This window comes from Bos grunniens, chromosome 5, assembly GCF_055505025.1.
Source record: "Bos grunniens cultivar Pamir isolate PY7600 chromosome 5, Bosgru_T2T1.0, whole genome shotgun sequence".
Lineage (NCBI taxonomy): Eukaryota > Metazoa > Chordata > Mammalia > Artiodactyla > Bovidae > Bos > Bos grunniens.
The window spans coordinates 103,004,642-103,126,206 of NC_141169.1; the positions used below are offsets into that span (position 1 = coordinate 103,004,642).

General features: G+C 41.0%; 2 long non-coding RNA genes and 1 pseudogene across 3 annotated transcripts; all 3 read left to right on the top strand.

Moving 5' to 3' along the window:
- The first annotated feature begins 9,911 nt into the window (after positions 1-9,911).
- On the top strand, positions 9,912-24,657 carry LOC147372820 (uncharacterized). Its single transcript, XR_015164323.1, has 2 exons — positions 9,912-10,035; positions 23,216-24,657. It is a non-coding gene; the product is annotated as an uncharacterized LOC147372820 (long non-coding RNA).
- Positions 24,658-29,353: 4,696 nt separating this feature from the next.
- On the top strand, positions 29,354-77,299 carry LOC147372821 (antigen WC1.1-like; annotated as a pseudogene). Its single transcript, XR_015164316.1, has 17 exons — positions 29,354-33,490; positions 39,507-39,599; positions 39,676-39,991; positions 41,104-41,418; positions 55,914-56,228; positions 59,765-60,074; positions 60,166-60,483; positions 66,512-66,604; positions 66,703-67,017; positions 69,578-69,892; positions 70,231-70,272; positions 70,356-70,671; positions 70,928-70,960; positions 72,045-72,137; positions 72,409-72,456; positions 72,956-73,095; positions 77,123-77,299. The product of XR_015164316.1 is annotated as an antigen WC1.1-like (transcript).
- Positions 77,300-90,185: 12,886 nt separating this feature from the next.
- Positions 90,186-101,117, top strand: LOC147372822 (uncharacterized). The gene is made up of 2 exons (XR_015164329.1): positions 90,186-90,700; positions 100,470-101,117. It is a non-coding gene; the product is annotated as an uncharacterized LOC147372822 (long non-coding RNA).
- Positions 101,118-121,565: the final 20,448 nt, after the last annotated feature.

A 121,565-nucleotide genomic window follows, 5' to 3' on the forward strand; every position in this document is an offset into this window, starting at 1 on the left:
TCTTTCCTAATGAGTCAGTTCTTCGCATCAGGTTGTCAAAATATTGGAGTTTCAGCTTAAGCATCAGTCCTTCCAATGAATATTCAGGACTGTTTTCCTTTAGGATGGACTGGTTGGATCAGTTGCTTAAGACTACAATGAATGAAATGCAACAAAATGAAAAATGCTACCTAGAGCATCAACAACAGCAGAAGACTCTGTAACTTAGAACGCATGACCATTGAGATTACCCAGCCAGGGGACAAAGAAAAAGAGGAATGAAAAAGAGTGAAAGAACCTGTGTGAACTATGGGGTAACTTTCACAGAAACAACCTGCACATTATTGGAGTCCCAGAAGGAGAAGAGAGGGAGAAAGGGACACAGATTATACTTAAAGAAATAATACCAGATAAGTCCCAAATCTGATGAGATTTAGACATCCAAGTTCATGTAGCTAATAGCTCACTCCTCAGAGTTCATTCAAAATGATTACCCCCAAGACACATTGCTTGTAATCAAGAAAAAGAGAGAATTTTATAAGCAGCAAGAGAAAAGTAAATGCTCACAAAAAAGAAATTCCCTTAAAAATATCAGTGGACTTTTTAGTAGAAACCTGACTGTCCAGGAGAGAAAGGATGATATATTCAAACTTTAGAAAGAAAAAAAAAAAAGCCTACCAACCACGAATACTTTTCTCAGCAAGGTTGTTTTTCATAAATGAAAACGATATAAAGACTTTCCCAAACAAACAACAGTTGAGGGAATTCACCAACATTAGGCTTGTCTTACAAGATTGCTGAGGGGAGTTCCTCAAACTAAATGAAGGATGCTAATTTTTATATGAAAGAAGTGAAAATATGCAACAGACTTGTAAGTGTAAATACTGAATCCAATTCAGCATACTCTGACACTGTCATATGGTAGTGTGCTAATCAGGTAGCTTTAGTCTAAAGAAAGTATTAAAATAGCTATAGAGAGAAATATTTTGTTAGTGGATATACAATATAGAGAGAGGTAAATTGTGACATCCAAAACAAAATGCGTAGAAGGGGATAAAAAGGCAGAGCTTTTGCATGTCATTGGAATTCATTTGTCATCAGTGTAGTATTTACTGTTGTCCCTCTAAGATGTTTTATGTAAGCCACGTGGCAACAAAAATGCAAAAACCTACAGTAGATTCACAAAAAGTAACAAGAAGGGACTCAAAGAGCAACATTATCCAAAATTATCAGTTCACAGTTCTAACTGTTGTGCAGAACAGTTGAGTTGTCCTGGTCTCCACATCATCTTTCAAGATCAGCCGAAGAGGACTCTCCTTCTAAAGTGAAAGACTAATTGAGCTGTCTGTTATTTTAAGCCAAAGATATCTTTTGGCACCTCATCTCCTTCCTTATGTCATATCGATGGTGCAGCTGTACTTTTTTAATCGCAAATTTTCTTCTTGTGATATTGCTGTGTGGTTTTAATGAAAAAAAACTGCCAATGATAAATCATATGAATATCCTGTCTCCTCAGTTGGGTTTGATTAAGACTTATTAAGAAGCCACATGTAGGTATTTTGTGGTTTGTCTTGAGTATCCTTAGAGATAGAGATTTGCAGTATTCGTTGTGACATATTTGTTGGTGATAGCTGCTTGTTTTTGAAAATCAAATTTTGCCTTGCTAATTGCCAGAAACATTCGCCTTTAAAACAAAAATATTAGCTAAATGATGTTCTCAGAAACATTTCTTTATATTTAAGATAATTTATCTTCAATATTTAGTACAGTGCCATTCAGCCATTCAATAAATGTTAGCTGAGCATCTGTGAGTTACAGAGAGGGGAAATATAGAGCTTTACACAGGCACAGGCCTCACTCCAATCCTGGGCCCTGGCAAGGCCTCAGACAATGCCTGCAGACTGCAGGAGCCTTGGTTAGCATGCCCAGATTGGGAAGCACTAGATGACAAGGAAAAGAGATCTGTTCACAGAGTCTTTGATGTTAAAGGAGGAACACATTTTGCTGTATTTCCAGTGTTCTGAGGCTGGTCTGCGGGCAGGACTCAGCTGCACCAAAGCTCCGTGTGCAATAGAGCCTCAGTTCATAGACTTTGAGTCTGAGCAATCACTCAGGCTTTGAACTCTGAGTGCCACCCCAGAGGCACTAACCTTCAGTTGCAGTGGTTTAAGAATCACCACCCACAAGAACTCAATAGCTCTGCAGTTGGTAATTACATCATCTCTGAGCAGAGGTGGGTTAATCATGAAGTTAATGAAACATGTTTTTCAGAGCCTCTCCTTGCACCAGCCCCTTCCAAGTCCCGAGGGGGTCCCTAGGGTTGTGGTTGAAGCAGAGAGGACTCTATGATTCTTGTCCCCTCACCGTGTCTTCTGCCTGCCTTTTGCCTGTGGAAAACTTTAGTCAAAGAATATGTTTAATTGGAGAAGCGAGAAATGTGGAAACAAAGGAAAACACTCAGAGGAGACTAAATAATAATAATGTAGTCATTAAGCACAGTAAGGACCTTTAGTTCTTTCTCAAGGGTTATAGATGATATTCTGAGCCATGTCCTGTGAGCTGTCTTATAGATACAAAACACCAGGCGAAGCAGTGAACTACATGATGACCACACTGTACCCAGGACTTGAGCATCCACAGTTCTGAGTACTGACCACAAAGACATGGGGACAAGTATACCCGAGCACTAAAGATTAACTGTACTTAAAACAACCAGTGGATGTTTTGGATGGCATCACCGACTCAATGGACATGAGTTTGAGCAAGCTCCAGGAGTTGGTGATGGACAAGTAAGCCTGGCGTGCTGTAGTCCATGGGGTAGCAAAGAGTTTGACATGACTGAGCGACTGAACTGAATTGAAAGTAACCAAGATGACACTAGTTAGACCACTCATGACCAATTTGAAGATGACTGTACTATTTCTGCATGTAACCCCTCTCCCACTTTGTCTATAAAACTCTCACCACCTGCTTGTCATGGGGGGTGAACGTTGGCCTTTGAACAGATGTCTGCCACTGCCCATGCCAGTTGCCAGCATATGAAATAAAGCAAACTTTCTTTTCCACCAATCTGCCCTGTATACTGGCTTTTAAGCAGTGAGCAGCCAGGCCCCACACACCTACCTTTCAGTAACATGGTCACAAGGAGATAGGCTTTGAATGTGCCATTTTCTTCAGTTGAGGGGGAAAAAATTCAGCAAAATTATTTCTTACCCAAAGATGAATAAATTAATTAACTACATAGAGCACTCCATCCAGGAATCAGATTTGTTCAGGAAATCAAGAAGAAACTGAAGAGGTTTAGAAAGTACATGCTGTGTTTTCATTAGTACAGGATTGGTGGAAAGTAAAAATATGATGAACTGACTAACTCAGAGCAAAGGAGAGCTGTTTAAGGATGAAGGTCGAGATGCTAAGAGACAAATTTGGGAAACTGAGCCTATCAGCACAGAGTGATGTAAAGGGAGCAGGAGATGCACCAGGGGTGGGTGCTCTTAAACAGGACTTAGATCTAGTTGTTGGTCAATCAGAAATGGTGACTGAGAACCAACCAGGCCCAACAGAGGACGCAAGCTGACCACCTGAGGGAGTAGCTTGGAATGAAGACCCAGAAGGAAGAGGAGATCCAGGAAAGTACCTGATTCATGTGACAGATTCTGTCTTTTTTTCGTCTTCCTTCCCCTTTGGATCTGTCAGAATAGACTCTGTTCTGCTACTGGAACAACTGACCCCCAAATCTCAGAGGCAACACATACATGCATACACAATTCATTACCAACCTACAAATGTACTGTGGTCAGTGAAGCATCTTCAGCTCACATGTGCACCATTTGGAACACACAACTTCTGGGGCAGAAAAGAGAGAGACTAGAGAGTCACATGGGATTTTCATGTCTCCACTTGGAAGAGACACATGTGACACCACCCACATTTCATTGGCCAGAATGAGTCACTGGGAGCTAGAAAAACAGCTATTTGATGAGTATTATTGTCGATGCCACATCCTTGATAGCAATGCTGACAGTTTTTTTCTTGCCTTGGTAAAGTTTCTGAGCTATAGCTTTGTGCAGAAATTAAATGTGATTGGACCCTCCCCAGAGTGAGATTTGAAGAAGGCATTTTCTATCTGGTTCCTTTGTCTGGTGTGTCTCTGACTCCTTACTCCACTTCAGTCTATGCCAAGTGGGATTAGTCAGATTTGTGTCTCCCCTATCCTTTTCTCGCTCAGTATCATTAACTCTGGGTGATTTTCAGCATTTGTTCATGCATTCATTTCTTTATCCACTATTTGTTAAGCTCTCTCTATGTGTCTTTACTTGACTTTAAAGAGATATTGAAGAGTAAGACACAATACTTCCTCTCAAGAAGCCCCCACTTTAAAGACAGTGGGCAAGATTTTATAGATTAAATAGACACAGTGGTAATTTTGAGCTGGAGAAATTAGAAAGAGTTCACAGAGGTGACAACTCTGTGCATTTAAAAACAAGAAGATTTATGAGTTTTCTTTCTGTAGTGGGCTTAAAAATGTGTCCTCTAGAATTCAAATATACATAAATGTAATATACTCTATTTTTATCACTGATTTCATCTTGTGCACTAGCAAGGGATGTTTGTGTGCATTGAAAGTTCCATAATATTAACACAGACTCTCCTATTTAAAATTTGTCCCTCAACTTAGCTTGGGTTCATGGTATAATTGTCTTGTCATTTCTAGTTCAAGCTCCCTGCTGAGACTGGTTTTCCCCTATTTCAGGAGGCATCTTCTTGTGTCTCCTCCCACTGATGGTGTCTGGGGTGGGAGGGCTTCTTTCCAACAGCAGCAGGGAAGACCTTTTTTCTGCATGATCTCCACTTAGAATCTGCTTGTCTTTGATTTCTTAGCTTTGATCTGCTCTTGTCTCTGGGTATCTGATGTTGCACTATGGAGGAGTGAATGAGGCCAATTCAGGGCCACACTCTTTGTTTGATGTTTCTGGTTATAGACTATAAAGGGCTGAACAGAGGTGATGGGCTGGACATCACCAGCTCATAACCTCGCTTTCCTTCATGCCCTGGTGATGAAGTGGTCTTTGGTAAAGGAGTCTTTATGAACCTTGGTCCCATCCATGCAAAGAACACAGATGGTGAGGCAGGTCTCCAATGCTTTGGTATAACAACTCAGTTAATAATTTTCTGTTAGAGTTGTATGCCTCTTTATATTTTGTATTTTAGTCTCTCTGATTGATCCTGAGGAAATTTTCCTCAAGCAAAAAGGTTTAATTATTAACTTTCCTAGCAAAGAGATTACTGAACCTCTGAAACCACCATATTCTCATGGTGATTTGGGAATAATAATGCTACACATTGTATTTCTTTACAATCCATAAGGACAAATAGTTAGCCTAAGTAAAAGAACAAGATTTTTTCTGCTCTTTGCTTCTGCACTTCTAATTCAACACAGAAGCTGTTCACATTTTTTATAACAAAATTGCTTCCTGTTACAGTTGTGTGTGGTTTGAATTGAAAAAGTGCCAAATGATAAATACGTAAACATCCTGACCACTTGGCCATATCTGATTAAGACCAGAACAGGAGGCCTCATGGTCTTCACCTGTCAGTGCACTGTGGTTTGTCTTCTTTAATCTTCAGATATTCAAAGAAATTTGTAGCATTTACACGTATTTAGAACTGGCTGTCTCAGCACTGCTCTTGTACTGGAGCTAGGTTGTTTCTGCTGCTGTTTCTGCTAAGTCGCTTCAGTCGAATCCGACTCTGTGCGACCCCATAGACAGAAGCCCACCAGATTCCCCCATCCCTAGAATTCTCCAGGCAATAACACTGGAGTGGATTGCCATTTCCTTCTCCAATTCGTGAAAGTGAAAAGTGAAAGGGAAGTTGCTCAGTCGTGTCTGACTCTTCATGACCCCATGGACTGCAGCCTACCAGGTTCCTCTGTCCATGGAATTTTCCAGGCAAGAGTACTGGAGTGGGGTGCCATTGCCTTCTCCAAGGTTGTTTCTAGTTATTGCAATTTACTGCATTCATTGCAGAAAGGTGTTGAAGTGAACCATATATAGCTCATACCATTTAACAGTATTGAAATATCATTAAAACAAATGATGCAGCTTGCATTGTGCTGTTACATCCTCATAACAAGTTAAATTATTTCTCAAAAGATTTCTTTTTGATTGAAATGATTTGTGTAAAATATCAGGCTGACATTCATTCACACAGGTACACAAAAGACATCATTTAGAATTTTTAATTAGCCAGGCATTGGGGATATGAAGGGGAATTAGATGCAAAATGTTTTGCCAAGTACATTTGAGTTTATAAAGTAAAATGATTAAGTAAACAACTTAATTCACAAAAGCTCTCTGATGTAAGATTGAGGTTCTTGAGCAGTTGCATGGGGCACAGAGAGAAGGGGTGATGTGTAGAAGACTCACAACTCTGATTGTCACCAATCACCATCACAGCCTATAGTTCCTGAGAGAGTTCCAAGAGCCACAGTCAAGGTAACAGACTGAACTCCTGTTCTAGAGTCCTGGGATTCCTGCAACGAGATGGTGGGAGATGCCCTAACTCTGCTTCTTTACTACTACTGTGTGTGTGTGTGTGTGTGTGTGTGTGTTAACCACTCAGTAATGACTAACTCTTTGCGACACCATGGAAGGGCTCCTCTGTCCATGGGATTTCCCAGGCAAGAATATTGAAGTGGGTTGCCATTTCCTTCTCCAGAGGATCTTCCTGACCCAGGGATTGAACTCAGATCTTCTGCATTGCAGGCAGATTCTTTACCATCTGAGTCATCAAAAAGGCAAGTTAACAGTAGTACATACATACTACTACTATGTACTACTGTTATTGTCTGGAAAATTCCATGGACAGAGGAACCTGGTGGGCTACAGTCCATGGGGTCACAGAGTCGGCCATGACTGATCACATCAGCATCAGCACATGTCCTACTGTGAACTAGTGTTGTAATATAACATGCTAATGCCAACTCACTTAATCCTCACCAAAACTCAGTAATCTAGGCACGATCACAACCCTCCTTTTACTAATCAGAGAGTGTAAGAACCCTGTTCAAGGCCCACACATGGCATGCAGCTAAACTGTGAGTCAAGACCAGGCAGTCTGGCTCCTGAGTCTGTTCTCCTGACCCCTGCCTTCCACTCTCTCAAGTTCACTGTGGACACAGCTGGGTTAGGGTCCTCTCTAAAACTTTCCTTCTCAAATCTTGAATGAGATTGGACACTGAGATTTTCTTACGTGTCAGAGAAGTAACTTCTTCCGAGGGTGAGTTGGTTCATGTTGACCCTGCACCCCCAGCTCTGGGGTAGAGGGTGCTGCCTGGGGACAGCCTGCCAGCCCTGAGTTAGCCCCTCCTTTCCAGCCCCTCCTTCCCTACAACAAAATCTGGAACCCTCAACAGTGTCTTACCTGTGAGATCTCAATCCCAAGGTGAGTGAGACCGTGTGTACCTTGTTCACTAAATGCATCTGTGTGTCATCCCGTGGGAGGGATACTCGACCCCAGAAAGCACGTCTTGTGTTCTAGGTATCTTTCTGGCGGCTTCTGGTGATGATGTGGAGTCCATAACTGGGTAAGGAATGGTGACTTTGGGCCCAGAGGGAGTAGAGAATCAATTCTAAGCGACTAAGCAGATCTTGGTCCTTCTCCAGCCCCTAACTTTAAATTTTGGTTTTGATATTTATAATCAGTTTTTATCATTAATGAGTTAAAGGTCCAGATATAGAAGGAGATGGGGCTCAGGTACAGTCATGGAGTTTGAGAGTGAGAGGACCAGATGACAAGGAAGTGAATCTTGTATAAATAATGGGTAAATATTAGCATATTTAGAGGGAGGAAAGCTTGTGTTCAATTGTCTTTTCTCCTGAGTCTCAAGAAGGAAGGATGGGTATGGCAGGACAGAGAAGCTGTGTCTGTGGACCAGGATGAGGGTCCTTCTGGTGTGGGATGTGGCAGGGCTGTTAAATGGCCAGCAGCTGCCCTGGATGTTGGCCAGGCTGAGACATTAAGGTGGGCATGTGTGTGTGGCTCATGAAGCTGTCTCCGAGCTCTGGTGGGGATCCTGGGGCCTGTTTGCACAGATGCTTCCTTCCACATCTGTGCTGAAAAGACAGAGTCAGGATGAGGGGGCCTCAGTCTGGGGTTGTTTGGACCACAGGGCTGCATCATGGGAATCTTGAGCCTGAGGGGGCATGAGGAAAGGGGGCAGCACATTAGTGACCTTGAATTTTGATGGGGGAGCTCTCTCTTGCATCCCTTATGGTCCTTCTCTGTTCTATACTCATCCCAGGATTACTTTCTGAGAAGCATCTGAGAGCTTCTCTGATCAGTGGAAACCGAACAAGGCATCAGTGGCTATACTGGACATCAGTCCCTTCTGCTTGTATCTGTCCCATCAACCCACCTGGGATTCCATTCTTGCCGCCACCTTTTTTCTTAAATGCAAAACTGAGGAGGTGGGGTCAACTGATGGTTCCAGGAAGCATGAACCCCTTCTATTCTCTGCTTCACTCACCCCTTCTTTCCCCATCACATGCAGCTATCATGTATAAGAAGACTTTCTATTTCCCCTTCTGTCTGGAGCTGTTGCCTTAAATTACATTTTGCATTGTCTTTAGTTATGGTTTATAATACAAAAGTATTCTGAATCTTATCAAACCATACTCTCAGCTTATGAGGAGGATAAATGTGAAGTTTAGAAAACTTTAGTCTTTCTAAACTGTAATTTTCTTGTTGTTGTTTAGTTCCTTAGTTGTGTCTGACTTTCTTCAATGCGATGGACTGCATTGGACATGAAAGGACCACCAGGCCCTTCTGTCCACAGAATTCTCCAGGCAAGAACACTGGAGTGGGTTGCCATTTCCTTATCCAGGGGATCTTCCTGACCCAGGGATCAAACCCACATCTCCTGCTTTGTGGGCGGATTCTTTACTGCTGAGCCATCAGGGAAGCTCCACGCCTTCTTCTAGAGATCCCTGCTACAATTTTGGAAGACTAGAGTTGAATGATGATTCCTCCTCTCTTTGTTTCCTTTAATAGCAATCTCTTTCTCTCTGTCAGCATCATTTAGTGACTAGCTGAAAGAGATACTTCACATAAAATGAAATGCAATAAAGGGAAAGGGATTTAACACGTCTGAACGTCCCTATAGGGAACCCGCCTGCCAATGCAGGAGACATAGGTAACACAATTTTGATACTTGAATCAGAAAGATCCCTTTAGAAGGAAATAACCACCGACTCCAGTATTCTTGCCTGGGAAATCCATTGGACAGAGGAGGCTGGCGAGCTACAGTGCAGGGGTTGCAAAGAGTCAGACACGACTGAACATGCAGGCACGTGCTCCAGGACCCAATCTCCAGATCATTCTGAGAAGGGTGAAAAGACCTGCAATCTCATCCCCCCAACTTGATGGGTCTCACTTCATGCCTCCACAGTCACCTGTGAATTCATGTACTCCTGGCCCTCATTTTCTGCTGACCTGATAAATATTATCGTATTTCAAGACTTCTTGTAGGTCTCTGCTTCCACCCTGAGCTCAGTGCTGGGGAAAATCGTTACTTGATTGTACAAAGGTATTCTCCACAGGTCAACAGATCCCACACCCAGACCATGTGAGATCTCATAGTCTGCAGATGTCAACCAGGGTGATTAGGAGAGAGAGGCACTCATGGTTTTTGATGCATGAGTCCCAGTCCTGGTCATGGGACCCGGCTCTCAGGACCACAGAAGCAGGAGGTCAAAGGACCGTATTGCTCATATAAGGAGATGTGGAAAATTCAGAAGCTCCTTGGTGTTCAGCAAGGGGCAGATGCAGCCTCTGATAGTGCCTGAAATGGTGAAAGGTGTTGCTATTGGCTCTCAGGAGGGCGGGTTTAAGGGGTGGTCTATATAGGCCCAGTCAGCAGCCTGATGCTCCTCACAGGCTGATCCTGCAGCTGGGACTGTGACTTTGAGGACGTGGGGTCAGGATGGCTCTGGGTACACACCTTTCCCTGAGGGGACTCTGTCCTCCTCCTCGGCACCGTGGTGGGTGGTTAAGGTAAGGGCTGCCCCTTTGTTCTGGGTCCACAGCAGGGAGTGGACACTGTGGTGAAAGGAAAGGTGTCTGGATCTGTGTAGCCACGGTCTCAGTATTTTTGACCAAAAAGGAGCTACGCTGACTGTGAATACTGGTCCGTCTCCTGTGGGGGGTCCACTGGTCATAGCGGCAGATTTTACAGAGCAGTGAGGTTTGGTCTAGACTGAGCTGGGTCAGCCTGAGTCCCTCCACTGTCTCCCTTGTTCTCAGGGAGCTTCTAGGAGTCCCAGTGGCTCCCAGTGTGTGGAATGTCCAGCAACTGACCTCAGCTGGGACTCTGGGCTGTTCCCACACACTCCATGTGCCTGGTGTGTGAGCACTCCTGCTGGGTCCCCATGTTTCCTATGTCTGTGCTCCTGTAGGCTCTGTATGTATGTGTGTGTGAAGGTAAGGAGTATGTGGGGGTGTGTGTTTGTAAGGGCATGAGGAATATGTCTGTGAGTATGTGAGGAATGTGTGAGGGTGTGTGTATGTGAAGGTGTGTGTGTATGTGAAGGTGTGTGTGTATGTGAATAGAATGTGTGAGTGAGGGTGTGAAGACTGTGTGTGTTTGTGGACTGTGTGAGGAGTGTGTGAGGGTGTGTGATGTTGTGTGTGTGTGTGAGGGTGTGTGTGTGTGTGTTTGTGTGTGTGCACTTGTGTGTAAGGGGCGGTATAGCCTGTCTGTATGACAGGAATGGGGCTGCTGAGAGAGGCTGAGTCCGTTGGACTGTGAAGCACACAGGGTGTCCACAGGGCTGGGTGTCATGCCACTGCATGTGACCAGAACAGAGATAATGGCACACCTGCCTGCCTCTCTCTGGCTCCTCTCCCCCATCCCCTGGGCTCCCCTCTGCTTGTTGCCCTGTCTGCCCAGCACTGGGCTCTAAAGTGAGAGGCTCTGCTTGCTAGCCTCACCTGTTCCCACCAGGTGTTCATTGTGGAGCAGAGGAGCCTGCAGTCAGGAGAGGGAACCTTTCGTCTGTAGAGATCAGTTGAAGCACAGCCTCAGGCGTATAAGTTCCCAAGTCCCTGCCCTGGTCCCTTTGATGTTTCCTGATGTGCTGGGGGCCTGGGACGGTCCTTTCCCCTCCCAGGATCTGCTGTGACTCTGTAGGGAGCACTTTCTCTCGTGCCCTCTCCTGTCCCTCTCTGGAGCTGCTTTCCACTGAGTGAGGGTGGAGTATGTTATCAATCTTTCTTCATGGTCTGCAAGGTTTCCTTGGACAAATCCGCTGATCTCCTTATGGGAGTCCTCTTGGGTCACAGAATTTTTTCTTCTCTTTAGACCTTTAGAATTCTTTGTCTTTGCATTTGAACAGTTAACTCTGAGTCTTAGAAAAGGTTTCTTTGGATTGAAATTTTGGGGTGACTTATTAGCTTCTTGAACTTAGATGTCCAGATCTTTCCCTAGGTTTGGGAAATTCTCAGCCTGTGTTTTCTCCTTTCTTTTTTATTTTTTAACTTTACAATATTGTATTGGTTTTGCCATACATCAAAATGAATCAGCCACAGGTATACATGTGTTCTCCATCCTGAACCCTCCTCCCTCCTCCCTCCCCATACCATCCCCCCGGGTCGTCCCAGTGCACCAGCCCCAAGCATCCAGGATCGTGCATCAAACCTGGACTGGTGACTCGTTTCATATATGATATGATACATGTTTCAATGACATTCTCCCAAATCATCCCACCCTCTCCCTCTCCCACAGAGTCCAAAAGACTGTTCTATACATCAATGTCTCTTTTGATGTCTGGTATACAGGGTTTATTTGTTTTTAGCTGCACTAGGTCTCCTTCCTTGCATACAGGATTTCTCTAGTTGTGGTAAGCAGGGGCTACTCTTCGCTGCAGTGCACAGACTTCTCACTGCAGTGGCTTCTCTTGCTGTAGACCACAGGCTCTAGGTGTACAGGTTTCAGTAGTTGTGGCACACTGGCTTAGTTGCCCTGTGGCATGTGGAATCTTCCTGGACCAGGGATTGAACTGATGTCCCCTGCACTGGCAGGTGGACTCTTATCCACTGCACCACCAGGAGGTCCTCAGCCCTTAATTCTTTTCTCCCTCACTTCTCCTGCCCTGACTCCATTGCATACATTGTTCCTCTTTATGGTGTCCATAGTTCCCACTGGCTTTCTATATTCCTTCCATTCTCTTTTTGCTTCTCTACGTGGATACTTTCAACTGATCTTTCTTCTAACTCATTGTTCTTTTTTCTTTTTCTTTCCCTTAGTCAAGTCTGTTGTTGAATCTCTGTATTGAATTTTTCAGATTATTCATTATATTGTGTGGATGCTAAGTCGCCTCAGTCATGTCTGACTCTTTGTGACCCTATGGACTGTAGACTCTTCTGTCCATGGGATTCTTCAGGCAAGAACACTGGAGTGGGTTGCCATGCCCTCCTCCAGGGGATCTTCTGGACCCAGGAATTGAACCCGAGTCTCTTATATCTCCTGCATTTGCAGGTGTTTTCTTTACCACTAGTTCCAACTGGGAAGTCCATTCATTTATTATTCAGTTTCAAAATATCTGGTTAGTTCTTTTTTTAAAAAAATATTTTATATACCTTTATTATTCTTATTTTATTTGCATTGTTTTGTTGGTATCATTAAATATTTGAGTTATCTTGTAACACTCTGATCATCTTTTGAAGTATTATTTTGAATTCTTTGTTGGGCAATTCCTGGATCTGCATTACTTTGAGCCAGTTACAGGAGGGTTTTTTTTTTTTTAATAGTTCTATTATTTTTTTCTTTTTATTTTATTTCATTTTTTAACTTTACAATATTGTATTGGTTTTGCCATATCAACATGAATCCACCACAGGTATACACGTGTTCCCCATCCTGAACCCTCCTCCCTCCTCCCTCCCCATACCATCCCTCTGAGTCGTCCCAGTGCACCAGCCTCAAGCATCCAGTATCATTCATCGAACCTGGACTGGTGACTCATTTCATATATAATATTATTCATGTTTCAATGCCATTCTCCCAAATCATCCCACCCTCTCCCTCTCCCACAGAGTCCACAAGACTGTTCTATACATCAATGTCTCTTTTGCTGTCTCGTATACAGGGTTATTGTTACCATCTTGCTAAATGCCATATATATGTGTTAGTATACTGTATTGGTGTTTTTCTTTCTGGCTTACTTCACTCTGTAATAGGCTCCAGTTTCATCTACCTCATTAGAACTGATTCAAATGTGTTCTTTTTAATGGCTGAGTAATACTCCATTGTGTATATGTACCACAGCTTTCTTATCCATTCATCTGCTGATGGACATCTAGGTTGCTTCCATGTCCTGGCTATTATAAACAGTGCTGCGATGAACATTGGGGTACACATGTCTCTTTAAATTCTGGTTTCCTCAGTGTGTATGCCCAGCAATGGGATTGCTGGATCATAAGGCAGTTCTATTTCCAGTTTTTTAAGGAATCTCCACACTGTTCTCCATAGTGGCTGTACTAGTTTGCATTCCCACCAACAGTGTAAGAGGGTTCCCTTTTCTCCACAACCTCTCCAGCATTTATTGCTTGTAGACTTTTGGATTGCAGCCATTCTGACTGGCATGAAATGGTACCTCACAGTGGTTTTGATTTGCATCTCTCTGATAATGAATGATGTTGAGCATCTTTTCATGTGTTTGTTAGCCATCTGTATGTCTTCTTTGGAGAAATGTCTATTTAGTTCTTTGGCCCATTTTTTGATTGGGTCATTTATTTATCTGGAATTGAGCTGCAGGAGTTGCTTGTATATTTTTCAGATTAGTTGTTTGTCAGTTGCTTCATTTGCTATTATTTTCTCCCATTCTGAAGGCTGTCTTTTCACCTTGCTTATAGTTTCCTTTGTTGTGCAGAAGCTTTTAAGTTTAATTAGGTCCCATTTGTTTATTTTTGCTTTTATTTCCAATATTCTGGGAGGTGGGTCATAGAGAATCCTGCTGTGATGTATGTCAGAGAGTGTTTTGCCTATGTTCTCCTCTAGGAGTTTTATAGTTTCTGGTCTTACGTTGAGATCTTTAATCCATTTTGAGTTTATTTTTGTGTATGGTGTTAGAAAGTGTTCTAGTTTCATTCTTTTACAAGTGGTTGACCAGTTTTCCCAGCACCACTTGTTAAAGAGATTGTCTTTAATCCATTGTATATTCTTGCCTCCTTTGTCAGAGATAAGGTGTCCATATGTGCGTGGATTTATCTCTGGGCTTTCTATTTTCTTCCATTGATCTATATTTCTGTCTTTGTATCAGTACCATACTGTCTTGATGACTGTGGCTTTGTTGTAGAGCCTAAAGTCAGGTAGGTTGATTCCTCCAGTTCCATTCTTCTTTCTCAAGATTGCTTTGGCTATTCGAGGTTTTTTGTATTTCCATACAAATTGTGAAATTATTTGTTCTAGTTCTGTGGAGAATACTGTTGGTAGCTTGATAGGGATTGCATTGAATCTATAAATTGCTTTGGGTAGTATACTCATTTTCACTATATTGATTCTTCCAATCCATGAACATGGTATATTTCTCCATCTATTAGTGTCCTCTTTGATTTCTTTCACCAGTGTTTTATAGTTTTCTATATATAAGTATTTAGTTTCTTTAGGTAGATATATTCCTAAGTATTTTATTCTTTTTGTTGCAATGGTGAATGGAATTGTTTCCTTAATTTCTCTTTCTACTTTCTTATTATTAGTGTATAGGAATGCAAGGGATTTCTGTGTGTTGATTTTATATCCTGCAACTTTACTATATTCATTGATGAGCTCTAGTAATTTTCTGGTGGAGTCTTTAGGGTTTTCTATGTAGAGGATCATGTCATCTGCAAATAGTGAGAGTTTTACTTCTTCTTTTCCAATTTGGATTCCTTTTATTTCTTTTTCTGCTCTGACTGCTGTGGCCAAAACTTCCAAAACTATGTTGAATAGTAGTGGTGAGGGTGGGCACCCTTGTCTTGTTCCTGATTTTAGGGGAAATGCTTTCAATTTTCACCATTGAGGATAATGTTTGCTGTGGGTTTATCATATATAGCTTTTATTATGTTGAGGTATGTTCCTTCTATTCCTGCTTTCTGGAGAGTTTTTATCAGAAACGGATGTTGAATTTTGTCAAAGGCTTTCTCTGCATCTATTGAGATAATCATATGGTTTTTATTTTTCAATTTGTTAATGTGGTGTATTACATTGATTGATTTGCAGATATTGAAGAATCCTTGCATCCCTGGGATAAAGCCCACTTGGTCATGGTGTATGATCTTTTTAATGTGTTGTTGGATTCTGATTGCTAGAATTTTGTTAAGGATTTTTGCATCTATGTTCATCAGTGATATTGGTCTGTAGTTTTCTTTTTTTGTGGGATCTTTGTCAGGTTTTGGGATTAGGGTGATGGTGGCCTCATAGAATGAGTTTGGAAGTTTATCTTCCTCTGCAATTTTCTGGAAGAGTTTGAGTAGGATGGGTGTTCGCTCTTTTCTAAATTTTTGGTAGAATTCAGCTGTGAAGCCGTCTAGACCTGGGCTTTTGTTTGCTGGACGATTTCTGATTACAGTTTCAATTTCCGTGCTTGTGATGGGTCTGTTAAGATTTTCTATTTCTTCCTGGTCCAGTTTTGGAAAGTTGTACTTTTCTAAGAATTTGTCTATTTCTTCCACGTTGTCCATTTTATTGGCATATAATTGCTGATAGTAGTCTCTTATTGGAGAAGGAAATGGCAACCCACTCCAGTATTCTTGCCTGGAGAATCCCAGGGATGGGGGAGCCTGATGGGCTGCCATCTCAGGGGTCACACAGAGTCGGACACGGCTGAAGCAACTTAGCAGTAGCAGCAGCAGTCTCTTATGATCCTTTGTATTTCTGTGTTGTCTGTTGTGATCTCTCCATTTTCATTTCTAATTTTATTGATTTGGTTTTTCTCCCTTTTTTTCTTGATGAGTCTGGCTAATGGTTTGTCAATTTTATTTATCCTTTCAAAGAACCAGCTTTTGGCTTTGTTGATTTTTGCTATGGTCTCTTTTGTTTCTTTTGCATTTATTTCTGCCCTAGTTTTTAAGATTTCTTTCCTCTACTAATCCTGAGGTTCTTCATTTCTTCCTTTTCTAGTTGCTTTAGGTGTAGAGTTAGGTTATTTATTTGACTTTTTTCTTGTTTCTTGAGGTATGCCTGTATTGCTATGAACTTTCCCCTTAGGACTGCTTTTACAGTGTCCCACAGGTTTTGGATTGTTGTGTTTTCATTTTCATTCATTTCTATGCAAATTTTGATTTCTTTTTTGATTTCTTCTGTAATATGTTGGTTATTCAGCAGCGTGTTGTTCAGCCTCCATATGTTGGAATTTTTAATAGTTTTTCTCCTGTAATTGAGATCTAATCTTACTGTATTGTGGTCAGAAAAGATGCTTGGAATGATTTCAATTTTTTTGAATTTACCAAGGCTAGCTTTATGGCCCAGGATGTGATCTATCCTGGAGAAGGTTCCATGTGCGCTTGAGAAAAAGGTGAAATTCATTGTTTTGGGATGAAATGTCCTATAGATATCAATTAGGTCTAACTGGTCTATTGTATCATTTAAAATTTGTGTTTCCTTGTTAATTTTCTGTTTAGTTGATCTATCCATAGGTGTGAGTGGGGTATTAAAGTCTCCCACTATTATTGTGTTATTGTTAATTTCCTGTTTCATACTTGTTAGTATTTGTCTTACATATTGTGATGCTCCTATGTTGGGTGCATGTATATTTATAATTGTTATATCTTCTTCTTGGATTGATCCTTTGATCATTATGTAATGACCTTCTTTGTCTCTTTTCACAGCCTTTGTTTTATTTTTTTTTTCTAATTTTATTTTTAAACTTTACATAATTGTATTAGTTTTGCCAAATATCAAAATGAATCCGCCACAGGTATACATGTGTTCCCCATCCTGAACCCTCCTCCCTCCTCCCTCCCCATACCATCCCTCTGGGTCGTCCCAGTGCACTAGCCCCAAGCATCCAGTATCGTACAGCCTTTGTTTTAAAGTCTATTTTATCTGATATGAGTATTGCTACTCCTGCTTTCTTTTGGTCTCTATTTGCATGGAAAATCTTTTTCCAGTCCTTCACTTTCAGTCTGTATGTGTCCCTTGTTTTGAGGTGGGTCTCTTGTAGACAACAAATATAGGGGTCTTGCTTTTGTATCCATTAGCCAGTCTTTGTCTTTGGGTTGGGGCATTCAACCCATTTACGTTTAAGGTAATTATCGATAAGTATGATCCTGTTGCCATTTACTTTATTGTTTTGGGTTCGAGTTTATCCACCCTTTTTGTGTTTCCTGTCTAGAGAATATCCTTTAGTATTTGTTGGAGAGCTGGCTTGGTGGTGCTGAATTCTCTCAGCTTTTACTTGTCTGTGAAGCTTTTGATTTCTCCTTCATATTTGAATGAGATCCTTGCTGGGTACAGTAATCTGGGCTGTAGGTTATTTTCTTTCATCACTTTAAGTATGTCTTGCCATTTCCTCCTGGCTTGAAGAGTTTCTATTGAAAGATCAGCTGTTATCCTTATGGGAATTCCCTTGTGTGTTATTTGTTGTTTTTCCCTTGCTGCTTTTAATATTTGTTCTTTGTGTTTGATCTTTGTTAATTTGATTAATATGTGTCTTGGGGTGTTTTGCCTTGGGTTTATCCTGTTTTGGGACTCTCTGGGTTTCTTGGACATGGGTGATTATTTCCTTCCCCATTTCAGGGAAGTTTTCAACTATTAGCTCTTCAAGTATTTTCTCATGGTCTTTCTTTTTGTCTTCTTCTTCTGGGACTCCTATGATTCGAATGTTGTAGCATTTAATATTGTCCTGGAGGTCTCTGAGATTGTCCTCATTTCTTTTAATTCATTTTTCTTTTTTCCTCTCTGATTAATTTATTTCTACCATTCTATCTTCTAATTCACTAATCCTATCTTCTGCCTCTGTTATTCTACTGTTTGTTGCCTCCAGAGTGTTTTTGATCTCATTTATTGCATTATTCATTATATATTGACTCTTTTTTATTTCTTCTAGGTCCTTGTTAAACCTTTCTTGCATCTTCTCAATCATTGTCTCCAGGCTATTTATCTGTGATTCCATTTTGCTTTCAAGATTTTGGATCATTTTCACTATCATTATTCGGAATTCTTAATCAGGTAGATTCCCTATCTCTTCCTCTTTTGTTTGGTTTGGTGGGCATTTATCCTGTTCCTTTACCTGTGGGGTATTCCTCTGTCTCTTCATCTTGTTTATATTGCTGAGTTTGGTGTGTCCTTTCTGTATTCTGGCAGTTTGTGGAGTTCTCTTTATTGTGGCGTTTCCTCGCTGTGTGTGGGTTTGTACAGGTGGCTTGTCAAGGTTTCTTGGTTAGGGAAGCTTGTGTCGGTGTTCTGGTGGGTGGAGCTGGATTTCTTCTCTCTGTAGTGCAATGAAGTGTCCAGTAATGAGTTATGAGATGTCTATGGTTTTGTAGTAACTTTGTGCAGCCTGTATATTGGAGCTCAGGGCTGTGCTCCTGTGTTGCTGGAGCATTTGCGTGGTATGTCTTGCTCTGGAACTTGTTGGCCCTTGTGTGGTGCTTGGTTTCAGTGTTGGTATGGAGGAGTTTGATGAGCTCCTGTCAATTAATGTTCCCTGGAGTCAGGAGTTCCTTGGAGTCAGGGTTTGGACTTAAGCTTCCTGCTTCCGATTTTCAGTCTTATTTTTCCAGTAGTCTCAAAACTTCTCGTTCTATACAACATCATTGATAAAACATCTACCTTAAAGATGCAAAGTTTTTCCACAGTGAGGGACACCCAGAGAGGTTCACAGAGTTACATGGAGAAGAGAAGAGAAGAGGAAGGAGGGAGTTAGAGGTGACCCAAATGAGATGAGGTGGAATCAATAGAGGAGAGAGCAGGCTAACCAATAAACACTTCTTTATGTGCACTCCAGAACTGGACTGCTCAGAGATGTTCATGGAGTTATACAGAGAAGAGAAGAGAAGAGGGAGGAAGGAGACAGAGGTGGCCAGGCAGATAAAAGGGGGGAATGAAAAGGAGAGAGACAGATCCAGCCAGTAATCAGTTCCCTAAGTGTTCTCCACCATCTGGAACACACAGAAATTCACAGAGTTGGATACAGCAGAGAAGGGTTAGGGAAGAGACACAGGCGACCTGGTGGAGAAAAAGGAGAGTCCAAAGGGGGAGAGAGCAGTCAAGCCAGTAATCTCACTCCCAAGTAAAAATGGGTACTGAAGATTGGGTTCTTAAAGGTACAAAATTGATAACAAATACCAAAAAGCAAAAATTAAAAATCTAGAGTGGAGTTTGAATTTCAAGAATACAATGTTAAAGAAAAGAAGAAGAGAAAGAAAGAGAAAAAAAAAGTCACAAAAATTATAAAGAAAATATAGGTACAAAATTGATAACAAATACCAAAAAGCAAAACCTAAAAATCTAGAGTAGAGTTTGGAATTTCAAAAATACAATGTTAAAGAAAAGAAGAAGAAAAAGAAAGAGAGAAAAAAAAAAAAAACCCCAAATCCCAAAAATTATTAAAAAATATATAGGTACAAAATTGATAACAAATACCAAAAAGCAAAAATTCAAAATCTCCTTTCGAAGACAATGGGCTACTTTTCTGGGTGCCTGATGTCCTCTGCCAGCATTCAGAAGTTGTTTTGTGGAATTACTCGGTGTTTAAATGTTCTTTTGATGAATTTGTGGGGGAGAAAGTGGTCTCCCCGTCATATTCCTCTGCATCCCAGAACAAGTTTCCCAGGAGGTTTACTGTTTTCCTTTGGTGGGATTTTGCTTCCCTGATTCTTCTTGATGTCTTATTCTCTTGTAGATGCCTGCACATTTAAAATAGCAGTCATCTGTACCAGAATCTATATTATGATTTCAGTAGGGAAAGCCTTTCACCTCTGGGTAGGGGAACACTGGAATGTTCACCAGGGTGCCAAAAGCAGAGGCATAAGGTGGCATTGGGTCTGGTAGGACATGAGATCCGTTTGGCTCAGGCTGCTGATGTCCACAGCATTGAAAACTGCGTGGTGTTTTGCAAGTGTTGCAGGGGGCTTGCTGTCACTGGAATGCTTGTTGGTATCCTCAACAGTGCCTCTGGTTCCAAAGCCCAGAAATCATGACCAGCAGTGGTGGTGGCCAGAGCGAATGGTGTGCACATATTAGGCTTTAGGGGCCTGTTGTGGGTGCCTCTGTGGGGGGAGATTATGGTTGCAGGTGCTCAGGTTGTGGGAAGGCCTAGGAATGCAGCAAAGACTGAGACCAACAATGGTTCATTGCTCAAACTCATGTCCATTTAGTTGGTGATGCTATCTAACCATCTGATCCTGTGCTGCTCTTCTCCTTGTCCTTCAGTCTTTCCCAGCATCAGGGTCTTTTCCAACGAGTCAGCTCTTTGTACCAGGTGGCCAAAGTATTGGACCTTCAGCCTCAGCATCCATCCTTTCAATCAATATTCAGGGTTGATTCCCTTTATGATTGACTGGGTTGATCTCCTTGCTGTCCAAAGAACTCTCAAGAGTCTTCTCTAGCACCACAGTTCGAAAGCATCCATTCTTCGGCGCTCAGCCTTATTTATGGTCCAACTCTCACATCCATACATGACTGACTACTGGAAACAATCATCTGTGCTGTTATTAATTCTTTCAGGGGTAAAATCTGCTGCATCTGTCTGCAGAGAAGGTCACTGTGAAGTGTGATTTCTCCTGCCATGTGATTGCTATTGGTCCTTTGCTCTTCTTTCTTATGCCTAGCCATCTCTATAAGACTGGCTCAGCTTTGCAGGTCTGCGTGAACTGAACCTGAAGCAGGACTTTCATATGGTGCCCCCAAAGGCTAGGGACACTGCTTACTCAGCCTGCTCTTACTCTCCTGGTGAGAGAAACTCTGAGTAATGCTGGTTTGAAGGATGGAATGATGCCACCAAAATGACAGTGTCTTGGCATGGTCAAACATCCTAGAGTATTCCAGATCTTTCTGGAGCTGTTTTTATTACTGATCACTGTCTACCCTTTGGTCTTATTTTTAAGAGGATGGAGGCTGTTGTCTCCTACCTCAGCATTTTGGTAATGGCACGTTTGAGGTCTTTATTCCTTGAGAGACTGGTTTTGAGTGTAGAATTTTAGACTGGCAACTATTTTTTTCCTTTCGATAAATTAAAAGTTTCAATCTACTCTACCCTGGCATCTCTTTTTGTTCTTGGGGATTTAGATGTTAGTATAGGTGTTTCTCAATTTTATATACCTAATCTTTATCTCAGTGTTTTTCTTTTTGTCAATGTTCTTCAGTTATTGTCCATTTTAGTAAAAGTAAGCTAGGTTCAGGTCAGTTCAATTCAGTCACTCAGTCATGTCCAACTCTTTGTGACCCCATGAATTGCAGCACGCCAGGCCTCCCTGTCCATCACCATCTCCCGGAGTTCACTCAAACTCACGTCCATCGAGTGGGTGATTCCGTCCAACCATCTCATCCTCTGTCATCCCCTTTTCCTCCTGCCCCCAATCCCTTCCAGGATCAAAGTCTTTTCCAATGAGTCAACTCTTCGCATGAGGTGGCCAAAGTACTGGAGTTTCAGTTTTAGAATCGTTCCTTCCAAAGAACACCCAGGGCTGATCTTCTTTAGAATGGACTGCTTGGAGCTCCTTGCAGTCCAAGGGACTCTCAAGAGTCTACTCCAACACCACAGTTCAAAAGCATCAGTTCTTTGGCACTCAGCTTTCTTTACGGTCCAACTCTCGCATCCATACATGACCACTGGAAAAACCATAGCCTTGACTAGACAGACCTTTGTTGGCAAAGGAATGTCTCTGCTTTTCAATATGCTATCTAGGTCGGTCATAACTTTTCTTCCAAGGAATAAGTGTCTTTTAATTTCATGGCTGCAGTCACCATCTGCAGTGATTTTGGAGCCCCCCAAAATAAAGTCTGACACTGTTTCCACTGTTTCCCCATCTATTTCCCATGAGGTGATGGGACCAGATGCCATGATTTTCATTTTCTGAATGTTGAGCTTTAAGCCAACTTTTTCACTCTCCTCTTTCACTTTCATCAAGAGGCTTTTTAGTTCCTCTTCGCTTTCTGCCATAAGGGTGGTGTCATCTGCATATCTGAGGTAATTGATATTTCTCCCGGCAATCTTGATTCCAGCTTGTGCCTTTTCCAGCCCAGCGTTTCTCATGATGTACTCTGCATATAAGTTAAGCTAGGTATATTGTAGTAAAAAAAAAAAAAGCCCAAAATTTATCCTTGTATGACAAGTTCTGTTCACTTTGGCAGGACTTCTGCTATCATAATTCTTCAAGCACTCAGGCTGTTGAATGCTCCACAATTTCATTATGCTACCACTGCAACACAAGGCTTCAGTATTTGCTGTGGTAGAAAAATATACTGGCTGTTTCTGTGTGGAACTGACATCATTTGTTCTTGACTTCATTGAATGATCCAGATCACAGGGTTATGCTTAACTTCAAACAGGCAAGGAAGTATTACTATTTCCATATGTTCATAAAGTGTTGCTGAACACTAGTAATGTCTCCATCTATGATGTTCTTACAAATGAACTCCTTTTTATATGCAGAAACCAGAGTTGTCTAACTTAATTGCTAAAGTGACATCTGATCACTTTTGTCAAATTCCATTTGTTAGATGCATGTTACTAGGTACATTCGAGTGTGGATTACACAAGGACATGAACACCAGATGGCAGGAATAGCCAGGACATCTTAGAGCCTGTTTCCACAGCCCTCTGTTTCTAAGCTGGATGAGATGCTCCCTATGGACAGGGAAGTAGAGGGAGGATTCCTCCCTGGATCCCAGGCCATGAGCTGTAACTAAGATAGAGAAGGTGGGGCCTAGTAGCCTTGGGCACATCTACAGGGAGGGCAGCATCCAGTGTCTCTGAAGGCCTATCCTTGGAGGTATCTGTAGAGCTGATTCTACAGGCTCATGAGAAACACCTGGTGCCTCCCTTCTTGCTCCATGTTCAGTGATGGCACAGTGGGAGTTGTGCCACAGTGCGAATATTTATACCACAGAAGTCAACAAATACTATATACCATGCACTTTTTTGCTCTGCAGAGAGCTAATATTTTAAATACTTATATCACTGCAAATCTCCTAAAATCTTTCCTGTGTCCTGTGTCCTGTGTCCTGTGTCCTGTGTCTGTGTCTCTTTTGCAGCTCTGGAGCTGAGGTTGAAGGATGGAGCCCACCGCTGTAAGGGGAGAGTGGAAGTGAAGCACCAAGGAGAATGGGGCACAGTGGATGATCACAACTGGAGCTTGAAGGATGCATCTGTAGTGTGCAGACAGCTGGGGTGTGGAGCTGCCATTGGTTTTCCTGGAGGGGCTTATTTTGGAACAGGACTTGGCCCCATTTGGCTTTTGTATACATGTAAAGGGGTGGAGTCAACTGTCAGTGACTGTAAGCATTCTAATATTAAAGACCATTGTAATGATAGCTATACCCATGATTGGGATACTGGAGTAGTCTGCTCAGCTAAGTCCTGTCTGGTCTGTGTGGGGATCTCTAACAGGAAAAGCCTCTGTCTTATTACCAGAATGATTCGAGATTATGGATACAGCCTTTAGAACATACTTGGGTGAAGGATCTTTGTGATGTGTCACAGGAGGCAGAGAGGTGAGGTCAAAAGTTTCATACAGATCCAGCTTCTGGGTTCGACTTCTGTGACATAGTCTCATCATGGTAATTGTTCCATTTTCTTTGATGTAGTGGTCACTAGGGTGTGGCTACATGGTGGGGGGGGGGGTCATAGAAGAGTTGTGGGCAACAAAGTTTATCATACTCATAGGGTCTAAATGTCAGAGTCACACACTCCATCATGATGGTATATGGAGGATGTGACAATAGAATAGGCTCAACCAAGCAATGGTGATCCCAAATGGCATGTGAAGACCCATGGACAAATGACCATACTGGGGGTCAAGATGCAGTTACACAAGGAAAAGGTGTGAAAGGATTTCACTGGTGCATTTAAATGTCCCTAGGTCACAGTCGGAGGAAGCCAGAAGTGGGACTTGTGGCAGGGAACAGTCTCAGCACACTGGTGCACCTAATCAACTGAGTGGGGAGCTCATATCACATTTGTAGGGATATTGAGGGAGCAGGAAAATGAAGTCTTGAAGTTTACGACACAGTAGCTGAAGCACATCACGTATATGAGGTAGTGAAACTAAGAGGACCTGAAGTGACTCCTAAGAAGTGTTCAGTGCTATCTAAGTGTGTTAGATATGACCTAAATCAAATCCCTTATGATTATACAGTGGAAGTGAGAAATAGATTTAAGGGACTAGATCTGATAGATAGAGTGCCTGATGAACTATGGATGGAGGTTTGTGACATTGTACAGGAGATAACGATCAAGATCATCCCCATGGAAAAGAAATGCAAAAAAGCAAAATGGCTGTCTTGGGAGGCCATACAAATAGCTGTGAAAAGAAGAGAAGTGAAAAGCAAAAGAGAAAAGGTGAGATATAAACATTTGAATGTAGAGTTCCAAAGAATAGCAAGAAGAGATATGAAAGCCTTCCTCAGTGATCAATGCAAAGAAATAGAGGAAAACAACAGAATGGGAAAGACTAGAGATGTCTTCAAGAAAATTAGAGATACCAAGGGAACATTTCATGCAAAGGTGGGCTTAATAAAGGACACAAATTGTATGGACCTAACAGAAGCAGAAGATATTAAGAAGAGGTGGCAAGAATACACAGAAGAACTGTACAAAAAAGATCTTCATGACCCAGATAATCACGAAGGTGTGATCACTCACCTAGAGCCAGACATCCTGGAATGTGAAGTCAAGTGGGCCTTAGAAAGCATCACTATGAACAAAGCTAGTGGAGGTGATGGAATTCCAGTTGAGCTATTTCAAATCCTGAAAGATGATGCTGTGAAAGTGCTGCACTCAATATGCCAGCAAATTTGGAAAACTCAGCAGTGGCCACAGGACTGGAAATGGTCAGTTTTCTTTCCAGTCCTAAAGAAAGGCAATGCCAAAGGGTGCTCAAACTACCACACAATTACACTCATCTCACATGCTAGTAAAGTAATGCTTAAAATTCTCCAAGCCAGGCTTCAGCAGTATGTGAACCATGAAATTCGAGATGTTCAGGCTGGTTTTAGAAAAGGCAGAGGAACCAGAGATCAAATTGCCAACATCCGCTGGATCATCGAAAAAGCAAGAGAGTTCCAGAAAAACATCTATTTCTGCTTTATTAACTATGCCAAAGCCTTTGACTATGTGGATCACAATAAACTGTGGAAAATTCTGAAAGAGATGGGAATACCCGAACACCTGACCTGCCTCTTGAGAAACCTATATGCAGGTCAGGAAGCAACAGTTGGAACTGGACATGGAACAACAGACTGGTTCCAAATAGGAAAAGGAGTATGCCAAGGCTGTATATTGTTACCCTGCTTATTTAACTTACATGCAGAGTACATCATGAGAAACCCTGGGCTGGAAGAAGCACATGCTGGAATCAAGATTGCTGGAAGAAATATCAATAACCTCAGATATGCAGATGACACCACCCTTATGGCAAAAAGAAGAACTAAAAAAAAGAGGAACTAAAAAGCCTCTTGATGAAAGTGACACAGGAGAGTGAAAAAGTTGACTTAAAGCTCAACATTCAGAAAACGAAGATCATGGTATCTTGTCCCATCACTTCATGGCAAATAGATAAGGAAACAGTGGAAACAGTGTCATACTTCATTTTTTGGGGACTCCAAAATCACTGCATATGGTGATTGCAGCCATGAAATTAAAAGGCACTTACTCCTTGGAAGAAAATTTATGACCAGTCTGGATAGCATATTGAAAAGCAGAGACGTTACTTTGCCAACAAAGGTCTGTCTAGTCAAGGCTGTGTTTTTTCCAGTGGTCATGTATGGATGTGAGAGTTGGACCATGAAGAAAGCTGAATGCCAAAGAATTGATGCTTTTGAACTGTGGTGTTGGAGTAGACTCTTGAGAGTCCCTTGGACTGCAAAGAGATCCAACCAGTCCATTCTGAAGGAGATCAGCCCTGGGTGTTCTTTGGAAGGAATGATGCTGAAGGTGAAACTCCAGTACTTTGGCCACCTTATGCAAAGAGTTGACTCATTGGAAAAGACTCTGATGCTGGGAGAGATTGGGAGCAGGAGGAAAAGGGGAAGACAGAGGATGAGATGGCTGGATGGCATCACAGACTCGGTGGACGTGAGTTTGAGTGAACTCTGGGAGATGGTGATGGACAGGGAGGCCTGGCGTGCTGCAATTCATGGGGTCACAAAGAGTCAGACGTGACTGAGTGACTGAAATGAACTGAACTGAAGTGTGTTTGACCTGTGCCAAGGTGGATGCAGTAAAGACAACAGTGAAACTATGGTGTGAGTGGATAATCACAGTATTTGGCGTGGGCTTCTAGTTGTTATCCCAATTGCAGATTGGATCTCCAGGATATTAATCCCATCAGAGCAGCTGGGCTGGAGGAAGATATCGTCAGTTATCACAGTGAATTCCCTAAGGTAAGAGGCTCGGGTTAGGGGAGTATCATCCCATCTGATGAGACAGGGGAGCCCTGAGGTCATCTGCAGTAGGCCCATAACACCACAGCCAATCAGCTATTGGGTGTTATGTCCAGGAAGATCTTTGGAAAAGTGATCTTTTCTAATCTCACCTTCAGCATATTTGATGATTCTAGTTGAGGCCCTTAAGGAAACAATTCTTTTCCTTTTTAAAAATTACTTTATTGAGGTATGACTGACATACAAGACTGCTTCATAAGTATACATTTGTGAAACTGTTACAACACTTATGTCATAAATCTATTCATCTCTTCAACATTTCCTTCCATTCTCTTTATCATTCTTATTAAAAATAATTATTTTCAAGGTGCATTTGAATTTTAGTTAGAAGTTTTTTTTTTAAACAAACCCATTTTCTGGCATCTCAAGTAAACTTCCTCATTGTCACAAAGTCCTAATGATGGTTCCAACTGCAGATAAATTTGTGGAAACACTACAGGTGTCTCTACCATATTTTGATAAATCAGCATCTGAATGAAAATGGAGTGTGTGCTGTTGGAACTTTCTGTGAAATTAGAAGTCCCAATGTTACCATCCTAAGAATACTGATGTGTTGATATTAATTTCAGTTAAGATACACTTAAAAGTAGAGAATTGGAGAGTGCTCTGATATTTAAGCACTGACTGTGGTTTGTATTCCCTGACTACCATTGCTGTAACTTAGGCTGTCACATTTTTATGAATGGCTCCAGGTTTCTTCTATTTCTCTTTCTGTCACTAGTTTCCTCCCCTGTTCTGTCTTTTCTGTATTTTCAGACATGTTTTAATGATGTGAAAATAAGTCAAAGTGGTGGTGATGTAGCAAGATAATATTAGAATAGCATGTCTTTTCATTATCTTAATCAAAATTGAACACTTAGGAGTCAGGTATGGAAGAGAAATTTCAGCCTCAGTAGTGGATTGTTGGAAGTGAAGTACCATGTTTAGGAGAAATCTAGAGTAGAAACAATGACCCAAGAAGAATCTAGAGAAGCTTGTTTGAAATAAGGAGGAGATTTCGTGGGGTTCAGGAAAAGGATTTGGGAAGGGCTATACAAATTGAGAAGGACTGTGGTGCAAGTGTGCTAAGCTGCTTCAGTCCTGTCCTACTTTTTGCAACCCCATGGACTGTAACCCACCAGGGTCCTCTGTCCATTGAATTTTCCAGGCAAGACTAGCGGAGTGGGTTGCCATTTCTTTCTGCAGGGATCTTCCTCACCCAGGGATCAAACCTGGGACTCATACATTGCAGACAGAGTCTTGATTATTGTCCTAACCACCAGGGACTACAGTACTGAAGTGCAAAATGGTGAGGGGATGAAAATACAAGGATTGTAGGAGGGGAGTTCAAGGAGATCAAGATCCAGGTCAACTCATACATTCACAATGTAGCCTCTGTGTTACCCTTCCTTCCTGCCCTCTTTCCTTCCCTCCCTCTCTTCCTTTATCTTGTGGGAGTCATTTCTGAGCTCTGTGGAAGTGGTAGCATTTGGAGGTTGAAGTTTTCTTAGTGGATTCTGTTTATTTAACAAATATAAGATTACTCATATTTCTCTCTTTTTTTTGTATCAGATTTTGGTGAGTCATATTTCACAAGTAATTTGTCTTCAAGGATTTGGCCCATTTTATAAAAAGTTTTTCAAATTAGAATAACACTGTTTCATATCTTATATCTTTAGATGTTGGCAAGATCTAAGGAGCACTGGTTCATATCTCGTATCTTTAGATGTCGGGAAGATCCATAATGATATTCCTCCTTTTCTTACTGGTTTTGTTAATGTGTGTTCCCTCTTTTTTTCTTAATTGGTTTTGCTAAAAGATTATCAGTGTTAATGTTCTTTTTAAGAGAATCACTAATGGACTCTGTTGATTTTCTTGATTGTGTATTTGCTTTCTACTTAATTGATTTCTATACTCAGTTTTCATTCCTCTTTTTCAGTTATGGTTTTCCCTGATACCTCAGCTGGTAAACAGTCTGCCTGCAATGCAGGAGACCCTGGTTTGATTCCTGGCTTGGGAATATCCCCTGGGTGGGAAGAAGGGATAGTTTACCCACTCCAGTATTCTTGGGCTTTCTTTGGGGTTCAGCTGGTTAAGAATCCACCTGCAATGCGGGAGACCTGTGTTCGATCCCTGGGTTGGGAAGATCTCCTGGAGAAGGGAAAGCTACCCATTCCAGTATTCTTGCCTGGAGAATCCAAGGACTGTATAGACCATGGGGTCACAAAGAGTCAGACGTGACTGAGCGACTTTCACTTTCACTTTTCAGTTATGACTGTTGTTGCTTTTGTAGATTCTTGAGGCTTGGATCATTTCCTTCTGTTTCTATTTTTATTCTAATTTAGGCATCATGGAAACCTCAAGGTTCTAAATTTTCTTCTAAGCAACTTTCTTTTTAACCCACCAGTTTTGATAGTATATAATTTCTTTTGTATTTTATTACCATAAAATATTTCTGTTTCTCTGAATGTATTCTTTGTCTTTCACTCTGATTTTGTATGATATTAATATAGATACTACATACAGCCTACTCTGATTTGTGTTTGCATGGTATATATTTTTTTACCTCTTTAATATGTTTCTGTGTTTATATTTAAGCATATATATATTTACAGACAGTATATTGTTTTGTCTTATTTTATCTGGTCTGATCATCTTGTTTTTTATTTGGAATACTTAAATTATTTACATTTAATGTAGTTGTTGATAGAATTGAAATTAAGTGTACTTGCCTGCTATTTGTTATATCTTTTTTTGTTCCTATTTTAATCTTCAAGTTTATTATTTTATTTTAAATACTCTATTGGTTTATTAATCATATAAGATTTTTAGGAGATTATAATGCTGAATTATTTTTTCATTTTTAAAATAATTTTTATTTATTTTTGGCTGTGCTGGGTCTTCACTGCTGCATGGGCTTTTCTCTAGTTGTGGAGATCAGAGGCTACTCTCTGTTGCAGTGCACAAGGTTCTCATTGTGGTGGCCTCTCTTGCTGTGGTGCACAGGCTCTATGCTGCACAAGCTTCAGTAGTCATGATCCCTGGGCTCTAGAGTACAGGCTCACTAGTTGTGGTGCACATGGGCTTAGTTGTCCATGGTATGTGGGATTTTCCTAGACCAGGGGTCGATTTTCCTAGACCAATGTGTCTTCTGCATTGTCAGGTGGGGTCTTCAGCACTGAACCACCTGGGAAGCCCAATGTTGAATTATTAATCTTTAATTACATGGTACTTTGAGATGATATAATGTTATTGTCTTTGGTGCTATCATTGTCATACACTCTCCTCATAAATTTATTATGAATCTTATAGTTTGCTGCTAATATTTTTGCCTTAACTCTTCTAATAGAGAATCAACATTTAGCACAGTCTCTATAGCTTTGAGAGGATCCATGTTTTCATCTGCTGTCATCTCCCTTTAGCTTGAAGAACTCCCTGAGGCAGTTTTGTGTAGTGTGTGTCTGGTGGCCTCCAATTCTATCATCTCTCATTTACCTGAAATAATTTTAATTTTCATTCAGCTTTGGAAAGTATTTTCTTGGATGATTCAATTCTAGGTTAACAAATGCCCAACCCCCATACTTTACATATGTTTTTACATTGTCATCTGACTTTCATTGCCTCCAACAAAAAGTCAGTAAGCAATATTTATCCTTTTGTTCCCTGTATATAATGTGTCAAACTTCCCCGGCTGCTCTTAACATATTTTTGTTTTGTTTATTGAATTTCAGTAATTACATTGTCAAGTTTTCTGAGAATGGTTTCACTAGTTTTCAGTAAATCTGGGAAAATTTCATTTATCTTTTCTTAATATTTTTCTACACATCCCTTATTCTGAATCTCTAAATACACATATTTTATATATTTTTATATTATCCCACATGCCATTGAGTTTCCATTCATATTTTTCTGCCTTTTTACTCTCTTTGGTTCAGTTTAGATAGTCTCTACTGCTGTGTTTTACTTCCCAGTTCCTTTATTCTGCAATGTCTAGTCTCTTGTGTAATTAATCCAAATGTTCATTCCAATACTATATTTTTCAGTTTCAGAAGTCTCATTTGTTTATTTTCCTAGTTTTTCTCCCTGTTTATTTTTATGCTTCATTAAGCATATTGATATTAGGGGTTTAAGGACCTCTTCAGTCAATTCAATCATTTCTGTAACTTCTGAAGCTGCTTTAAATGATTGTTTTAAAAAAATGTATTATGTGTTACATTTCTCTCTTTTGGAAATTCTGATAATATTTTGGTTGGATGTTGGGCATAACTAAGCAGTCCTTTCCCATGAAGAACTTCAGAAGTAAATAATCAAAACACACGCAGAAATCAGGGAATTGTACTTGGTGAATTAAATAAAGTTTTTTTTCATTGGATTATCTTCATTCAGTTCAAAATGTGTTCCTTTGATGACCAAATGATGAACTTTTATTTTGGTTTTCCTCCTTTACTTTCAAAACTTCCTTGATCTCACCTTGCCTGCCATATGCCCCAGCTACATCCTACTTCTTCAGCAGTAGCTATCCTTTCTGATTTTCTTTTCCATCCATCTGTATCTTTTAAAATGGTGTTTGCTTGTCTGAAGTGGGAGAAATGAGAAAGAATAGCAGCTTAGGTAGTAGATGGGAGAAGAGGGTGATGTAGTATGCTAATAACCTATTCAACGGATGTTTCCCACAAATATTTGTATATTGTATCCATATTGAGGCTTTTTCAACTTGGAACTCTCCAAATTATGGCTTGTTTGCTCACTTCCTCTTCCTCCTCCTTCTTCTTCCTCCTTCTTTTAGAATTGTAAAACATTCAACATGCCATCTTCTTTTAGAATTATAAAACATTCATGAAATAAATTAAAGACAATATGATCAATAGAAAGTCATTCTGTGCTTCTGGCCTGGAAGAATTAATATTGCTAATATGCTTATACTTGTAAAGTGATCTACAGATTTAATGCAAGTCCTATCTAAATCCTAAAGACATTCTTTACAGAAATAGAGAAAACAATCTTAAAATATGAGCATGTGGTTTAATTTTTATATATTCATGAATTTCCTATTTTCTTATCATTATTGAATTTACTTACATTCCATTATGTTCATGTAAGATACTTGGAATTATTTTAATCTTTTTGAGTTTGTTAAGACTTATTTGTAACCTAGCTTGGAGAATATTCCATGTGTGCTTGAGAAGAATGCATATTTTTCTGTGGTTAGAATTAGTACAATGATAACATTAAAATCAATTATTCTCAGCCCTTAGCATTTTCTATGAGTCTTGTTTCAGAAGAAAAACCTTTAATAGGAGACGATTTGGAAACTGAGATGTCTGGTAAACTCCAACTGAGAACACACTCTCTCCCAGGTTTTTGACAAATCCTAGGATTTCAAGGGAGATGGCTGGGACTCTCTATGACTCTCTGAGTTTTCTTAACTCATTTTATTTCCCACTGAGGTCACTGAAGAAATTCATGGAATTTTTTGGCATCAAAAAGTATCAGAAAGACAAGATGTGATGACATAAATGTGAATTAGTGATAGTGTCTATATTTCTTCTCTGGAGCCGTCACCTGCCTACAGGTTGGCATGCCCTCATGGATCCAGCCTCAGGACTTTCCCTAACCTAAGTCACTTGAGGACTAGCTCCTGAGAGATAAAACTGGTCAGAATATTAGCCCCACAAGTCCCATGAAAGCTTTCTAAACTTGTCTGGATGCTAGGTCTCTTATCTCATAACCCACATCCCTCTGGGTGGCTTCTGTTCTACGTATCTCTATGTTCAAGTGCCTTCATATTATATATTATCCTTGGATCTGTAGGTCCTAGGCTGCTAAATGAGAAATTCACTTCTCCAACCAATGCTAAAAGATGTGTTTCCAGTATTCAGCCATTCCGATGAACTGTATTGGGCTCTGTAGTTTCTAGGCTCCTAGACCTAGGAATTCATATTTCTAACCAGTTTCAAAGTGTCTGTTCTTGGGATTCAGCCATTCGAAACTGACCTTGTAATCCTCCCGTATTTCTCTTCAGAAACCTGCTGATGAAAATTCAATTAGGACACTAACTGTCAAAGACTCTCTACATGCTCCACTGCTAAAAAGAAAAACTTTCACACCACGGCCTGTAATGTGTGGTTTCAAGTCAGTACCATCAACACTCACAGGTTTTGTTGTTTCCTCTTATTTGTGCATCTGGCTGGAGGGGATGAACCCTGCTCAGGGCGAGTAGAAGTGTATTTTGGAGAAGCCTGGACCCCAGTATCTGATGGGAACTTCACACTTCCCACTGCCGAGGTCATCTGTGCAGAGCTGGGGTGTGGCAAGGCTGTGTCTGTCCTGGGACATGAGCTCTTCAGAGAGTCCAGTGCCTGGGTCTGGGCTGAAGAGTTCAGGTGTGAGGGGGAGGAGCCTGAGCTCTCAGTCTGCCCCAGAGTGCCCTGTTCAAGGGGCACTTGTCACCACAGTGGAGCTGCTCAGGTTGTCTGTTCAGGTGAGATGCAGGTCAGGCCTTTCACATCTGTGAACACCCTGTTCAAGTGAGAAAGTCATGTGATTTTGCTGAAACTCTGTCTTCTTCTACCAGCATACTCAGAAGGCTCATGACAAACGGCTCCTCTCAGTGGGAGGCGCAGGTGGAGATGAACAATTCTGGACAATGGAGAGCGCTCTGTGCCTCCCACTGGAGTCTGGCCAATGCCAATGTTGTCTGTCATCAGCTCGGCTGTGGAGTCGCCATCTCCAGCCCCAGAGGACCACACTTGGTGAAAGGAGGTGATCAGATCCTAACAGCCCAATTTCACTGCTCAGGGGCTGAGTCCTTCCTGTGGAGTTGTCCTGTGACTGCCCTGGGTGGTCCTGACTGTTCCCATGGCAACACTGCCTCTGTGATCTGCTCAGGTAAGAGAGAGGGAAGGGCTACTGGTACTCAGGATGCTCCTGGAGTGATATGTCCCCAGTAGCAGAGAGGGAGGGAAAATGGACTTCGAAAGTTAGGTATTTCGTGGTGAAATGTCGATCTTCTCATTGTTCATTCATTTTTCAGATCAGGGCAAGAAATGTGAAGGGGAATAATATATTTTTAAGCAACATTGTTGCTTATATATAATCATAGAAAACAATGTAGGGGCAGTAAATATAGACTTCAGTATGAACCCCAACCCAGAGCAACAAAGAGAATGTCCCCAGCACCATAGTCACTGTCGTCCCCAGTAACTGTGTCTTCCCTCCTCTAAAGGGAAAATCACTTAGCTAACTTCTGCTAGCATAGTGTTTTATCAATGTTTGAACTTTCTATAAAAGGATGCTGTATGTTGCATCTTTTGTATCTAAATTCTAAGCCTCAAAATTATGTTTGGGATTCACACATGATGTTGTTTATTGTAGCACCTATTTTTTATTACTTTAGCATATCAGTACAGGACCATGTACTGAATCCATTAGACTGACAGTAGATATCTGAGCTGTTTCCAGTTCTTGACTATTGCAAATATGATGTGACGACTTACCATGACACTGTCTTTGGACGCAAATATGTGTTACTTATTTTCCATGTTTAACCCTTGATCTTATATTTTCATATTCTTAATCAGATGGTGTCCTTTGATGAACTTATTTCTTAATCTTCTGTAAACATAACTTACCAACTTTTTTCTGTACATTTAATGTTTCTTATATACTTTAAAAAAGAATTTTGCCTACTCGAAAATCTTAAAAACATTCTCTAAGAGTATCTTATGGAAATTTTATCATTTTTTCTCTTGCATATTATTGTGCATTCCTTCTGGGATTGATATCTGTGTAAGATAAGGGTCAGGTTTCATATGGACATCCAACTGACTCAGAATCTTTTTCTGAAAAGACTCTTCCCCACTGCAGTGCTGCCTTCGTCATATGCAGAAGGGCAAGTATGTCTGTCTTATTTGAGACTCTCTATTCTGTTCCATGTTTTCATTTGCCTATCCTTGCTCTAATACTGTATTTTCTTAATTATGATAACGTCATAGTTGTTGTTCAATTGCTAAGTCATGTCTGACTCTTTGTGACCCCATGTGACTACAGCACACCAGGCTTCCGTGTCCTTCAGTATTTCCCCGAGTTTCAAGCTTTGTAGTAAGTCTGAATAATTTTAATTTACAAGAGTTACTTTATATTAACTCCTCTAACACCGTTGCTTTTCTTACCAATTGTGCTGGTCTCTCTTGGTTGCTTGTATTTTGTATGAATTTAGAAATCAGTTTGTCATTTTTCACCAAAAGAAAAGCTTAAGGGTATTTACCTTGAGAATAGGTTTAGAAATTTGAGAGAAGACATAGAAATTTGAGGATGATTGACACTGACAATGTTGAGCTCCCCAAATCATTGACATAATACATCCCTCCATTCAGTTAGATCTTGAATTTCTCTCAGAGATTTTGCCCATCTTCTACTAGGTTTTCCCTCAGTCAGTCAGTTTAGTCGCTCAGTCATGTCTGACTCTTTGTGACCCCATGAATCGCAGCAAGCCAGGCCTCCCTGTCCATCACCAACTCCTGGAGTTCACTCAGACTCACGTCCATCGAGTCGGTGATGCCATCCAGCCATCTCATCCTCTGTCGGCCCCTTCTCCTCCCGCCCCCAATCCCTCCCAGAATCAGAGTCTTTTCCAATGAGTCACCACTTCTCATGAGGTGGCCAAAGGACTGGAGTTTCAGCTTTAGCATTCTTCCTTCCAAAGAAATCCCAGGGCTGATCTCCTTCAGAATGGACTGGTTGGATCTCCTTGCCATCTAAGGGACTCTCAAGAGTCTTCTCAACACCACAGTTCAAAAGCATCAATTCTTCAGCGCTCAGCTTTCTTCACAGTCCAACTTTCACATCCATACATGACCACTGGAAAAACCATAGCTTTGACTAGATGGACCTTTGTTGGCAAAGTAATGTCTCTGCTTTTGAATATGCTATCTAGGTTGGTCATAACTTTTATTCCAAGGAGTAAGTGTCTTTTAATTTCATGGCTGCAGTCACCATCTGCAGTGATTTTGGAGCCCCCCAAAATAAAATTGGACACTGTTTCCACTGTTTCCCCATCTATTTCCCATGAAGTGGTGGGACCAGATGCCATGATCTTTGTCTTCTGAATGTTGAGCTTTAAGCCAACTTTTTCACTCTCCACTTTCACTTTCATCAAAAGGCTTTTTAGTTCCTCTTCACTTTCTGCCATAAGGGAGGTGTCATCTGCATATCTGAGGTGATTGATATTTCTCCCGGCAATCTTGATTCCAGCTTGTGCTTCTTCCAGCCCAGGGTTTCTCATGATGTACTCTGCATAGAAGTTAAATAAACAGGGTGACAATATATAGCCTCGACATCCTCCTTTTCCTATTTGGAACCAGTCTGTTGTTCCATGTCCAGTTCTAACTGTTGCTTCCTGACCTGCATATAGGTTTAACAAGAGGCAGGTCAGGTGGTCTGGTATTCCCATCTCTTTCAGAATTTTCCACAGTTTATTGTGATCCACACAGTCAAAGGCTTTGGCACAGTCAATAAAGCAGAAATAGATGTTTTTCTGGAACTCTCTTGCTTTTTTGATGATCCAGCAGATGTTGGCAATTTGATCTCTGGTTCCCCTGCCTTTTCTAAAACCAGCTTGAACATCAGGAAGTTCATGGTTCACATATTGCTGAAGCTTAACTTGGAGAACTTTGAGCATTACTTTACTAGCATGTGAGATGAGTGCAATTGTGCGGTAGTTTGAGCATTCTTTGGCATTGCCTTTCTTTGGGATTGGAACGAAAACTGACCTTTTCCAGTCCTGTGGCCACTGCTGAGTTTTCCAAATTTGCTGGCATATTAAGTGCAGCACTTTCACAGCCTCATCTTTCAGGATTTGAAATACCTCAACTGGAATTCCATCACCTCCACTAGCTTTGTTTGTAGTGGTGCTTTCTAAGGCCCACTTGACTTCACATTCCAGGATGTCTGGTTCTAGGTGAGTGATCACACCATCATTATTATCTTGGTCGTGAAGATCTTTTTTGTACAGTTTTTCTGTGTATTCCTGCCACCTCTTCTTAATATCTTCTGCTTCTGTTAGGTCCATACCATTTCTGTCCTTTATCGAGCTCATCTTTGCATGAAATGTTCCCTTGGTATCTCTAATTTTCTTGAAGATAGTCTTTACCATTCTGTTGTTTTCCTCTATTTCTTTGCATTGATCACTGAGGAATGGTTTCTTATCTCATCTTGCTATTCTTTGGAACTCTGCCTTCAGATGCTTGTATCTTTTTGAGCTCCCCAAATCATTGACATAATACATCCCCCCATTCAGTTAGATCTTGAATTTCTCTCAGAGATTTTGCCTGTCTTGTATTAAGTTTTCCCTAGGTATTTAATTTTTTATGTTATGAGTATTTTTGTGAAAGTGTCCTGGCAATGAATTATCTTTGACTTGTTTTCATCTTTTGATTTTTTTTTTTAAATTTTAATGTAATTGAGACTTATAAAAGTGATGGGAAAATAATATAAAAATTCCCTGATGACCTTTACCTGGATTTCTCAATGTTAGTATAAACATTTTCTTTAATCTCTCTCTCTCTGTGTCCTTCCTTCTCTGTTCCCCTTCTGCCCCGTTTCTTCCTGAGTATGCAAAATCTTTCTAAATTAAGCTGAAGACATGATGTTCCTTTACCTTTAGGACACTTCTGGGAATTTCCTTACAGAACCAGGGTTCAGTCAAATCTTTAAATGACTTCAGCTCCAGGTAACATCTAATTGCAGCACTGAAAGGCCCGACTGAAAGACTGCCAAACTGAGTCTTTTTCTGATTAATGACCCAGAGTCATAAGCAAAATGAAGTATATATATATTTTCCTTCAGCTACTAAATTTTGCCTTTTCATAATGATCACATTGCTAACATCCGTTGGATCACAGAAAAAGCAAGAGAGTTCCAGAAAAACATCTACTTCTGCATTATTAACTACACCAAACCTTTGACTATGTGGATCACAACAAACTGTGGAAAATTCTTCAAGAGTTGGGAATACCAGACCATCTTACCTACCTCCTGGGAAATCTGGATGCAGGTCAAGAAGCTACAGTTAGAACTGGACATGGAACAACAGACTGTTTCCAAATTGGGAAAGGTGAATGTCAAGGCTATATATTGTCACCCTGCTTATTTAACTTATATGCAGAGTACATCATGCGAAATGATGGGCTGGATGAATCACAAGTTGGAATCAAGATTGCAAAGAGAAATATCACAAACCTCAGATATGCTAATGACACTACCCTTAAGGCAGAAAGTGAACAGGAACTGAAGAGCCTCTTGATGAAAGTGAAAGAGGAGAGTGAAATAGTTGGCTTAAAACTCAACATTCAAAAAACAAAGATCATGACATCCGGTCCCATCATGTCATGGCAAATAGATGGGGAAACAGTGGAAACAGTGACAGACTTTATTTTGGGGGGCTCCAAAATCACTGCAGATGGTGATTGTAGCCATGAAATTAAAAGATGCTTACTTCTTGGAAGAAAAGCTATGACCAACCTAGACAGCATATTAAAAAGCACAGACATTGGTTTGCCAACAAAGACCTGTCTAGTCAAAGCTATAGTTTTTCCAGTAGTCATGTATGAATGTGAGAGATGGACCATAAAGAAGGCTGAGTGCTGAAGAATTGATGCGTTTGAACTGTGGTGTTGAAGAAGACTTTTGAGAGTCCCTTGGACTGCAAGGAAATCAAACCAGTCAGTCCTAAAGGAAATCAGTCCTGAATATTCAGTGGAAGGACTGTTGCTGAAGCTGAAGTTCCAATACTTTGGCCACCTGATGTGAAGAACTGACTCATCTGAAAAGACTCTGAGGCTGGGAAAGATTGAAGGCAGGAGGATAAGGGGACAGCAGAGGATGAGATGGTTGGATGGCATCAGTAACTCGATGGATATGAGTTTGAGCAAGCTCCGGGAGTTGGTGATGGACAGCGAAGCCTGGTATGCTGCAGTCCATGGGGTCGCAAAGAGTCGGACATGACTGAGTGACTGGACTAAGTTTTGGGGAAAAATCTGCTATACAACAATATAACCAGAACCTGAATTTCTAATCTGAAGAATATCCTCTGATCTTCATTTTGATGTTTGTACCTTATGCTGAGCTAATGTGTGGCTACACTTATTCTTTAGTTCTTAGTTTCTGGTAACAAGTTTTTGTGTTCTAGAAGTATTTGGTTTTTGTTATCATTTCTCTACAAAGATACACATTTTGTCAGTGCTTAATTCCACAAGCACTTTAATTACGGCTATTTAAATTCTCTGTCAGATAACTCTAGCAGCTGAAAACCCTGGGAAATTCTTTCTAGTGTCTCCTTTTTCCTTTCTGTTTTTCATGAAATCTATTTTATATGTGTTTGTTTTAAAGATAGATATTGAAGAAATTGTAGAACTCCTTCAGAAAGAATTTTGTTTTGCTTCTACTTAGGTGTAGATTTGGGCTTCCTGGTGGCTTAGACGGTAAAGCATCAAAGCTGGAGATGTGGGTTACATCCCTGGGTTGGGAAGATCCCCTAGAGGAGGGTGTGCAACCCACTCAAGTATTCTTGCATGGAGAATCAGCATGGACAGAGGGGCCTGGAGGGCTACAGTCCACAGGATTGCAAAGAGTCAGACAAGACTGAGTGACTAAGCAAAGCTCAGGGATAGATTTAGCGATAAAACATCTTACTTAACTCATTCTTACAGCAACACTTGGGTTAAAACAGAAATTGTGGTATTGTCAGAAGCAGAACTCTCCTTGGAGAAGGTGAACACTAAGATTATGATAACTTTATTACTGGGTCACAACTTTCATCTTAGGCTCCATCACTAGGTCATTATTTCCTTTAACAGTTTCTTGTTATTCAACCCTTCCAGACTTCTGATCATTGCTGTTTCTGCAGGAAATCAGACCCAGGTGCTGCCATAGTGCAACGACTCCATATCTGAACCAGCAGGCTCTACGGCCTCAGAGGAGAGAGTCCCCTACTGCTCAGGTAAGGGTCCCACAGGACAGAAGACCCTTCTTATTCCCCAGGTCACCGCCCCACTGTCCCATTTCTCTTTGCTCAGACAGCAGACAGCTCCGCCTGGTGGACGGAGGAGGTCTCTGAGCCGGGAGAGTGGAGATCCTTAACCAGGGCTCCTGGGGCACCATCTGTGATGACGGCTGGGACCTGGACGATGCCCGCGTGGTGTGCAGGCAGCTGGGCCTTGGAGAAGCCCTCATTGCCACGGGGTCTGCTCACTTTGGGGCAGGATCAGGGCCCATCTGGCTGGACGACCTGAACTGTGCTGGAAACGCGTCCCACGTGTGAAGGTGCCCTTCCCTGGGGTTGGGGGCGGGACGACTGCAGACACAAGCAGGACGCGGGGGTCATCTGCTCAGGTCCGCGCTGCACACTGTCCACAGGCTGGGTAGGGGTGGGGCCCTGGGGGACGGAGGTCTGAGCCCTGAGGGAGAGATGCTGAAAGGACCAGAGAAGGAGGCTTCCTTCCATGGAGCCTGTCTTTCCAGAAGATACGAAGATGAGGTGCTTTCACTTCCTCCTGCAGCAGCTGAGGTTCTGGTCCTTTCTTTTCAGCAGTGTTTCCTGGCAGAGCCTTTTCTCACAGGTTTTCTTGAAAGCAAGGCTCTCTCCAGTTACATACAAAAAATTTAAACCCACAGTACTAGTTTCATTTGCTTAGGTAACAACATACCAACTAGTGGTTTAAAACAATATGTGTTTATTGCCTTACTTCTGTAGCTTAGATGTCCAGCAGGGATCTTACTGGGCTGGGATCAAGGCTTTAGCAGTGCTGCATCACTTTTGCGGCTTTAGGGTTGAATCTATTTCTTGTCTTTTCAAGCTTCTAGAAAATGCCTACACTCTTTGGTTCATAGCCCCCTTCATCCATTTTCAGATCAGCAATGCTGCCTGTCTTCAACCATTATCCAGAGTCACATCCCTCTCTCTAACCAGAGCTAAAAAAAGTATTTTACTTTTAAAGACAATGGGTCTAAGGATGTGGTTAGACTAGGCTCACATTGTTAATACAATATTCTAGCTTAAACTCACCATCCCACGGTCCTTACCTTAATCACATTTGTAAATCCCTCTTGTCAGATATGGTAACAGATTCACAAGTTGCAGAGATTGGGATGTGGATATTCTGGGGTTAATTATTCTGCCTATCTCCCCAGTATCCACATCACATCCCTTTGACATACTCTAAAGATTTTGTCAGGAAGCAGGATTCAGCTTCCCTCCTTCACTAGCACCCGCAAAGTTTGGTCTTCCTCTCAGTTCATTTCCACTACACCATTGTGGTAGAAATAGAAAGACAGACACAAATGGACAAAGTCAGTTAAAAGGGAGGTGATGTCAGTCTTGTCGTCTAGTGGGTATCTCTTGAAAAAGGTCAGAGATGAATGTTCACTATTTCTAGAAGAAATAAAAACCTAGAACATCCAGCAAAGTTTTTATTGTGTCCTGTCTCCTCCCCTTTCAACCTTAGAGTTCCTGGCCCTCAGGATGGTGAGCGAGGACCAGCACTGTGCTGGGTGGCTGGAAGTTTTCTACAATGGGACCTGGGGCAGTGTCTGCTGCAGCCCCATGGAAGACATCACTGTGTCCATGATCTGCAGACAGCTTGGCTGTGGGGACAGTGGAACACTCAGCTCTTCTGTTGGTCTCAGAGAAGGTTCTAGACCCCAGTGGGTGGATAGAATCCACTGTTGGAAAACTGACACCTCTCTCTGGCCGTGTCCCTCTGACCCTTGGAATTACACTTCATGCTCTCTGAAGGAGGAAGCCTATATTTCGTGTGCAGGTGACTCGCTGTATGTTTCTGTGTGTCTGTCTCAATCCCTGTAGGATGCAGTGAGATTTGATATTTTAAAATCTAAGTGATATTTTAGTAATCTAAGTTTAATTTGGGTCCACAAAAATGACATTAAGTAAAAATGTTAGTCACTCAGTCGTGTCTGACCCTTTGCAACTCCGTGGACTGTATAGCCTGCCAAGTTCCTCTGTCCATGGAATTCTCCAGGCAAGAATACTGGAATGGGTTGCCATTCCCTTCTCCAGGGGATCATCCTGACCCCAGGTATCAAAATCAGTCTTCCACATTGCAGTCAGATTCTTTACCATTTGAGCCACCAGAGAAACCTAAATGAGGTAAGGATGGAACTAACTTAATTCACATATTCCAACCTTGATTGTTAAAATTTCTGAGATGTAATTCTTGTAACATTGTACTAGTCCTGAGTGTACAACACAGCATTTACGTATTTGTACATATTGGTAAATAATCACCACATGTATAGTAATATCCATCGCAACATGTAGTTACAATTTTTTTTTCTTGTGATGAGAACTTTAAGATGTATTTTCTTACCTACTCTCAAGTATAAAATACAGGGTTAACTGTAGCCACCATGCTGTACATTACATCCTCATGACATTAATTTTAGACCTGGAAGTTTGTATCTTTTGGCTACCTTCACCCATCCCATTTTGACCACATTGACCCTCTGGAAACCACCAAACTGTTCTTTGCATCTCTGAACTCATTTTTCTGTTTTTTTTTTTTTTTTAATAATGCACATGTAAATAAGATTAAATGGTATTTTTCTTTCTCTATCTGATTTAGTTCATTTGGCATAAGGCCCTCAAGCTCCATCCATGTTGCAAATGGCAAGATTTTCTTCTTTTTTATGGCTGGATATATGTACATAGCAAATTTTATTTATCCATTCATCCATCAAAAAAGGCTTAATGTTGTTTGGCTATTTTAAAGAATTCTGCAATGAACATTGGGTTGCACATATCTTTTTAAGTTAGTGTTTTTATTTTCTTCAGATAAATACCCCAAAGTGAAATTACTAACTCACATGGCAGTTTTATTTTTAGGTCTGAGTTTCTATTGTGGAACCTTAATACTGTTTTCCATGGTGGCTGCACCACCTTATCTTTCCCCCAACTGTGCACAAGGTTTCTCTTCTCGCCACAGTCTCAAAAATTCTCGTTATTTCTTGTCTTTTTGATAAAAACAACTCTATGAGGTGATATCTCATTGTGGTTTTGACTTGCATTTTCCTAATGATTAGTAATGTTGTATATCTTTTCATGTACCTTTTCATGAATAACTGTATGTTTTCTTTGAAGAAAATGTCTACTCAGGTCCTCTGCCCATTTTTAAATGAGACTGTATTCTTTTGCTATTGAGTTGTATGAGTTCTTTATGTATTCCACATATTAACCCATATCAGAAATATATTTTGCAAATATTTTCTCTGATACTATAGATTGTCTTTCCATTTTTAAAAAAATACTTTCACCACAATATTTTTGCCCTCTATTTATATATTTTCCAACCTGCATGCCCTACTGGATCTTAGTTCTCCAAACAGAGATTTCATCTGGGCCGTGGCAGTGAAAGCACTGGGTCCTGACCACTGGACTGCCTGCTAAGTTCCTCATTTTGCTGATGGTGTCCTTTGTTGTGCAGAAGTTTTTAGTTTTATGTCGTCCCACTTAGTTAGTTTTGCTCTTGTTGCCTAATCCAAAAAGCCACCACCAAAACTGATGTCTATAACTTTTTCTTCCAGGATTTTTATGGCTGCAGGACTTATGATTAAGTCTTTGATCCATTTTGAATTAATTTCTGTGAATGCTATGAGAGAGTGGTCCAGTTTTATTTTTTGCATGTAGCTGTCCAGTTTTCCCAACACCATTTATTGAAGAGAATGTCCTTTCGGCATTGCATATTCCTAGTTCCTCTGTCAAAAATTAATTAACTGTATGTATTTGGGTTTATTTCTGGGCTCTATATTCTATTCTGTTGATCTCTGCACCCATTTTTATACCAGCACTATACTGTTTTGCTTAATAGAGCCTTGAAATATAGTTTTAAATCAGGAAACATGGCACCTCCAATATTGTTCTTCTTTCTCAAGATTGCTTTGGCTATTCAGGGTCCTTTGTTGCTATTGCTATTGCTAAGTCACTTCAGTCATGTCTGACTCTGTGTGACTCCATAGACAGCAGCCCACCAGGCTTCCCCATCCCTGGGATTCTCCAGGCAAGAACACTGGAGTGGGTTGCCATTTCCTTCTCCAATGCAGGAAAGTGAAAAGTGAAAGGGAAGTCGCTCAGTCGTGTCCGACTCCTAGCGACCCCATGGACTGCAGCCTACCAGGCTCCTTCGTCCATGGGATTTTCCAGGCAAGAGTACTGGAGTGGGGTGCCATTGCCTTCTCCGAGGGTCCTTTGTGGTTCCATACAAATTTTAGGATTGTTTGTTCCATGTCTGTGAAAATTTCCTTTGGAATTTTGATAACAAAATCCACTATCTTTCATCAGTGTCTTAGAGTTTCAGTGTACAGGACTATCACCTCTTTGGTTAAATTTGTTCCTAATAATTTATCAGTTTTTTGTTCGACTGTAAATAGAATTGTTTTCTTAATTTTTCCTTGTGGCAATTTGTTATTAGTGTATAGAAATGCAACTGATTTTTGTATATGAAGTTTGTATCTTGCGAGTTCACTGAGTGTATTAGTTCTGACAGATTTTGGTGGGGGCAGTAGGGTTTTCTATATATAATATTATGAAATCTCCAAATAGCATCAGTTTTGCCTTTTCCTTTCAGATTTGTGTGTCCTTATTTTTTTTCATTGCCAGATTGTTTTGGCTAGGAATACCAAACCTATGTTAAATAAAAGTGGTGGTTTGGCATCTTTGTCTTGCATCTGATCTCAGAGAAAAAATATTCAGCTTTTTACTGTTGAGTATGAGGTTAGCTGTGAGTTTGTCATATGGTCTTTATTATATTGAGATATAATCCCTCTATATCTACTTTATAGAGGTTTTTAAAATCAGAAATGGATGTTAATGTTTTCAAATGTTTTTTCTACATCTACTGAGAGGATATGATTTTCATTTTCATTTTGTTTACTTGGTGTATCATATTGATTGATCTGTGAATATTGAACCATCCTTGCATCCTTTGGAACAAATCTCACTTGATCATCGTGCATGATCCTTTGGATGCATTATTGAATTATGTTTTTTAATATTTTGTTGAAGATTTTTGTCCTTTTGTTTATCAGAGATATTTCTTGTCTGGTTTTGATATCAGAACCTTGTTGGCCTCATAAAATGAGTTTGGCAGTGTTCTTTTCTTCTGCTTTTGGAAAAGTCTGAGAAGATTCTACCACTTAATACCATTATACTGGGAGTTGGGATTTCAACAGCAAGTGCTGAATTAAGTAAATAAATATTGGGGGGTGACAGATATTCAAACCAAAGTGCTTATTCCCTGCAACATTTCTCTCTCTCTCTTTCTTACATACACAAACACACACACCCCATTCAGATATATCTTGAATGATATTCTGGGTGTTGCCTGAGAGAATGTGGTGACAGATATTTCAAAAACATATATTCACCACTCCTTGCCTCTCTTGCCTCATCTCTTTGTCTTTTCCACTTGAAGGCTAAAGAAGTATTAAACTGTTAAATCTTTTATTGATGATATTTTTCCTACAGTAAAGCACCAGAAAGTGGGAGGTGGTTAAGTCTCTGACCCTGAAAGTGAGTAACCACCTCGCAGAGATCCTGTCGTCACTTTCTCCAGGATCTCTGTATAGATTGGATAGGAGGTTTGATAGGATGATGTGGAAAGAATACATTAATTCTGATATTTTTTAACAGGTACATTTTACACTTGTATATACTTCTTTCAGTTTCAGGCTTTTGTGCCTTTTTCTTGGTGTTTTATTTGTAATTTCTGTTTCCTCTGATTACTTAGCTTTCTCAGTATATCTATTTGAGTCTATTGCAGACAGTTTTACTTTCAGTTCAGTTTAGTCGCTCAGTTGTGTCCAACTCCTTGTAACCCCATGGACTGCAGCACACCAGGCCTCCCTGTCCATTACCAACTCCCAGGGTTTGCTCAAACTCATGTCCATTGAGTCAGTGATGCCATTCAATCATCTCATCCTCTGTCGTCCCCTTCTCCTTCCCCTTTCAATCTTTCCCAACATCAGGGTCTTTACCAATGAGTCAGCTCGTCACATCAGGTGACCAAAGTATTGGAGTTTCAGCTTCAGCATCAGTCCTTCCGATGAATATTCAGGACTGATTTCCTTTAGGATGGACTGGTTTGAACTCCTTGCAGTCCAAGGGACTCTCAAGAGCCTTCTCTAACACTACAGTTTAAAAGCATCAATGTTTTGGTGCTCAGCTTTCTTTATAGTCCAACTCTCACATCCATACATGACTCCTGGAAAAACCATAGCCTTGACTAGATGGACCTTTGTTGGCAAAGTAATGTCTCTGCTTTGTAATATGCTGTCTCGGTTGGTCATAACTTTTCTTCCAAGGAGTAAGCATCTTATAATTTCATGGCTGCAGTCACCATCTGCAGTGATTTTGGAGCCCCCCCAAAATAAAAGCCTGTCACTGTTTCCATTGTTTCCCCATTTATTTGCCATGAAGTGATGGGACAAGATGCCATGATCTTAGTTTTCTGAATGTTGAGCTTTAAGCCAACTTTTTCACTCTCCTCTTTCACTTTCATCAAGAGGCTCTTTAGTTCTTCTTCACTTTCTGCCATAAGTGTGGTGTCATCTGCATATCTGAGGTTATTGATATTTCTCACAGCAATCTTAATTCCAGCTTGTGCTTCATCCAGCCCAGCATTTCTCATGATGTACTCTGCATATAAGTTAAATAAGCAGGGTGACAATATACAGCCTTGATATATTTCTTTCCCTATTAGGAACTAGTCTGTTGTTCCATGTCCAGTTCTAACTGTTGCTTCCTGACCTGCATACAAATTTCTCAAGAAGCAGGTCAAGTGGTCTGGTATTCCCATCTCTTGAAGAATTGTCCACAGTTTCTTGTGATCCACACAGTCAAAGGCTTTGGCATAGTCAATAAAACAGAGACAGATGTTTTTCTGGAACTCTCTTGCTTTTTCGATGATCCAACAGATGTTGGCAATTTGATCTCTGGTTCCTCTGCCTTTTTAAAAACCAGCTTGAACATCTGGAAGTTCATGGTTCATGTACTGTTGAAGCTTAGCTTGGAGAATTTTCAGCATTACTTTGCTAGTGTGTGATATGAGTGCAATTGTGTGGTAGTTTAAACATTTGTAGACATTGCCTTTCTTTGGGATTGGAATGAAAACTGACCTTTTCCAGTCCTGTGGCCACCGCTGAGTTTTCAAATTTGCTGGCATATTGAGTGTAGCACTTTCACAGCATCATCTTTTAGGATTTGAAATAGCTCAACTGGAATTCCATCACCTCCACTAGCTTTGTTCGTAGTGATGCTTCCTAAGGCCCACTTGACTTTGCATTCCAGGATGTCTGGCTCTAGGTGAGTGATCATGCTATCGTGATTATCTGGGTTATGAAGATCTTTTTTGCATATTTCTTCTGTGTATTCTTGCCACCTCTTCTTAATATCTTCTGCTTCTGTTAGGCCCATACCATTTCTGTCCTTTATTGAGCCCATCTTTGCATTAAATATTCCCTTGGTATCTCTAATTTTCTTGAAGAGATCTCTAGTCTTTTGCATTCTATTGGTTTCCTCTATTTCTTTGTACTGGTCACTGAGGAAGGCTTCTTATCTTTCCTTGTTATTCTCTCCCTTCAGGGAACTTCCATAAGCCTCTTATCCTCCTCCATCAGAGGGCAGACAAACTGAAAACCACAATTACAGAAAACTGACCAATCTGATCATATGGACCACGCCTTGCCTAACTCAGTGAAACTATGAGCCATGCCAATATGGCCACCCAAGATGGACGGGTCATGCTGGAGAGTCCTGACAAAATGTGGTCCACTGGAGAAGGGAATGGCAAACCACTTCAGTATTCCTGCCTTGAGAACCCCATGAACAGTATGAAAGGGCAAAAAGATAGGACACTGAAAGATGAACTCCCCAGTTTGGTAGGTGCCCAAATTGCTACCGGAGATCAGTGGAACAATAACTCCAGAAAGAATGAAGAGACGGAGTCAAAGCAAAGACAACACTCAGCTGTGGATGTGACTGGGGATAGAAGCAAAGTCCAATGCTGTGAAGAACAATATTGCATAGGAACCTGGAATGCTAGGTCCATGAAGCAAGGCAAATTGCAAGTGGTCAAACAGGAGATGACAAAAGTGAACGTAGACATTTTAGGAATCAGTGAACTAAAATGGACTGGAATTGGTGAATTTAACTCAAATGACCATTATATCTACTACTGTGGGCAAGAATCCCTTAGAAAAAAATGAAGTAACCATCATAGCAAACAAAAGAGTTCGAAATGCAGTACTTTGATGCAATCTCAAAAATAACAGAATGATCTCTGTTCATTTCCAAGGCAAACCATTCAGTATCACAGTATTCCAAGTCTGTGCAATGGCAACCCACTCCAGTACACTTGTCTGGAAAATCCCATGGACGGAGGAGCCTGGTAGGCTGCAGTCCATGGGGTCTCTGGGAGTTGGAGACGACTGAGTGACTTCACTTTCAGTTTTCACTTTCATGCATTGGAGAAGGAAATGGCAACCCACTACAGTATTCTTGCCTGGAGAATCCCAGGGACAGGGGAGCCTGGTGGGCTGCCATCTATGGGGTCACACAGAGTTGGACACGACTGAAGCAACTTAGCAGAAGTAGCAGCATGCCCGAACCAGTAATGCTGAAGAAGCTGAAGTTGAAGCTATGAAGCTTCTATGAAAGCGTCTATGAAGACCTACAAGATCTTCTAGAACTAACACCCCCAAAAGAAGTCCCTTTCATTATATAGGACTGGAGTACAAAAGTAGGAAGTCAAGAAACACCTGGAGTAACAGACAAATTTGGCCTTGGAGTAAGGAATGAAGGCAGGGTAAAGGCTAACAGAGTTTTGCCAAGAGAATGCACTAGTCATAGGAAACACTCTCTTCCAGCAACACAAGAGAGGACTCAACACATGGACATCACCAGATGGTCAACACCAAAATCAGATTGATTATATATTCTTTGCAGCCAAAGATGGAGAAGCTCTATATGGTCAGCAAAAACAAGACCAGGAGCTGACTGTGGCTCAGATCATGAACTATTTATTGCCAAATTCAGACTTAAATTGAAGAAAGTAGGGGAAACCACTAGACCATTCAGGTATGACCTAAAAAAATCCCTTACGATTATACAGTGGAAGTGACAATCGATTTAAGGGATTAGATCTGATAGACAGAGTGCCTAATGAACTATGGATGGAGGTTCATGACATTGTACAGGAGACAGGGAGCAAGACCATCCCCAAGAAAAACAAATGCAAAAAAGCAAAATGACTGTCAAGGAGGCCTTACAAATAGTTGTGAAAAGAAGAGAAGCAAAAATCAAAGGAGAAAAGGAAAGGTATACCCATATGAATGCAGAGGTCCAAAGAATAGCAAGGGGGGTTTTGCTTTACTCAGTAGCTATTTGTCTATCTTTTTCTTAAGTCTACTTGGTAAATCTGTATATTCCCTTAAAGAGTTTCTTCTTACTACAGAAATATTCTCTTGTGCGTATGTCATATTGAATAATAGATGAGAGTAGTTTAGAATCTATTTAACAATTTTCCACTGAAACCCGTGGCGGATTCATGTTGATGTATGGCAAAACCAAAACAATATTGTAAAGTAATTAGCCTCCAATTAAAATAAATACATTTATATTAAAAAGTATGTAAGGGAAATTTTAAATATAAATTTATTCTGTGTTTATGGACTAATTTTCTTTAATACACTTTATTTTCATAAACCATTTATCATTAATTTATATTTGCTTCACTATTTTGTTGATTAGCATTGATTTAAAGAAAATATATTTCACTGAATTTTATTCATCTGATCATTTATTTGATAAATATTTAACAAGCACTTATCATGGTATTTAGAAAATGTTCTCCATCTATACTTGTTGAATGAGTGCATGCAATGTACAAGCACTGTCCTAATAGAATAAACACAGGTTAATTAAAGTATGCAAGGTCTTTCCTTCATTCAAGGGTGTGTTAGTGTGTGTGTGTGCCTTTATAGACGCCTGTGTTTATATTTGTTACTGAATGTGGAGAGTGATTAATAAGTAAATATTTATAGGTGTTTCAGATATCTTTCTCCATCTTTAATTTTTTTCTCTAGAATATTTTACAAATTTTCTTATTTATTTTTAGGAACTCTATAAACTAACATCATTTACCATTTTTTAACATTATTTGGAAATATTTCCCCATCTTTTGTGTATGATTTTAGGTTTGTATATGTGTATGGGAGGTTATGTGACCAAATTTATAACGTTTTAGTTTTTTGACTATGCCTTTAATGCAATGTTTCAAATGCCATTCTTCATCTCAAAATAACTTTTAATCAAGTTTATTTTCTACAAATGATTTTATAATTCCACTAATATTTAAAACCTTACTGCATATAAATTTATTTTATTGTGTATGATGGTGTAATATTGTCACCAGTTAGGAATTATATCTTAGATATGTGGTATTTTTACTTATAATTTCAAAATAAAAATACATTATTTCATGATCTCACGGGTATGACACCAAAAGAATAGGTAAAAATAGTCAAGTGAGATTATCCCAGATGGCTCAGTGGTAAAGAGTTCACCTGCCAGTGGAGGAGACACACAAGACATGGATTCAACCCCTGGGTCAGGAAGATCCCCTGGAGAAGGAAATGGCAACTTATTCCAGTATTCTTGCCTGGGAAATCTCATGGACAGAGGAGCCTGGCAGGCTATACTCCGTGAGGTCGCAATGAGTTGGACATGACTGAATGACTGAACACCAGCACGACAGTAAAAGAAACAACAGTAGAGTGAAAAGGCACCTTACAACAAATCTTATAAGGGATTAATTTGCAAAATATATAAGAACCCTACAGCTCAAGAGCAAAACAAAAGCAACAACAAAACCTCTAATAAACTGATTAAAAAAATTAGTCAGGAACTAGCCATTTCACCAAAGAAGACATATGGATAGCTAACAGGGATATGAAAATATACTGACATCTCTAATCATCAGAGAAATGTAAATGAAAACCACAATGAGATGTCATCTTACACCTGTCAAAATGGCTATAATTTAAAAAAAGACAAATGTTGACAAGGTTGTGGAGAAACTGGAACTCTTCTGGATATTTATCCACATTAAATGTGTATATTGCATTTCAAAACTATGACCAAAAAATCTGTATAATTTATAGTGATTTGCCTTTTCATTCTGGTATTAAGTTTTTTCTCTCTGCTCTTGATTAGTATTGCTCAGTGTTGATCAATTTTCATGAGGCATGTTTGAACAGCTTTCCTCTATTGTCTTTGTCTTATGCTTACTTTCTTTTTTAGATTAACTTTATTTTTTTCTTTATTAATTCCAATCTTGTACATTCTTTAGGCTTTATTTCTCATATCCTAGCTTCTTAAATGAAAGCTTACATTTTTACATTTTCTGTCTCTCCTCTTTTCTAAATCTAGGGTATAAATTTCCCTTAGACACTACTTTAGTTGCATTGGAAGAATTTAGTTACAGCATATCTTTGTTACCATTATTTCACAATATTTTCAAGTTTGAAAGTTATTTCCAGACCCATGAATTCTTTGGAAGAATATTTCTTAATTTTCTCAGTAGGGATGGCTAACTATATTTTCTTATTAATACTTAATTTCACTCTGGTCAAAGTAAATATTCTGTATAAATTCAATTCTCTGAAGGTTTTTGCTCTATCACATGATCATCAAAACATCCATTTCTGCTTTGTTGACTATGCCAAAGTCTTTGACTATGTGGATCACAACAAACTGTGGAAAATTCTTCAAGAGATGGGAGTACCAGACCACCTGACCTACCTCTTGAGAAATCTATATGCAGGTCAGGAAGCAGTAGTTAGAACTGGACATGGAACAACAGACTAGTTCCAAATAGGGAAAGGAGTAAGTCAAGGCGGTATATTGTCACCCTGCTTATTTAACTAATATGAAGAGTACATCATGAGTAATTCTGGGCTGGATGAAACACAAGCTGGAATCAAGATTGCTGGGAGAAATATCAATAACCTCAGATATGCAGATGACACCACCCTTATGGCAGAAAGTGAAGAACTAAAGAGCCTCTTAATAAAAGTGAAGGAGGAGAGTGAAAAAGCTCAACATTCAGAAAACTAAGATCATGACATCCGGTCCCATCACTTCATGGCAAATAGATGGGGAAACAGTGGAAAAAGTGACAGATTTTATTTTGGGGGGCTCCAAAATCACTGCAGATGGTGACTGTAGCCATGAAATTAAAAGACACTTACTCCTTGGAAGAAAAGCTATGAACAACCTAGACAGCATATTAAAAAGCAGAGACATTACTTTGTGAACAAAGGTCCATCTAGTCAAGGCTACGGTTTTGCCAGTAGTCATGTATGGATGTGAGAGTTGGACTGTGAAGAAGGCTGAGCACCGAAGAGTTGATGCTTTTGAACTGTGGTGTTGGAGAAGACTCTTGAGAGTCCCTTAGACTGCAAGGAGATCCAACCAGTCCATTCTGAAGGAAATCAGTCCTGAATGTTCATTGGAAGGACTGATGCTGAAGCTGAAATTCCAATACTTTGGCCACCTGATGGGAAGAAGTGACTCATTTGAAAAGACTCTGATGCTGGGAAAGGTTGAAGGTGGGAGGAGAAGGGGACAGCAGAGGATGAAATGGATGGCATCACTGACTTGATGGACATGAGTTTGAGTAAACTCTGGGAGTTGGTGATGGACAGGGAGGCCTGGCATGCTGCAGTCCATGGAGTTGCAGTCAGACACGACTGAGCAACTGAACTGAGCTGAACTGATGATCATTTAAAAATGAAAGTTTGCAGTGAATTTACAATAATGTAAATAACAAGTTCTTTCATTGTTGGGTGTATTGCTCTATATATGTTATTTAGCTAACTGTTGTTTACATCTGCTATATTCTTCATTCTTTTTTGTATACTTGGTCTGCATGCTATTGCAAAATACATGTTAAAGTCCCCACATTTTGATTATGATTTTGTCTATTACTGTTTTCATTCTGTCAAGTATTATTCTATATTTCAAAGCAATGTTTTGACATTTTCTTGGATTTTAATATCTATAATATCTTCATTAAGGGTGTATCCTGTTATAATCATGAAAATACCCCTTTTAACTCAATTAGCACATCTTGCTTTGAAGTCTACTTTCTGTAACATTTGTATAGCTACTCCAGTTTTCTTACGGTTAGGATTCACACAGTATGTACATTTTCCCCATCATTTTACTTTCAACCTTTCTTTACCCTCATATATAAGCTGAATATCTTCATGGTAGCATTTACATGAATTTTGTGGTTTTATCAAGATGGGCATTAATTTGAAATATCTAATCAATTTACTGTAAGTGCAGTTATTGGTATTGTTGGGCTAGTATCTATAATTTCCTTTTAATTGACCCACGTGCTTTATGTTCCTTTTCCCTCTCTTTTCCCCCTTCTTTTTTATTAAACAGATCTGTTATTATTCCAAATTTTCCTTTTTCCTTTGATTTTCAGCAGCTTTATTAGGTGTGGGAGTTTTCATGCTTATTCATCCATTTTTAAAAAATTCTCAGTTATTATATCTTCAAGTATTAACTTCTGCTGCTCTGTCTCTCTGTCTTAGCTTCTCTTCTCCTCCTATCCCACTCCTCCTTCTTCTCATCTCTAGGACTCCTCTAAGTCAGTAATTCTGTGTTGAGTTCTATCTAAAATTCTTCTAAACTTATTAATTCAACTCTCTAGACATTTTATTTTCAGTTGGTAACTGTTCCTTGATTTTTATAGTTATAATAAGTTGTTAATGTTTTTCATCTTTTCACCATTTATTCTCTCATTTCCTCTTTTTTCCTCGATATATTGATCTTAGTTAAAATCTATATCTGCTAACTCCAGCACCTCTATCCTGTGATCTCTGCCTTCTCTTATTTTCTTTTTTTTCACTTTGTTAATATGTCATGTCATCCCATGTCTTCGTCATTGAAAAAATGATCCTCCAGATGCATTTTCTAACCTTGAGAGGATTCATATTCTGTTTAGTTAAGCAAGTAGGAGAAGGGTTGAAGATCGCTCAAATATATAAATACAACTGAGAACTGAGCTGTAACAAGTCTAGGTTGCGGTTTTGGTAGCACTCAATCCACCTCTTATCTCTCTGTCCATGTGGCATGGGCCTTCAAAGATTTTGGTTGAGAACCTGGATATTTTGGTAGCTCAGCACCTAAGAGAGTAAGGGAACATCCACTCTGCTCTCCAAGACTTTTGACATAGATCTTTGGCTTCCTGCCAGCTTCATGGCTTGTATAATGAGCACATATTCTATCTGTTGTGTGAGAAAGGATTTCAGGTCTCCAATTCTGTCTCACCACCAGGTAACCCCAAATTATGCTGGCTTCTCTGTCCAAATAGGAGTCCTCTGTTTCTCTGAGCCCAGATTCTGAGCCACTAACCCAGGCATCAAATTGGGAAATTCCTCCAGAGAAAAAGAAGCTGTAGATCCTTGGCTAACATTGAAACATATTACATGATCTCCACTCTTTAGAATTTTAACATATTTAGTCCATGTTGTGTCCACAAATTTCTGATACTTTTCAGTTCAGTTCAGTCGTTCAGTCATGTCCGACTCTTTGCGACCACATGAATTGCAGCATGCCAGGCCTCCCTGTCCATCACCAACTCCCGGAGTTCATTCAAACTCACGTCCATCGAGTTGGTGATGCCATCCAGCCATCTCATCCTCTGTCGTCCTCTTCTCCTCCTGCCCTCAATCCCTCCCAGCGTCAGAGTCTTTTCCAATGATACCTTTACTTAAAGAAAATTTCCAGCATTTAAAGTTGTGCCTAACCAGACCATTGGCCTGCTTTCTCTTCCATTCTTCATGGAAGTACAGAATTTGAGGTTTTATTCTCTACTTTTCACTTACTTAAACTACGACAGTGATAGACATCATTTACCCTTTCTTTCCATGACTGGTTATGTATCAAAGGACAGAATAATGTAGTGTGTCTGTCAATATTGTTTGTTCAAAGGCTTTCAAAGCAGGACTATAACATATTTTTGCTCTGAGAGTTAGAAATACATATTTTCCCCTAGAGAACAAATAACTCCAAATTTTATGTAATAGCAATTCCTGACACCATGTCCAAGGAGAGATTATATTCATTTGGGAGAAGAAGCTGCATTCTGTGATTCCCAGTGGAATCTGGCCAATGTCAGTCAATATCTTCTGACATCATCTCTCACGCAGGGTTGTTTAATCTACTCAAAGAGATTATATTTTTTGAAACTAAGTATCCAGATCTGGAGTTTGAAGCTTAGAATCATAAGTGAACTATTCTGGGGTAAACCATGGTGTCTCACAGACCATTTGTTTTTCAGTTCTCATGACTATACCAAGGAGAATGATTTTTTTTTAAATTAATTTTATTTTATTTTTAAACTTTACATAATTGTATTAGTTTTGCCAAATATCAAAATGAATCCACCACAGGTATACATGTGTTCCCCATCCTGAACCCTCCTTCCTCCTCCCTCCCCATACCATCCCTCTGGGTCATCCCAGTGCACTAGCCCCAAGCATCCAGTATCGTGCATTGAACCTGGACTGGCATCTCGTTTCATACATGATATTTTACATGTTTCAATGCCGTTCTCCCAAATCTTCCCACCCTCTCCCTCTCCCACAAAGTCCATAAGACTGTTCTATACGTCAGTGTCTCTTTTGCTGTCTCGTATACAGGGTTGTCGTTACCATCTTTCTAAATTCGAAAGATGGTAAGGAGAATGATTTTAATGATAGAGCATTCATGGCTGCTCCCCGAGGCTTCTGATGAGGCCACTGCCTGACTCTAAAGTCAATGACCAAGAGTGTGTAGCTTATAAAGAATACATCCAGCTACCAGCCTAATCCTGTGACTCTGAACTCATTTAACCCCTCAGGGTAGAGAGACCAACATTTCCTGTAAATCTTTTTCAGATTCTGTGCAGAGCTCTACAAATCAGAATGTTAACTCTGATAGGACCTTGTAACACCATCTGTCTCAGGCTACCTAGTAGTAATATTTCCTGTTTTTGTCCATTTTCATCCTTGTTATGCTCTTATCACTTCCATAAGAAACCAGATCTAGATGTTCCACAGGGCAATGGCTCCACAGCATCAGCTTCTGAAGACAGCGCCCCCAACTGCTCGGGTGAGGGTCCCACAAGACAGAAGATCTTTCTCATCTCCTGGTCAGCACCCCATTGCCCCATTTCTGTCTCCTCAGACAGCAGACAGCTCTGCCTGGTGGACGGGGGTGGGCCCTGCACCAAGAGAGTGGAGATCCTTCACCAGGGTTCCTGGGGCACCATCTGTGATGACAGCTGGGACCTGGACGGTGCCCGTTTGGTGTGCAGGCAGCTGGGCTGTGGAGAAGTCCTCAGTGCTGTGGAGTCTGCTCCCTTTTGGGCGGGATCAGGACCCATCTTGCTGGATCATGTGTATTGTGGAAGAATGGAGTCCCATGTGTGGCAGTGCCCTTCCCGTGGCTGGGGGAAGCACAAATGTGGTCATGACAAGGATGCAGGAGTTACCTGCTCAGGTATGATCAGTGAATTGCCCACCTACTGAAAGAACAGAAAGCTCCAAGGAAGATGGTGTCTGATCACCAGGGCAATAGATGTGTGAGCTAGAGACGTCTGAGATATCCTCCTTGAATGCATAAAGTATCTGTGAGTGATCAGTTCAGTTCAGTCGCTCAGTGGTGTCCGACTCTTTGCTACCCATGGACTGCAGCATGCCAGGCTTCCCTGTCCATCACCAACTGCCAAAGCTTACTCAAACTCATGTCTATTGAGTCGGTGATGCCATCCAACCATCTCATCCTCTGTCCTCCCCTTCTTCTCCTGTCTTCAGTCTTGCCTAGAATCAGGGTCTTTGCAAAGGAGTCAATTCTTCCCATCAGGTGGCCAAAGTATTGGAGTTTCAGCTTCAGCATCAGTCCTTCCAATGAATATTCAGGACTGATTTCCTGATGGGCTTCATTTATTGCTACTTTCCTCTTACAAGTCTCTGCTATTTCTTCTCCAGTGATCTTACCTGATATAGCTTAATCTATATCCCAATAAAAATTGATACTCATTTTAATATAATTTACTTTTGGAAGAGTGAAACATTTGCAGATCACCACACGCACCTGCTTTGCACAGTGAGCCCATGGGAGGAAAGGGCTAGAATGAGGCTGTACCTTCCAGGATGGAGTCCTTTCTGTATATATAGTGCGAAATACTTTTTTGTGCTAGGTTAGTAGGAGTGGAGGCACAGGGGACATCATCAAACAAATCGGAGAGGAACTTATGGATTTGTGCCAAGTTGAAAGTCCCCTTTGAAAATTTAGATTTGAATATTCATAGCTCTTTGACTGGTAGGACAATAGAGTTGTTGATGATATGTTCTGAGTCTGGGTTCTCCTTTCATTGTTACTAGGAAGGATTGTCTGTTCTTTTTTTTTCTTTAAAACCTCTGTATAAACCAAAATTTTGGAGGAACACTTAGCCACACACTGACAAGTCAAAGACATAGGCAATAAAATATGAATTTCTATGTTTTGTGGTAATAAATTATATTTTATACCTGATGTCTTCAATGATATAAGAGAATTGTGTTTGGGGGCTTGTTTGATAGGAATAGGAATAAGAAGACACCTGTAATTTTTGAAGAAGGTGGAGGAGACTTACAGTAGCTAAGAGGAAGAAGAAGGGCAATGGGAGATGTCAAAGGCCATATGGGGTTCTCTGAGCATCACTGCGGGTCCAGGTGTGGTGTGGAGGATGCTATGTGTGCCTAAGGATACAGGAGGTCTGTACAGCAAGAGACCAGACAAGGATGTATTTTTATTATATTTAATACCTTTATCCACTCACACCAGCCTCCTATTGCACAAATTTTCTTACAATTTTCACACACATATCCTTTTGTATAAAATTTAAAATCAAGTAGAAAATAAAAAAGAAATAATAATATGTCTCAGAAGTATCTATCCTGATGTGTACAAGACTTTATTGATTATTCAGCATATATTTGAGTGTTTAGCATGTATCTTGGTATATGAAACAGCATACAAGAAATATTTCTTTCTTGTTCTTTTTAAATTTGTAATCTCATGGGATTGATATAGAACCTAACAACCTATTAAGTAAAAATGTTTTAATTAGAATGTATATCCTATGACCAAACTCCCAGCCAGACCACACCAGATGTCCTAACCTGGACTGGGGAGTTGAAAGTGGGTAAGTAACAAAAGGCTAACAGATCATCCTGGCTCTCACCACTCCTTCTTGGATAAGTGCTCAAGCTGGTCCTTTGATTCATTAATTTCTATAGTGTCTTTTCTGTTCTCTCCTGTTCTCTATAGTAGATTTTTATTCTGTTGACATATTCTTTCTGAACCTTCAATGTTCTCATACTTATGAAATCAGAGTCCTTTACCAGAAAGAATTCCACCATGTACATAATTATAAGCACAGTCAGAAATCAGGCAAATGTATTTAAAAATTGTTCTTTATGATGAGAAGTTTTATTTTTTTCATTAGGTTATCTTTCCTCTATCCAAAATGTGGTCCCTGAAGGTCAAATGTCTCCCTCTTTCAGTTTCATACTCCATCCACTCTCAGTTTAACCTACCCTTCATCCCACCCACACTCCACTCCTACAGAAGTTCTTCCCTTTCAGACTCTCTTTTCCATCTGTTTGTAGCTCTTAGGATTGTTTTCTCTTGTCTGCGGTGGGAGAAATAGGAAAGGGAAACAGGGTTAGGTTGCAGATGGAAGGAGGACAGGGGTAAAATGTGTTAAAAACTTGCTGGACAAATATTTTCCCCAAATCTTCCTTTCATCCATATTGAGGCTTTTGTAATGTAGAAATCTGTAAATTATATATGGCTGTTTGCTCTGTCTTCTCTTCTTCTCCTTCTCCTTTTTTTTTTTTTTTTAACAGCATGATGACTATTTCTCAAGAAATAGGAAAGTAGTTTGCAGTTAGCATATGAATGCATGCTAGGTCTCTTCAGTCATGTCTGACTCTTTGTGACTCTGTGAACTGTAGCCCATCAGGCTCCCTCATCCATGGGATTCTCCAGGACAGAATACTGGAGTGGGTTGCTATGCCCTCCTCCCACAAATTGAACTTGTGCATTGGCAGGGGGTTCTTTACCACTAGTGCCACCTGGGAAGCACCATTTAGCATATAGATAGAATTTAAAAACATTAAATTACCTCCACTCCATAGCATTTGCTAAGACTCTCATGTGTTGGAAGAAAACCAGTAATATGAACTAATGAACACAGTTAGTCATCTTGTATAGTCCCACTGAGAACTCATTCTCTCCTGGGTTCATTGGTAAATCCTAGGCTTTCTTGAAAGATGGCTAGGACCAATCCTTTCTCCTACGATCTGACCTTTCTTCATATTCAAACTCATCTGTGGACAATTTCTTTTCACAATTCAAGTTGGATAAGAAATTCTTGGAATTCTTCCAAGAATTCCATAAACATCAGAGATTATGAGAAACATATGGGAATCATAAGAAGTAGACTTGTTATAATATCTAGCTTTCCTTCCATGAGCCATAAGTCTGTTTATAGACTGACCTGCACTCAGATCTCTCGATTGATTTCCCTTGTATCAGTGACTTGAGTATTGACTCCTGAGAAAAATCTGCCTGGACTTCTAGCCCCAGAAATGTCAGGATGGCCTTCTAACCTTGTCTGGATCTTAGTTCTCTAAACTCTTGAATCCCAAGGACCTATTTCACTCTGGGTTAGTTCAGTTCTGCACCCAAGTCTGATGCCCATTGCAGTGCGGTTTCCTTGGGCCCTATAGTTTCCAGACCCTTAAATGAGGAATTCTCATCCTAACCAACATCAAATATAGGTTTTTGGAATTCAACCATTCTAAACTAACTCTGCAAATCCTTCTGAATTTCTCTTCTGAACCTTGCCCATGAAAATGCAATTCTGACACTGTCAAATTTTCTCTTCATGCCTCAGTGCTGGAAAATAAAAGCTTTCACACCATTGCCTGTGACATGTTTCCAGTTGCCAAGCCAGGATTATGAACATATTTATTTGTTTCTCTCAGGATTTGTGCGTCTGGTTGGAGAGGATGGACCCTGCTCTGGGTGAGTAGAAGTTTATTCTGGAGAAGACTGGGATCCCAGTGTATGATGGAAACTTCACACTCCCCACTGCCCAAGTCATCTATGCAGACCTGGGGTGTGGCAAATCTGTGTCAGTCCTGGGACATGAGCTCTTCAGAGAGTCAGATGGCCAGGTCTGGGCTGAAGCGTTCAGGTGTGAGGGGGAGGAGACTAAGCTCTGGTCCTGCCCCAGAGTGCCCTGTCCAGGGGGCACTTGTCACCACAGTGGAGCTGTTCAGCTTGTCCTTTCAGGTGAAATGTAGGTCAGGACTAACCTCCCTGCACATTCTGTTCAGGTGAGAAATCATGAGATGTTTCTGAAATTCTGTTATCTCATATCCAGCATACTCAGAAGTCCGGCTCATGACAAACGGCCCTTCTCAGTGTGAGGGGCAGGTGGAGATGAAGATTTCTGGACAATGGCGAGTGCTCTGTGCCTCCCACTGGAGTCTGGCCAATGCCAATGTTGTCTGTCGTCAGCCTGGCTGTGGAGTGGCTATCTCCACCCCCGGAGGACCACACTTGGTGGAAGGAGATGATAGGATATCAACAGCCCGATTTCACTGCTCAGGGGCTGAGTCCTTCCTGTGGAGTTGCCCTGTGACTGCTCTGAGTGGTCCTGACTTTTCCCGTGGCAACACAGCCTCTGTGATCTGCTCAGGTAAGAGAGAGGGAAAGGCTACTGATACTTAGGATGCTCCTGGAGTGAAATGTCCCTAAGAGCAGATGGTGAGGGAAAACTGGCTTAAAAAGGTAATTTCTCTTTTTAAAATTTATTTATTTTAATTGGAGGATAACTACTTTATAGTATTGTGATGGTTTTCGCCATACATCAGTATGGATCGGCCATAGGCATCCATTTGTCCCCTCCATCCTGTACCCTCCTCCCATCTTCCTCCCCACCCCATCCCTCCAGATTGTCACAGATCACCAGATTTGGGAGCCCTGCATTATACATCAAACTCTCAATGTCTATCTATTTTGCATATGGTAATGATTATGTTTCAATGGTATTCTCTCAAATCATCCCCCCATTAACAAATAGATTCAAGAGATTAGATCTGATAGAGTGCCTGAAGGACTATGGATAGAGGTTCATGACATTGTACAGAAGGTGGTGATCAAAACCATCCCCAAGAAAAAGAAATGCAAAAAGGCAAAGTGGCTGTCTGAGGAGGCCTTACAAATAGCTGAGAAAAGAATAGAAATGGATGAGAGAAAGGAGACGGTTGGGGAGTGTGTTTTTGTTCCGTGGGGGTCGCGGTCTGGGCCAGAGCCGCCGCAGACCACGAGTTAAAATTTTTATTTAAAAAAAAAAAAGGAATCTCCACACTGTTCTCCATAGTGGCTGTACTAGTTTGCCTTATGATCCAGCAATCCCACTGCTGGGCATACACACTGAGGAAACCAGAAGGGAAAGAGACACGTGTACCCCAATGTTCATCGCAGCACTGTTTATAATAGCCAGGACATGGAAGCAACCTAGATGTCCATCAGCAGATGAATGGATAAGAAAGCTTTGGTACATATACACAATGGAGTATTACTCAGCCATTAAAAAGAATACATTTGAATCAGTTCTAATGAGGTGGATGAAACTGGAGCCTATTATACAGAGTGAAGTAAGCCAGAAGGACAAACACCAATACAGTATACTAACGCATATATATGGAATTTAGAAAGATGGTAACGATAACCCTGTATACGAGACAGCAAAAGAGACACTGATGTATAGAACAGGCTTATGGACTCTGTGGGAGAGGGAGAGGGTGGGAAGATTTGGGAGAATGGCATTGAAACATGTGAAATGTCATGTATGAAACGAGATGCCAGTCCAGGTTCAATGCACGATGCTGGATGCTTGGGGTTGGTGCACTGGGACGACCCAGAGGGATGGTATGGGGAGGGAGGAGGGAGGAGGGTTCAGGATGGGGAACACATGTATAATTTTTTTAAATTAAAATTGAAAAAAAAAAACGGAAAAAAAAAAAAGAATAGAAGTGAAAAGCAAGGGAGAAAAGGAAAGGTATACCCATATGAATGCAGAGGTCCAAGGTATATCCAGGAGAGATAAGAAAGCCATCCTAAGTGAAGAATGCAAAGAAATTGAGGAAAACAATAGAATGGGGAAGACTAGAGATCTCTTCTAGAAAATTAGAGATACCAAGCGAACATTTCATGCAAAGATGGGCACAATATAGGACAGAAATAATATGGACCTAACAGACCAGAGGATATTAAGAAGAGGTGGCAAGAATATACAGAAGAGCTACACAAAAAATCTTAATGACCCAGATAATCTTAATAACTCAGATAATCACTCACCTTGAGCCAGACATCTTGGAGTACAAAGTCAAATGGGCTTTAGAAAGCATCACTACCAACAAAGCTAGATGGAATTCTAGCTGAGCTATTTCAAATCCTAAAACATGATGCTGTGAAAATACTGCACTCAATATGCCATAAAATATGGAAAACTCAGCAGTGACCACAGGATATGGATCAATGGACTGGTTCCAAATTGGGAAAGGAGTGTGCCAAGGCCATATATTGTCACCCTGCTTATTTAACTTATATGCAGAGTATATCATGAGAAATGACAGGCTGGGTGAAGCATAAGCTGGAATCAAGATTTCCAGGAGAAATATCAGTAACCTCAGATGTGCAGATGACACCACATTTATGGCAGAATGTGAAGAGGAACTAAAGAGCCTCCTGATGAAGGTGACAGAGGACAGTGAAAAAGTTGGCTTAAAACTCAACATTCAAAAAATGAAGATTATGGCATTTGGTCCCATCACTTCATGGCAAATAGATGGGGAAACAGTGGAAACTGTGTCAGACTTTATTTTGGGGGGCTCCAAAATCACTGCAGATTGTGACTGCAGCCATGAAATTAAAAGACACTTACTCCTTGGAAGGAAAGTTATGACCAACCTAGATAGCATATTGAAAAGCAGAGACATTACTTTGCCAACAAAGGTCTGTCTAGTCAAGGCTATGGTTTTTCCAGTAGTCATGTATGGATGTGAGAGTTGGACCGTAAAGAAGACTGAATGCTGAAGAATTGATGCTTTTGAGCTCTGGTGTTGGATAAATCTCTTGAGAGTCCCCTGGACTGCAAGGAGATCAAACCCATCAATCCTAAAGGAAATCAGTCCTGAATATTCATTAGAAGGATGGATGCTAAAGCTAAAGCTCCTATACTTTGGCCACCTGATTTGAAGAGCTGGCTCATTAGAAAAGACCCTTATGCTGGGAAAGAGTGAAAGCAGGAGAAGAAGGGGACGACAGAGGTTTAGATGGTTGGATAGCATCCCTGACTCAGTGGACATGAGTTTGAGCAAGCTCTGGGAGATGGTGAACCACAGGGAAGACTGGTGTGCTGCAGTCCGTGAAGTCGCAAAGAATCAGACATGACTGAGCGACTGAACAACAACTCCTCCCAGTGAGTCCAAATGTCTGTTCTTGCATCTGTGTCTCAAAAGGTAGATATTCCATGGTGAAATATTATAGCAATTTAATTACTTTCTCTTGCATATAATTGTACATTTCTTCTGGGATTGATATCTGTGTAAGACAAGGGGCAGGTTGCCATTTCCTTCTCCTGGATTCATATGGACATCCAACTGACTCAGAATCCTTTACTGAACAGGCTCTTTTCCCCATTGCAGTGTCACCTTTGTCATAAGCAGAAGGGCATATGTGTCTGTCCTTTATGACAGTCTACTCTGTTCCATTGTATTATTTGTCTGTCCTGGCACCAATACTGTATTTCTTAAGTATTGTATTTTTACACTGTCTGAATGATTTTAATTTATGAGTGTTACTTTTTATTAACTCCTCTAATGCTGTTTCTTTTCTTGCCAACTGTGTTGGTCTTTCTAGGCCTTTTGGATTTTGTATAAGTTTTGGAATCAGCTTGTCACTTTTCACCTCCCCCCCAAAAAAACCCTAAATGTATTTTGATTGTGACTAGATTGAATCTATGTATAAATTTGAGGATGATTAACAATTTTGAGTCTCCCAGTTCATTGACATCATATATCCCTCCATTCAGTTAGGTCTTGAATTTCTCTCAGAGGTTTTGCCCATCTTCTACTAGGTTTTCTCTTAGACATTTTGTTTTTGATGCTATTCATATTTTTTTGTGTGTAAAAGTGTCCTAAGAATGAATTTTTTGGACTTGTTTCACCTTTTAATATTTTTTTTGAGACTTACAGAAAAGTTGTAAGAATATGAAACTGGAGCCTATTATACAGAGTGAAGTAAGCCAGAAAGAAAAACACCAATACAGTATACTAACACATATATATGGAATTTAGAAAGATGGTAACAATAACCCTGTGTATGAGACAGCAAAAGAGACACTGATGTATAGAACAGTCTTATGGACTCTGTTGGAGAGGGAGAGGGTGGGAAGATTTGGGAGAATGGCAATGAAACATGTATAATATCATGTATGAAACGAGTTGCCAGTCCAAATTTGATGCACGATACTGGATGCTTGGGGCTGGTGCACTGGGACGACCCAGAGGGATGGTATGGGGAGGGAGGAAGGAGGAGGGTTCAGGATGGGGAACACATGTATACCTGTGGTGGATTCATTTTGATATCTGGCAAAACTAATACAATTTTGTAAAGTTTAAAAAAAAAATCCCAAACTATTTGGGAAAAAAAAAAATTCCCAGATGACCTTTACCTGGATTTCCCAATATTAGTATTTTGCTTTAATCTTTTTTAAAAATACATATATTTTAAATATATATTTTTTATTAAAGTGTAGTTGACTTACAATGTTTCAGGTGCACAGCAAAGTGATTCAGTTACACAAATACACATTATTATTTTTGAAATTATTTTCCATCATAGGTTATTACAAGATATTGACTATAGTTCCCTATGCTGTACAGTAAACCACTGTTACTTGTTGCATATCTATTTTTAAATTAGAAATCTAGCATTCTAGTCATACGAAGTCAAACAAGTGGAATCAAAATGTCATAAACTTTTTAGTTAGGCAAAAATTTATGTTTTCTAAAATATACATATTATACATAATTATACATGTGTACAAAAGCTTTTCTACTACACTTGATAAAGGCTTGAGTAAGAACATAAAAAAAAAAGAGATGGAGAAATTGGAGAATATAAACTAAATGAAATGGGAGCACTGAATATGAAATAGAAAAAGTGAAACATGATCTTTTACTTTTATCTAGTATGTTTCACTTTTTCTATTTCATATTCATTCTTTCTACTCTGCCATCTTGAATTGCAAGTCCTATTTTGCTTTTATCTTTATCTCTCTGTTTGTCTCCCTCTCTTTTTCTGTCTGTCCCCCTCCTGTTCCATTTGTCCCTAAATATGTAAACTCTTTCTGAATTAGGTTGCAGACGTGATGTCCCTTTATCTCTAAAATACTTCAGGGAATTTCCACAGTTATTAACCACAGTTCAGTCAAGTCTCAGAAAACTTCGGCTCCAGATGACATCTAAGTGCAACCACATGAAAAACCCCAAGACAGAACTGCCAAGTTGAGTCTTTCTCAGATTACACCCAGGGAATCATAAGCAAACTGAAGTATATATGTTTTGCTTTAGTTGCTAAGTTTTGGGGGGAATTTGTTTTACAGCATGATAACTGGGACACTTACCGTGTGACCAGCATTTCTAAATAGAGGAATATTTGTCCTCTGATCTTCCATTGTACTCTTTCTACCTTATGCTGATCTACCACTGAGATACACTCGTTCTCTAGTTCTTAATTCCAGCTATTAAGTTTTTTATCTCTAGAATTTTTGTTTTTGTAATCATTTCCTTGCCAAGATACATATCTTGTGAGTTAATTTTATGAGCATTTTAATCATGGCTGTTTAAATTCTCTGTCAATGGAATCTAGAAAAAGGGTACAGGTGAACCTATTTTCAGGGCAGAAATAGAGATGAAGACCTAGAGAACAGATGGGAACACACTGCAGTGGTTAGGATAGGGCAGGATGAATTGAGAGAGTAGCACTGACATGTATACACTGTCACATGTGAAACAGATGGTAGCAGGAAGCTGCTGTATAGCACAGGGAGCTCAGCTAGATGCTCTGTGATGACCTAAAAGGGTGGGATGGTGGATGGGGAGGGAGGGAGGCTTCAGGGGGTGGGTATATATGTATACTTTTGGCTGATTCACATTGTTGTACAGCAGAAACTAACACAACATTGTAAAGCAATTATCTTCCAGTAATAAAAATAATAAATTAACAAAATCAAATAAATTCTCTGTCTGGTAACTCTAATAGCTGGATACCCTGGGATATTCTTTCCGATGTTTCCTTTTGCCTCTTGAGTTTCCGAGAAATCTCTTTTTGTATTTGTTTAAATGATAGACATTGAAGATGAAAAATTGTAGAAATTCTTCAGAAAGGATTTTGTTTTGCTGCTTCTACTTAGGGATAGATTTAGGAGTAACACACCTTATTCAACTCATTCTTAGTGCAACACTTGGCTTAAACCCAAATTATGGCACTGTCAGAAGCAGAATTCTCCATAGAGAAAGTGGATACTAAAGTTATGATAACTTTACTGATATGCCATAGCTTTCATTTCAGGCTCCACTGCTAGGTCATTTTTTAACCTTAATTTAGTTTTCTTTACGTTAACCCTCCCAGCCCTCTGATCATTGGTGTCTCTGCAGGAAACCAGACCCAGGTGCTTCCCCAGTGCAATGACTCTGTGTCCGAACCAGCAGGCTCTGAAGCCTCAGAGGAGAGCGCCCCCTACTGCTCAGGTGAGGGTCCCACAGGACAGAAGACCCTTCTTACCCACTGTCCCCTCACTCCCCTCACCCCCCGTCACCACCCCATTTTCCCATTTCTCTCTCCTCAGACAGCAGACAGCTCCGCCTGGTTGATGGGGGTGGTCACTGTGCCGGGAGAGTGGAGATCCTTGACCAGGCCTCCTGGGGCACCATCTCTGATGACGGCTGGGACCTGGACGATGCCCGCGTGGTATGTAGGCAGCTGGGCTGTGGACAAGCCCTCAATGCCACGAGGTCTGCTCACTTTGGGGCAGAATCAGGGCCCATCTGGCTGGACGACCTGAAGTGCACAGGAAAGGAGTCCCATGTGTGGAGGTGTCCTTCCCAGGGCTGGGGGCGGCATGACTGCAGACACAAGGAAGACGCGGGGGTCATCTGCTGAGGTCAGCACTTCACACTGTCCACACTTTGGGGGAGCGGTGGGGCTCTGGAGGACGGGGATCTGAGTCCTGAAGGAGAGATGCTGAAAGGACTAGAGAAGGAAGCTTCCTCCCATGGGGCCTGTGTTTCCAGCAGACGTGAAGACGAGGTGCTTTCACTTCCTCCTGCGGCAGCTGAGACTGTGGTCCTTTTTTCTCAGCAGTGTTTCCTGGCAGAGCCGTTTCTGACAGTTTCCACGTTAAAGCAGGGCTCTCCCTACTGTGGTAGGACAGTCTGGAGATCCTGTGGATGATGTAATGAAAGTACAGACTTACTCTGTTCAGTTCTGTATGCTAGGAGTCTGATGAGGATCTCTGTGGGCCAACATCCCAGTGTCCACAGGGCTGTGTTCTTCCTGGAGGACCCCTTTCCCAGCCTTTCCTGGTTTCTGTGTGGTCTCATTCCTTGGCTTGGGTCTTACTTCTTCAACAACAGCGCTTCTTCTGACCATTCTTCCTCACTTACATTTCCCTCTGACTGGAACTGGGAAGGGTTGTCCATTTCTAGGATAGTGCGGCTAAGGAGGTGTTTAAACTGGGGTCTAAACATCCCAAGGTCCTTAAGTTTGTTACATCTGTAAAGTTCCTTTTGCTAGGTCAGGTACATATTCACAGGTACTAAGGATTGGTATGTGGACATTTGTGGCTCCGTTATTTTGCATTCCTCCCCAAATACCCACATCACATTCCATTCACAAACCATTTTAAGAGTTTGTTTTCAGGAGGCAGGAGTCAGTTCTCCATCCCACAGGTGCCCTGGTAGGTCTTTCTCTGTTTGTATCCACTACATCATCGTGGTAGAAATAGAAAGACAGACACAAATGGACAAAGTCAGGTAGAAGTGAAGCAATGATAGTGAAAGGTTGTTGTTGAATCATGCAAAGATGCTGGGATTCTTGGCCCCTGGAGGAGAATTCAATCTGGGGCCAGAGACGAGGCTTGGTCATTCAGAGCTTTTGTGTAATAAAGTTTTATTAAAGTATAAAGGAGATAGAGAAAGCTTCTGACATAGGCATCAGAAGGGGGCAGAAATAGTACCCCTCTGCTAGTCTTCGGCTGGATGTTATATAGTCACTAGCAGTCTGTTAAAGAAAGAAAGGAATGTCTTAAAATTCAGAATGGCACCAGGCCCCTCACCCATAAGATGCATTTTGGGATAATCTTGGCACCAAATGGCTTATCCTGGGCCATAAAATGATTAACTTGAATCTTGAAGAAGGGCAGACCACCATACAAATAGTTTCATTTACATAGATTAGGGGAACAATACCTGAGTATAACGTACTGGTTTGTCAAGTAGGTTCTGAGCCAAGAGGCGGAACCAACTTGAAGACGGAGCTTGGGGTAAATGCATAGTATATTAGCATCAGTTCAGTTCAGTTGCTCAGTCATGTCCGACTCTTTGTGACCCCATTAATCGCAGCACGCCAGGCCTCCCTGTCCATCACCAACTCCCAGAGTTCACTGAGACTCACGTCCATCGAGTCAGTGATGCCATCCAGCCATCTCATCTTCTGTTGTCCCCTTCTCCTCTTGCCCCCAATCCCTCCCAGCATCAGAGTCTTTTCCAGTGAGTCAACTCTTCACATGAGGTGGCCAAAGTATTGGAGTTTCAGCTTCAGCATCATTCCTTCCAAAGAAATCCCAGGGCTGATCTTCAGAATGGACTGGTTGGATCTCCTTGCAGTCCAAGGGACTTTCAAAGGTCTTCTCCAACACCACAGTTCAAAAGCATCAATTCTTTGGCACTCAGCCTTCTTCACAGTCCAACTCTCACATCCATACATGACCACAGGAAAAACCATAGCCTTGAGTAGATGGACCCTTGTTAGCAAAGTAATGTCTCTGCTTTTGAATATGCTATCTAGGTTGGTCATAACTTTCCTTCCAAGGAGTAAGTGTCTTTTAATTTCATGGCTGCAGTCACAATCTGTAGTGATTTTGGAGCCCCCCAAAAATAAAGTCTGATACTGTTTCCACTGTTTCCCCATCTATTTCCCATGAAGTGATGGGACCAGATGCCATGACCTTCATTTTCTGAATGTTGAGCTTTAAGCCAACTTTTTCACTCTCCACTTTCACTTTCATCAAGAGGCTTTTTAGTTCCTCTTCACTGTCTGCCATAAGGGTGGTGTCATCTGCAAGCTTAAGAAAAACATTTCCATAAGAAAAAGGCATTGGTTATCTCTAGGTTTGAGAACTTCAGGCAAAACCAGGTGTCCTTATGGCAATACAGTATTTTAAGAGAAACCCCCTTTTAAATTTGTATAGAGATGGAAAAAATATCACTAGTTTGTTTCCTCCTGCTGCTTAAGAGAGATAAAAATGTCTGATACTTGCAGGCTATTTCCTCTTTTGGAGACCTCTGGCCTTCCTGCCTGTTACCCTGTCAATAGTCTTGTCAACTAGTGGGCATCTCCGCAGTTGGGTCAGGGATGTATGGTCATAGTTTCTGGGAGACAGGAAGACCCAGAGCCCTGAGCGGAGTGCTCACTGTGTCCTGTCTCCTCTCTTTCAATCTTAGAGTTCCTGTCCCTCAGGATGGTGAGCAAGGACCAGCAGTGTGCTGGGTGGCTGGAAGTTTCCTACAACGGGACCTGGGGCAGTGTCTGCCATAACCCCATATATGACATCACTGTGTCTATGATCTGCAGACAGCTTGGCTGTGGGGACAGTGGAACCCTCGACACTTTTGTTGCCCTTAGAGAAGGTTCTAGACCCTGGTGGGTAGATGGAATCCAGTGTCAGAAAACTGACACCTCTCTCTGGCAGTGTCCTTCTGACCCTTGGAAATACAGTTCCTGCTCTCCAAAGGAAGAAGCCTATATCTCGTGTGCAGGTGACTTACTGTTTCTGTGTCTGTCTCAACCCCAACGGATGTTGTTAGAGTGATTTATGCTTTCCAGTCTAAGTGATGATTTTAAGTTGAGTCTACAAAATATCTATGTGCCTGTGTCTGTGTGTGTTTATATTTGTTGTGGAGTGTGGAGACCAATAAATGATGAACAGTTACAGTTATTTCAACTGATGATCACATGCACTGAATGTCTCAGACCAGTAGATAATGAGCCTGTGTTTTCACATGTCATTTGCACTGAGTCAGACCTTAGATAATCTTATGTGAGGACAGGACCACCCCCAGCTGTCCCTGATCCACTGTTTCCCCGTTGTGTGCAGGGAGAAGACCAAAGAGCTGTCCAACTGCTGTCCCCTGCACAGGTATGTCAGCCCCCTCCCCTGTGGCTTCCAGGGGCTTCTTCCTCCCACCAGGGCAGTCACAGGAGGGGCTGCTGCCTTTTCAGACAGAGAGAAGCTCCGGCTTAGGGGAGGAGACGGCGAGTGCTCAGGGCGGGTGGAGGTCTGGCACAGCGGCTCCTGGGGGCACCGTGTGTGATGACTCCTGGAGCCTGACAGAGGCTGAGGTGGTGTGTCAGCAGCTGGGCTGTGGCCAGGCCCTGGAAGCCATGCGGTCTGCAGCATTTGGCCCTGGAAATGGGAGCATCTGGCTGGACGAGGTGCGGTGCGGGGGCCGGGAGTCTTCCCTCTGGGACTGTGCTGTGTAGCCCTGGGGGCAGAGCGACTGCAAGCACGAGGAGGATGCTGGTGTGAGGTGCTCTGGTGAGTGAGGGGCTCGGGGTCCACCCTGGGCGAGCTGGGGCAGCACGGGGACAGCGGGCTGGACCATGGGTGGTGGGGAGTTTGTGTTCAGAGAGTGTCTGGGTGCTAGGGCTCTGATCTAGCACAGTGAAGCTGGGAGGACTGGACACTGATGTCATGGAGACTGAGGTGGTGATTTCAGGGCTCAGGAGGGAAAAATGGGTTACCTTGTGATCTGGCCAATTCCCTTTACCCAATCTCCTGTTTTTCTCTTTAGGTGCAAGGACAACATTGCCCTCGACTACAGCAGGTACTGTGGTCCATCCATGGACAGGGGAGAATACTCAGATTCTGGTAACCTGTTCTGTGGGCTCTCTGACAACTCAGGAGATGAAAGAGCCTATGGAGTCCTGGCTGTTGGGAAGGAGCTGGGGCATTATGATGGGGAACACCCCTGCCTTGGTTCCCAGGGCCACATGTTTCTCAGGCCCAGGATCCAAGAGTCTAGTTCCGGTGGTGCAGATTCTAAAGTTCTCCCATTCTCCTACCTCCCCCTGAGTGTTGCTCCTCAGCAGTGAGGTGCGGGTCTCAGGACTGTTTGATGCCCAAGGAGAAGAGATGAGCCAGGTCCTCAGAGGCTGTCTCGGCAGGGCAGCTCCCTGACAATCCCCGGCTTTGCATCGGGGCCACACTGGCCAGAGTGGAGTTGACTTGTCTCAGGATGAGACCTGGAGGAGCCCAGTCACTATTAGTATATTTGTGTCTGAGGCTAGGATACCATCATCCAGAGCCCCCAGAAATGCTGGTACAGGGAGTTTCTCTGTGCCCAGGGCCTTCTTCACACCCTGTTGCCCTGCTTTCCTGGGGGGCCAGACCAGCCTCAAATCCTCTCCCTGGCATCTTCTCCCTGCCTGGCGTCCTCTACCTCATCCTGGGGTCTCTTCTCTTCCTGGTCCTCATCATCCTGGTGACTCAGCTGCTCAGATGGAGAGAAGAGCGCAGAGGGGGGCTGCAGGGCGAACTGGGGACCAGGGAGAGTGTGTGCAGGCGGGAGATGGGGCAGGTGTGAGGAGGGGAACCTGGGCCGGTCTCTGTTTTGAGTCTGTAGAGCTCCACGTGCTCTGTGCTGAGCTCTAAGGGCTGAACATACAGAGGTTCTTAGGACTGGGGTGTGAACTCTCATATGTCATGGCCTCTCCTGTGAGACCAGAAAGAGTCAGGGCTGAGCTGTGGATTCAGGTCAGATGAGGGGAGAAGGTGCCAACACGGTGCACAGGGTAAGAGATGATGCTGAGGTCCAGGCAGCCTCTGTGTGAGCATAGGGGAGATGAAGGTGGGTCTGCTGGATCAGGGTGTCTGGGGCCGCATCTCTGACCTGCTAGGGGATCTCTCAGCCTTATCCAGCTATGAAGATGCTCTTGCTGAAGCTGTGTATGAGGAGCTCGATTACCTTGTGACTCAGAAGGAGGGTCTTCTGGGCAGCCCAGGTGGGTGTCTCTGCCTGCCTTCCTGGGACCTCTGGTTGTCACCTTCCACTGGCTGTGAACATCTTCTCAGCATTCACAGACCCCACGGGTGTGCCCCAGGCTTATAGAGGCAGCTCTCCAAAGTGGCAGGATGGCCTCTCAGAGCCCCATGAGCCCCCAGCCCCCATCTACACTGCAGGATCTATGTCTGTCCCTTCCCAGCCTTAACACAGGTCCCGTGAGTGTGGGGAGGGTCATTCTGTGTGTTGTGTGATGTTTGGCTCCACTTTAGGCCTCCTGTCAGATGGTGAGGACAACAATGACTCCACATCTGCTCCAGGTAATAGAGGTAGACCTGCCTCATCTGGGCTTTGGGGAGGAGAGTTTCCCTCATAGAGATGAGATGCAAGGGGAACAGTCTTCATTTGATGGACCAGAGGCATCCCTTGTGTCCAGATGGGTCTGTCCTTCCCTTTCTCTGACTGTTCTGTGATGTCTCACATTGGGGTGCGGCTCTCTATGTCCAGAATCACAACAGGCACACACTGGTTTTAAAAATAATTTCTGTAAAGCACAATTTGTCAAAATAGTAACGCTCAATGGTAGGAGAGTTACTTCGGAATATATATTTTCAAACAGGAAATATTAAGGTATGTAAAATCATGTTTTGGTTTATGGACACATCAAAATGAAACATGGTCTTAGAGAAAAAAAATCTTTTAAAACAAGGAGTGACTGGTGCCTCTAGCAGCTCAGAAACTCTGGGTCAGAAGGATCCTAGGTATTTCTCAGACCGACCCCCTCATTGTGGTTTCATCTGACCCCTGCTCTGCCCTCAGAAGTGCCAGATCAGAGGACTGTTGCCCTTGGTGAGGATTATGATGATGGTGAAGAGGTACCAGTGACTGGGGCTCCTCATGACTCTCAGGGGAGTGAGGAGGAAGTGCTCCCAGAGAAGGAAGATGGTATGAAGTCTCAGGTGAGTGGGGAGATTATCTGATCCCCTGTAATCTTCGGTCTTTGTCCTGGAAAAGGTGAATTTGACCTCCTCAATGCCCAGCCTCTCTGCAGTTTCAAAATATGGGTAATCTCATGCATTTGATGAGCCATCCTAATGGCTCAGATGGTAAAGAATCTAACTGCAATGCAGGAGACCTGGGTTTGATCACTGGGTCAGGAAGAGCCCCTGAAGAAGGGAATATCTACTCACTCCAGTATTCTTGCCTGGAGAATCCAATGGACAGAGGAGCCTGGTGGGCTACAGTTCATAGCGTTGCAAAGAGTCAGACACAACTGAGTAACTGGTACTTCACTTCTCAACCATATGCCATCTTTAATGCTGTCAGACTCCTTTGGGGGTGAGGAATCACTCTACTTTTGGTGTTTATGTCCCCATAATGCCACATAAATTTTCATTTTATTTGTGATATACCTACATTAAAATTTATAGGTTAGGGACTTTTCTGGTAATCCAGTGGTTAGGATTCTACACATTCACTTCTAGGGCCTGTGTTCAATCCCTGGTTAAGGAACTAAGATCCCACAAGCATTGTGTAGTAGTCAAAAGAAATAGATAGCTTATAGATTAATTGAGCATATTTACCAAATCCAAAAATAGACAAGTGTTTTGATAACATCTCTGTGCTGCCCTGAATGTGAAAGACAGAGGTTTTAAAAATGTATTGCAGATATATTCCTAAGTATTTTATTCTTTCCATTGCAATGGTGAATGGAATTGTTTCCTTAATTTCTCTTTCTGTTTTCTCATTATTAGTGTATAGGAATGCAAGGGATTTCTGTGTGTTGATTTTATATCCTGCAACTTTACTATAGTCATTGATTATTTCTAGTAGTTTTCTGGTGGAATCTTTAGGGTTTTCTATGTAGAGGATCATGTCATCTGCAAATAGTGAGAGTTTTACTACTTCTTTTCCAATTTGGATTCCTTTTATTTCTTTTTCTGCTCTGATTGCTGTGGCCAAAACTATGTTGAATAGTAATGGTGAAAGTGGGCACCCTTGTCTTGTTCCTGACTTTAGAGGAAATGCTTTCAACTTTTCACCATTGAGGATAATGTTTGCTGTGGGTTTGTCATATATAGCTTTTATTATGTTGAGGTATGTTCCTTCTATTCCTGCTTTCTGGAGAGTTTTTATCATAAATGGATGTTGAATTTTGTCAAAGGCTTTCTCTGCATCTATTGAGATAATCATATGGTTTTTATTTTTCAATTTGTTAATGTGGTGTATTACATTGATTGATTTGTGGATATTGAAGAATCCTTGCATCCCTGGGATAAAGCCCACTTGATCATGGTGTATGATCTTTTTAATGTGTTGTTGGGTTCTGATTGCTAGAATTTTGTTAAGGATTTTTGCATCTATGTTCATCAGTGATATTGGTCTGTAGTTTTCTTTTTTAGAAAACTATAAAACACTGGTGAAAGAAATCAAAGAGGACACTAATAGATGGAGAAATATACCATGTTCATGGATTGGAAGAATCAATATAGTGAAAATGAGTATACTACCCAAAGCAATTTATAGATTCAACGCAATCCCTATCAAGCTACCAACAGTATTCTTCACAGAGCTAGAACAAATAATTTCACAATTTGTATGGAAATACAAAAAACCTCGAATAGCCAAAGCGATCTTGAAAAAGAAGAATGGAACTGGAGGAATCAACCTACCTGACTTCAGGCTCTACTACAAAGCCACAGTTATCAAGACAGTATGGTACTGGCACAAAGACAGAAATATTGATCAATGGAATAAAATAGAAAGCCCAGAGATAAATCCACGCACATATGGACACCTTATCTTTGACAAAGGAGGCAAGAATATACAATGGATTAAAGACAATCTCTTTAACAAGTGGTGCTGGGAAATCTGGTCAACCACTTGTAAAAGAATGAAACTGGACCACTTTCTAACACCATACACAAAAATAAACTCAAAATGGATTAAAGATCTCAACGTAAGACCAGAAACTATAAAACTCCTAGAGGAGAACATAGGCAAAACACTCTCCGACATACATCACAGCAGGATCCTCTATGACCCACCTCCCAGAATATTGGAAATAAAAGCAAAAATAAACAAATGGGACCTAATTAACCTTAAAAGCTTCTGCACATCAAAGGAAACTATTAGCAAGGTGAAAAGACAGCCTTCAGAATGGGAGAAAATAATAGCAAATGAAGCAACCAACAAACAACTAATCTCAAAAATATACAAGCAACTCCTACAGCTCAACTCCAGAAAAATAAACGACCCAATCAAAAAATGGGCCAAAGAACTAAATAGACATTTCTCCAAAGAAGACATACAGATGGCTAACAAACACATGAAAAGATGCTCAACATCACTCATTATCAGAGAAATGCAAATCAAAACCGCTATGAGGTACCATTTCACACCAGTCAGAATGGCTGCGATCCAAAAGTCTACAAATAATAAATGCTGGAGAGGGTGTGGAGAAAAGGGAACCCTCTTACACTGTTGGTGGGAATGCAAACTAGTACAGCCACTATGGAGAACAGTGTGGAGATTCCTTAAAAAACTGGAAATAGAACTGCCTTATGATCCAGCAATCCCACTGCTGGGCATACACACTGAGGAAACCAGAAGGGAAAGAGACACGTGTACCCCAATGTTCATCGCAGCACTGTTTATAATAGCCAAGACATGGAAGCAACCTAGATGTCCATCAGCAGATGAATGGATAAGAAAGCTGTGGTACATATACACAATGGAGTATTACTCAGCCATTAAAAAGAATACATTTGAATCAATTCTAATGAGGTGGATGAAACTGGAACCTATTATACAGAGTGAAGTAAGCCAGAAGGAAAAACATAAATACAGTATACTAACGCATATATATGGTATTTAGAAAGATGGTAACAATAACCCGGTGTACGAGATAGCAAAAGAGACACTGATGTATAGAACAGTCTTATGGACTCTGTGGGAGAGGGAGAGGGTGGGAAGATTTGGGAGAATGGCAATGAAACATGTAAAATATCATGTAGGAAACGAGTTGCCAGTCCAGGTTCGATGCACGATGCTGGATGCTTGGGGCTAGTGCACTGGGACGGCCCAGAGGGATGGTATGGGGAGGGAGGAGGGAGGAGGGTTCGGGATGGGGAACACATGTATACCTGTGGCGGATTCATTTTGATATTTGGCAAAACTAATACAATTATGTAAAGTTTAAAAATAAAATAAAATTAGAAAAAAAAAGTAAAAAAAAAAATGTATTGCAGTATTGACATTTGTGAGTCATCTGATAATTTAAGATGAGGTCTGTGTATAAGGTTGCAATGACATGTACAAAGTCTATGGTATATGGTGGCCTTAACATTAAGCCATGTTGGTGGATCATTGACTCGGAGCTGATGGTCAGCTAAGGTCTAATTTCCTCCATATATTTCAGTTGTCAAGAGAAAACACTCTTTCTCTGGAAAAGAGTATTCATCCATCTGAGGGCCTGTGTGGTCCCTGGGAGGGGCCATCTGTGGATGCTCCCGTGATACTCTTTGTGGACATTTGGGAACATGCATCAAGACAACTAAGAGCAGAGTTGGTTTATGAGTGAGGAACTCAGACTTTCCCTGTGTCCACTCTCCCTCTCACTGTGATTTCACATCTGTCGGCTGTGAGAGGAGAACATTTAAGTTTGTTGTTATGCTCTTACTGTTCCTGGGCATCTCCTTGCTAGTGTGTAGCCTGGAAGCAGATCTTCCCAGAGCTCCTGTATGAGCACAGGTCTCCTGTGATGCAGAATTTCCATATGAACTGAGGCCCCAGAGACCACATGGACCGGATCTGAGAGGACAGCCTGGATCCATCCTCACTGTAACTGGTGTGAAATAGTCTGAGCCTCCTGTCCACACCTGGGTCCCAGGGATGCTTTGTCATCATCACTTTTTTAACAAGCTTCCAACACACTGTCCAGTTCCTTTGTCTCCGTTCTAATTATGCTTCTCTTTGCTCTTTCAGGCTCTTCTCTAAATATCTCTAGAGAGGAAGCTGATCCTGGGGAAGGAGAACAGAGCCCGTGCCTACTCCAGGGGGAGAAAGGGGACCCTGGGTACGATGATGTTGAACTCAGTGTCCTGGGAACATCCACAGTGGCTTTCCTATGATGTTGTATTAAATACAAGATGATGCCTCAGATATTCTAATTGCTTGTATTTCAATAGAGGCTGACCTGTGATGGTGTTATATGGAAATTGCTCAAAATGAAATATTCTGATTAAAGTAACTTTTTCTTTTGCTTTGTTAATAATTACCAAGTTCCATTTCAAATGCGTTTAGATGGTTGGTCCTCAAACACCATTTTCCTCAAAGGAAATACAGATGAGTGCACTTTGCTCACCTCCTTCAAAGGCTAATGAGACTTTGCCTGGGATCACAAATGCTCCAGGTCACTCTTACTTAGAAAAAGCATCTAAACTTGGTCCACATTCACACTATCCTTCCTAGCAAGATGAATTTGCCGACCAGAAAATATAGTCAGAACCTGATAGAATTATTTTATTTGGTGGGAATGCTTAGGACTCTAAGCCCTGGAGACAGCATCTCAGTAGCTCTGAGAAAACTGCTTCAAGCAGGCAGGAAGGGAAGTCAGGTTATATACAAGTTTGTAACAAAGGGAGAGGCAGTCTGAACATCAAAGACCAGGTACCAAGTTAAGGGATTTAGCGTTCTGTTTCTGGGAAGATGCAATCCTTTGGACTCACTGGATTCAATCCTTCCATATGCAGCTCAGCTATCTGGGACCAACCCTGTTTCCTTGTTCACCTTAAGGGGTGGCAGATGACTGCTTCTTGCTTTCCCCAGCTCCTCAGCAATCACCATGGTGGCGGGGGGGGGGGTGGCAGCATCCCCTGGATCAGTTTGGGAGCCCTCATTCACAACTGGAGACCAGAAATCCTTGATGGCTGTGACATTTCTTGTTTATTGATATGGCAGGAGATATTTTCATTTCACAAACTCATGAAAAAAACCCAATCCTGAACATTCCTGTATGTTCCCCTTGAGATGTCACATCACCTGTTTTAACCTGTTCTTGGTCACCGGACTTGGATGTGAGTTTCAAAGTTGGAGTTTGCTCTTGGGAGAAAAGGGATACAGTTTTCCTTAACCTGCCTAAGTGTTCACAGGCCAATTAAAACTCTAACTCTGCCTAACTACCTCTCCCTTTTTCATCTCTCATTCCCTAGGTTACTTTATCTGTTTATTTCTCAAGCAGATGTAGATTCCCCCTTGCTCTCTCCCATGTCTAGTCAGTTATCAAATCCTTATGAATCCATTCTTTCCATACCTTTGTACTTTTTCTTCAGGACATTACCATTTCTTGTCTGTCCAATTATCTATCCTTCTGAGTGAATTATATCAGCTCATCTCTCTCTCTAGCTGATGGATGGCAAATTGTTGCTCACCCATACCCTGTATTCACGTGGGACAAGAGGGCAAGAAAGTGGAGACCTAGGCAGAGGGATCCAGAAGAAGGGATATAGATGGGAAGATCAAGTACGTTTGTCTACTTATGTTTCAAAGATGTAGATGGAGCAATCTGATATGACTGAATTCTTAAAGGAAGTTCAGTTCACTTCAGTCTCTCAGTCGTGTCTGACTCTTTGTGACCCCGTGGACTGCAGCATGCCAGGTTTCCCTGTTTATCACCAACTCCCAGAGCTTACTCAAACTCATGTCCATTGAGTCAGTGATGCCATCCAACCACCTCATCCTCTGTCGTCCCCTTTTCCTCCCACCTTCAATCTTTCCCAGCATCAGGGTCTTTTCCAATGAGTCAGTTCTTCCCATCAGGTGGCCAAAGGATTGGAATTTCAGCTTTAGCATCAGTCCTTCCAAAGAACACTCAGGACTGATTTCCTTTAGGATGGGCTGGTTGAATCTCCTTGCTGTCCAGGGATTCTCAAGAGTCTTCTCCAACACCATACTTCAAAAGTATTAATACATCAGTGCTCAGCTTTCTTTATAGTCCAAGTCTCACATCCATACATGTCTACTGGAAAAAACATAGCCTTGACTAGACGGACCTTTGTTGGCAAAGCAATATTTCTGCTTTTTAATATGCTATCTAGGTTGGTCATAGCTTTTCTTCCAAGGAGCAAACGTCTTTTAATTTCATGGCTGCAGTCACCATCTGCAGTGATTTGGGAGCCCCCAAAAATAAAGTCAGCCACTGTTTCCCCATCTATTTCCCATAAAGTGATGGGACCAGATGCCATGATCTTAGTTTTCTGAATGTTGAGCTTTAAGCCAACTTTTTCACTCTCCTCTTTCACTTTCATCAAAGGCTCTTTAGTTCTTCCTTGCTTTCTGCCATAAGGGTGGTGTCATCTGTATATCTGAAGTTAGTGATATTTCTCCTGGCAATCTTGATTCCAGCTTGTGCTTCATCCAGTCTAGCATTTCTCATGATGTACTCTGCATATAAGTTAAATGAGCAAGGTGACAATATACAACCTTGACATACTCCTTTCTGGATTTGGGACCAGTCTGTTGTTCCACATCCAGTTCTAATTGTTGCTTCTTGACCTGCATATAGATTTCTCAGGAAGCAAGTCAGGTTTTCTGATATTCTCATCTCTTGATGAATTAAATCTAGAACTTAAATAAAGAATTTCAGGCCAATGGGCTTCTCTGAAAACACACTGTTTCAAGATTGCTTTAATCTGGTTACTACTGAAAATGTAAATGTGATACTGCTGTGATTCTTCAGGGTAGAGACAGCTGTTATGTAGGAGTGGCCAAGTATTACATTTCACACCACCTCCTTGCCCCCAATTCCACTGTGGACATGTGGAGAGGCTGCTGAACTAATATAAGACCTGAGAGTGATGGCCTGGTTGTAAGTTGAACCCACCCAGTCCCTGGCTGATGGCTCTGCATGGTGTCCAGTGCTCAGATCTACAGTCACGCTTGCAGTCTTCATAGTTCTAGGCTGTGCTTGGGGATGGGAAGATACCCAGGACTTCTCCCAGGGCAGCTCACACAGCTATTCACTATTGGGAAGTAATTAAATAAATGACATACAATGAAAGAAATAAAGTATACCCACCAAGAAGCTCATGAACTCTAAAAAACACAGATAAACAATCAAATTCAGGTAAAGAATATGTGAACAAAATACGATTTAAAATTATTTATTATAATTATTGTTATTGTTTTTAATTTTTGGCTTTACTGGGTCTTTGTTGCTGCACATGGGCTTTCTCTAGTTGTGGCAAGCAGGCACTACTTCTCTTTGTGGACAGCAGGCTTCTCTATGCGGTGGCTTCTCTTGTTTGGAGCACAGGCTCTAGGAGCTCAGGCTTCAGTGCTTGCAGAATGCAGGTTCCTGTTTGTGGTTTGCGGATCCTAGAGCATGGGCTCCGCATTTGTTGTGCACGGGCTCTGAGTCACTCCACAGAATAAATTCAGTTGTTTTTTTTTTTTTTTTTTTTGAGACAGAAATCATTTAAAAAGGAAGCAAACAGGGAGTTTAGTGGTTAGGATTCGATCCTTTCATTGCTGTGCCTGGATTCAATCCTGGTCAGAGAACTGAGATCCCTGAAGCTGTGCAATGAGGCAGAAAAAGAGAAGGAATCAAACAGAAATTCTTTTTAAGATTACAATGAATGAAATACAACAAAATGGAAAATGCTACAGAAAGCATCAGCAATAGCAGAAGAATCTTTGCAGCAGAAGACAAGAAAATTGAAATTACCCAGCCAGAGGACAAAGAAGAAAAAAGAATGAAAAAAGTGTGAAAGAACCTGTGTGAACTATGGGATAACATTCACAGTAACAACCTGCACATTATTGGAGTCCCAGAAGGAGAAGAGAGGGAGAAAGGGACAGAGATTGTACTTAAAGAAATAATACCAGATAAGTTCCACATCTGATAAGATCTAGACATCCAAGTTCATGTAGCTAATAGGTCACTCCTCAGAGTTCATTCAAAATGATTGTCTCCAAGACACATCGTTAGTAATCAACACAAAGAAAGAATTTTAGAAACATCAAGATAAAAGCAAATGCTCACAAAAAAGAAATTCTCGGAAGAACCTTAAGAATATCAGCAGACTTCTCAGAAGAAAGCTGACAAGCCAAGAGAGAAAGGGATGATATATTCAAACTGATGAAAGAAAAAACCTGCAAACCAAGAATACTTTTCTCAGGAAGGTTGTCTTTCAGAAATGAAGATACGTTAAAAACTTTCCGCAAAAAATAACAGTTGAGGGAGTTCACCAACAGAGTTTTGTCTTACAAGATTGCTGAGGGGAGTTCTTAGGTCTCCGACATTGAAGACAGATGCTTTAACCTCTGAGCCACCAGGGAAACCCAAATGAAGAATACTAATTATTATATTAAAGAAGTGAAAATACACAACAGACATGTAAATGTAAATATGTAATGCAATTCCGAATATTCTAACACTGAACATGGTAGTGTGCTAACCATGTTAGCTGTAGTTTAAGGGGAACATTAAAATAACTATAGACAAAAATATTTTGTTAGTGATATACAATATAAAGAGAGATAAATCAAAAGCAGAAAGTATAGGAGAGGATCAAAAGGTAGAGCTTTTGTATGTTGTTGGGGGCCAGAGTGAGGCACTCCGCCCATGGCAAAGGTCATGAGGAAGGAGGCTCGACATACGCAAAGGTGGGATCGAGCCTCAGGAGTGCCCCTGGAAATCCTCGAGCATCTACCCCCATAACCAGAGCCTGCCTACTTTGCTACTTTGTGCTCTCACCTACACCTCTGACTTTATGGGGGGCTGTCCCCCACCACCTCTTTCGGAGAAGGAGTTAACTTAGAGCTCCAGTTAATAAAAATTCCTGGGCATGACAAGAGTGTTTTAACCTACAAACTCCTCTGAAGGTTCTCTAGCCTGCCTGACAGGCTTGTCCGGCCACATGTAATTGCTCACAGACTCCCAACCATGAGAGGCATGAGATGCTTTAAACCTTCTAAAAACAGGTTCCTTAGAAAAGTTAGAAAACCATTAGTTTAAGTATAGAGGGCTGATTAGAAATTGTATTGGTGAAGGGTTTTTAATTTGTTGAGCCAATGTTTGTTGCTAAGTCTCCACATCCCCTGCCCTTACACACATTGATGAATATATAGAAGAAATAAGTATTAACCTTTGATATAAATCACGTGAGACCTTAGGCTAAGTAAATTCTTTCCTTAACTAAAACCTACTATACCCTCACCCTATAGGAATGTAACTTTATTTGGGTGGCGTCTGTTTTAAGAATAATCACCCCTGGAGAAATAAGTGTCCTGGTTGACTGACTGCTGTCACAAGGAGAAGGTAATAAATTGTCAGCAGGCCCCATGGCCAGAAGATGATGTAACACCCCTAAGACCTCTGTATACATTTGTATGAAGCACCTGACTTTGATAAATGTCAGGACTGCTGACCCCGCATGACTTTTGCATAACATCTCAGCGTATAAAAGTAGACCATGGAAAATAAAGAATCGGGATCAGTTCCTCGAAAGACTGGTCTCCCCATGTCTCTCTCTGTCTCAAACTCTGGCTGAGTCTCCATCTGGAGTGTGGAACCCGCCATGCTTACTAATTATGCCTGGGCTTCTAAGATCCGACCAGGGAGGCCTCAATGTCTCCTCTCCTTCGGGAGAATGGAAGGACGCCTGCGGCCTACGTAAGTGGTGCAAACTTCTTGTCTTGAAGTTTTATTGGTCTCTCGCGTAAACCAAGCTACTCAGCCTCTTTTCTCCACTGAATTTTCCTACTGAGCTATCCTCATTCTATTACTCTTTATATCTCTAATTAATATCTAATTGAAGCTATTGTATCCTTATCCTCGCCAATGCTGTCCCTGCTTTGAACTCCCTGGATCAGCTGGGGCTGGACCCTGGCAGTATGTGATTGAAATTAATTTGTTATCAGTATAATATAGACTATTGTGTCTTTAAGATGTTTTATATGAGCCATGTGGCTACAAAAATATAAAAACCTACAGTAGATTCACAAAAAGTAGAGAGAGAAAAATCAAAGCACATCATTATCCAAAACGATCCGTTCACAGTTCTAACTGTTGTACAGAAAAGTCGAGTTTTCCTGGTCTTTACAGCATCCTTCAGTATCAGCCCCAGAGGACCTTCCTTTTACAAAGTAAAAGACTAATTAGTCTGTTTGCTATTTTAGCCAAAGAACTCTTTCTGCACCTCATCTCCTTCCTTATGTCACATAGATGGTGTGGCTGTGCTTTTTTAATTGCAAATTTTCTTCTTGTGATGTTCCTGTGTGGTTTTAATTGAAAAACTGCCAAGTGATAAATCATCCCAAATACCCTGTCTCCTCTGTCGGGTCTGATTAAGACTTAATAAGAAGCCACATGTGAGTGTGTTGTGGTTTGTCTTGTGTGTCCTTAGAGATAGAGGTTTGCAGTGTTTGTTGTGATGTATCTGGTGGTGATATGCACCTTCTTTTTTGAAAATCAAATTTTGGCCTGTTAATTGCTGAAAACATTTACCTTTGAAACAAAAATGTCAATTTGTTAAATAATGTCCTCAAAAATAGTTCTTCATAGTTAAGATAATTTCTCTTAAATATCTAGCATAGTGCCATTCAACCATTCAATAAACCTTAGATGAGCATCTATTAACTTATAGAGAGTGGAAATACAGAGCTTATACTCAGGTACAGGCCTCACTCCAATCCTGGGCCCTGGCAGGGCCTCAGCAGATGCCTGTAGCCTGTAGGAGCCTTGTATAGCATGCCCAGATGGGGAAGGATTCTATGATAAGGAAAAGAGAATCTATTCACAGACTTTAAGATGTTAAAGGAGGAACACATTTTGCTGTATTTCCAGTGTTCTTAGGCTGGTCCTCAGACTGGACTCAGCTGCACCAATGCTCCATGTGCAATAGAGCATCAGGTCATGGATGCTCTATTGATGCTCAGCCTTTGAACTCTGAGTGCCATTCCAGTGGCACTAATCTTGGATTTAAGTGGCTTAAGAATGACCACCCACAAGAACTCAATAGCTCTGGAGTCGGCAATTACATCAACTCTGAACAGAGGTGGATTAATCATGAAGCTAACAAAGCTTCACCTTCACAGCCTCTCCTTACACTTGCCCCTTCCAAGTCCTGTGAGGGGAGCCCTAGGGCTGTGCTCATAAGAATATAGGTTTTGAATGTGCCATTTTCTTGAGTTGAGGGGAAAAATTCAGCAAAATTATTTCTTAACCAAAGGTGAAGTAGTTAATTATCTGCATGGAACACTAAACTCAGGAATCAGATTTGTTCAGGAAATCAAGAAAAAACTTGGGGGGCTTAGAGACACATGCTGCCTTTTCATTAGTATAGGATTGGTGGAAGGTAAAAACAGGATCAAAGATGATGGATTGGCTAACTCAGAGGAAAGAAGAGCTGTTTAAGGATGAATGTCAAGATGCTAAAAGAGAAATTTGGGAAACAGCCTGATTGTCAGCACAGAGTGATGTAAAGGGAACAGGAGATGCACTAGGGGCAGGTGCTCTTAAACAGGACTTAGATCTAGGTGTTGGTCAATCAGAAATGGTGACTGAGAAACAACCAAGCCCAACAGAGGAAGCAAGGTGAGATCAGAGGGAGTAGCTTAAGACGAAGACACAGAAGGAAGAGGAGATCTAGGAAAGGACCTGCTTCATGTGACAGATTCTGTCTTCAAGTCTTCTTTCTCCTTGGTATCCATCAGAAGAGACTCTGCTCTGCTGCTGGAAAAAGTGACCCCCAAATCTCAGTGGCAACACACACACACACATACACATACACACACACACATATACAAATGAACACATACTTACATACTCACAATCAGACACACACATACACACACACTCATCACAACCTACAGACGTCTGTGGTCTGTGAGGCTCTTGCATGTGCACCATCTAGAACATGCAGCTTCTGGGGCAGGAAAAAGAGAGAGACTAGAAAGTCATACTTGGGCTTTTCCTGCCTCCACTCAGAAGTGACACAGGTGACACCGTCCATGTTTCATTGGCCACAATGAGTCACTGAGGAGTGGAAGTACAGCTATTTGACAAGTATTACTGTCTATCCACATCCTTCAGTAGAACTCCTGAGAGCAGTGCTGTCAGTTTTTTCTCACCTTGGAGAAGCTTCTTAGGTACAGCTTTGTGCAGAGATTGAACGTGATCTGACCCTCTCAGAGTGGGATTTGAAGGCATTTTCTATCTGGCTCCTTTGTCTGGTGTGTCTCTGACTCCTTACTCCACTTCAGCTTGTTTGAGTGGGATTAATCAGATTTGTGTCTCCCCTGCCCTTCTCCCTTCCCCACTCAGTATCACTAACTGCAGGGTGAATGTTCAGCATTTGTTCGTGCATTGATTTCTTATCTGATATTTGTTAAGCTCTTTCTATGTGTCTTTACTTGACTTTATGGAGGCATTGAAGAACAAGACACAATACTTGCTCTCAAAAAACACCACTTTAGAGACAAAAAGAGAGTTTTTACAGATTAAATAGACACAGCAGTAATTCTGAACTGGAAGAGTTAGAAAGCGTTCACAGAGGTAACAACTCTGTGCTTTTAAAAATAAAGGAAGTTATACATATTTTCTTTCTGTAGTGGGCTTGACAATGTGTCCTCTAGATTCAAATATGCATATATGTAATACTCGCTATTTTTATAACTGATTTCATCTTGTGCAGTAGCAAGGGGTGTTTATATGGACTGAAAGTTCCATGAAGTTAATTAACATAGACTCTCCCATTTAAAATTTGTCCCCCAAGTTAGCTTGGATTTATGTTGATAATTATCTTGTCAAATCCAGTTCCAGCTCCTGCTAAGACTGGTTTTCCTCTATTTCAGGAGGCATCTTCTTGTCTCTCCTCCCACAGATGGTGTCTGGGGTGGGAGGGCTTCTTCCTTTCCAACAGCAGCAGGGAAGGGCCCTTGGTCTGCTTGCGCACCACTTAGAATATGCTTGTCTTTGATTTAGTAGCTTTGATCTGCTCTGGTCTCTGGGTATTTGATGTTGCACTATGGAGGAATGAATGAGGCCAATTCAGTGCCATACTCTTTGTTTGATGTTGCCAGTCATATACTGTAAAGGGTTGAACAGAGATGATGGGTTGGACCTCAGTCAGCTCATGACCAGCTCATGACCAAGCTCATCACATGCCCTTGTGATGAAGTTGTCTTTAGTAAAGAACCCTTTACAAATCTTGGTCCAGCCATGCAAGGAACACAGATGGTAAGGTGGGTCTCCAGTACTTTTGTGTAACAACTCAATTAATTGTTTTCTTTTAAAGTCATATAGTTCTTTTTTAATTCAAAAATATTTTGTATATTAGTCCCTCTGATTGGTCCCAAAAATGTCCCTCTACCAAGGATATTTAATTATTAACTTTCCTAGCAAAGAGATTCAGAGAAGGCAATGGTACCTCATTCCAGTACACTTGCCTGGAAAATCCCATGGACGGAGGAGCCTGGTGGACTGCAGTCCATGGGGTCGCTAAGAGTCGGACACGACTGAGCGACTTCCCTTTCACTTTTCACTTTCATGCATTGGAGAAGGAAATGGCAACCCACTCCAGTGTTCTTGCCTGGAGAATCCCAGGGACGGGGGAGCCTGGTGGGCTTCTGTCTATGGGGTTGCACAGAGTCGGACACGACTGAAGCTACTTAGCAGCAGCAGCAGCAAAGAGATTACTGAACCTCTGAAACCTCCATATTTTCATGGTGAGTTGGGAATAATAATGCTACATATTGTATTGCTTTACAGTCCATAAGACTGAACAAACATTCTAAGTTAAAGAACAGGATTGTTCCCGCTCTTTACTTCTGCACTTCTAATTCAATACAGAAGCTGTTAAACTAAAATTTTTATAACAAAATTTCTTCCTGTTACAGTTATTTGTGGTTTGAACTGAAAATATGCCAAATGATAAATATATAAACATCCGAACCACATGGCCATATCTGATTAAGACCAGAACAGGAGGCTTCATGGTGTTCACCTGTCAGTGTGCTGAGGTTTGTCTTCTTTATCTTCAGATACACAAAGACACAGTGTTTATACATGTTTAGAACTGGCTCTCTCAGCACTGCTCTTGGAATGGGGCTAGCCTTGTTTCTGGTATTTCAATTTATTGCATTCATTGCAGAAAAGTGTAGAAGTTAACCAATACATAGCTTATACCATTTAATTATATTGAAATATCATTACAAGTGACACAACTTGCATTGTGCTGTTAAGTCCTCACATCAAGTTAAATTATATCTCAAAAGATTTCTTTGGATTGAAATGATTTGTGTAAAATACCTGGCTGACATTCATTCATTCAGGTATACAATAGACATCATTTAGGATTTTTAATTAACGGCATCGGGGATAAGGAGGTGAATTAGACACAGAAATTTACCAAGTCCATTTATAAAGTAAAATTAGCAAGTAAACAACTTAATTCATGAGGTTCACAGTTGATAAGGTAGAGGTTTATGAGCAGTAGAACCTCTCTCTGGGGCACAGAGAGAAGGGGTGATGTGTGGAAGACTCACAACTCTGGCCCCAATCACCGTCACAGCATGTGGTTCCTGGGAGAGCTCTGACAGCTCCAGTCAAGGCTCCAGGTAACAGAATTAAATTCCTGTTCTAGAGTCCTGGGATTCCTGGGATGGGATGGACAGAGGGGCCCTAATATTGCTTCTCCGCCAAGATGATGTACTATTGTTGACTAGTTATATCTCTTACTAATGCCAACTCATTTAATTCTAACCAAAACTCTGTCATCTATACACAAGTATAACTCTTCTTTTACAGACAAAGCCACTATACAGAGAATGTAAGGATCCTGTTCAAGGTCACACACATGATATGTGGCTGAGCTCTGAGTCAGGCCAGGCAGACTGGTTCCTGAGCCTGATCTCCTGACCCCTGAAGTTCACATGGACGCAGCTGGGTTAGTATCCTCCCTAAAGCTTCCCTCCTTGAAATCTTGGATGAGATGGGACACTGAGATTTCCTTATGTGTCAGAGAAGATAAACCTTCATCAGAGGGTGAGTTGGTCCATGTTGACCTGCATCCCCAGCTCTGGAGTAGAGGGTGCTGCCTGGACACAGCCTGCCGGCCCTGGGTTAACCCCTCCTTCCAGCCCACTCCATCCTTATAGCAGGGTATGGAGTCCATAACAGTATTTCACTTGTGAGATCTCAATCTCAAGGTGAGACCATGTGTACCTGGTTCACTAAACACATCCCTGTGTCATCCTGTGGGAGGAATGACTGGACTCTAGGAAGCACGTCCTGTGTTCTAGGTGTTTGTCTGGTGGTTTCTGGTGATGCTGCAGAGTCCATAACTGGGTAAGGAATGGTGACTCTGGGACTCAGGGGGAGTACAGCATTGACTGTAGTAACTGAGCAGATCCTGTTCCTACTCCAGTCCCTGAGTTTATATTTTGGTTTTGATATTTATAATCAGTTATTATCACTACTGTTTTAAGCATCCAGAGGAGATGGGGTTCATGTACAGATGGAGGCTTGGAAGTCAGAGGAACACAGGGCAAATAAGTGACTATTGTAAAATAATGGATTAATATTAGCATATTTAGAGGGAGAAAAGCATATGTTCAATTGACCTTTCTCCCTTTTCATTTACCTGAGTCTCAAGGACAGAGAAGCTGTGTCTGCTGACCAGGATGAGGTGTTCTTCTGGTGGGGATGTGACAGGGGTGTGGACTGGTCCACAGCTGCCCTCAGGTGTGGAAGGGGGAAGGTGTGAAGCCATTTCTGAGCTCTGGTGGGGACTCTGGGGCATGTGTGTCACAGGTGGGTCCTTCCCACATTTGTGCTGAAATGATGAGAGTCAGGGTGACGGGGCCTCAGGGTGGGTTTGTGTGGACCACAGAGGGGCATCATGGGGATCTTGAGCCTGAGGGAGTATGAGGAATGAAGGCAGTATGTTAGTGACCTTGAATTTAAATGGGGGAGCTCTATCTTGCATCACTTATGGCCGTCATCACTCCGTCTCTATACTCATCCCTGGGCTACTTTCTGGAGAGCATCTGGGAGCTTCTCTGATCAGTGGAAACAGAACAAGGCAGCAATGGCCACATTGGACATCAGTCCCTTCTGCTTGGCTCTGTGCCCTCAATCTACCCGGGCTTCCATTCTTGCTGCCACCTTTCCTCTTAGACTAGAATGAATGAACCCTCTTCTGTTTTCTGCTTCACTTGCCTCTTCTTTGCCCCTTGCCTGCAGCCACTGTGCAGCAGAATACTTTCTATTTATCCTTCTGTCTGGGGGCAGTTGTTTTAAATTATACTTTACATCTTTTTTAGTTATGGCTTATAATACAAGGGTGTTCTGAATCCTATAAAACCAAACTCTCAATATGCAAAGAGGGACAATGTGAAGTTTTTGTCTTTCTAAGTTATCTTTCTAAGTTATTTGTTTTCTTCTCTTAGATCCCCAAATCCTATTTTGGCAGGCTAGAGTTGAATGATAACTCCTACTTTCTCTTTGTTTCCTGTAACAGCAATCTCTTTCTCTCTTGAGGCATCATTTGTTGACTAGCTGAAAGGGCTATTTCACATAAAATTAATGCAATAAAGGGAAAGGGACTTAGCATGTCTGAAAATCCCTTATAGAGCTTCCCAGGTGGCTCAGCAATAAAGAACCTGCCTGCCAATGCAGGAGATGCAGGAGACGTTGGTTCGATGCCTGCGTCGAGACAATCCCCTCAAGAAGGAAATGGCAACCCACTCCAGTATTCTTGCCTAGGAAATCCTGTGGACAGAGGAGCCTGGTGTGTTACAGTCCAGGGGTCACAAAAAGTAGGACACAACTGAGCATACATGCACCTTCTTTGGGACCCAGTCTCCAGATCATTCTGCGAGGAGAAGACCTGCAATCTCATCCACTCAACTTAATGGTTCCCTCCCCACCTTCTCCACGGTCACCTGTGAATTTCTGAAATCCTTGTCCTCATTTTCTTCTGGCCCGAGAAATGTTCTTGTGTTTGAAGCCTTCTTGTAGTACTCTGCTTGATCCTGAGCTCAGTGCTGGGGAAGATCAATGCTTGATACCACCAAAGTTATTCTCCGTGGTCCAGTGAATTCCACAACCTGATCTGCAAGATCTTACAGTTCTTGGGGATTGGCCAAGGTAATCAGAGGAAAGAATGGTACACATAGTTTTTGATGTGACTTTTCTACTCCAGCCGTGGTCAGGGGGCCCGGCTCTCAGGACCACGGAAGCAGGTTAAAGGACCGTGTTGCTCATATAAGGAGATGTTGAAGATTCAGAAGCTCATTGGTGTCTGAGCTGCAGAAAGTGGCAGATGCAGCCTCTGATAGTGCCTGAAATGGTGAGAGGTGTCGCTATTGGCTCCCAGGATGGAGGGTGTAAGGGGTGGTCTATATAGACCCCGGTCGGCACCCTGACGCCTCCTCACAGGCTGATCCTGCAGCTAGGACTGTGACCTTGAGGACGTGGGATCAGGATGGCTCTGGGCAGACACGTCTCCCTGCGGGGACTCTGTGTCCTCCTCCTCGGCATCGTGATGGGTGGTCAAGGTAAGAGCTGCCCCTCTGTCCTGGGTCCACACCAGGCAGTGCACGCCTTGGTGAAGGGAAAGGTGTCTGTAGCTGTGGAGCCGAGCCTCAGTGTTTTTGACCAAAAAGGAGCCACGCTGACTGTGAATACTTGTCCGTCTCCTGTGGGGGGTCCACTGCCAGTTGTGGCAGATTTTACAGAGCAGTGAGGTTTGCTCTGGACTGAGCTGGGTCAGCCTGAGTCCCCTCCACTCCCTCAGGGAGCTTCTAGGGTCCCAGTGGCTCCCAGTGTGTGGAAGCTCCAGCGACTGACCTCAGCTGGGACTCTGGGCTGTTCCCACACGCTCCACGTGCTTGGTGTGTGAGCACTGCCACTGGGTCCCCATGTTTCCTGTGTGTATGCTCCTGTAGGCTCTGTGTTTGTGTTTGTGTTTGTGTGTGGGAGGGTGAGGAGTGTGTGTGTGTGTGTGTGTGAGTGGGTGAGTGAGGAGTGTGTGAGGTTGTGTGTGTGTGGAGTGTGTGTGTGTGTGATTGTGAGGCATGTGTGAGAGTGTGTGAGGAGTGTGTGAGGGTATGTGAGGGTATGTGGGTGTGGAGTGTGTGTGAGAGTGTGTGTATGTGAGGAGTGAGTGAGGAATTTGTGTGTGTGTGTGGAGTCAGAGTGTATGAGGAGTTTGTTTGTATGTGTGTGTGTGAGGAGTGTGTGGATCCGGTCTCTGTGAAAGGAATGGAGCTGCTGAGCAGGGACTGAGACCATTGGTCTGTGAAGCACACAGGGTCCCACAGGGCTGGGTATCCTGGCCACTGCATGTAACCAGACCAGAGATAATGGTGCACCTGTCTGCCTCTCTCTGGCTCCTCTCTCCCCATCCCCCAGGCTCCCCTTTGCTTGTTGCCCTGTTTGCCCAGCACTGTGCTCTGTGAGAGGCTCTGCCTGCTTACCTCACCTGTCCCCACCAGGTGTCCATTACAGAGCAGAAGCCCACAGCCAGGAGAGGGGACCTCTTGTCTGTAGAGATCAGTTGATGTGCAGCCACAGGTGTCTAAGTTCCCTTGTCTCTGCCCTGGTCCCTGTGACATTTCCTATGTGGTGGGGCCCTGGGATGGTCCTTTCCCCTCCCAGGATCTGCTGTGACTCTGTAGGGAGCACTTTCTGCCTCATGCCCTCTCCTGTTCCTCCCTGGAGCTGGTTTCCCCTGAGTGAGAGGACGGCGGGCGTCAGGGCTGGGCCTGTGGAGAATCTCGTCTCCAGCCTGGAGAAGGCAGCTTTCTCAGATGTGGGTTCTGATCTGGCTGAGACTCCATGCAGCCCTATCTTGTCTCAGAGTTCACTGTCATCCCCTAGACCTCAGCCTTGAGTCCACAGCTCGCCTTGGGAAGTCCCCTCCCTCCTCATCTCTGCTCCTTGAGTGCTGGGCAGGTGCTGGTGAAATGTCTCCTTCTGAGGGCTCTGGAGGTCAGAGGTGGGTTTTGGTCCCACAAGGGGGAGATGATGGGTGTTTTGATGCATGGCCCCCTCCTCTTACAAGAAAAATTGTAGGAAATTTCATCAGTTGTTTTTTAAGAAGCAAGAATATTTCACCAAAGCAAGCACTATTTTCATTTTCTTTGAAACAACACTATTCAGAGTTATCCTATAACATTTTATTCTTCTACTTCATGTTACAGTAGACTTGCTCCTTGTAGAATAATAGTCTTGGCCTTTCTGAGCACCTGATGGTTTCTCACATGTTACAAGAATCTCCACCTTGAAATTCATGATGGGCATTGGCATAAAACTCTCTCTCAAATGCAATTGATGCCATTAGACACAAAAACATAGATCCTCAGGATTAGATAATCTGGCATATATTGTTTTGTATCCTGTTTTTACAATCCAGAATATATTTTGGGCATTTTTCTATATCATTAACTATTCTTTTACACACTAAAGCATTTTATTGTGGAATTAAAAAATACAGGCTATCACAGGGATAGTACTGAATTTTTTAACTGCCTCCAGCTATTTCACTATATGCAGAAATGCAATATGCTCACCTGACCATCTGTATTGAGCATTTAGTTGTTTTCAACATTTTTTTGCTATTATGAAAATGTTACTCTGAACTTCCCTATGTTTAAATGTAGGACCATCCATGACTGCTTCTCTTAATCATAACTAAGACTCCATGCTCCTAGTGCAGGGTCCCAGATTTGATCCCTGGTCAGGGAACTAGATTCCACATGTGGCAACTAAGAGTTCGCATGCTGCAGCTAAAGATCCTGCATATGGCAACTAAGACCTAGGTGGTCAAATAAATAGATAAATAAACAAATATTTAAATGTTGGAAAAAAAAGTGGAGTTGCTGCTTTATAGGCTGAGTACCTCTAAGGCTTTAAGGCTTTGTACCTATACCTTTACGGTTTTGGTACATAGAGATTAATGTTTGCCAGAAATAGCTGCACTGAACTTTAGTTCTACAAACGGTGAATGAGAATGTTAGTTTCCACATAGCTTCACCAACTTTGTCTTCTTATGAGTTTCTAAAATCTTAGCCAGTTTGGTAGGCAAATACTGGCATATATTAGCTAATTTAATCCTTCGTTTGTGAATTACTTTGCTCATTACATTTGTCCTTTTTACCTTGTGATGGCTATCGTTTTTGTCATGATTTGTATTGAAGCTCTTTATACTACTACTATCATCTACTGCAACAACCTACAGTGCACTTACTTATATGAACTCGTTTGAGCACACAACAGTCCAACAAGCAGAATATATTTTTTATCCACCAAACAGATCACTGAGGCAAAGCAAAGTCACTTGCCCAAGATGAGTCAGTTGTAAGACACAGAGGTAAGACTTGAAACCAAGCAGTTTGGGTGCAAGTCCCTGTCCTATTGAATTACATTATTTATAGACTGAATATGCTTCCTTCAGTTTACTGTTTGATTTTTTTGGCTGTACCAAACCAGACCAGGAATCAAGCCTGTGGTACCTGCATTGGAAGTGCAGAGCCCTAATTGTTGGACCACCAGGGAAGTCCCTCACGGAAGTTTCTAATAATATTAATTGCCTGTTAAAATTTCCCATTTTTGTTTCCACTTTCAGAGCCTTGTCAAGCATGTTCTTCCCCACTTCAAATTTAAATAAATTATTTTTATCTGTAATAATTTTATGAATATATTTAAATGTGTAAATACTAAATAATTGTGTAAGTTATTTTATATATGACATAATATTCTACCTAATTTTATTTTTCCAATGTCATTCCTGAATTATTTCTTTTTCTTTTCTTACTGATTTGAATGCCATAAATGTGCTAAATTATATCATTTCCATACCTTCTTTTCAGAATTTATCTAGACTTTCATTCCACAAATGTTTATTGATTTAAAGATCAGTTTGTGGGGCATTCAATCCATACCCTTTGCAATTCACCAGATGCTGAGGCCCTAATGATGGTGAATAAAGCTCCCTAGTCCATATTAACTGATAGTCTAGTGAAGCTGGACACTAAAACTAGAAATTATAATAAACTCAGATAAGTGTCATCAGTGAGGACACCAGTAGGGTTTTTTTTTTTTTTCCCAATGAGTTGGCTCTTCACATCAAGTGGCCAAGTATTGGAGCTTCAACTTCAGTATCAGTCCTTCCAATGAATATTCAGGGTTGATTTCCTTTAGGATTGACTGGTGGGATTTCCTGACAGGGCAAGGCACTCTCAAGAATCTTCTCCAACACCACAGTTCAAAAGCATCAAATCTTTGGTGCTGCTTCCCGGGTGGTGCTATTGGTAAAGGACCCGCCTGCCAATGCAGGAGACATAAGAGATGCAGTTTCAGTCCCTGGGTTGGGAAGGTCCTCTGGAGAAGGAAATGACAATCCACTCCAGTATTCTTGCCTGGGGAATCCCATGGATAGAGAAACCTGGCAGGCTGTGGTCCATAGGGTCACAAAGAGTTGGACACTACTGAAACGACTTAGCACGCATGCACGCAGCTTTCTTTATGGTTTAACTCTCACATCCATACTTGACCACAGGAAAAAACACAGCTTTGACTATATGGACTTTTGTTGGCAAAGTGATGTCTCTGTTTTTTAATACGCTGACTAGGTTTGTTATGACTTTTCTTCCAAAGAGCAAGTGTCTTTTAATTTCGTGGCTGCAGTCATTGTCCACAGGGATTTTGGAACCCAAGAAAATAAAATCTGTCACTACTTCCAATTTTTCCCCATTGGATTTAGTTCAGATGACCATTTCAAGTATTAAAAGCTGAGAAATATATTTCAAGCTCCCGTTATTATTATTCCTATCTTTTTTTCCCTTGCATTTGCAAAAGTTTTTTTCTCTATACATAGTTTTCTTATCTATTGTTTCCACTTTATTGGAAGGTAATCACCAAATAATAGGATGTAAGTGAAAGGTGTACAGTATGATGACTTGAAATACATATGTATATATTCTCCAGTGAAGACATACAGGTGTCCAAAAAACACATGAAAAGATGCTGAACATCACTAATTAACAGAGAAATGCAAATCAAAAGTACAATGAGGCATCACCTCACAACAGTCAGAATTGGCTATCATCAAAAATTCTACAAACGATAAATGCTGGGGATGGTGTGGAAAAAAAGGGACTCAACCAAGAGCAGACTCATTGGAGATGCTGGGAAATATTGAAGACAAGAGGAGAAGGAGGTGGCAGAGGAGGAGATGGTTAGATAGCATCACCAACTCGATAAACATGAGTTTGAGCAAGCTTCAGGAGATAGTGGAGGACAGGTGAGCCTGGAGTGTGTCAGTCCATGAATTTACAAAGAGTTAGACATGACTTAACAACTGAACAACAACAAATAACTGATTCACTTTGCTGTACAGAGGAAATATGACATTGTAAAGCAACTATACTCCAATAAAAATTAATTTTAAAAAGATACAAATGAACTTATTTACAAAACAGAAGCAGACTTACAGATATCCAAAACAACTTAAGGTTACACAAGGGGAAATGTTGGGTGTTGGGTAGAGGGATGAATCAGGAATTTGAAATTAACACCTTACTATATATATGATAAATAATCGACATGGACCTACTGTATAGCACAGGGAAGTCTAATCAGTATTCTGTGATAAGCTATAAGAGAAAAGAATCTAAAAATGAAAGTTTATATGTATTAAAATATATAACCAAGTCACTTTACTGTACACCTGAAACTAACACAACATTGTAAATCAACTATACTCCAAAAATTAAAGTATTAAAAAAGAAATACATATATATTTTGAAACTATTAGCATAATTAAGTTAGTTAACACATTTATTACATCACATAGTTGCTGTGTGTATGTTATGAGACCTTTTAAGATTGACTTTATTCACTTCAGTTCAGTTCAGTCGCTCAGTCATGTCCAACTCTTTGCAACCCCATGAATCGCAGCACGCCAGGCCTCCCTGTCCATCACCAACTCCCGGAGTTCACCCAGACTCATGTCCATCGAGTAAGTGATGCCATCCAGCCATCTCATCCTCTGTTGCCCCCTTCTCATCCTGCCCCCAAACCCTCCCAGCATCAGAGTCTTTTCCAATGAGTCAACTCTTCGCATGAGGTGGCCAAAGTACTGGAGTTTCAGCTTTAGCATCATTCCTTCCAAAGAAATCCCAGGGCTGATCTCCTTCAGAGTGGACTGGTTGGATCTCCTTGCAGTCCAAGGGACTTTCAAGAGTCTTCTCCAACACTACAGTTCAAAAGCATCAATTCTTTGGCACTCAGCTTTCTTCACAGTCCAACTCTTACATCCATACATGACCACTGGAAAAACCATAGCCTTGACTAGACGGACCTTTGTTGGCAAAGTAATATATCTGCTTTTCAATATGCTATCTGCTGCTGCTGCTGCTAAGTCGTTTCAGTCGTGTCTCACTCTATGCAACCCCATAGACTGGACTATGCAGCCCACCAGGCTCCCCCATCCCTGAGATTCTCCAGGCTAGAACACTGGAGTGGGTTGCCATTTCCTTCTCCAATACATCAAAGTGAAAAGTGAAAGTGAAGTTGCTCAGTCGTGTCCAACTCTTAACGACCCCATGGACTGCAGCACACCAGGCTCCTCGGTCCATGAGATTTTCCAGGCAAGAGTACTGGAGTGGGGTGCCATTGCCTACTCCAATATGCTATCTAGGTTGGTCATAACTGTTCTTCCAAGGAGTAAGCGTCTTTTAATTTCATGGCTGCAGTCACCATCTGCAGTGATTTTGGAGCCCCCCAAAATAAAGTCTGATACTGTTTCCACTGTTTCCCCATCTATTTCCCATGAAGTGATGGGACCAAATGCCATGATCTTCGTTTTTTAAATATTGAGTTTTAAGCCAACTTTTTCACTCTCCTCTTTCACCTTCATCAAGAGGCTTTTTAGTTCCTCTTCACTTTCTGCCATAAGGGTGATGTCATCTGCATATCTGAGGTTATTGATATTCCTCCCGGCAATCTTGATTCCAGCTTGTGCTTCTTCCACCCAGCGTTTCTCATGATGTACTCTGCATATAAGTTAAATAAGCAGGGTGCAATATACAGCCTTGACGTACTCCTTTTCCTATTTGGAACCAGTCTGTTGTTCCATGTCCAGTTCTAACTGTTGCTTCCTGACTTTATTAATAATGATCAAATATACAATCCAGTATTGTCAACTAAGATCATGACAACTGGTTCCATCATTTCTTGGCAAAAAGACAGGGGAAAAGTGGAAACAGTGACAGATTTTATTTTCTTGGGCTCCAAAATCACTGTAGATGGTGACTGAAGCTATGAAATCAAAAGATGTTTGCTCCTTGGAAGAAAAGCTATGGCAAATCTAGACAACATATTAAAAAACAGAGAGATCACTTTACCAACAAAGGTCTCTATAATAAAATCTATGGCTTTTCCAGTAGTCATGTATGGTTGTGAGAGATGGACCATAAAGAAAGTTGAGCACCGAAGAAGTGATGCTTTCAAACTGTGGTGCTGGAGAATACTCTTGAGAGTCCCTTGGACAGCAAGGAGATCAAATCTGTCAATCCTAAAGGATATCAATTCTGAATATTCATTGGAAGACTGATGTTGAAGCTCCAATACTTTGGTCACCTGATATGAAGAGCCAATTCACTGCAAAAGACCCTGATGTTGGAAAAGACTGAGGGCAGGAGAAGAAAGGAGTGACAGAGGATGAGATAGTTTGATGGCATCACCAACTCAATGGACATGAGTTTGAGCAAACTCCAGGAAATAGTGAAGGACAGGGAAGCCTGATGTGCTGAAGTTCATGGGCTTGCAGAGAGTAGGACATGACTTGGTGACTAAATAACAACAATTGTCAATTACAGTCACATGTACATTCCATCCCCAGGGCTTATCTATGTTCTAAGTAAAAGTTTGTACCACCATCATCCTTTCCTCTCACTCCCACCCCTACCCAGGAAACCACCAATTTACTCTCCTTATTTATGAATTTTTTTTTTTTTTAGATTTCACATATAAATGAGATCAAACAGTATTTGTTTTTCTCTGTCTTACTTCTTTCACTTAGCATAATGCCTTCCTACATTAGTTATGTGTTGCTGTGCTACAAATTACTGCAAAGCTTGGCATCTTAGCCCTCGTGATTAGAGCCCATGCTCAGCAATAAGAAAATCCACTGGCATGAGAGGCTCATACACCACAATGAAGAGTAGCCTCCACTCTCTGTAACTAGAGAAGTGACTGTAACTGTGAGTGGCAACAAAAACCCAGCACAGCCAAAAATAAATAAACAAAACAAAACAACAGCTTAAAGCAGCAAACATCTAGCACCTCATTTCCATGGGCTAGGAATCGGCAAGGATTACCAGGGTCCTCTGACTTGTGTTGTCTCACTGGTTCAATCATCTGAAGGTTCAACAAGGGGTGGGTACCACTCAAACCCACCTGGTTGTTGGCAGCATTCAGACTGTAGGAGACTGTTTAACTGAGAGCCTCAGTCTCTTGCTGGCTGTTGCCAAGATGCCTCCCTTCGTTCCTTGTCATGAGGGTTTCTCCATACACAGCTCACAACGTGGCAGCTGGCTTCATTAGAGCAAGAGAGAGAGAGTAAGTTCAGTTCAGTTCAGTCGCTCAGTCGTGTCCAATTCTTTGAGACTGCGTGAATTGCACCATGCCACACCTCCCTGTCCATCACCAACTCCCAAAGTCTACCCAAACCCATGTCCATCGAGTCAGTGATGCCATCCAGCCATCTCGTCCTGTTGTCCCCTTCCTCTCATACCCCAAATCCTTCCCAGCGTTAGGGTCTCTTCGGATGAGTCAACTCTTTGCATGAGGTGGTCAAAGTATTGGAGTTTCAGCTTCAACATCAGTCCTTCCAATGAACACCCAGGACTGATCTCCTTTAGGATGGACTGGTTGGATCTTCTTGCAGTCCAAGGGACTCTCAAGAGTCTTCTCCAGCACAACGGTTCAAAAGCATCAGGTCTATAGATTACTTTGAGCAGTACAGACATTTTAGCAATATTAATTCTAAATTAATTAGACCTTTGTTGGCAAAGTAATGTCTCTGATTTTAAATATGCCATCTAGGTTGGTCATAACTGCCTTTCCAAGGAGCAGACATCTTTTAATTTCATGGCTTCAATCACCATCTGCAGTGGTTTTAGAGCCCCCCCAAAATAAAGTCTGACACTTTCCACTGTTTCCCCATCTATTTGCCATGAAGTGATGGGACCAGATGCCATGATCTTAGTTTTCTGAATGTTCTGAATGTTGAGCTTTAAGTCAACTTTTTCACTGTCCTCTTTCACTTTCATCAAGAGGCTTTTTAGTTCCTCTTCACTTTCTGCCATAAGGGTGGTGTTGTCTGCATATCTGAGGTTATTGATATTTCTCCTGGCAAATTTGATTCCACCTTGTGCTTCTTCCAGCCCAGTGTTTCTCATGATGTACTCTGCATATAAGTTAAATGAGCAGGGTGACAATATACAGCCTTGACATACTCCTTTTCCTATTTGAAACCAGTCTGTTGTTCCATGTTGAGTTCTAACTGTTGCTTCCTGACCTGCATACATGTTTCTCAAGAGACAGGTCAGATGGTCTGGTGTTCCCATCTCTTTAACAATTTTCCACAGTTTATTGTGAGCCACACGGTCAAAGGCTTTGGCATAGTCAATAAAGCAGAAATAAAAGAGAAAGAGATAGGTCACCAAAGGAAAACCAGAGTCATCTTGAAACCTAATCTCTTAAGTGACAGCTCATCACTTTTGTCAAATTCCATTTGTTATGTACGTGTTACTAGATACATTCAAGTGTGGGGATTACACAAGGATATGAACACCAGGTGACAGGAACGATCAGGACACTGTAGAACCTGTTGCCTGAGCCCTCTATTCCTGAGCTGGAAGAGATGCTCCCTATGGACAGGGAAGGAGAGGGAGGATTCCTCCCTGGATCCCGGGCCATGAGCTGTAACTGAGACAGGGATGCTGGGCCCTAGGAGCCTTGGGCGCATCTACAGGGAGGGCAGCATCCAGAGTCTCTGGAGGCCTGTCCTCGGTGGTGTCCCTGGAGCTGGTTCTACAGGCTCCTGAGAAACAGCTGGTGCCTCCCTTCCTGCTCCAGTTTCAGTGATGGCACATTGGGGGCTTTGAGCTGGCCATGGTGGGAATATTTATACCATAAAAGTCATCGAATGCAGGGATTTTTTTTCCCTCAGAGAGATTTTTTTTTTAATACTTACCAGCACACCACTGCACTTTCTCTTAAAATCTCTCCTCTGTTCTGTGTCTGTCTCTCTTGCAGTTTTGGAGCTGAGGCTGAAGGACGGAGCCCACCGCTGTGAGGGGAGAGTGGAAATGAAGTACAAAGGAGAATGGGGCACAGTGTATACTGAGTACTGGCTCATAGAATCTGTAGAAGTGGTGTGCAGACAACTGGAATGTGGAGTTGCCATTGATGCTCCCAGAGGGTCTTATTTTGGACCAAGACTTGGCCCCATTTGGTTTTTATATGTTTCTTGTGAGAGTAGAGAGGTTGAATCAACTTTGAGTCTCTCTGAGTGTGTTCATATTGATTTTAAAAACTATAATGACACCTTCTCTCATGACCAGGATATTGGAGCAGTCTGCTCAGGTAAGGCCTGTCTGATCTGGGAGGGGTTCCCAGTAGGAAACACCTCTGTCTCATTCACAGAATGACCATGGGGAAACCAGATCATATGCTTTAGAGCACCCTTCGGGGAAGACTCTGGTCACACTTGATTCTTAGAGCATTAGGTTCTCAAAGTGATTAAGGGTTTGCTTGGCCCTGCACAGTAAAAACTTCAGACTTGTGGACAGCTGGACTCTTCAGATCTCTGTGATGTGTCACAAGAGGCGGGGAGGTGACGTCAAATGTTACAAACAGGTACAAGTGCTGGGTTATACTTTTATAAAATGATGTGACAGATTAGTTTCATCGTGATTATTTTTTGTTCTATTGAGATGGCCAGTCAGGTTTGGCCACAAGAGAAGGCATAAGAGAGGGCAAGTATAGTTTATTACACTCTCTGGTCTTAAAGAAACAGAGTCACCAGAGGTATGAAGGGATCATATCAGGGAGGCTGCAAGGAGGTTGACTCAACAAAGCATGAGAAGCCAAAAGAGAGAGTGAATACACATGGAGAAGTGACAACACCTGGAGTCAGGGTGCAACACAAGGAAAAGGTATGAGGGGATTTCACTGGTGCATTTGAAGGTCCTAGGTCACAGTCAGGGCAAGAAGGAGGTTTTGTGGCAGGAGCTAGTCTCATCACCTGGCCACCTCGGTGGGGAGCTCACATTCTGTTTGTGGGGTTGTTGAAGGAGAAGCAAACTATGAAGCTCGGAAATTAACAGCACAGTAGCTGACGCACATCAAGTGTAACAGTCAGTGAGGCTAATGCGACCTGAAGTGACTTGCGAGGAGTGCTCAGTGCTAAGCGCATTGGATTGTGCCAAGGTGGAGACAGTAAAGACAGCAGTGAGACTAGGGTATGAGTAGGTTGTCAGTTTCCAGTGGTTATTACAATGGTGGAAGATCTAGATGCTTTACACATGAATCCCATCAGACCAGGTGGACTAGAGGAAAAGTCAGATATCACAGTGAATTCCTAATGTAGGTAGTTGAGTCTTTCAAAATGGTCAGCCATCTGGTGGGTGAGACAGGGGGAGACCTGAGAATATTTGCAGTACATTTCTAGCAGCTCATGGCTAATCAGCTCTTTTGGGGAAGATCACCAGAAAAGTGACTTTTCCAGTCTCAGCCTCAGAAGATCTTTGATGATACTAGTTGAGATCCCTAAGAAAAGAATTACTTTCATTTTAAGCTACTTTATTGAGGTATGACTGACATACAAAAAGCTGTATATATTTAATGAATACAACTTAGAACTTTGGGAGGTAAGTGTACATCTGTGAAATCATTACCATGATCTATGCAAAAACATATTCATCACTGCAAATGTTTTCTTCTGTTATTATTATTATTAAAAATAATTAGTTTCAAGGGGCATTTGAGTTTCAGATAGGAATTTTTTGTTTTAAGAAAATTTGTTTTCTGGCATTTCAAGTAACATTTCTATTGTCACCATGCCCTAATCATGGTTTCAACTGCAGATAAACTTGTGGAAACACTACATGGGTTTCCACCTTATTTTGATAAATCAGCATCTGAGTAAAAATGCAGTGTGTGGTGCTGTGAGTTTATGTGATGTTGGAGCTCCTAATGTTACTGTTTTGAGAAAATCAATGTTTCAATATTAATTTCAGTTAGGATACACTTAAAAATTAATAGGGTGCTATGGCATTTTAAACTTGATTATGGTTTTTACTCCCTAACGCTGCTCTAATTTAGACTTTCACATGTTTATGAACTGTTTCAGTTTTTTTGTACTAATCTCTTTGCCAGTTTCTTCCCTCTGGTCAATCCCTTCTATATTTTCAGAAACATGTCTTAGTGAAGGCAGGTCAAAGTGGTGACACAGGAGAAGTAAGAAGAGAATAGCATGTCTGTTCCAATTCTCTAATTGAAATTGAAGTTTTTTCTCAGTTTTAGGAAAGTGGTGTGAAAGAGAATTTCACCCTCTTTATCAGATTGTTGAAAGTGAAGTACTGTTTTTAGGATAAATCCAGAGTGGAAATCATTTCTGAGCTCTGTGGAAGAGCTGACATTGGAGGACTGCAATTTTCTTAATGGGAAGTTTTTAAGAAACTTCAGTTTTTTTCAGATTTTCCATTTTTTGTGCTTTCAAATATTGGTAGTTGTATTTTCAAGGAAAGACATGGCAAGGACCTAACAGACATGCTGCTGCTGCTGCTGCTAAGTCGCTTCAGTCGTGTCCAACTCTGTGCGACCCCATAGATGGCAGCCCACCAGGCTCCCCAATCCCTGGGATTCTCCAGGCAAGAACTCTGGAGTGGGTTGCCATTTCCTTCTCCAATACATGAAAGTGAAAAGTGAAAGTGAAGTCACTCAGTCATGTCCAACTCTTCGAGACCTCATGGGCTGCAGCCTACCAGGCTCCTCCGCCCATGGGATTTTCCAGGCAAGGGTACTGGAGTGGGGTGCCATCGCCTTCTCCACTAACAGACGTAAAAGAGATCAAAAAGAGTCAGCAGGAATACACAGAAGAACTACACAAGAAAGGTCTTATTGACCCAGATAACAATGATGATGTGGTGACTCACCTAGAGCCAGATATCCTGGAGTCTGAAGTCAAGTGGGCCTTACTACTACTACTAGTAAGTCACTTCAGTCGTGTCTGACTCTGTGCAACCCATAGACGGCAGCCCATCGGGCTCTCCCGTCCCTGGGATTCTCCAGGCAAGAACACTGAAGCGGGTTGCCATTTCCTTCTCCAATGCATGAAAGTGAAAAGTGAAAGTGAAGTCGCTCAGTCATGTCTGACTCTTAGCGACCCCATGGATTGCAGCCTACCAGGCTCCTCTGTCCATGGGATTTGCCAGGCAAGTATATTGGAGTGGGGTGCCATTGCCTTCTCCGAAGTGGGCCTTAGGAAGCATTAAGATGAAAAAAGCTAGTGAAGGTGATGGAATTCCAGCTGAGCTAGTTCAAATCCTAAAAGATGATGCTGTTAGAGTGCTGCACTCAATATGCCAGCAAATTTGGAAAACTCAGCAATGGAGTTCCACAGGACTGGAAAAGATCAGGTTGTTTTAATTTCAATCCCAAAGATGGACAATGCCAAAGAAAGTTTAAAGTTCCACACAACTGCACTCATTTCATATGCTAGCAAGGTAGTGCTCAAAATCCCTCAAGCTAGGCTTCAACTGTACACGAACTGAGAACTTCCAGATGTACACGCTGGATTTAGAAAAGGAAGAGGAACCAGAGATCAGATTGCCAACGTCTGTTGGATCATAGAAAAAGCAATTTAATTCCAGAAAAAAAAATCTACTTCTGCTTTATTGTCTATGGTAAATCTTTTGATGTTGTGTGCATCACAACAAACTGTAGAAAATTCTTAAACAGGTGGGAATATCAGACTACCGTACCTGTCAAGAAGTAGCAGTTAGAACAAAACATGGAACAATGGACTGGTTCAACACAGGAAAAGGAGTATGACAAGGCTGTATGTTGTCACCCTGCTTATTTAATTTATATGCAGAGTACATCATGTGAGATGCTGGACTGGATGAAGCACAAGCTGGAATCAAGATTTTCAGGAGAAATATCAACAACCTCAGATATGCAGATGTTATTGCTCTAGTGACAGAAAGTGAAGAGGAACTAAAGAACCTCTTGATGAAGGTGAAAGGAGAGTGAGAAAGCTGACTTAAAACACAACATTCAAAAACTAAGATCAGTCTATGGTCACATCACCCTGAACATGCCCGATATTGTTAAAAACTAAGATCATGGCATCCAGTCCCATCACTTCATGGCAAATGTGCAGTGCTAAGTCACTTCAGTTGTGTCCAACTCTGTGCAACCGTATGGACTGTAGCCTGCCAGGCTCATCTGTTCATGGGATTTTCCAGACAAGAATACTGAAGTGGGTTTCCATTTCCTCCTCCAGGGAATCTTCCCAGGATGGAAGGTAATCGAACCCACATCTCTTATGTCTACCTGCGTTGGTAGGAAGGTTCTTTACCACTAGCATCACTTGGGAAACAAATATATGGGGGAGAAATGGAAATGGTGGCAGATTTTATTTTCTTGGGCTCCAAAAGCACTGCAGACAGTGACTTCAACCATGAAATTAAAAGATGCTTACTCCTTGGAAGAAAAGCTATGATAAACCTAGACAGAAGTGGTGCTGGGAAATCTGGTCAACCACTTGTAAAAGAATGAAACTAGACCACTTTCTAACACCATACACAAAAATAAACTCAAAATGGATTAAAGATCTAAATGTAAGACCAGAAACTATAAAACTCCTAGAGGAGAACATAGGCAAAACACTCTCCGACATACATCACAGCAGGATCCTCTATGACCCACCTCCCAGAATATTGGAAATAAAAGCAAAAATAAACAAATGGGACCTAATTAACCTTAAAAGCTTCTGCACATCAAAGGAAACCATTAGCAAGGTGAAAAGACAGCCTTCAGAATGGGAGAAAATAATAGCAAATGAAGCAACCGACAAACAACTAATCTCAAAAATATACAAGCAACTCCTACAGCTCAACTCCAGAAAAATAAATGACCCAATCAAAAAATGGGCCAAAGAACTAAATAGACATTTCTCCAAAGAAGACATACAGATGGCTAACAAACACATGAAAAGATGCTCAACATCACTCATTATCAAAGAAATGTAAATCAAAACCACTATGAGGTACCATTTCACACCAGTCAGAATGGCTGCGATCCAAAAGTCTACAAATAATAAATGCTGGAGAGGGTGTGGAGAAAAGGGAACCCTCTTACACTGTTGGTGGGAATGCAGACTAGTACAGCCACTATGGAGAACAGTGTGGAGATTCCTTAAAAAACTGGAAATAGAACTGCCTTATGATCCAGCAATCCCACTGCTGGGCATACACACTGAGGAAACCAGAAGAGAAAGAGACACGTGTACCCCAATGTTCATCGCAGCACTGTTTATAATAGCCAGGACATGGAAGCAACCTAGATGTCCATCAGCAGATGAATGGATAAGAAAGAAGTGGTACATATACACAATGGAGTATTACTCAGCCATTAAAAAGAATACATTTGAATAAGTTCTAATGAGGTGGATGAAACTGGAGCCTATTATACAGAGTGAACTAAGCCAGAAGGAAAAACATAAATACAGTATACTAACGCATATATATGGTATTTAGAAAGATGGTAACAATAACCCGGTGTACGAGATAGCAAAAGAGACACTGATGTATAGAACAGTCTTATGGACTCTGTGGGAGAGGGAGAGGGTGGGAAGATTTAGGAGAATGACATTGAAACATGTAAAATATCATGTAAGAAACGAGTTGCCAGTCCAGGTTCGATGCACGACACTGGATGCTTGGGGCTAGTGCACTGGGACGACCCAGAGGGATGGTATGGGGAGGGAGGAGGGAGGAGGGTTCAGGATGGGGAACACATGTATACCTGTGGCGGATTCATTTTGATATTTGGCAAAACTAATACAATTATGTAAAGTTTAAAAATAAAATAAAATTAAAAAAATAAAAAAAAATAAAAAGCAGAAACATCACTTTGTTGACAAAGGTCAAAGTTATGTTTTTTCCAGTAGTCCAGTATGGATGTGCGAGTTGGACCATAAAGAAGACTGAGCACCAAAGAACTAATGTTTTTGAACTGTGGTGCTGGAGAAGACTTTTGAGAATCCCTTGGACAACAAGGAGATCAAACCAGTCAATCCTAAAGGAAATCAACCTTGAATATTCATTGAAAGGATTGATGCTGAAGCTGAAGTTGCAATATTTTGACCACCTGATATGAAGAGCCAACGCACTGGACTAGACCCTGATGCTGGGAAAGATTGAGAGCAGGAGGAGAAGGGGGGCGACAGAGGATGAGATGGTTGGATGGCATCACTGACTCAATGGATATAAATCTGAGCAAACTCCAGAAGATAGTGAAAGACAGGGAAGCCATGAGTGCTGCAGTCCACAGGGTCGCAGGTCCCAGAATTGGATATGACTTAGCGACTGAACAACAATGTATCTTTTAAATATTGGTAAGATCTAAAGTGATAACCTCCCTTTCATTCTTTGCCGGGGTCCAGCCCCGGTGGATCCAGGGAATTCGAAGGGGAGATGGCATTGGCGAGGATCAGGAAACAATTGCTTAATTAAACGTTAATTAAGGATATAAAGAGTGGTTAAATAAGGATAGCTCAGTGAGGAAATTCAGTGGAGAAAAGAGGCTGAATAATTCAGCCAGTAGGTGAGAGAAAGAACGACATGGGGAGACCAAGTTTCGGTGAACAAGGCCCGCACTTTATTTTCCAAAGTAGTTTTTATACCTTAAGTTATGCATAGAGGATAATGGGGGGAAGGGGTAGAGTCATGCAGTAAGCCAGGCTTTCTTCCTGCAAACTTATCATATGCAAAAGTTTAGGTGATTTGCATCATCTTCTGGCCCGGAGGCCTGTTAACATTTTAAGACCCTTTCTCCAGAAAACTTATTTTTCTCTAAAGGTGATTAGTCAGGCGCCACCCTCCAAAAGCATTAAAGTTGCATTCCTATAGGGCAAAGGTGTGGTGGACTATAACAAGAAAAAGAATTAACTCAAGTGTCCAAGGTTACAAACATTAAAGCTACTACTTACACCAATTATATTAATCAGTACACTGCCAGGGACACAGCAGGTAAGGGATATGGAGACATAGCAGCAAACATTGGCCCAAGAAGTGAAAAACCCTTCACCAATACAATTTCTAATCAATCTTTTACCTGCTCAAAGGACTCTGTATTTAGACAATTTAGAACATCTCATGCCTCTCACAGTTGGGAGGCTCTGAGCAATCACATGTGGCTGGAAAAACCTATTCAGGCAGGCTAGAGGACTTCCAAAAGAGTTTGTAGGTTGAAACACTATCACACCCAGGAACTTTATTAACTGGAGCTGTAAGTTAACTCTTTTTTTCAGAGAGAGGTAGTGGGGGACAGCCCCCCATAAAGTCAGAGGTGTAGGTGAGAGCACAAAGCAGAAAGTAGACAGACTCTGGTTTTGGGGGTAGATGCTCGAGAATTTCCAGGGGGACTCCTGAGGCTCGATCCCGCCTTTGCGTATGCTGAGCGCCTTGCTCATGACCTTTGCCATGGGTGGAGCTCCTGCTCTCAGCAATTCTTGGTGTCGTTAAATTTGTGTTCTCTTAGTTTTTCTTGATTGAATTTTCTGCTAGAGGATTATCAGTTTCATTAGCCTTTCAAAAAGAATTACCAGTTGACTTTATTGATTTTCTTTATTGTGTATGTTTCCTATTTCATTGATTTCTATTAGTTTTTGTTCTTCTCGTTTGGTTTTGATTTGCTGTATTTTTATAGATTTTTGAGGTGGAATCTTGGATCATTTGCTCTCAGTTTTCTTTTCTTTTCTAATGTAAGCCTCAAGGAAGCATTAGTGCTGTAAATTTTCCTCTAAACACCAGTTCAGTTGCTTCACGCTGATTTTGAAACTACATAATTTCTTTTGTATTTTATCATCACAAAATGTTCTTTTCTCTCTGAATATATTCTTTATCCTATAGGCTTACTTTGTATAATATTAATATATATAATACAGCTTTCTCTGATCAGTGTTTGCATGGTATATCTTTGTGACCCTATGTTTCTGTGTTTATACAGTGTTTGATTTTGTCTTACTTAACATAATTATTTATATACTTGTGTTCAAGTTTACTAGCTTGCTGTTTGTTTTATGCTTTTTTGTTCCTATTTTAATCTTTAATTGAGCATTTTAATACTCTATTTTATGTACTCTATTGGTTTATTGGTTATATCTCTTTTTGCAGAGCTTATCATAATGTTGAAAATATTACTCTTTAATCATATTTTTCTTTAGATATCATGCTACTTAATAGATAATGTAAGACCTTATTACAGTATACTTCTATTTCCCTATTCTTGTTATTTATGTTACTATTGTCATATATTCTACTAATAAATATGAATTTTGTAATAACAAAATAACAAATTGTTATTTTTGTCTTAAATATTGTAGTATTTTTAAAATGAGAATAAGTTTTAAAAATATTTACTTGCAGAATTATCATTTAACACAGTTCTTATAGCTTTGGGCAGATCCAAGCTTTCGTTTATTATCACTTTCCTTTAACTTTTAGACCTTTAGATAACATTTTTGTGTAGTGTATGTCTGATAGCCTCACATTCTGTCATCTGTTATTCATCTGAAAACACTTTAATTTTCTTTCAGGTTTGAGTTATTTTCAAAAGTGTCTGAATTATCTGGCTTGCATTACTTCAAACAAGAAGTCAGTAATACTTAACATTGTTCCCCTATATATAGTGTGTCAAAATTTCCTGGCTGCTCTTAAGAGTTATTTTTGTTTATGAATGGATTTCAGCAATATATTTTCAAGTGCCCTAGGTGGTTTTATTTAGTTTATCTTGTTTGAGGTTTGTTTAGCCTCTTGGATCAGTGGGTTTATATCTTCATTAAATTTGGAAAAATTCCATCTATCATTTTAAAATATTTTTTTCTACTCATCCCTTATTCTGAATCTCCAAATAACATATTTTACATGGTTTGATATTATCCTTAATGATACTAATTTCCACTCATATTTTTCTCTACTTCTATTTGGATAGTCAATTGCTATGTGTTGAATTTCCAATTGTTTTATTCTGCAATGTCTACTCTCTTGTTAAGTTAATCCAGACAATTTTTCATTCAAGATATTGTATTTTAGTTTTAGAAGCTCCATTTGCTTATTTTTTCTCTACTTTGTTTGTATGCCTCAGTAGGTATATTTACATTAGAGGTTTAAAGACCTTATCAGCCAATTAAATCACCTCTGTAATTTCTGAATTTGCTTTTAATGATTATTTATTTAAAAAAATTTTTATGGATTATATTTTTCTTCTTTGGAAGTCTAGTTTTTTGACTGGATTCAGGCATTACTAGGTAGTCTTTTACCAGGAAGAACTCTAGCGATAAATAATCAGAATATACTCAGAAACAAGGGAATTTTAAAAATTAAGCAATTGATTCCCATTTATCCTTTTCAAAATATGTTCCTTGGATGACCAATGATACATTGTTATTTTGGTTTCCCTCCTTAGCTTCAAAACTTTTTATAATATCACCTTACTTGCCACAAACCCCACCTGTATACCTACCCTTCACTTCTATAGCAGTTGCTTCCCTTTTCAACAAACCCATCTTTAAATCAATAAACATTTGTATATTTAAGATCATGTTTACTTGTGTGAAATGGGAGAAATGACAAAATCCAGAGTTAGGTGATAGATAGGAGGAGCAGAGAGTGATGAAATATGCTAAAAATGGATTCAACTAATATTTTCCCCCAGTACTTATGTGCCTTATCAGTATTGAGGCTTATGCAACTTCAGTTCAGTCGCTCAGTAATGTCTGACTCTGCAACCCCATGGACTGTAGCGTGCCAGACTTTCCTGTCCATCATCTACTCCCAGAGCTTACTCAAACTCATGGCCACTGAGTCGGTGATGACATCCAACCATCTCATCCTATGTCATCCCCTTCTCCTCTAACCTTCAATTTTTCCCAGCATCAGGGTCTTTTCCAATGAGTCAGTTCTTTACAACATGTGGCCAAAGTATTGGAGTTTCAGCTTCAGCATCAGTCCTTCCAATGAATATTCAAGACTGGTTTCCTATAGGATGGACTGGTTGGATCTCCTTGCAGTCCAAGGGACTCTCAAGAGTCTTCTCCAACACCACAGTTCAAAAGCATCAATTCTTTGGTGCTCAGCTTTCTTTCTAGTCCAACTCTCACATCCATACATGACTACTGGATAAACCATAGCTTTGACTAGATGGAACTTTGTTAGCAAAGTAATGTTTCTGCTTTTGAATATGCTGTCTAGATTGGTCATAGCTTTTCTCCCAAGGAGCAAACATCTTTTAGTTTCATGGCTGCAGTCATCATCTGTAGTGATTTTGGATCCCCCCAAAATAAGGTCTGTCACTGTTTTCATTGTTTTCCCATCTATTTGCCATGAAGTGATGGGAACAGATGCCATGATCTTAGTTTTCTCCAACTGGGAGCTCTCCAAATAATGCGTTGCTTGCTTTTTATTTTCATCTTCTACCGTTTTAAAAAAATGTCAATTTCTTTTAAAATTATAAAATGTTTGATACATTAAACCTGCATGAAGGAAAATTAAAAAGATACTAATAATTGGAAAATCATTCTTTTAATAGATTGAAAGAATTAATATTGCTAAAATGTCTATACTGCTCAAAGTAATCTATAGACTTGATGCAATCCCTATCAAAATCTCAATAGCATTCTTTATATAAATAGAGAAAAGCCTCAAAATATGCATGTGTCATTTCGTTTTCACATATTTATGAATTTTTCCTGTTTTCTTTCATTCTTGATTTCTAGCTACCATTGTGGTCAGCAAAGACACTTGGATGTGTGTTTCGATATTTTGATATTCTTAAATTTTCTGAAACTTGTTTGTGATCTAGCATGTCCTGGAGAATATTTCATGTGTGACTGAGAATAATGTGTATTTTTCTGTATGTTGGGTAAAAATGTGCTCTATGGGTCAGTGTATTGGGTGAATGGGCACTATGTGTCTGGTAATGCCATTTAGCCTATAGTGTTGCTCAGTTCTGTTGTTTTCTTATCGATTTTCTGTCTGAATGATCCATCCATTATAAACAGTGGGATATTTTTGTATTGCTTTTGTTTCTTCTTAAAATCTGTCAATGTTGGCTTTGTTTATTTACATTTTTTGATGTTGGGGGCATATATTGAATATATATGTATTTACATGGTTTATCGATTCTTGTTGAACTGACTTATCATTATGTCTTCTGTGATGGTTTTGGCTTAACTTCTCTTTTGCCTGACTTTGCTTTCTTTTGATTACTGTTAGCATGGAATCTCTGTCTCTATCTCTTCACTTTCATCCTGTATGTGTCATGAAATCTAAAGTATGTAGCTGGATCTTGTTTTTTAATCTACTCAGGCCACTCACCATTTTTCAATTGGAAGGTTTAATATGTTTACATTTAAAGTCATTATTGAAAGGTCAGGACTTACTGTTATTACTTTGTTTATTGTTTTCTGTCTGTTTTGTAGTTTTCTTGTTCTTCTCTTCCGTTGCTTTCTTTGTGAAGTGATTTTTCATAGTGGTATGCTCTGACTCTTTTCTCCTTATCTTGTTATCCACTATACTTTTAAGGTTACCTGGGAACTTGCATCAAGCAATTGATAGCTATAATAGCCTATAACTGAAGTTAAGTACAACTAAGGTAACAAATTAAATTTACTAGCAAACGGAAACTCTATATTTTATTAGCTCTACAATACTTTATATCATTGATGTCAGATTTTATTTCTTTACATATTCTTTTTCCACCAGCAAATTTCTGTGGTTATAGTTATTCTTGCTGTGTTTGACTTTTGATATACAAAACATGGGTAAAATCACATGCTGAGATTACAATATATCAGTATTCTGTACTTCTCTTCATATTTATCTTTACTAATGAGAGGCAAGACAAGATTAGTGGTGATGAAACCCCTCAGTTTTTGCTTTTTAAAATTAAAAAAATCTCTCTTCATTTTTAAAAGACAGTTTGCTAGATAAAGAGTTGATTGTTGGCAGATTTTTTTCACTAAGTGCTTTGTATACGTTACCCTGCTCTCTGGTCAGCAAGGTTTCTGCTGAGAAATCTGCTTTATAACAGAAACTCCCTTATATGTAACAAGTCACTTTTCTTTTAATGCTTTCAAAATTATCTTTGTGTTTGAATTTTGATAATTTAATTATAGAAAGTCTTGCTTCTACCTACCTATGAATTTTTGGGCTTTATAAATCAAGTTGTCCTTTTTCTCTCTGAGCTTACTTAACAGAACAGACTCATCTTTTTCCCCATTTAGGTCATCTAAGAAATTCTTGGAATATTGTGTCATAAAAAATTATCAGAAAAATAAAATTTGTTACTTTAAAAGTGGATTAGTTATTATGTAAATATTTCTTCTCTTGAGCCATTATCTGTCTACAGGTTGGCATGCACTAATGGATCCAGCCTATACAATTTTCTGTATGCCAAGCCACTTGAGGAGTGGCTCATGGGGGAAAAATCTGATCAGACTAGTAGCAGAAAGTCTCAGAAAAGCTTTCTAACTTTGTCTAAAGGATAGATCTCTACACTCTCATAGCCATTTTGCTCTGGTTTGGTTCTGCTCTTCATGTCTCTATACTCAAGTTTGAGTGACACATATTACGCGTTATTTTCTTGGGCTCTGTAGATTCCAGGCTCCTAAATGAGAAACTTCTCCAACCAAAATAAAATATATGTTCCTGGTATTCAGCCATTACAGATTATCTGTCTTGGTCCCTGTAGTTTCCTTGACCTTAGATAAGGAATTCACATTTCTAACCAACCTCAAAGTACACCTTGCTGGGATCCAGTCATTCCAAATTGACCCTGCTTCTGGGTTTCTCTTTAGAAACTTGGTCATGAAAATGCAACTCTGACACTAGCTGTTAAATTCTCAGTTTGTGCTCAACTCCTGGAAAGTTTTTACACCATTGCCTCTGACATATTGTTTTCAATTTGCAAGCAAGGAAAATGAAAGCTCACTGTGTTTGTCATTATTTTTGTCTTAGGATCTGTGCGTCTGTTTGGAGGGGATAGACCCTGCTCAGGGCGTGTAGAAGTACATTCTGGAAAAGCCTGGATCCCAGTGTCTGATGGGAATTTCACACTCCCCACTGCCCAGGTCATCTGTGCAGAGCTGGGATGCTGCAAGGCTGTGTCTGTCCTGAAACACATGCCCTTCAGAGAGTCTGATGGCCAGGTCTGGGCTGAGGAGTTCAGGTGTGAGGGGGAGGAGCCTGAGCTCCGGGTCTGCCCCAGAGTGCCCTGTCCAGGGGGCATGTGTCACCACAGTGGAGCTGCTCAGGTTGCCTGTTCAGGTGAGATGTGGATCAGGACTAACCTCCCTGCACTCTGTGTTGGGGTAAGAAAATCATGAGATTTTGCTGAAATCCTGTCTTCTTCTACCAGCGTACTTGGAAGTCCGGCTCATGACAAATGGCTCCTCTCAGTGTGAGGGGCAGGTGGAGATGAAAATTTCTGGACGATGGAGAGCGCTCTGTGCCTCCCACTGGAGTCTGGCCAATGCCAATGTTGTCTGTCGTCAGCTTGGCTGTGGAGTCGCCATCTCCACCCCCAGAGGACCACACTTGGTGGGCAGAGATGACCAGATCTCAACAGTCCGATTTCACTGTTTGGGGGCTGAGTCTTTCCTGTGGAGTTGCCCTGTGACTGCCCTGGGTGGTTCCGGCTGTTCTCATGGCAACATGGCCTCTGTGATCTGCTCAGGTAAGAGAGAGGGAAGGGCTATTGATACTCAGGATGCTCTTGGAGTGATATGTCTCCAAGAGCAGAGAGGGAGGGAAAATTGACTTCAAAAGTTAGATATTTCATGATGAAATATGGGTTTTGTCATTATTCATTCATGTTTCAGATCAGGGAAAGAAGCATAAAGGAGAATACATATTTTAAGTAAACATAGCTATTTAAATATAATCATAGTGAACAATTTATAAGCAAAAAGGGTATACCTCAGTCAGGGATTTTCCCCCACTGAACCATGTGAGAATTTCTATACCCATCAGATTCGTTTACCTGATAACCTCAGTATGTATTTCTTAAGACATTCATCCAAATTCAGGAAATTTCAATTTCACACAACATTATTAACAATTTTGAAATACATCTGAACTTGAAATTGTTTTGTTTTGAAGTTATAGTAGAAAGGTTTAACTAAAAATTCAGTATTTTTAATAAATCAGAATTATTCAGATTTTCTATTCATCCTTAGGTCATTTCAAATGGAACTATTCAAAGAATTTCTCTACTCAGCTAATTGTGTAAAAGTTTTGGCAAAGAGGGAGTGATGTCAGCATCATGGTGGTTTGCTTCCTTCCTATTTGCTTCTCTTTTTAACAACTAATTAACCATACATCCATGATTAAAAGTGCCTCTGTGAAAGTTGTTGGATCCCATAACTTATATCAAAGAACCAGGAAGATGGTCACTCACCTGGGCATCCAGTAATAGGCAGGTAGACATTGGTACAGACTGGAGCCAGCAGGAGTAGTGAAGCTGTCCCAGCCCCCTGGGCCATGGTCAGGGAAAACATGGAGAAATGTGATGAGTGCTCATTTGGTCAAATACCTATAGAAATTGTTAAAAGTCCAGGATTCCTGAAGGGAGATTTCATTACTCTGTTGGAGGCAAAAAAAAGTTAAGTTTGAATTATTGGGGAGGATTAAAGGATTTTGCCAGTGCTGCTCCTTACTCCAAAGTGACACAGCATAAATTTGAACTAGCCAGTGGGGCCTCTCTCATGGGTGAAAAGGAAAGCAGTGAGCTAGTGCCCACTTGATCTTGCTGGGGAAACCAATTTCTCTCCAGCAGCACCCAGAGTTCTAGGGCTGAACCTCCATGACTGAGGGGAGAGAGGAAATATGAAAGATCATTAAGAAGGTCAAAAAGTGTAAAAGGGATGCAATTCCTGTGACTACACTCAGGGCTTCAGCAGGAAGCCCATCCATAAGTCTCTAGGAAAATGTCACCCAAAGATCTCTCTCCCTGGGCCCATAGGTACTCCAGGTCCCTGAGGGTACTAAATCTTTAGTAAATCATCTTTACTGCCACCTTTCTGACAGCTGCTTTTATGTGTTTCCAAGTATGTGAAAGCAAACTCGAATAAATGGAGTGATATCCAAAAACAGACTAGGGTCTGTGGGCAGGGAGGTAACCACACGCTTCAGCTGTAGTACACCATTCTGCAAAACAAAAGAGAGGTTTTCAGCAACCTGCTGAGTTTTAAGGACCAAAGAAGACATAAAAACTTAAGGTATTTCTTTAAGAGGAAGCAAGAAATGTAGAGCAAGAAATGTAGAGCGGCTCTATACAAGGTCAGAGAACAGTATATACCACCTGAAGGTAATCAGTAAAGATTTAATGTGGTGTCTGCTACATCTAAAGCAAAAGCAGCAATGCAAAATTTCAAGAAACTTGAAGAATTAAAGAAAGTAGTCATCACCAAAGAGTAACAGTAACTTTTCAAAACTGACAAAGACACATGTCAATGACATGGATCTTTGTAATCTAGCTTATAAAGAATCCAACACAGCTGTTATGAGGAAACTGAATGAGCTGTAAGAAAAGACAGAAAGGCAATTCAATGAAATCAGGGAAACAATAGATGAAAAAATGAGAAGTTTAACAAAGAGAAGTCCTAAAAAGAACCAAACAGAAATTCTGGTGCTGAAGAGTTTAATAAATGAAATGGGGAAAATTGCAACTAAGAGCATCTACAACAGAGTAGATCAAATTAAAGATAGAATCAGTGGTTAAAAATGAGTAAAAAAGGAAGAATATATCCTATGTGATTTATGCGTCTACACTAACATAAAAATATCCAGGAGAAGAGAGGGAGAAGGTGGGAAAAGGTGTATTTAAATGAATAATTTCTAACTTGGGGAGAGGCTTGAAAATTCAAGCTGATAAAACTAATAGGTCACCTTATAACCCTAATGTAAAAGACCTTTTCTCAGAAACATTATAGTTAAACTGTAAAAAATCAATAAAAGTAGCAGAAAAAATATTGAATAAAGTGGAATAACTAAATGATTATTTAGTGTGCTGTTTAAAATTTGAAACTGCTGGTCAGATGCAGGACCAGCTTTCTCACATTGCTTAGGGTTGCAGATTGATGACTTACATGTTCATCCATGTGGACAGACTGTCTTCACTAGTGACCAGTGAAGCATAAATCAGATATAAGTGGTACTTCTTTATACTAGAAAAATCTAGGGGAAAATCCCATTTGTTATAGTATGAAAACTATTAAAGATGTAGGAAGAAACTTAAAATATCTAAAGGGCTTGCATTGAAAGTCACAGAGCATCTAAAAAAATAAAGACATATACGATGTTCATGGATTAGAAAACTTAATAGGCTGTCAACTCTCTTCCCTTAACATACAAACTAAATCTAATCCTAATAAAAAGCCAAGCAATATTTTTGTAGAAATTTACAAGCAAATTCTAAACATTTATTTAAATGTGAAAGAAGTGGACTGGACAAAACAATTTTGAAAAAGAAGGGCCAAAAAGAAGTAAGCTAACTTCAAGTTTCCTACTACATATCCACAGCAACATGGCCATGAATAAGAATAGCTAAATAGATCAACAGAGCACAATAAAGTTTAGCAACAGACCCAAACCTATGTATGTGTTGAAATTCTAGAAAAGCATAGAGATATTTCAAAGGGGAAAATACATTCTCTTCAAAAAATGATCTGCTAATTGAATATCTGCATGGGGGGAAAAATGAACTGTGATCCTTATTTCACATCATAAGCACCATTACCCCATCCTCACCCTGAAGGAAAACCCCAGTCCATCAGGGTAGCTCAAATAAATGGTTATTCCCATATAAAATTTAATTATAAAACTGGTAGAGGAAAATGTAAGAAAAATTATTATGATTGGTGGAGTGGGCAAACATTTCCTAAGATATGTCTTATCTAACTTAGGAAATGTTTGCCCAGTCCACAATCATAATAATTTTTCTTACATTTTCTTCTACCAGTTTTATAGTTAAATTTTATATGGGAATAACCATTTATTTGAGCTACCCTGATGGACTGGCCCCACCTCAGCAATTTGACCTGAAACCTCAGTGTGAATTTGGGGGATTTTTCAGTGGATCCCCCCTTGCCCAGTGGCCACCAGCCCTGGCCCGTTTTCTGCCAATTTGATTATTTTTAAAAAAGGAAAAAAAAAAAAAAAGAAAGTCAGGGGTGGTGGGGATAAAGCAGGGAAAATTAAAGTCCTGGAAACTTCAGGAAGTGCTGTCTGTTAATATCTGTGAGTTCTGAGGATGCTGGTGATGAGGACAGCCAGGGAGGGCCCTGTGTTCCTCCGAAAGGAGCCTCTTCCTCTCCTAGGAGGGGCGACTGCTTCCCTGAAGACACAGGGCACTAACAGAAAAAACTGGTGCCAACCTGTTTTTGTTGTTGTCTGTGATACTCACAAATACAAGGATAAAAATTAAGGAGCACTTAGGTTCCAGTGGCTGTTGGGGGGTTCCAATATTAAAAAACCTGTTTTCATCTAAAAAAAAATAATGAGATGTGATTTTCACTAAAATTAATACTTTTTGCTTTTTGAAAAAAAAATAAGAAAATGAAAAGGCATTCAACTGATAGGGAGAAATTAATTGCAATACATATATCTAACAAAGGATTTGTAACAAGAATAAGTGAAAAATTTATAACAGAAAAATAAGAAAAGAACTATCCAGTTTAAGCATGGGCAAAATATTAAGAAAGACACTTTCCCAAAGATTATATACAAATGGTCAATAAGTAAATGAAAAGATACCAAATATCATTAGTTATTAAAGAAATTCAAATTAAAGTATGAGATATAAATTCACAAATTAGACTGGCTAGAATTAAGGAGACTGACAATTCGAAGTTTGGAGAAGATTATTGATCCACAAGAACATTTATACATTGCTGATGATAACATACAGGAAAAAATTCTTAGCAACTCTATGTCACCCAAAATTTCTGTTACCCAAGAGGGATGAAAAGATATCCACAAAAAATTTAGACAGAAAAATCAGACATGTTTATTTAAAAGAGTAAAAAAGTATAAGCCACTCTAATTTTCTTTAATGAAAGAAAGGAAAACTTTCTTTGGCATATTCATACATGTAAGACTTTAACAATAGAAAAAGCTACTCATAAATCCAACTACACAGAAAATCTCAAAGTATGCTAAGTGAAAGAAACCATCTAAAAGGAATTACATACTCTATGATTTTATTAAATTCTCAAAAAACACAACTAATCTATTTATGATAAAAGACAGATCAGTATTTGCCTGGTTCTGGCAGGCAAGAGCCCCTGGTTGTGGGGCTTTTATTGGTTGCAAGAGGCATACAGGAACTTTGTGAATAATGCTATATATTCTGAATTTTAACTGTGGTAACGGTTATGCTGGCACATGCAACTGTCAAAATATGTGTATTTTAATGCATGAAAATTATACCTCCCTACAGAAGGTTTTTGGAGAAGGAAATGGCAACCTACTCCAGTATTCTTGGCTGGGAAATCCCATGGATAGAGGAGACTGATGAGCTACAGTCCTGGAGGCTGCAAAAGAGTCAGACATGACTTAGCTACTAAACAAACAATGGAAGATTTTACAATTTGTCTTTTGTTTTTAGCTTAATTCTACTTTAATAAAAAAACATATAGTTTTAATTATTTTACCCTTTGAAAATTTTTTGGATCTCACTTTTTGTATAATATATGATCAGCCTTGGAAAATGACCTGTAAGTGCTTGGAATAAGGTGTATTCTCTAGTTTTGAGAGGTATGTTTGTTAAATCACCTCACTCAAATGTTCTAAATATTTAGTGACTGGCTTTGCTTGTTTTGGTCTATAGTTACTGAGACTGAAGAAAGGTGTTTCTGGTTACTCTTGCCTGGTAACAAAGTACTTCAAAATCTAGTCACTTATGGCAACCATTTTATTTTGCATAAATATCACCATATATTTTTGCTTCAGCCCCAACTGTATTTCTTCACTTCCTTTCAATCTTCATTGACAGCATTGCCCAAGCCCATCAGGCTTCTGCTAATAACCTCCTCCACTCCTTCTAGCTTCTGCCTGTTACTTTGTTCTAAAAGCAATGTCACATGTTTTAGGTGGTATCCCAAATTTGGGCCATTATGGATAAAGATGCTATGCATATGCATATACAAATTTATATGATTTGTATAGTGGCCTCATTTGTATGTGGCCATTTGTATTTGTATGTGGCCTCATTCCTTGGTATATATGCATATACAAATATATGCATATAAAACGCATATACTTTTCTTCTGAAAACAAACACTTCATTTGTCTTCAGTAAATAGTTAGTAGTACGGTAATTATAAGTGTTTGGTTACTATTGCTGCATAACCAAATTTCCCACAAAACTTAACATCTTAAAACCCCTTTTTACTTTTGCTCATGATTTCCTGGAGTTTGGGAAGGAATTTGGAAAGTGTTCTGATTTGTATTGTCTTGGAGTCTTATCAGGTTGCAGCCCAGTATCAGCTGGGGCTGACATCATCTGAGGACACAACTGGGCTGGGGATCCAGGATGGTTCATGAGGACAAGCCTGGCAACTGGAAGGTCAGCTGGGTTGAACTGAGTGACCAGAGACCTGCATATGATAGTCTCCAGAGGACGAGAGTCTCAACAGGATAGACTTGCCCTAAAGCAAAAGTCCTCAGTGATTTCACAGGAGGTTGCAAGAGTTTTCAGACCTAGTGCTAAGAGTCAAACAAATTTAAGTTCAGTTCTGTTCAGTTCAGTCGCTCAGTCATGTCCGACTCTTTGCGACCCCATGAATCACAGTACATCAGGCCTCCCTGTCCATCACCAACACCTGGAGTTCACTCAGACTCATGTCCATCGAGTCAGTGATGCCATCCAGCCATCTCATCCTCTGTCGTCCCCTTCTCCTCCTGCCCCCAATCCCTTCCAGCATCAGTCTTTTCCAATGAGTCAACACTTCGCATGAGGTGGCCAAAGTACTGGAGTTTCAGCTTTAGCATCATTCCTTCCAAAGAAATCCCAGGGCTGATCTCCTTCAGAATGGACTGGTTGGATCTCCTTGCAGTCCAAGGGACTCTCAGGAGTTTTCTCCAACACCACAGTTCAAAAGCATCAATTCTTCGGCGCTCAGCTTTCTTCACAGTCCAACTCTCACATCCATACATGACCACTGGAAAAACCATAGCCTTGACTAGATGGACCCTTGTTGGCAAAGTAATGTCTCTGCTTTTTAATATGCTATCTAGGTTGGTCATAACTTTCCTTCTAAGGAGTAAGCATCTTTTAATTTCATGGCTGAAATCACCATCTGCAGTGATTTTGGAGCCCCCCCAAAATAAAGTCTGACACTGTTTCCACTGTTTCCTCATCTATTTCCCATGAAGTGATGGGACCAGATGCCATGATATTTGTTTTCTGAATGTTGAGCTTTAAGCCAACTTTTTCACTCTCCTCTTTCACTTTCATCAAGAGGCTTTTTAGTTCCTTTTCACTCTCTGCCATAAGGGTGGTGTCATCTGCATATCTGAGGTGATTGATATTTCTCACAGCAATCTTGACTTCAGCTTGTGCTTCTTCCAGCCCAGCATTTCTCGTGATGTACTCTGAATACAAGTTAAATAAGCAGGGTGACAATATACAACCTTGACGTACTCCTTTTCCTATTTGGAACCAGTCTGTTGTTCCATGTCCAGTTCTAACTGTTGCTTCCTGACCTGCATATAGGTTTCTCAAGAGACAGGTCAGGTGGTCTGGTATTCCCATCTCTTTCAGAATTTTCCACAGTTTACTGTGATCCACACAGTCAAAGGCTTTGGCATAGTCAATAAAGCAGAAATAGATGTTTTTTTGGAATTCTCTTGCTTTTTCGATGATCCAGCGGATGTTGGTAATTTGATCTCTGGTTCCTCTGCCTTTTCTAAAACCTGTGGTGGATTCATTTTGATATTTGGCAAAACTAATACAGTTATGTAAAGTTTAAAAAAAAAAAAAAACCAGCTTGAACATCAGGAAGTTCACGGTTCACGTATTGCTGAAGCCTGGCTTGGAGAACTCCCTTCTATTACTACA